The 144179-nt window shown below is 40.2% G+C and overlaps 1 protein-coding gene across 2 annotated transcripts; it reads right to left on the reverse strand.

Annotated features, from left to right (window-relative positions):
* Window positions 1–12156: 12156 nt before the first annotated feature.
* On the reverse strand, window positions 12157–120449 carry HMGA2 (high mobility group AT-hook 2). Of its 2 annotated transcripts, XM_079303952.1 has the most exons (6): window positions 120435–120449; window positions 119537–119770; window positions 116765–116851; window positions 109232–109282; window positions 32146–32178; window positions 12157–14054 (listed from the first exon to the last, which is right to left on the reverse strand). In XM_079303952.1, the coding sequence occupies exons 2-6, from the start codon at window positions 119645–119647 to the stop codon at window positions 14007–14009; spliced, it is 330 nt and encodes a 109-aa protein (XP_079160078.1). In that variant the 5' UTR covers window positions 119648–119770; window positions 120435–120449; the 3' UTR covers window positions 12157–14006. The 2 variants fall into 2 exon arrangements, with proteins under 2 accessions (XP_079160078.1, XP_079160077.1); XM_079303951.1 differs by lacking the exon at window positions 120435–120449 and having other exon boundaries at window positions 119537–120350.
* Window positions 120450–144179: the final 23730 nt, after the last annotated feature.

Genomic DNA, 144179 nt, shown 5'->3' on the forward strand with positions numbered 1-144179 from the left:
TGCTGGTGTTCGCTGCTTAGATCAAACTGACAAAGTCAGCCATCAGGTTATCTGTTAACTTCTTCTAGGATTAAGACATTCTTCTCAAATTATGTTTATAGGCTGCTCCCCTCCCTTTCTGCTCAAATCCAGACCTCTGGTGTTTAAATTACATAGTGTGCTAAGCATCTTATCCCATCAATACATGAGATCTCCTCTCTGCCCTCCTGGTTTCCTTTTATTCTAAAATAGATGGGTGCCATATGAGTGAGTAATCTCTAAATGCAATTGATCTCTTGCAAAACTGTATCATTTTAGTGGGGTCTCTAATGCACCTTTCTAATCTTAGCAATACCAAAACCTTACAGTTGGCCTCTTCAGCTCTGGAGAAGGGCTCCCATCAGTGTGCTTGACTGCTGGAGCAGCTTCAGTGGATTTAAACATCAGGCCTATATACCCAAAGAGATTGCTTGGCTTTCTGACAGCTGCCTAGCAGGGTGCAGATGGTTTTAGTTTATTCCCCATTTACCACCAAATGATTTTACCCTTAAAATTAATAGAAGAAAAATATTTGGAAAGTGATAGCTGGTTGTTAGATATTAGTTTTAGTGTTCCTGTTCATATTTTTCTTTTCTTTCCTGGATGTGCTGTTTCTTGTGATCTTGCAGGATTATAAAGTTATGATTCAGCAAAGTGGTGAAAGTAAGAGCATGGCTCTGCTGATTCTGTGGCTGCCATGAGAGCCAAGACCACGTCCCAGGTGTGCCTTGTGTGGGGTACATAGGTTGGTCAGCCCCATGTCAGCAGCCCAGCTCTGGGGTCACCATCATCTTCAGGATGGGAAGCAAGAGGTGGTATGCACGTTTTGGGAGCAACAGAGGGATGGACTCTAGCTGGGGGACTCAGTGCCATCCCTGTGTTTGCCCCAGATGTGGTTTTGGGGTACTGTGCATGGATGAGGAGACTTTTCAAATGGAGGGGGTACCCTGTGTCTGTGATTTATTACCTTTGTGGACACCCAGCCTCGCCTAGACCATCCCAAGGCTGGAGAGAAGATGAAGCTTTTGATTCTTACAGAATTGATAGCATCCATTGAAATTAATTCCATGTGGGAAAGTAAGCACTGTATCCACATAGTAACGCCCAGTCTGGAGCACACTGCTGAGTTTGAGCTCTGACTCCAAACAATGCTGGAAGGCAGAACAAATGTTTCATGGGGTTTTGAAGATACCACAACCCATGAGATAGCTAAGGTGGCATGAATGTGTTTTGTATAATCCATGAATGACAAAAAACCTCAGAAGACATGAAACTTTTCACATTTATTTCACTCTCAAATGAGTGTGTGACTTTTGCAGTCATTCCTCCTTTATCCATGTTTAATGAGAATATACCTTTGCCTTCTAGCTAGATGTCATTGAAGTCCAACCTCTGTGTTCAGATAACCAATCTGAAGTGCTGTCAGACATTACCCCTGCAACTCCAGTGCATTTTCCTTCTCCTCCTTTCAGACAAGGAGGTTCTGAAAGTGTTTCGGCCAGAGTTTGATTGGCTGAATTCTTCAGTGGCATCAGGCAGAGTGATTTCACTGCTTTCCCCTGAGCTAAACAGAGTCACACCATCTGGGAAGGTGACACAAAGGATTTACAGAGAAAAAGATACATCATATTTTTGCTATTTTCTGATGCTGTTTTATTCTTACGATATCAAGTTCTGGACGACAATAATTTAAAAATCTTCCTTTATAGTCTTTTTTACAGGGCTGTATAGATGGAGGTTTAGACTTCATCCAAAGGTTCAGTTGTGTAATTTTTCCTCAAAGTCAACCCAGCATGAGCAGCCAGTGCAGCAGGACCAAGCCTGATGGTACTGTAGGTTGAAATTGAACATTGGCTTTAATGGATTCCTCAGTTTCAGGAAGTGGCTTGTTTTGATAAGTTTAATTGTAATATAATCTACAGGTGAGAGAATCTGATCAGGTTTGGGCCACAGTTTCTCATGCCCAGATACTGACATCTGCCCCAAATCAAAAAGAGCAGCACTGATGAACTTTCCAAGAAGTTGCTGACTTATTTCAAATATGTGTCCTTGCTGTCTGTGACATAAGTGCACTCACTAAGCAGCAAGTCTCAGCTGAGATGGTTGTTTTCCACAAGGAATTTAAAACACCCTGCACAGGTCCTTCAATCATTTTACCCCAGAATTTACTGCAGTCATGCTGCTGTCACTGAGGATGCTGCTGGCTCTGCCCACTGAGTGCTCAGCTGGTGCTGCTCACCTGGCTCAGCCATCCTTTGGCTGAGGCTGCAAACTTTGCATCTCCTCCAGTATCTGTTGTGACCATTGATGCTGTTCCCCCCACATTTAAAGTGCTATACCACAGGCTGCACAAACCATAAGCAAATACAAAATGATAAGAAAGCGTAGTGACAACATGACTCTGCACTTTTGCCTTTCATTTCCATGCTTTAGATGTGTACTTACAGTTGTTTGAGGTTTGAACTGACCATGTAACATCTCCTTGCAGGTATGTGATGACTTTGTGTAGAAGGACTTCAAGCATAGGATCATAGAATGGTTTGGGTTGGAAGGATCTTTAAAGGTAATTTCATCCAACCCCAAACACACGTGACCTTAGTGCTCCTAATGTACCAGGGACAACAAAGAAATGACTGACTGGTGGATGGGAATGACTACCTCTAAGATCTTAGCTTGAAATTACCTGTGCTGGTTTTGATGTGTGGAAATAATTTTCTACATAGCAGCTGTATGGGAGTAAGTTTTGGATTTGTGCTGAAAACTGGATAATACAAATCTGTTATTGCTGAGCAGGGCTTTCCCAGCATCAGTGCCTCTTCTGCTTCTTGTACTGGTGCACCAGAACATGGGCTGGGGATGTACAAGAAGATGGGAGGTGACACAGCTGGGACAGCTGACCACAGCTGACCAAAGGGATGCCCCATACCATATGACATTATGTTCAGTTTCCTGGAGGTGGCTGAACACCTGCCTGCCTACAGGAAGTGGGACATGAATTCCTTGTTTTGCTTTGCTTGCATAGGCAGCTTTTGCTTTACCCATTAAACTGTATATTCAATCCATGAATTTACCACTTTTACTTTTCTGATTGTCTCCCTCATTTCACTGGGGAAGAGTGAGTTGCTTGAGGCTTAGTTGCCATCTGGGGTTAAACTACAACCTTATCCTAGTCTTTGATGATGGTCACATTCAAGGGACAGGTGTAGGAATGCCTGTCTGCTCCAGGCAATGGGTTGTGCTGGCTCAGAGGGGACATGACTGTCTATACTGACCCTGTCCCTCTCCCAATCTGCACTTAATTGTTTCTGTGAAACTGGGACACAAAGCCTGAATCTGATTCTGGATTTTATGCACCTACATTGTACATATGATGAAGACAAGGGACTTACCTGCCTTTGGAGATACATCTGGAAGAGGAGTGCAGGGGTTAGAGCAATTGCTCATGAGTAGGAGTGCTCAGCTAAGAAATGTAATTGGAAACGACCCATATGCACTTCTTTTGAGCTAAGTTAACATCACTGTCTCAGCTTCCTGAACAGTCAGTAGGGAGGGATGAGTGATTCATCCCACCCAGCTTGGACTCATATTTTAGGAAGGAAGGGATTGCCCTCTGGCTGATGAAAAACTTAGATGAGACATCTAAGTTTTAAATGACTAAAGCTTGGTGACACAGATCTCTGACTAAATGCAGAAAACCTGTTAATTTGGCTACTCTTTTGACCTTTAGCTGAAGAAAAACATGCTAACTTTTCATCAACACCAAACACTTTACTTTTTTATTTACTACTATCCCACGGCTTCCTGGGGTCAGCCCTCCTTAGCTTGTGGGAGTTTGTCTCAATTGAAAACATGGTGTGGCCATTCTAGTTCAGTCCTTTTCAACTCCATAGTTTATGAGTAAACCCACTCATCTTACTGATGCTCTCAAAATGTCTTGAACTGCCCTTGTGCATATAGTAGAGAAGAACAGTCTATCCTGAAGCTTTGCACTGTTGACATTATTGCAGGGTCCTGTTGCTGAGGGATTCTGTCCCTTTGGAGCAGGGAAGCCTTTGGATTTTTGTCAGTAGGAAACAGAGAGAGACACTCACCTAAAGTGGCTGTAGCCATACCTCCCTGGGAGTATGCATCATACTCCCAGCAGTGTAAAACCACGTCTGTACATCTCAAACACCCATTGCAAAACAGAGGGTCTGGTGCAGGTGCTTTGAATTATAAAAATGAGAAGTTCTCAGATGAAGGTTGTCTTTTCTCTGCTTAATTTCTACTAGATTGTTTTACCGAAACCTGCAACAATGGGTGAAAGGGAAACCTCATGTAAACCAATTTAACACTCCATGTACAGCACAGTAGCCTTATGGAGGGAACTAAAGTGAGGCCAAATTCAAGACCAGACCCTGCTGAGTCCCTCAGGTCCTTGGAACAGGATGATCAGCATCATCTGAAGTGAGGCTCTTACACTGTACTATGCCTGTGAGCTTCCAAAGGCACTTCAGAAAAAGACCTGATCTTAGCAGTAGGGGTATTTCAAAGAAACTCTTGTAGAGTGTAACAAAGGTGCTGTGCCACCTCTGATAGTGTGGAGCAGACAGGCAGTGGTTACTTCTGAACAGCTTATTGATCTGTTACCTAATTTTTAATTTTCTGAAGTTGCTCACAGCAATACTTAAGCAAACAACAGAATCTTCACTAAGAGCTGTGTGTTAGGCTCTGAATTTCCATAAAGAAAGCAAGCAGGTGAGGTAAATAGCACAATATCAGCAGCTTTCCATCTCAAACAGCTGATGTGAGCAGGGGCAGTGGTTCCAACCTGCTGATACTCTTTGGGATGCCCTCTGGTCTGCTCTGCATATGTGCATGGGACTGTTTTTGAACACTTTTCATATCAAGCAATTAACCAAACATCAGAGTCCTGCATGCAGTTCCTATTTAGAAAGACAAACTGAGTTGGAGTTTCTTGTCCTAAACCTTCATGAAGAGCACCCTGAGTTTGTCTCCTGAGGAGAGCAGGAGCAGAGCCATACACACCTTCTTTGCTCATAGGTTTAGTCTTTGCAGTCAGCACTTTGGCCAAAAGGATTCTCCCCAAGCTTTCTTCTGGCCATGCTCACTGTGCTATTTGCCCCACTCTGTCTCTCTTTTCTCCACCTCTGTTTTTTTTCTTATTGTGCTTTTTTTGACATATAATTTACTAAATACATTTTAAAATAAATAAATAAAATGTCTTTCACTAGGTTTTGTGTATGGAGCAGAGGTCACAACTTTAGCTGGTCTCCACTTCCATGAAATACATCAATTATCCCTAAAACTCATTGCCATAAGCAACTCCAATAAGATTTCACCCACCTCCCCATTGCTGTTTTCTTCCTTGCATCTGTAATTTGTATGCACCCTGGACTGTGTCTATTATGTGCTATTATATTCATGATTTGCAGGTTTTTGTGTTACCAGAAAAGCCATTGCTTATCCACAACCAATTACTTTCAGGGCTGCATGTCCTAAGAATTTAAGGCCTTCAGATTCCCCATAATGTAGAGGTCAGAGAAGTGCAAAGGTAAATCTGTGCATTACAAGCTGATTTTAGTCAAGCCTTCAGGAGGAAAAGGCAATAATAGAAGTCATCCTTTACAGGTCAAGGCTAATTTCTAAAAAGAATTGAAATAGCCTTGAAGTTGTTAAGGAAAAGGGGATAGACAGAAGATTATAAATGCTTCCTGTGTTCCACAGGAAATGAAATCTTCCTATCTTTCTTTCTTAAGCCTATTTCCTATTGAAATCAAGTGCTATACTATTTAATTGAGTGTATTGGTTAAGAAAGCTTAGGATTCTTTTAATGTAAAATACACTCATACATAACCAAACCAAAGTGTTTTGTGTCAAATTCTGATAGAAGGAAGACAGCTTTCATTCCCAGCACAGACAATTAAGTACTGATGAAACAATTTAGTTCTAAAGATTTTAGTTGAAAACAGGTCTTCCCCCTAACCTCTGAATAATGATGCATTGGACCTAATTTATGAAAAAAATGTCTTTATTGGTCTGGAAAACACAAGGTGTCTGACATTCATTCTATGCTGTGAAATTGTTGTATTGCTGTTGTAAATACAATATAACACTTTGTTGGGTGTGTTGGGGACATAAGTGATGGAGGATCATCAGTAGCCTTTGAAAAATGTCTTTTTATTTTATTTTTTTTATTGTTGAAAAGATGTAAGTGCAGTTATGGTCCTATAGTTCCACATACCAAAACCCAAACAGAGATGCATCTTGTGATTGTAAACTGCTTGCAAGAGTGAGAGTGGGATTTGTGTAATGGCCATCTCCAACACAAGTTCTTTATCATTAGTTTTTCCCACACAGAGCTTTGTTTAGGGCAAGTTCCCTTTCTCTCTGCAGAGATGTAGGGTAATTTATTGACCAGTCAGTGGCTCCTCTAGGAGCTGTGGGGACCATAACTGGGCAGTGAGGTGGATCTCAAGAGCACTGCTGATAACACAACAGCCACATGTGGGGTGACCAAAGGCCTGGATCACACAGGGAACCCCAGTGGATGATATTCCCCAGGGTTTGAATATCATTGACTTTACCATCTCTTGGGATAAAAATACCAAACCTAAACCATCCCAGACTGTACATATTACGAACCTTTTGCAAAAATCATCTTATTAACTGCCCTCTTGATTGATATTAGTTTGTTTTGGACCCAAGTGCAGCTGCAGTCTAGGAGCAGCAATTTCTTTGTGAACACCTTCTGAGCATATCAGGCCTTAGACCATAATGTAGCTTCAAAAACAATACTCTGCTGCTATGCAGGTCCAAAGCAACTCCTTCAGTGCATCTGCTGAGCTGATTTGTTTTCAAATGTTGATTTAAATTTTACTTTTTATTATGTTATATTGCTCAAACTATGTTTTTTATGGCAAATGTGTTCCACTGTAATAAAAATGTGCTTATTTTTCTTCCTCCTCCCTGAACTAAGAACAAAATGCCTTGAGGGACTATATATGTTTAATAGATTTTCTGAATTAAAACCCCTTTCAATTAAAATCATAATCTTTGGTGGTCCCACAGAATATTTTGTAGCTGACATTCATGTATAATGTAATGCAATCTCTTTTTTTGATGGGACTTCTGTCTTTGCTAAATTTCCTCTCTGGGTAATTAATGTTCCTGCCTGCTATTGGTTTTTCAGATCCACCCAATTTTATTTGTTATTTTCTTTCACTGATTATTTTAATAGCATGCCTTAATGTAGCATATATTTGGATTCCAGCTCCAATTTTACCCTAGCCATTATTAACAATGTAAAGCTCCTCCTTTATGTGACAATGCTAATGTTTTAGCTGTGGTTAATTGGCCCCATCTCAGTAGGGAAGCACTGTTAAGGCTTGTATCTTATCTGCTAATATTTCAATTTCCCCTTTTTCTAGCTGATAAAAGCTGATTGTAATCCCGTGTGGCAGGTTTGGGGCACAACCATCTGCAGTCTCATTTTAGAGTGTAAACAGGCAGATTGCTTTCCACTTAAACTGCTACTACAGTAGACTGTTAACTTCTGGGTAATCATAATTACATTCATGTATCTTCAGAGGATTTTAATTACAGGAGGATGATTTCTTTCTCTTGAATACAGGAACAAGTGCACTGCAAGTTTAGAGCGATAAAGGAGGGGAAAAGCCTTAAATCACACATGGGAAGGAAAGAGGTGAGAAACATATCAAATAGGATGAAAGGTTGTTTGAATGGCAAAAGGAAGTAAAAGATGTGAAGAAAAAAAAAGGCATGTTAACCCTTATTGTCACATGGAGGTGAATCAGTCCAGAGCAACAGAACTCATCATTCTAACTGAAGGACAGGAGGATGGCTGGAACAGCAACTCAGCTAGAGCAGGACCTGCATGCCAGGGACATCTGGAAGCAAGGTGGAGTGCATGCTCCCTCCTTTTGCACTTGAGTGAGGTGGGGTGGCAGGAGGATTGAGATTCCCCCGTCACTAGCATGTCCTAGCATGGCACAAAGCCCATGGATCTTGGAGCCAGGCAGGAAGAGCATTAGCCTAAATTGACTCTGCTTGTTGTAAAAAGTCCAGGCAGCAAGATCATAGAATCATATGGGTTGGAAGGTACCTTTAGAAGTCCACAAAGAGCAGGGATATCTTCACTTAGATCCGGTTGTTCAGAGCTTTGTCCAATCTGACTTCCAGTGTTTCCATGTCTATATTGTTCAGACAAGGTATTCAACACACAATGACACACACTCATTCCACAGAGCAAGTAGATATAATAAACCACAGAATCACAGGATGGTTTGGGTTGAAAAAAACCTGAAAGATTCTAAGCCCCATGCCATGGGCAGGCACACTTTCCACTACACCAAGTTGCTCAAAGCTCCATCCAACCTGGCCTTGAACACTTCCAGTGACCAGGTATCCACAGCTTCTGGGGACAAACCGTTAAAGTTTCAACTGGTAGTATTTCTGAAAAGAGAAGGCATAAAGCAATCAGACCTTTATTTGTTTGTGTAAAGACTACATGCTTGTCCTGGTTTAGTCCAAGGACAGGGTTAATTTTTCTCAGTAGCTGTGAGGGTGCAGAGCCTGGAGCTATGTGGGATGTCTATGTTGTTTTATACCACACACATCATCACTGGTGGGTGAAAGCAAGAGATTCACACTTCAGAGAAGGAAGGGATTGTAGTCAGAGTAAAAGCAGGTGCCAGAGGGTCCAGCTGCCATTTTTAGCGATTGTAGGGTCATGCTGCATCAGGTCAGTGGGTGAACAATTTGCAAGCAAAAAACAGCCTCTCTCGTACAATGTTGTTATTAATATTGTTGCTATTACTGCTTATTTTATCTCATTGCTGTTTCCAGTAAATTGTTCTTAGCTCATAATCTCTGCCTTTTGTCTCTCTCACTGGAGGGAGGGAGCAGGACTGCCATTCCTAAACCATGACAATGCTTAAGCACTTCTGCATATTTAAAACTTAATGTAATCATAAAGATGGTGGCACATTAAAAAATGAAAAATTGAGAGGCAAAATTTGACATCCCTGTATGCAGAGATGCTGGGGTGAAAGCATCATTCAAGCTTCAGGTGAAGTGTGAGGCAGGACAAATCTGACTTCTCTTGTGTGATCAAGAGAACATGTTGTTGCCATTGCTCTGGGTCCTGTTTCTAATGATGACCAGACCAGATGGTTTGGTTTTGAAAAGAGCTATGGACAATTAAACAGCTGTGCAAGGCACTGGCAGCACCAGATTTCAATAATTCCTCCTCATAATTGTGTGGATGAGATGTGATGGCAGAGGAAAGCAAAAACAGAAACCTAATATGACTCCTGCCACAGGCATCTTGGATAAAGCACTCTTGGCTGCTAGACAAATTCAGGCCTTGATCCTGCAGAAGCCAATTAGTTTTATACACACAAATAGTCTCACTGTGGAATGAAGCATGCAGAACTTTATTGGGAGATGACCTGACAAGGGAAGTGGGAGTGAAGCAAGCTGGATGAATGACTAAGAAGTAGAGGGGAGTTAAGCACAGAGTAGCAGCTCAGCCACTTGGCTGACCCATCAGGTGGGTGGGTTACAGCTGGAGCATCCCATCAGATAAAATAACAGGAAGAGACAAGTGATGGCAACCACAGGGAAGACGACCACCAGGAAGACTGAACACTAAAATGATCTTTTAATACCACTAAGCAGGGTGACAAAGCAGAAGAGGACATATAATGTGATGAATGCAATTGCTCACACCTGACACAGGAGTGAATGGGTGTTGTTACTTAGTGGGGTTTTTTTTGTGATCTTATTTTGTAGTAACTGAGACCAAAGGGAACATGTCATGAAGCCCTTGGGAAGACAGACATTGAGAGTGGAGAGTCTGCAAATGAATGAACAAAAAGAATGTGCAAACCCACAATCTCAGGAAATAATAACTGCACAAACCCTTAGGTGAGAGAGGAATGGTTGCCAACATGAATCAGTGGACATGTGCCACAGACTTAATCAGGGGTGTTTGTCCCACTCTGCTCTGCACTTGCAAGGCTTCATGCATGCAGTTTTGGGCACAACAATATGAAAAGATATAAATCTATTAGAGAGTGTCCAAAGGAGGGCTGTGAGGATGGTGGAGGGCCTTGAGGGGAAGCTGTGTGAGGAGAGGCTGAGATCACTTGGCTTCTTTGGCCTGGAAAGAGAAGATTGAGGGCACAGACATGTCCTAGTGGTCTTCAACTTCCTCATGAGGTGAAGCAGAGAGGCAGGTACCAATCTCTTCACTCTCATGACCAGGGACAGTACTCCAGGAAACATCATGAAGCTGAGTCAGGGGAGGTTTAGGTTAGATATCAGAAAAAGGTTCTTCACCCAGAGAGTGGTCAGGCCCAGGAACAGACTTCCCAGGGAAGTGGCCACGGCACCACCCTGGCAGAGTTTAAGAAACATTTGGACAATGCTCTCAGGGACATGCAGCGATTCTTGTGGCTGTTCTGTGCAGTGCCAGGAGTTGGACTTTGATGGTTCTCATGGGTCCCTTCCAACTCAGGATATTGTATGATTCTATGACTTTAAATCTCACCATAATAGGCCAAGAGGCCATGTAAGAGGAAATGAAGAGAAGAGAGAAGAGTCCTGCCACCTTACCTGTGACAATCTTGGGGGTAGCTGAGATTTTAATAGTTTCCTGAGCTCTTCAATTTGTGCCCCAGACAGTACCCAGTTTAGCCCTTAGATCAGCACAGCAACTGCTGACAAGGAATGTGTGTGTCACATGCACATGCCTATGGTCCTGGGACCAAAAAAAAAGACTACTTGCATGCAAAGATTTTACAAATTTGGTCATTGTGACCAAACTTTATTACCCATTTTATGGAACTGTGACAAAAGTCTAGGAATCAAGCAACATGGGGATCACAGAGGCTATTATGTTTATTGTGCTGAACAGACTGTGATAAACCATTAAAAGAACATTTTCAACAAGCAAGCGATTTGAAGTACAATCATAGACAGCAACTCTACATGAGGAACAAAGCAAAGTTAGAAGACACTCAAAAGGAAAAGTAAACTGTAGTTCAACATCTTGAAGCATTTTCCTGCAAAACACACCTCTCTTGCAGAAATGGTAGAAGAGTTAAATGTCCAGTCATAGTTAGCAGTGACCAATGACAGCAAAGAACAGTCGTATAAAATTTATCTCCCACAAAAATAAACTATATATATAAAAAAATTTTATGATGTTCTCACTGACTCAATGGCCACATGCAATTTTTTCCGTCTGAAAAAATGAGGTATAGTAGGCCCTAAGAGGTAGTAATGTGTTTTGATTGTACTACAATATATAGAAAATGTAAGATTCAGTTCATCAGAGTGGTAAGTCTCTCAGAGGTTGAAGAGTGACACACACAGAGCAATTATATCTCTGTCATCCACTGAATACCATGGTTTTAAAAAATGCAAAAAAAAACCCCTCAGACCCCGAAAGGGACTTGCTAAGGCTTGATTTGATGCCCTTTGAAGTCTGCAAAATTCGTATTACTGCCTTAAAGTGACACTGGATTTGGCCTGTTAGTACTAGGATTATTTCTCTTTCACTTGATATTATCATGTCTAGTTGTAATATTCCAATCAGCTCTTTCCCAGCAATTTCCATCACTGAACCCTGCACAATCTTTCGTGGAGGTCCATTTTTCTTGACAGTGCCCCTTGGAAGAAGCCAGTAAGTTGTTATCTCTAACTGTATTTGGCTCCATATTAAAGCCATACCAACAGATGCCTTCCTGAGAAACTACCCCTGGCCCAGTTATTAATACAATGGTACAAAGTACTGACTAGGAAAGAGAGGAAGAAGAGAAATAAAACAGAAATAGAGAAAATGAAATTGGGGCGGAGGGGAGACAGAGAGAAAGAACAACAAAATTGAGAGAGGGGAGAATAAAAAACCTCTACATAAGAAGCATTTAAAATAAATCTGGCTGAAACATATTAAAAAATCACATTTGTGTAAAATACACGAAAATACTTGTCAAGTATTTTCTTACAATCTACTAATTTTTTTTTAAAAACACATATTTGTGATTGCATTATGCAAAAGCTGAGCTTGTTGCTTCTCACCTACAAAGCTTCAAGTTTCTTTGAAGGTTTTTTTTGTTCATTTTTTTTTTATTTTTAATATGAAAGTAATTTAAAATGTGTTCATTTTCCACAAGTTATTTTACAAAAATAATTTTGAATTAGGGATTAGTTGCAGTCCTAACTGTTTCAAACGTCTCAAAACTAATGCTGAAAGTAACAAGTTCATTCCATTTAAAGTCTGGAGGTAGGTCTTTGTCAATCAATTAGTCCATTTCTTTAAACAATTCATTTGAGGTACAAACTTGGACAGTAATATTTAAACTTTACAGCTAAATTTTTTCTGTAATGTAGTGTCCTTGAAGAAAATTATCCTCACAAACCTATCAGCAATTCAATACAAAAATATATTCAAGTTAACAGTACATTACACAGAAGTCTAGCAGAGAATAGAGTAAGTACATAAAATAAAACAAAACAAAACCAAAACCAAAAACCCACACACAAAAAAAAAGGAAAAAATCAAACAAACCAAGTGAAAGAAAAACACATAATCATGCTGAAACACAAAAAAGACATTGCTTCCTTAACTGCAAAAAGGTTGAAATAGAAATAAGGGGGAAATGCAGATACTCATGATTATCTACCCAGTAAAAACTTCCTGCATTGAATGTGTTTAGCAGCATGTATTTATCAGTCTGTTGAGTTATTTGTAAAAATCAGAGGTAGTATTGAATAGTGGGGTAATATTGCATTTGGTGCTAAAAGTGCTGCTTTGAATGAAAAGATGGAGCAATGCCACTGGCACAGATGTGCTCAGTGAACCATCCTATGTCAAAATATGTTGCTTAAAGTAATGCACGAGCTTAGCTGAGGTACACGATGTTCATTCTTATATTGTGGCTGATGAGTAATGAGGAAAGATTCAATTCTTTCAAAATACTGGTATGGGGCAAGTGGAATTAGTATAAACTAAGCAAAAATCTGGATTATTTGTGTTCTGATACATTTATGATTAATTTCTAGGTACCTTTCTGTATGTTTTAAAACAATTTTATCAATGAAGACTTTTTCATTAATGGCTGAAGAGTGGTGTCAGTCATTTTTGTTTCCACAGAAAACTCTAAGAAAGCCAACTCCCCAGCTTCCTATTATCCAGATGATAAGGACTGTTCATTTTGTTTACTCCTGCTTGTGCTGATATGTTTGTATCTGTAACTATACAACGTATCTTTGTCTTTCTTCCCTTTTGCAAAATGAAAGTACCTTTTTCATGTTGATTTCTTTCTTCTGATTACCAGCTGAATGAAATAAAAGATCAGCTTTCATTTTTTTCCCGAAATAATAGTAAGTCTTACAAAAAAAAAAAAAAATCAAGTACAAGTCTACAAGAAGATTACAAAAGAAAAAGAATAGTATCTATCCCCTATCTTTGGTGTTCTAAAACAGGGATTTCACTAAGTAGGGAGTGGGTTGCTGGAAGTGTTGTAAGGCCTAAGTGTTACACACCCAGCCTTTCCTATTTCAATGCCCATTATAATGACTATGTTACAGGTTTCTTGTTTATACGCAGTGCAGTGAATGACATAAACCTGATTTGGAGCTCTTCTTGACCCATTCACCCTTACTTAGCAGCTCAAACAAACTATTAGTAGGTTAGGAAAAAAGAAAACAGTAATTAAAAGTTGCATCATTAATCTGTGTCCCCTTTGTGTTACAGCAGTTTTTCACTAGACCTGGGACTGTGAAGGGATTACAAAGAAGATGATTAGTCAAATCCTTTTTAAGGTTATGTGATTTTTTTTCCCCCCCCAGGCAAAAGTGGAAAGACCATGGCAATAGAAAGTAAGTGGTCAAGGCAGTGTCTTCTCCCTTCAAAAGACCCAACTGCTGATGAGGTAGAAATTGCATGGTGTGATCTCCTAGTCTTCTTCTGCAGACTCTTGTGAGGATGTTTCTTCAGTCTCTTCCTAGAACACACAAATAGGAATAATAAATACCGTGGTGACCATGCATCTTCAGCTGCCAGTTCAGTTGTCCCTCATGCAGCTGACAATTACCTCTTGAACTAATAAAATGCCCTTTACAGCTCCTATGACATCTCGAGAAGCCACCTTGAGGAAGAAGGGAAGGTACCCTGCTCCCTGATCCCCCCACCTTGCCTTGTAAGGCTTTTCTTCTACTCCACGAGATGTCAAGATAAAGCACTCCGTGCCATGCTTTGTCATGAGCCTTTTATGGCCAGCAGACATGGGCAGCTAGAAAATGGAAAGCATTTTAAGCACAGGTGCAATCCTAAGCAGTTGCTCTGGGAAGCCTTCTCCTCCTCATTGGCCATAGTGCTGCTTCATATTTGCCTTCAGCAAGCCCGACCAAATGTGATGTTCTAATTCTGCTTTTTAAACAAATGTTCAATACCTTTCAGGACATGGGTGGTGAACTCAGGGCAACTAATATTTCTCATAAAAGGGGCTGTCAATGAAAAGCTGTTTTTTATCAAACACTGAACATCATCGCCTAAGACAGCACGTGAAAAAGATCTAGGAAGAAGAGGAATTCATCCCCTCAGCCAACTGAGACCTTTGAAGAATGACCAGCTTAAAACAGCTTATAACAGTCTTCATACTTTAATAGATTTGATTTTCCACATGGCTTCATTTTGTCTGGGTGGCTAACTGACACAATTTATAACTCTCTTCCTTTCCCAGGCCACTACAGTACACCATTCAGCAAAGCTTGCCTTAAAGCTTGCCTGCCTTATACGACCAAACTTCCATTCATTAGTGTTTGAAACACCTCAGCTGTGAAGGGCTCCTAAATGCTACCATGTGTGACACTGCTGCGGAGAGCGGCATCAAGGAAAAACACAGTGCTTTAATCATAGGCCACTGCTTACTGCCATCCCCTTTCAAAAGGTTTCGACCTCCCCTTGCACCTCCCTGCAAGAAAAGACTGAAAAAAAGCTGTAAATCCAGGGAATAAACATAACTATAAATGAACGGATGACAGCTTAAAAAATATAACCATAGCAGCATCAAGCCATGAGATTTCACACTGGTTTTGTTTAGTCTGCTTTGGGTTATGTGGGAAAAGTGAAAAGCATGAAGGAAATGCTCTCCCCCTCTTCCTTCATGCCCCCACCCCTGCTAAAGCTTGGGCCTCAGCTATTTAGGCCAGCAGGTTTATACCTCTTGACAAGGAAAACAGGCCATGACCCTGGGGTACTCTCTTGAGCACCAGGCACAAAGAAAGATGTAGCATGATCAAAGCCATGGATAGAAGAGAGAGAGCAAAATCAAGTGTCAGCTGCCCTCTGACCTTGAATTTTCAATTCTTAAATTCCAGATGACACTGATCTATCATACAGATGAACAATTTTTTCCTCACAAGAATTACCGTCCACTTGTAGCTGGGTTACATTCACAGTGCTGCAACAAAAATGATTCTCAACTCATGAAATGATCAAGCAAATTTTACTCTGGTGGCACTGGGGAAACTGAGCTCACACTCCATCGAATCCCATTAATGCATAATGCATTTTTCCTGCTTATCTTCTGTGCAGAACAGGACAGCTGCAACATTTCAGTCAAGAAGAAAAATGGTATTTTCAGGCACCTACTGGAGGGCTAATTTGGGCTGCATGTGGAGAGACACAGCAAAATATGTTGATTTGAGCCTTGGTAATTCAGAACTCAGAATGATTGCGGCAAACCCCAGATTTGCTTCCAAGCCAAGTATTTTGGTTAAAAAATTACAACTGTGGGTTCTGTGCTCTTAACATAATACAGGTAGACATGTTTTGGTATTTGATGATGATCACATGCTTAATTTCTTACAGCACTGTGGTCAGCCCTGAGCCTCTGATTATCATTTCCTGGAAGACGGCAGCACACGTGTGGGTGCGAGCAGCAGCTCTCTTTGTTTTATGCTTGGCTTGTCAGGAGACTACTGAAACCTGATGAACTCATTTTCCATGAAGGTAGACTTCCGATCACAGAGTAAGAAGGATGGGGGAGAGGCAAAGTATGTGAAAGGACATACTTCAAAGCTCAGTCAGGGTGGCCACAAGAGAACTCCTTTTAGTTAAAAAGTTGTCCACTCTAGTGATTTTTACTGTGAATCTCACAGTATTTTTTTTCCCTTGTAATCCTGGCTGTAGTGACCAAGAAAATTAATGACAAGCTCTTCCTTCATACATTTATATGTTTCTGTAATGAAGGAAGGTTCTCTCAACTGCACATGTACGTGCAAATATGTGTACTAAAAATCAAGCTAATCCCCCCAAATATGTAAATACAAAACTAATTAATAAAAAATATTTGAGACTGACAGGCTTCAAATTCACATCAGTGTTGGGAAATATTTTTTTTTCATGAAGAGAAGCTTTTCAAAGGACTCAGATTGCTCATTCCTTGCAAAAGCCTAAGACAGCTCAGTTGCAGATGAGCCAATCTATCATGTAAGTTTCTTGTCAAGACACTGATGTTGACATGATTGGTGCTCTGAAGCACTTACCAATTCAAACAACTCAACTCAACCTCTGCCTCTACGGCACCTCCCACCTCCACTCTTTTCAGTGGTGCCCAGCAACAGGATGAAGAGCAATGGCCATAAACTAAATCACAAGTTTCACCTCAACCTGAGGAAGAACTTTGTTACACTGAGGGTGGTGGAGCACTGGAACAGGCTGCCCAGTTGATCTCCCTCTCTGGAGACTTTAAAACTCCACCTGGACACATTCCTGTGTCACCTACTCTAAGTGACCCTACCTTGGCAGGGGCGTTGGACTGGATGATCCCCAGAGCTCCTTTCCAAAACAAATGATCCATGATTCTGTGATTCATTGCTAAACCTCAAAGATGGTACCATCCAGAATGAAGCTGTGCCACAAACAACTATATTTAAATATCAGCATCTTTTCCAAGTCAGCCCCGACCCCAAGAGACTTCTTTCCCATGACATCCTGTGCAGGTGAAATTTAACTCTACCAGCTATCCAAGACCTCCATTTGGTGATCCACATTTTGTTGGTGCAGGCTATTTTTTCTGGAATTACTACCAGCCAGTAGCATCCTAGTGACCTGAAGAACAGACATCCTTAGTTTGGTCTTTGTATATCCTCTGCATTCTTTTTTTGGTTCACCCCCACAAACTGATAACAACAAAATCTGTTGATGAAACAATTATTGGTGTTTGTTGCCACCTGCAGAAAGGCAACTGTGGCATTTTTTGTAAAAATGCTAGTTCTGTTTTAATACCCTGGGCAAAACTTCAAGGTTAAATGTCATGGCCCCATGAAACTCACTGGCAATTCCATTTTTCCACTCTCTGCCTATGAATTTCTGACCTGCAGATTAAAAAAACTAAAATCTATTTTATGAAATGAACTGCAGGATCACAGCATATGCATATGGAGCCTCTGAATTTGCTAGAGTTAATATTTTATAATGAAGTATTAGCTATTGGCACAGATTTTGCTGGCTGCTTTCTAAGCCCAAGAGGGTATGCTTGAATAGATATGTCAAAAAGAACTGTTGACAAGAGCAGCTTGCAAACTGTGGACCATTGTCTGTTGTTAAAATGTCTGAAATTCCCTGGCATGCAAGCTAATATTTTCAGAGGAGTCCCTGAAGTACAGGGATAGGAATACATGGCTTCTAGAGCAGATTCCAGGGCCCAGACTGGATAGTGCCATCCCAACTGCTCCACAGTCAAAGCACCAAACTGCTTTAGAAATTCTTACAGCACTAACAGACACTCAGAGTGGGTTTGCTCTGCATGAAGCTTACAGTAGGATCTGCTGCTTTGAGCTCTGCACTCTCTGCAAGGCACACTAGTGAGCTCAGTGATGGGTGTCACTCAGCAATAAGGCAAAGTTTAACTCCAGAAGCTGGATTCAGAACTCAAATTCTTGCAGGTATACTTCACATGTCACAATGAAAGGATTTATTAGGGCAGAAGAGAAAACCATGACCATGTACAGAAAAGGCCATGCAACCCTTTTTACTGCTGGATGAAAAATTATTTTAAGGAATGATTTCAGTACAGAAACTCTGTATCTAAACACATTAGTCAATCAGATCATAATCAAGCAACTGCTGTGCACTGCAACTGCTAGCATGCTAGAAAAAGCACAAATCCTTTAGTTTGGTGCCTAAAAGGACACTTAAAAACACTGTCTACAGAACATTTCTGAGATCCACTGCCTTCTCCTGCCACTGTTTCTACAATCATAGACTAAGTGATGGGACAGCCCTGGGAGCAATGAGCAGACAGGTTCCCCCCCCCAAGGAAAAAAACTTTCAGTACTTAAATGACATTAAATATAAACAAAGACACAGAGAGTGGCAGCGGATGGGGTAGTTTGGGATTGAGTTGTAGGGACTGGAAACCACCATTCTTGCTTTAAATGTTTAAGTTCCTATTGACCTAGCCAGTAATAGCCCACTTTGTTATGTAAAGATGTTGGCCTTCAAAAGACCACAGATTTTCCCATAACATGATGGCATAGCAATATTTAGATTCCAGCAGCAGCCTTGCTGAGCTGCTGCCTAAGTTCCTCAATGCCCAAGTGCTTGGTAGTGGGCAAGTGCAGAGCTGCCTAATGCTCTGGGGAAGAGTGCAAGGGCCATAAAGTATCCTAAAGCTCAGTTTAACTTAGTGATGTCCTCAAAATTTTCACACTCAGGAAGGCAATGTATAACAGACAGCAAAAATAGGACTTTTTAATTTTAATAAAATTTCTCACATGTATACAATAGCACTGGATTGGAAATTTACGCATAGACTTGTTTTGAAATCCCCATGCTCTCTGATTTGAAGAAGATATTTCAAGATGGTTTTTCTACCTTCAAGGAAGAAGGTTCCTCCCTAAACTTTTGTGTATAAAAGAAGTATCTATTTTCTGTTAAAAACACTCTGCTTTTATATAAATAATATATTATTCTATGAAAGACAGAAAGGGAATAGAAGAAACAAAGCCAAAAACTGATGCACTCCTGCAGGTCACCAGCCTGTGGTTTTTTAGCTGCATAGTGAGTAAGCAAATTAAGTGTGTCCTCTCCTTTTACTGCTGGAATAGCACTGCTTGACTAGCAGAAGGGCTGCTCATGGGGATTACTGGATAATACATCCCCAGCTGTTGGAGGAAGTGAACTAGCTGAGGCAGCCAGAGTGAAGTTGCTGGGGCTGTGCTGGGACTCAGCTGGTGGAGGTCAGAGAGAATTAACCATCCTTACACACACAGAACCCACTTCTACAGACCCTCTTCCTCTGCTGGAGGAAGTGTCTTGCCAGGCTTGGCCAAGTTTTGGCCATAAGCAGCAAGTTCAGATAATTGGAGAGGACCAAGACATTACCTAGGGGGATTCCCACAGGACAGCACAGGACAGGACAGGACAGGACGTTCCTCTTTAAGTTAGAACAGCTTACTTAAAATATAGATTCAAGTCTATTCTTCCTGTTAGATTAAGGGGGAATCAAAAACATTTCTCTATCTCCTAGCTTATCTCCTGCTAGGAGAACTGTTTGATATAATGGAGTGATAATGAGTCTCTCTGGTTACTTTGAGAGAAAGGTCTTATCTGACACAGCAGTTTTAAATCAGGAGGGCTCACACTGAGAATTTCCAGAAAGAGGAATTAGGCTGACTGACATTTAGTTAACCTAAATGTACCTGCCTGAGGTTCTGCCTCTCAATTTCTCTTACAGATGATTTTGAATGAACCTCATCTTTAGGTGCCCGAGTTTGCCATGGATTCTAAAGCATCCTTGAAATTAACTCAGCAATGAGGTTTCTGCAAGGCAGCAAGTTGCTCAGTGCCAAAGCCTGTGTGGCTGAAACCTTTTGAAATTGAGACTCAGCTGTCTAAGTTACGTCAGGCCAGATTTCTTAAACGCGTTTTGGCATCTGAGTACAGCAAGTGCCTTTTTGACCTAAGCAGGTCAAAACACTTTGAAAAAATCTGTTCCCCATGTGATTAAAAGGAGACTGAAAATCTTCAGCAAAATCTCAGTACCAGTCAGAAGAATTTTGCAGGAAACACCATTTAAAGTCTGCAAAGCGCAGACCTAAAAGTGAAAATGGTGCTTGAAGCAATTGCAGGTGCTATGCAACACTGACAGAGATGTATTTTGTCTTGGAGAGCTTCAACCCTACAATGTGTAAACATTTCTGGTGGGAAGGGAATAAAATATCAAGAAAAAGAAGACAGCAGTGCTGTTAGAAACATATACAACTGAGCTGGACTGACCCCAACTTTGAGAAGCTGCTCTTACAAACCTCTTGTGGATTCTGTAAACTGGAGGAGTGGTAAACTACTCTGCATTCACAGCCAAAATCCAGACTGGAGCATAAGGCAAGCAGAGGCTCTAATAATAGTCTTTAATCACTAATATTTGTGTCCATAATTAGATGAAAGAGCAAAAGAAGGCAGATGACAACCTTAAAAATCTTTAGACTTGCCTAGTTCACTGAAATGCTGTGGGTGACTGTGTTAGGTCTGCTTTCTTGTGGCACTGGAGATGGAAAAGCCCAAAAAGCATAGCAGAGCCCACACAGGTAAACCTGAGTGAATCTGCCTTCCCCTTGAACCCTTGAGGCACTTGAAACAGCACCAGTTTCTCCGCATATTTTATACTGAGTGACAGAGGAAGGACTACAGCAGTGGTCTCCCAGATTGGGGTAGGGAAACATTACAGAGGCTTTGAAATGCAGGTCGAACCCACATCATTTACCTTTTGTTCTTCCCTCCCCCCTCTCCCCACCAATTTAAAACATGAAAAGGAAAATAAAGTAAGGCCTGTTATATTTCTAGTCTCTTTTTTTTCTCTCCTAAAAACGGCCACTTGTTACAGACAGGAAGCAACTGCCAAAAGTTGTTCACCTTCAATCCTTTATCACTTAAAAAAGCATTGCGGCTCTGACCACGAAGCCACTGGCAAGAGTAATTTGGGAAGAGCTATCTATCGACAACGATAAATAATAAAATAAAGCATCTTCCCTTTTGAATCCCAGCTGAGAGATTTTGCCAAGTGATCAAACTTGTCTGAACCTCAGAGCAGCAGCTTTGAAGTAATAAGAAAGAGATTGAAAGCTTGCAGCCAAGAGCCGCACACACCTCATTAGGGTCCAGCCATGCGGGGAGGCCGAGCAGCAGCCGCCGGGCCCAGCCCCACGTCCCCGCTGGAAAGGGGCTGTGGGGAGGGGAGATAAAAGCGCCTTTCACAGTGCAAGGGCACTGGTGACGTTTTTACGAGCGCCAGCCCCGGGCTGAGCGGCCCTGGCCACGCTGCCAGGGCAGGGCAGGGCAGGGCAGGGCGCGCAGGCCCTGCCGCCGCCATCCGTGCCCTGCCCTGGCTTTTCTCATCCTCCTGCTTTTGTTTCTGAAGGAGAGAGTTTAACACACAGGGCTCTACCTTGCCCTGGCCATTCTCACAAAAGCCCTCCAAAATGAGAAACATGTTTCTTAAAGATAGTGAGCCAGGCTCACTGGTTCAGCACAGCTCACATAAGACTTTCTAGTATAATTCAGAAAATTATTTTTAACAAAGAAAGAAGAAAAAAAAACCCAGCCAAATCAAAACAAAAACATTAAAGCTTAACAGACTTGTAAAATGCTTTTTAAAATGTCTAAAGATTTTGATCATGGATTTTGCCACACAGACACTGGCAAGGCTGCGTGCTTCCAGCAATGCAGAGTATTTAACTTAGAGAGCTGAAGTTCTGGGTTTAATTTTCAGTTTCAGACTAAACAGCAGGTCTGCAGTGAAAGGCAGGCGACAGCTCCTGAGCACAATGGGGCAATGGAAATGCTCTCACAAACTTTACTGATTGTGTAACCATGGAGCACCTCTTTGTGCAGACGAAAAAGCAAAATCAGAGGGGTTCATGTTGGTTTTAATAAACTACCCCCATTCCTTCCTTTTTTTACTGCAAGAATTCAGCTGCTATTTTATTATCTAATGCTGCAGGCTAAAAATATATCCCTAATTTAAGCCACCTTGCCAATAAATCTACAAATACCAGGTAATCCAAAAAGGGTAGTTATGGTTTAATGACATAGTCTTCTTGTCATCTTAATATGTTCAACTCCTAAAGGATTTAGAGTGATGCATTTAAAGGTTTTTTTCAACTTCTTGAATATCTCACACAATCTTGTGGAAAGTGTGAGAAAGTTTGGTCCTGCTCAGCATACAGCAACGACCTAACTTTTCAGGATGCATCTATGCAGAGATCCACAGGACAAAGCTCTTTATTTCTCAAAGCAAGATAACATGATTCAGAGTGAGTAAGGTCTCCAATTAAATAGATAATCATGATTTCCTTTTGATGATAGAATCTTTTATGGGAATTTATTTTCCAATTGAACACATACACATTCTATAATCAAATCAGAGAAGGTATCCTGGTGGAAACGTGGGTTAAAAGCATGTTTATTTTACAACTAAGACAGATTTACTGCAATTTATAGCTCAATGTTAATCTATTCTCATCTTTCTAAACATAAAAAAACACCAATATAAATTACAGTTAATGCCTCGCTATATAACACAGTTGTCAGGAGGAAGCAATGTGTGAGCTCCCTAACATACTGTAACTGTGCCTTTGCTGTTCTGATCTCAGTTTCCAGAATTTGCTTCAAAATAAGCCTGAGAATCAGGGAAGGGGAGGGGGTGGAAGCCATTCACTACCCTGAATTTGATATCTCCGGGGTCCTAGAGCTCACATATTCCTTCCTTCCAGACTCAAGTCTGGTTTCAATGGAGCTCTCATTTTTCTTCCCACTAATCCTGCCGTGAGATCAACCATTGGTAACTCTGTGAGAAATTAAATACCAGGATGTGGGAAATCTGAGATCTGAATTCAAGCAGAATGTGGGTGATTCATTTTTTTATTTCTCTCCTTCTCTTTTCCCATGGTTGTTGTGTGGCAAATAACTCTTCAAACCTGAGATCAGAGATTGGCCCTGAATAATGTGACTACATTGACAGAGCAGAGGCAAAGCAAGAACTACACTGGCAATATTATATCCCACTCTAATACAAGCATTAGTAATTTCCAAAGAGCGATTTCAGTCAATGTTTTCTGAAAACATTCTGAAATTTCAAGAAATGCTTTACAGTGGGATCAGCAGCAGAACATTATAGTGATGCTCACCATCTGCTGGAGCAGACTTCATAAAACATTTAACATTTCTTGCATTGGGATCCCAATGAAAAAGGATGCATGAGACAGTTTGCAATGATAATGTGAGTGCTACAATGGCCAACAGTCAGGCAGTGGTTTTTAAGGGCTTTTTCGTTCCTCAGTGTGAGAAAAGCACATTTCTTTATTTAAGTCCTAAAAGGATGAACTCAAGATGATTACAAACACTAGGCTGTGCAAACATTTAGATTCTTCATGCACCGTTTGCTAAACCATTGATGTCTGAAAACCACCTATATACTTTGGTAGCCTTCAATATGAAGTGTCTAGGACCATAACTCTCACTGCATGGTCTACCATGAGGTTGTGATACTCCTATACTTCTTATTTTCTACTCTCACAGCAGACCCATGCCTACGATATCCAATGAGCAATCAGTCAATGACCATGAGCTCTGAATGGGCCCCCAAATTGCACCCTGTCTGTCACAGACTGTGTTTGTTGTCTGGGCTGCTTCACTCCATCTCAGCACTAAGGAACAGTCTAGTGAGAGCATCAGTGGAAGTGACATAGAATAGAAGTTCCACCAGGAAAGATGGTTTTAAAGTGTCTATCACAATTGTTGCACACTGATTACGAACTCTTCACCTAAGTGGTCCTCTCTGAACTGCAAAGGAGGAGGCAAGCTCTTAGGCTCAGCCTGTCCATCCTACCTTTAATACTTGCCACAGGTGTCACTGGCTGAGAGACTGCCCAGAGAGGCCAGATGTCACCCTGGGGTAGCATGACAGCACTGACTTCAAGGAATTAAATTCACAAAATACCAGAAGTGGCTCACAGCGTACAGTCAGAGTAGCTGAAAAATTCTCATTATTCTTCTACTCTAAGACTGTTATTTTGGATGACAAGTGGACCTCATAAAATTTCCCAGATAACAGGGGAACCCCAGGAAAAAATAATATATTGTCTTCTTATTGCTTCCTTCCATAACATGTTTAAATATGTTAATAAGGGCTGCGTATACTGTTCTTTTTCCTAAGCCAAACTTTATTAGTGCTAGTATGTGAAGGCTGTAACTATCTATCTGAGCAAATGATTCAACAGACAAAACTGTGTTTTCATTGACCTTCACTTTGATTTTATTTATGCTTACCTTATTACACACCCATGACAGCAAATTTAATCTTTAAAATAAAATTTGCAACAGAATTTATATTGTCCTGAATTGGAACAGCAAAGATAGAACAATTTCCAAGAATGGTTACATAGATTTGTTTACCATGGTTCTCAGTGCACAAAATGAGCCAGGATATAACCCTGGAGTACCTGTTATTAATATTTAATTCAGGGAAAAGGGCATCTTTCAGTGGCTTCAGCTGCATGTGGAGGAGCAACAACAATGCTGATCATTGAAAATGTAGAGCCCTTTATGAGAAGCTCAGGAACCTCCTCACCCTCCTCCTTCAGCCTTCTGCACCTCATCTTTGCTAATCAGCATTTTGATTATTTTTATTAGTATAAATCCACAGAGTGATCATGCTGGTAGTTTCAGCTTTCTGTGTATCACTCAGGAAATATCTTAAAATAATCCTTATTTTCAGGGAGTAGTCGTGCTGCTGAGAATCTTGAATGTCTTGCCTGACTTGTGTTAAGTAAGATACCCAAGTGTTGGCAGCACTGACTCTTGCTACTCTTGAAAATCTCAGCCAAAATATGCAGCATGTGTATGCAAAAGTAGCACTGTTTAATTTACTCTTGACTGGCACTTTTTAAAACACTGTCCAGCTATGTTCCTCAATGGTGTTTCCCAAGTACACACCACAACCCCTTCTCTTCTGGATATTATTAGTGAGATTTCAGACCATGCCAAATCAGAGCCAAGTTCTGAACTGGTTGGAGTACCTCCCTGAACCCTTTGTGGCCACAGCCATGGGTCAAACACAAAACCACCCTGCCCACAGATGTTGCCTGCCCACTCACCTCGGGCTTCTTACACAAGCAAGGAGTGGGGAAGGAAGAGCTAGGGAGAGGTTGAAGAGGAGCCCTGCTGGCTTAGGGAAATATTTTAGCTCACCCCTTCATCCTCTAGTCTTCTAGACTGCAACACCTACTCCCTGTGCTATGCAAGGAGTGGCTTAACAGCTGTAGTCCCTGAAGTTTTACATCCCTACTTTTAGGGTCAGGTCTTGCCCAGCACACTGGAAAAGAGCAGGGACCTGAAAGCATGTCTGTGTTGAATGGGCAAATGTGTGACCAGTGCTGCATTCAGAAAGCTGCCTCCTGCCCTAGAGTTTGCACCAGGGAAATAAATGTGCGTTTGAGCTGTCAAGAATCCACTACTGCTCTTGTTCACAGGTGAAGGCTCTTTCTACAATACACAAAGTCACAGCACTCCTGCTCTTTGATTGACTCATAAAGTGGCTGACAAGGACATGACATCTTCAAGTGGCACATTGCAACAGGCAAGATTGAATTCCCTAGATACTCCTTCACAAGCCATGAAGAAAAAAATCTGATTCCTTTTTTGCCACATCAGATTAAAAGTGTGTGCACTTTGATAACTTCCTTATGCAAGAAGGGAGCATTGGCACCTTAGATTTAGTGCAAGGGTAATCAAGACACTGTGAGACTTGCCCAAAATGGAACTTACACAGCACAGTGCTGAGAAATAATGGTTTCAAAGGAAGCTGTGCTGTCCTGGCAGAGTGCTGACTGGGGCATCTCTGCTCCTTAGGCAGTCCATGGAGCACAGTGACAGGCATCCCAACCTGCCTGGTAGACCACTGGTGCATTAAGAAAGGGGATGTATAACTCTGTGATAGAATTACACATCTGAATTTAACAGATCTGTGGAACACAATCACATCAAATCATGTTTCTCCTGCTTGATCACTCAGGCTCTTTGACCTTCACATCCTGATCTGTACTGTGTCTCAGGTTTAGGGAGCAGCACTAGGAACACTTCTCTCCTGGAGAGCTTGCTAGGATAGGAAATGGGACTGCTGCTGAGGTATTTCCTATTTCTGACACTTTAAAAGTGACTGAATACCTGAATATAATCCTGTCTTGAAGGGTTTTTTAAATCCCTTTTCTTCCCTTCTTTCTGGCCATATAATATCTCAATTTATGTAATTTATTTACAGCCAAATTTCTGGAAGCAGCCATCTCAAAAATGTTCCTCTATCATAGCTATACAGTAAATGACAATCATAAGTATTTAAAACCTTGGGTACCTCAGTCTTACCCTGATATATTCAGGCATAGCATTACTGAATTACATTATTCAGAGTGTATTCAGAAGTTTCTCAAGTAAGAAAATATTTTCTGACAGAAATACCTCACCTCCCCTTCTAGCCATCATTCTTTAGCCCAGATTAGTGCTTCATCTGTTCATTGAAGTGGTAATTGCAACTTCTATATTTTCTCCCAGATTATTCTTCTTATTTTATTTCAAAAAACAGCTCTTTTTTCTTTTTTTTTTTTAAGTCATCAGAAAAATTATTCAGCATCTCCCCTTCACAAAAAACCCATTATAAAAGAAAAAAGAAGAGTGAATATGTCTTCCTTTGGAAACCACACCAGTTGCTACCATTTTGCCTTGAAAAGAGAAAGAAGGTAAGGAAGTAAAGCCCAGTACCCTCCATGAAATTCCATCTACTGCATCTGTGAAGAAAGGTGGAGACTTTCCTTGTTTCTCATGAGCCACAATATATTCTTGCTCAGCATGTGTTCACATGGTACCAAGAGCCCACAGTACATTAGAGGATGTTCTGGACTGGCCTCTGTAACACACACACACATTTATTTTGTGCTAAAGTACAAAGTTCCATGTGTTATTGGACCAGAAAGTTTTACCTCTCCAGGATCTGACTTTTCAGGAGTTCCCCTGGGAACTTTTTGGCTCTCCATAACAATAAGCACAAAAAAAGTCCATGAGACACAACAAAGCTTGCTGAATGCAGTGGAAAGAGCAATGAAATCCCAGGGCACTAGGTTTACTTCCAGGACAGAGATTCTGCACTATTTCTACAGCCAAGGCTCAGTTGAACAAGACTGCAGCATTCCTGGGTTTGCAGGACACAGGGTGGCCTTGGCCAACAGCACTCACTCTCTTGGATGTGTATGTGCACCTGCTTGGATTTGCCATTTGTCTGTGATGTTGGAAGCTTCTTTTCAATCCATGAAAGTGGATTTCAGAAGTATTCCCACCACACTTTTGTCTGCAGTTTCCCAGAAGGGAAAACGATGAATTCATGTGTGCTGGCTGGCACATACACAGAATGCCTGAAGCTTGTGGAAGTGCAGATTTGGTTGTGTGGCACAGAGAGGTGATGAAGTGTGTGCACCTGGACCTGCTGGCCAGGGTGTGCCAGCATGTCAGCCCTGCCACACAACTCCCATGGGGCCAGGCTCAGCTCTGCTCACAGTCTGCAGCTTTGTGCCTGCACAGGAATGTGAAAACCACAGGTGTAGCTCCTGGGTTGCAGAGCCTCTGTGATGCTTTGTAGGCTTTTAACATTACTGTGTCCTACACTGAGTAGACATATGTAATAGATGCAACTTCAAGTGTGTACATGTATTTTATGACTAATTTACATGTGTACTCTATTGGTGCCAACACTGAGAAATGAGTAGCAGGAAAAGATATAGGAAATCCAGGTCTTCTTTCCTATATAGAGTAACACTTTTCTTTTTACTGTTTATTCTTGTTGGATTTGATTTTTGGTACATTGTTTTAAAAACATCTACTACATTCAGCATTAGGTAGAGAAGTATTCTTTGCTTGTTCTTTTGGTATAAGTTTTCTCTACAATTTCTTGTGTACACTGTTCTATATATACCTCACTTGCACTCTTCTGACTGGTACACTTTTATTCTGATCTATACACTGTCTTTCTGACTGGTATGCTGTCTTTCAGATACAAAGGAGAGATAATTTTTAAGAGAGATAATACGATTTTTATGTTTTCTGTGTTCACTATATGTCTTCTCTGCAGAAATGATAAAAATAAAACCTGTCCTGTTTCCAGAAAATTTTGATCACTTTCACTGTGGTTTCCTGAAAACATCTATTTCCTTCATATTACTTAAGAGTGTAACTCCCTTACATGGCTGAATCAACAGCTGCTACAGATTGCTAAAAATGAGGAAATGAAGAAATTTCTGTTTGGACTGTATATTTGCACAACTCAGTAAAAATATTACCATGTCATGACTGTAAGATCTGGCTATACATTGTTTAGAGACAGAGCAGATTTCAACTAGTCTTGTTTTGAAGTTTAGGCAAATATCTATGTGAAAGTGCTAAACTTACTGATGTCATGGAGTTTTGCTGGCTCTTTCCTTCATTTCCCCAAGGAAGTGTGAGAGTATGCATCAGTGATCATCACAAGAATATGAATAGACCACTGTATTCAAAGGTTTGTATTAATGATATGGGTGTGTAGATTTCCAGTGGGTTTTACTGCTGCCATTTACTGTCTGTATGATGGTAAATCCTCAGAACTCTGGCAAAGTACAAAGATATTGCAGAAGTTTACATAAACATCTGTATGGCCCTAAACTTGATAGCTGATATCCATAAAGAGATTTGGAGCATGGCAGAGCCCTGCATGATGCTTAGAATCTGGGAAAAGTTATAGGAACAGAGCTGTTACTTAGAAAATGAGAATTTTATCTGGTCCTACTGCTTCTGTACATTAAGAAGTGACACAAACCCAAGAGACATACTTGCTAGCAGCAGGAACAAGACTAAGAGTGATGTAAACTAACACTCATAGAAATCTTTGAGAATACACATAAGACTCAAAGCACAGGAGACCACTCAGGGACCAAGCCTGAGCAAAAGTTTCTGCCACTTCTACCAAGGCAGGCTCACCATCAACCAGCAGTTCTTGACTGTAACCTCTCACAGTCCTCACCAATGAAGAAAGTATACATTTCTAACTTAATCCAGACTGCCACATGGTAAAGCCATCTGGGAGGATATTTTGAAGGAAACAGATGGAAAAGGAAGAGATTCCTCTGAATGTAGTATAAGATTTACATTATCCTCCATGAACTTCCATGTAGTCCCCATGTTTATATAATTTATCACTATTTCCTTAGACAGCTCAGATTAGAAAGCCTGCATGAGCTCATGTTCTTGTTGTTAATTCTGAGTCTGAACCTCCCTACTTTAAAGGGAAATTAGGTACTATAAAAAGAAATCAGAGAAAGGCAACCAGACCTGAGTGAAACCCAGCAGCATGAAGTTCTTGATCATTGCAGGAATTATACAGTTTTACTTCTCCTTCATTCAGCCTCAGGAAGACACTGTCATGGGCATTAGCTCACAGTGAAAAATTTTTGCTCTTTTCCATGCACCTATAACAGCAAAACTGCAATGGTGTGGTACTGTAACCATGAGAGTGGGGCCTGTTAGAACCAGGAAGGGTTGAAGATAAGTTCAGTGATTTCACTGAACATCCTTTTGTCTAAGGATTAAAACCAGAAATGTTGTTTGTGTAAAGACATGACATATAAATAAGGTGTTCCTTCACTAGTCAGTTGTGGTAACTGGAGAGATCTAAACAGTCTTGTGTCCTTTCATGCATTCTTCTGTGCCTCCTTGCTTTCTGCACAAACACTTTCAATACTAATAGGAATGCCAAAGGGCTTTCTTCTCTCTGTCTCACTCTCTCTGTCTCTGCCTACAGAGATGCTGCTGAGGCATCACTGCAGCAGTGGTGGCATCCAGCTGGTTGACACACACTACAGCATCCCTACCAGAATCACTGCTTCAGCAAATGGTCAGGAAAATGCATATGGGGAATCTAATGCTTCCATTCAAATGCCTACATCACTTTGCCATCGATTAAATCTGTCACTACTTTGTTCTGCTACAAAGCAACAGAGTCCAGGTCCCCTCTTTGTCCTCCTACACCCCAGCCCAGCTTCAGTCCCAGCTATTTCTTCCTCTCTTGCACCCATGGCTGTGCATGGTTATTGTGCAAACAAAACACTTGCAGGAGTCAGTGCCTGGGGAGCTTGGAAGACTTTCAGCACTGCAAGGCCATTGGCAGCAATGGTTTTCTGCTAGGCTAGGCTAGAACCATCAGCTCCAAACCCCTCCTTCCTGCTGACCTCAGTGGAATTGAGCTCTGATGCGTACCAGAGGAAAAGGCAACATTAACAGCCCCCCAGGAATCTCTGCCTCCTGGATTTGGTCTCCTCTCTGCAGCAGGGTTTAGCCTCCCTGTCTCTCAGGTGCCACAGAGGAGATAGTTGGCTTTGTGCCCACTGGCAGATTTACTACCACGTTGTAGTAGGAACAGCCTGATTGTAGCAGTAACATTGGAAGGATATAGGCAAGACACAGAGAGGAAATATCTTCTATTAGAACAGCTTGGTGTGCTCTGAACTGTGGGCTGTAGTCAGATCATACATAGTAAGCCACTGGGGACTTAGGCTGTGTTTTTTGCATAAGCTGGCTTCTTGCAAAACTTAATCTTACTTGAAAGTACTACTACATTCATCCTGTGTGTTACCTCCCTCCACCATTCAGAGACATTAATATTATTAGCTGAGCCATGGATTCATCATTGCTGTAACTGTATTGATTTCTTTTGTAGAAATCTGATTCCTGCACATGCTTTGGAGACTTACATCATTTTACCCCTTCAACTCACGGCCAGGATGTTTTCTGTTTCGTATGCAACAGCTCCTAATTCAGATTGCAGTAGATATTATGACAACATACACTGTATAATAATGTATTAGAACCATAAGGTGGAAAAATGAAAGTATTATTCCTTTCTAAAAGCAGACCTCTTTCCAGAAGAGCAATGGACCCTTTATGCTGTTGACTCAGCAATCATTCATTTACATGGAGACACAGCAGCACAGCCCATGGACTCTGCTGAACAGTGATGGACTTGCTCCCATGCCCAGAGGTTTTCCTCTGTTGGTGCACATATAATAAAGTGTTAGAGTTAGGTTCTTGTAGTTTTTAAAACAGGGCAGGCTGGGAGAAGAAAATGAAGTGGATTGTAACTGCAGTGTTTGAGTGTTTTCATGACACCTTGTGGCTTGCATTTTTTTAAAGTGTTAAAAAAGAACAATGCTACCCAACACAAAACATTCAAATGTATTAGTCTTTATGATGCATTCAGTCTAGTTACCAAGTTCAGCCTATTATATTTTGTGGGTTTAGAGAATTCTTCAGTGTGACAATGCAGAGCAATGCAGAGTCCCCAGGCAGTGCAGAGGAGAGCCCCTTTATTACAAAAACCTGGCCTTTTTAAGCAGTTAGCTGGTTATTAGTTTACATCGTTTTAAGGCACAACAAGCCCAAGCCACCCAACCACCATACACCACAATGTGGACACATGGCAGTCACCTCTCTCATGTCTCTCTACCCCTGGTCCAGCTGAGCCACTCCCACAGTTCCCTTCTACTTAGCCTAAGTAGCAGGTCTGAGCCATGGCTTTACAAGGGTAACAAGGCCCTTATTTTATAAGGCTTTACCTATATGCAGCACTTTAGAAAAGTAGAGAGAAGGGTTTTATGCATGTGCCCCTCCTTGCTGTAATGCAGTGCCCATCTATCCACATTCAGGACACACAGAGATATCTGTTACATGCTGGACTCACACCATGGAAGTGTGCATGTGTGTCTGTATTACCACTGCAGGGTGACCAATACAGAAAGAAGACAATTCTGAGCAGGCACTGTCCACTGCTTCCTCCTCTCTTTCCCAAGGGCCACCACATGAATTGCTCAGCTGGTTGTGCTCAGCAAGACAATAGTGTCCCCTAGTTCATATGATTGAGGCATTTCCCTTCTTTCTTTACAGTAAAAGAAGCCAGCTGAATGAAATACTGAAAAACTATTTCACTTTAAATAGTCAAAGTAATTTAAATTAGGTTTTCTTACCTGAGCAGGCTTCTTTTGAACCACTTGTTGAGGCTGAAAAGTAAAACAAAGGCACAGTGAGAAGCAAAATTAAGTGAGAACACTTAATTATGATTTTATGAATGCTAGGAAAACTATATTCAGCAATAGAAATATAACACAGGAAAATCCCACAGTCAGAAATGGAGAGATGAACATATCCAGCTCTCACACCCAGTCTCTCCTATACCTACAGCTTTGCTCTGAAGTAGTTTGTATTACTGTAGATGAAAAGGTGTATATTAAGTTTGTACAATTAAAACCAAAGTGAAACCTTATTTAGCATGTTACATCTTTCAGCTCCTCTATGGTATTGCTGCTTTAACTTATCAGACCCTGAGAGTGACCTGATTTTATGACTAGATTTTGTTATCTTCACTGCTGCTGCTCTCTCACGACATTCTCATCTGTGAGTGGTGTCCTGCTGTGGGAAGCCCTCCCTATTCATCTCGAGCAGGGTCAGAGCTCCAGCAGAGAGGTGAAGAATACATAACCCCATTCCTGAGCCACAGCTTCCCACTTGACCAAATCCACCCTTGCCAAAATCAAGGAGACTGGGATGGACAGTGGTTCCAGCCCTTGGAAGCTCTGGTTTGAGACCTTCAGCTGCGTGAAGGTGATGCTGTGCTGACCCTTGCAAGCCTGTTGGTGTGATTATGGGGTTGTCCATCACTGGCCAGGTTGGGTGCATCCACCTGCCTATGCAGGACATGGTGGCACCACCATGGATTCTCAGCAAGTCTCTCCTAGCTGAGCCCACCCAGGACTGGGAAACACAGTCCTCACATGAGTCAGGAGACCCACCAAGGTGGTGGTGTGCTTCATCCCAGCCTGTGAGAAGAGGAGTACCAATTAAGGAACAAATACAGACATGCTTAAAATACATCAGCACTGCCCTGATGATGGGATGACCCTTGTGAGTGCTAGGAGCAGCATGGAACAATAAGACCACAGATAAAGGATGAAATCCTGAGCACAGAAAGGACAAAAAGGCTTTTCTTACTTCAGTGGGACAAAGTTGCTGCCTGACCCCCTCCCCCGGACATTCTGTTTTTAAAGTCTATGAATCGCATCCAATGATTTTCTTCCTGCCCTTCCTTCCTGCTTTTTCCTAATCCCAGCCATAATTTTAGTGCCTTGCTTGGCCAGAAGCCAACATGCCATCCCTCTGCACAGCCAAAAACCTAATTTTCATGACAGTGTAGTAGGAAATAACTGGAATATTTCTGAATAAGCAGTTAAGTGTAACTGGCCTTTCAGAGCAGTATTTCAGTGGGAAGGATCAATGAAAATGTAAATTAAATGTAACTGATTAAATTCAGGCTGCCCACTACAAGTGCCCCATTTTAACAAGAGATGCTTTGTTTATTTTCAGTCTTTTTCTAAGTCAGTGGAATGCTACTGCTCTTATATTTTTATATATAACAGGCTCCAAGTTCTGCTCTCAAATAAATATGAGAGGAAAGAAACTATGTGATGACGGGGTCTGTCTTTAAACTTCAGGGTGGACCCTTTCTTTTTCCATTAAATTTTCTTGCAATGGAGAAGCTATTATCAAGGCACACATTTTATTGATGCCTTCTCCAGGTGGACGGCAGGCCCTGAACTCATTAATGGACATTCGCTGCCCTTGGACAAAGGAATGATTTGTTTTAAAGGATTCTCTCATAATTACAGAACTCATTGAGCTCTTCTGTATACTGGCAATAGTGTTTTTTCACTTTATTTTCCTTTTCCTTGCCTGTTGATTACACCTGTACATGTGTCTACTCCCAAACCACATGAAATTCACAGACATTTTTAGAGGCTGACTGTTTTCTCCAGCTCAGAAATCCCCATATATATTTGGCCATGCATTCTATGTTCATGTGACTCTCACTCACTGTAGCTCAATGAAATCTTCTGAAAGAGCTGCCAACTCACCATATTTTCCATGAATTAGGTCCTGACACTTCAATGAGAAGAAAGACAATATCTGAAACAAGGCCAGCTCTGGCTTTCTGCCTAGTATGTGTCACAGTAATTCTACCAGCTGCCCTTCCACATGGCAGTTCATACTTTTCAGACCACCAAAAAAAGCCCCTTGAATACTTTCAGTAATGGCTGGGGCTTGAGCTGCCAGCATGTTTTCCCAGCCTCTGGCACCCAGTGGCTTTGGACTGGACCTTGAAAGTTATTTTGCGTGTGTTTGTTTTGTTTCGTTATTTTTATGAATGGCTTCCACAGGGGACTCTGACTCTAGCACAACCCTATCCAGCCATTCATAAAAAGCAGAAGGAAAATATTGTACTTCGCCCAGTTGGAAGCTGTCTCTGATACTGATCAAGGCTTTCAAGAATTTTAGTCATTCAAGACCTTTGCTAGCGTAGTGCTTCACATCGAGAGCTCCTTGGCAGTGCTTACTGCAGGCTGGGTTTGCACTGGACTTGGGATCTGGAGTGCAGCAGATGTTATACTTGCACCCTTAAATGGAAGAAGCTTAGCTATGCAAGCCCAGAAGCAGGACTCAGTCCCTCAGCCACTACCAGTGGCACACACCACTGACACGCTGGGAGCTGTGCCCACTCATGGCACATTGAGGGCTCCAGCCTTTGGCAGCTGAATCGCTGCAAGTGCCAATCCTCAAAGGCATTGCTTTCCTGCCTCAGCCTGGCTGAGTGGGGAAGGGGCTGGACATATAAATCCACTAAGATCCAGTCCTGTGAGGACTAGTGCCTGCTCACTTAGGTCACCCAGACCAGAGGAACTGAGGTGTTCAGGAATAATAAGAAATTTCCCAATCACCCCTTTAATCTCTTTAACTGTTGTGGATATGATGCCTTTGGAACCACTGTGACATACTGTAGATTCGAATGATTCAATTTGCTAAACTTTGTGTTTACTGAGTTAAAAGATCTTTCCAGGGCTTTGAAAGTGACGTCTCTGATTCACAAGTGTTGCATCTGCGTGTCCAATCAACTGGAAAGACAATCTGCCTCAGTTGTGGAAAAGACTGGAACTATAAGATAGCCACGGACAAGAGACTTTAAATAGGCGCTCTGGAGCAAAATAAATTTGTAAGCAAGAAACGAGAGCTCTGAACTGTTATGTAGCGTCCCCTGCTAGGAGGCTGCAGAGTAAGGTGGTAGAACTAGAACTTCTCTGTCAGAGGCTCTCTCACTTATGTTAGCCATCTCAAGAGGAGGTTTGTGCAATACAGCACTTTCAGGTTTCATTTTTGTCCTAAGTTTGAAAAACAGCTATGGTACACTGCGTGTACATCAGCTGATACATACAGTTCCATACACATGAAAGTAAACTTCAGGGTTTTTTACATCATGTGCAAGTACAAGTCAACACTGGGTATCCTTTTAAAATATGTATGAGACAGAAAGAACAAGTGACAGTGTTGGAAAAATCCTATGATCACATCATTCGAACATCTATCAAACAAGAACAAATCCAAAATCCATTAGTATTTCTTTTGCCATATTTAAAATAATAAGTATGTGATCTAAGGCAAAAGATAATAATTTAAATCTTGAGGACAATATTCCTAACCTTGAACAGGAAAAACTCCACAAAATGCCCGAAAAGGAGAATACACAACATTTTGATGGTTTTATCTTTGTTGTAAGTTTTGAGTGTTAAAAGCCCGACTGTTTATCATCTGCACTTCTTCCACTCCTCCTCTGGCACACATACCTCATTTCGGGTTTTTTTGGGTTTTTTTAATTTTCAAATTCTGTTACTTTATGTCAATATCATACTGGTCAAACAATTTCTTTGCGTTCTATATGAGAGCAAAAGAACAGCTTCACGTGATGAGATCATATTCATCTTGTACCAGCAGTTCAAAGTTGTATCAAATTCAATTTGTCACACTTCTCATTCACAGAAGTCCTTCTTACCCTCTGAGTTTCCCTAGTATTATAAAGCTAGGGGAGGAAAATGGAAGGTTAAGAGTAAATCAATATCAACTAGTATGAGCAGTGTTGGAACACATTTTTAATGATGAGAAATAAAAGCATTGGTTTGAATGAATATCACCCCCTGACTGCTATGCCTGAAGCTCCAAGGGTAAGCTGCACACACATGGTGCTCTTAGATTTTCTGTTCGTGTCTTCTGCTTCAAACTGAGTATAATGAAGATGTCTGATTGATGCTTCTTGGCAAGAGTGACTCTTTGTTTTTTTCCAACAGCTTGACACAGATAAGAGATTTGCATGGAGGTAGCTCTGCTGGGGAGACTAAATGGCCATGATAGAAACTAATACCCAGTTAGGATGACATTTATAGTGCTGACAGCTCAGTGTTGTGCAGAGATCATTAAAATAATTTCATAGGTCATCCAAACACTTGTAGTTCTAAATTAAAAGATGAGTAAAACCATATTTGGTCTTTTTGTCTACATACCCTTGAAAAATCAGGAAGTTCATATTATACCAGTTGAAACCAATATAATCCAAAATAAATCATGTCTTACAAGCCGTTCCATATGACAGCAGAGTAACTACTACTCAGCCCTGCAGCTTTAATTGGTTTGAGTCCAGCCTTTCTCTCTCTTTTCCAACACAGAATGATGCAGTGCTGGGACCAGGGGCCCAGATAGACTGCCAGGAAAACCTCAACTGCCAGCAAAAGCCACTTCCTGATCATCAGCAAAAATCTTCCTGAAATTGCATAGGATGATGTGCCTGCCATTCACTCCTCAGGTCCAGTATGCTTATGGCTTGCTTTAGGAATAATTTCCCTTTTGAGGCAGTAGCAAAACTGCTTTTTTTATCCCATCAGTAGTGAGGGGACTTGTGTTTTGGAAGCACAGGTCATGAATTCTCTTGCCTCCGTCACATGTTTGCAGTCAACTGGCAACCGTAGTGTCTGTGTGTGCACACTGCTGTGGGTCATTAGAATCTAATAGCAAAACCATCTGGCCCTTAGAGTTCAAAGGAGATTTCACAGTTCTCTGTGCAGTCTCATAAATGAGGCTAATAGTAATCTGTGGAGATTTCTGGCAAAATCTGTGAAACTATTCTTTATTTTCTATCCTACTTGGCACTCCTCTGAGTTTTTAATACAAAGTCAAATACTTGCAAAAATATTTATTAGCTTCTAAACTGATCTTCCCTGACTGATGCTGGAAAAGTCTGCAACGTGTCAGAAACTGTACCAGTTCATCGATGACAAAGAGTATTTCTATTCCACTTGTTGGGGAGAGAAGAGAGCATTGGAATTTTAGAAGAGTAACTTTTAATAGCCATTTGACTGGCATAAAAATTTTACATTTAATTTGGCAAATTCAAGGCACACTGCTTCAAATTACTCTTTTGGTAGTCTTAAAATTCAGGCAGTGGTATACATATCCAATTAGATATGTATATATCCAATGGAAGACAAGAAACTGACTCCATTTGGGTTAGTATTTCATATATTTTGTTTACAGAAAGCTACCTTCTCTACAAAATATCGGTAAGCTGCTTAATTTGGAATGGTTTTACATTTTGAGAGCAATTAAAAGAATGAAAGAAATGTATTTAAAAATCCAATTTTGTTTCTTCTATGCTCACATAATCCATTATTTCTCAGTTGTTTGACCCAACCTTACCCCCACCATTACAGATCTTGACAGTTACAAATTCAATGGTTAGAACAGGAAAGGAAAACCCATAATTTTTATTCATCTGCTAGCTGAACTGTTAGTTCAAGCATAACAATATTCCAGTGAGTTTATCAAGGATATAATCAAAATTCAAAGCACAGTAGATGTTAGTTCAGTGTTCTTCATACATGTTATTAATTTTTATTATGTTTCAGCCAGTATTAGTTACATTTCTATAAAATATTTAAGGCAGTGCAGCTTATGAAATACCCATTTAATGAGCCTTGTATCTGTGTTTCAATATAATAAGCAAAGTTTAAAATTAATAGAGCTCATCAGCAGAAGGATCAGCTGTTGCTGACTGCTCCTCTTCAGTCACTGCTGCTCTGTGGGGTTTCCCTGTTACTTCATTATCATCTGTCACACACTTGATAAGCTTTGTTGATGCATTTTGCTTAAGTTTAGTTTGGCACCCTCTGCACTTTGCTGCTAAAATATTAAAAAGCATTTTCTGTCTTTCAGAATAATTCCAGCACACAGTTCAGCATTGAGGTTTCCTTGATACACACCTACGGAAACACGAGCTGGCTCTTTTGTCTGGCAAACTTCATATGTGTCTGTCTATTTATAATTCCCTACACAGACAGACTATTGAGAAAACCAGAGGGGAGGTTTCAGTCATTCTTAGCTACAGTGTAAAGAAGAAACCTTACATTTTAATAGACAGAAATAAATTATAAATTATTTGCAAAGAAACCAAGCCCTCATTATTCAGGGATACACTGATCAGAAAATACTTAGCTTTATACCTTGAAGATCTGTTCAAATAACTATTGTGCAAATGTTAGTCCCAAGACTATCTTGTCTGTTTGGATACAGTAACTCCTGTGTCCACCATGCATTTCTTTTGGCCCATGTGGAAACGATTTTTGGTCACTACTAAACAGACTAGATTTGAATTGATGACCTAGAGGTGGAAAGCACTGTATCACATTACATCTGGTTCTAACTTTGGTTTTAGTCTTCTCTCTCTTCTTACTCAGGCACCTCCTGCCATATGGACCAAAGACCCAGGGCAGTTTCTGCTGCTGAGATCATTCCCACTGGAACCACTGCATGGAGAGCTGATCAGAGCTGCAGGACTGTCAGCAGTGGACTCATCTCTGGACCTGACTGTCAGGAGCTCCTGAATACTCTTGACCTTTGCACTGATCTCCAGTGAAGTTACAGAGTAAATAGCATCGGGAAGTCCCAAACAAGCTGACCTGCTGCAAAATCCGCTGCTGTTTGGAAAGTGAACTCTGAACTTCAGTGTTTTTGCTCAAAAATGTAACTGTTGTCAGGTAACATTTCCCTTTATGGCCTCTGATGTTCACTCTTCTCAATTTTAAGGTCACAAGATATAAACTCATACAGAAAAACAGTGTCCTTGTGTCATTTAGAAACCTGAAATACCTGCAGCCCATTTTCCACAATGTAGCCTTAGACACAAACAATCAAATGAAAGCTTTTGCTAACAGGTCCAAGCATAGAAGTAGGAATGGACAAAGAGCTGAAGTGGCAGTGACTAAAAACAAAGGTAAACTGCTCTGCTGGGCAGACCTGGGACTACAGCAATGCCACAGCAGTATCAGGTGGAGAATCCGTCCCTGGCTATACACCTCCACCATGGTGATGATGCAATGGCCATGCCACAGCCTGGACTTATACTTCTTCTCAGGAAGGAGAATACTGATGAAAATACAGTATGCACTTCCCTTGGCTCTCAGGCACTTTCACAACTGTGGAAAGACAGCCATTCAAGCTACCTGGAAGGTTTGATTTGAGCCAAGCAGTCTGTGACGGCCCTTGGGTATTTCCCAGTGTCAGTCTATGGCATGTCTCTTCAGTTCAGCTGCATACTACAAGAGCTGCTGCCTCCAGAGATTTGCACTTGCTTTAGTGAGACACATCTCAGCCACAGCAGACAGCATCAGAGTGGGCACTGTGGGAAGGAGGTGCAGGAGACTGTGACCAGCCTAGAAAGCCTTCAGACTTCACCAACAGGAGAAAACAATCCAGTCCAGGACCTTTGATGGCTTGTATCTATACCACCTTTCCTCCAGACCGCCTAGAAGGAAGAGTCTTGGGTTTTGCTGCTTCCTTAACCACATCTGTTACATGGCAGAGGACAAGATGGTGAAGGAAAGCAAGCTCCCAGCTGCACAGCACAGACAACTGAAGGGCAGTGCTTGAGGCTGTCTGTGTTCAGGCACTGCTCAGCTCACTGAGACACAGCACTAGGTACTGTTAGAAGAACTGTGTGCCCCCTCATCTGCACAAGCTGGGGTAAGGATACAAGGGGTCTTAGGCAGACATTTTTGCACAGTAATTTTTAGTCCTTCAGGGATATAAAGCATCTTGTACAGAACTTATGTGGTCAGACCCAGGCATAGCCCTCAGCTCCTTCAGGAGCTTCCTCTTCCTATTCAACCCATTGCCTCCCTGACCTCCCATTGCCCTCTGATGGCTGGGCAGGATTTTCCTCCAAAGAAAAAAGCACACAGGGCAAGGAAGGCAAATCGCCTGTGCCTGGCTGATTTTCTGCAGCTGAGGATCTGGCCTGAGGCATTTCTCTTGAACTTCTTTGTCTGAGCAGATCCATTGGTAGCCACATGGTTGGCTGGGGATGTTTTTGTATGTCTGGGATGTACAGATGTCTGATAGCTGTCTGTCTATCGTATAGATTTGATAATTATTACTGCCTCCAGGACACTGATGCTGCTAAGAGTGTCTGTCAGAGTCCAAGCAGAGACAACTGACATTCTGGCATAATTTCATAAAGAAGTCAGAGTCCAAAATAGAAATAAATTTTCCATGTACTTGAAATATACCAGGGGCTTGGTGGCGAGTTGTTGCAATTAATCCACTTCCTGGCCGATATATTTTGGGAACATTCTGGTATATGGTATGTTAAATACTGAACCCAGTTTATATTCTGATTTTTAAATGGAAATTACATTCATTATGTCCAAAGGCATGATATCTACGTCCTTGCAAAGCAGAAAAAACCCCCTCCATTCCACTGCATTTCTGCTGTGATTTTACTCATTAACAACAATTTCATCACATGCATCATTGTAAAATCCATGCAATACAGTAACGTATTTTAAAAGACAGTAGCAGCTTTTTAAAAAATCTAGCTAGAACCCATTTAATAAATTATTGCAAATCCAATATCTATCCTATTTTCAATATCCCACTGTCAGCCTCTCAACAGCAGCAGAAATATGAATAGTGTCTGAGTACACAAGCTTCCCTTGATCTGAAATAGAGTAAAAAAAGGGAAAGAGAGGGAGGAAGAAAGTGATTCCACTCTTTATAATCCTGGTGTAATTTTGGAGTTGTTCTATTTACATCCCTGAACAGACTCTGAATTTAACCCAGTCTAGGAGAGAAGAATTTGACTGTAATTTTACAGGACAATTATCTGACTGTCTAGCAATAGTTGTTTAATAGCCTCTTGGAAGCTACATGTGACCTAAAGATCCTATTTGGTGCTTGGATCTAACAATGTGAACATCAAACGTATGTGTGTAAGGTATGCACACAAATCCCCTGCAGATTTTTTCATAATAGTACTGAAACCCGACACCACATCAAGAATGCAGCGCCTGGAGCACCCTACTACAGCCCCACTCCCTTGTAAAGCTTAACGTGGTTTCCTTGCTCACAGAGCCCCATCCGCCACTTGGAAAGCAGCCTGCTTTTACATGTTAGGATTGCTAGGGAAGGCTTGTGAACATTTTAGGAAATGCAGGTCGTTTCAAGAATAAGATTTTTGGATATTGATTCTCAGTTCCTGAAAACTCTCCTGTAATTTGTTGCTTCTGTGGCTGAAGTGACAAAACCTAATTTTTCATGCTGCAAAAAACTTAGCTAAATTCCCTCCTTGGGTAAATTTTGCCCTTATTTCCAGAGTCTACTGAAAGAGCTAAATGCTTCCATCTTCCAATTAGTTACATTTTATTGTGCTTGGAACCTCTATGGTTTGGGACATGCCAAAAACATACCAGTTGGTATATCTGTGGCTAGGTGGTCCTGGCAGCAGAGGTGAAAGCAGCTTGCTGGATGAAAGAAGAAAGAGAGCTGGCCTCCAAATGCTGCTGTAGTTGGCAGGGAGAAGCATACTCTTTCTGGGAATTAGGTGCACTGGGTAGATAGGAGCTTGTTTTGCAGCTGAGCATAATCCACTTTGGTGAGATCAGGTGTTATATCAGCACCAGATCATTTACCAGCAGCTGCAAGATCATTCTAGCATTGGCAAAGATGTGGCCAAGGATACTCTACTCTAGATATTGACAGATAAGGGTGCTCCTTGTGGAGCAAGGTCCTTCAGCTAGTGGCCAGCAAGCTGCTCCCAGGCATCTAAGGATCCCCACATTCCATGGTTGTGACTACCCAATCACAAGGAAGACTTTCTCTTGAGAAAGGACCCTGGGAACTTGACAGTATGTCTTCAGGCAAGCCCCATGGACTTGCCTTAAGCAGAGGTTGCTGTGAGCCCACTGCTCTCCCAGGCCATCTCCATGACCAGCAAAGACATCAACAGCAAGGGAAGGACAGCAATTGGAGGAGGGGTGAAGAAACAACAGTACTGCTTGTGCTGTCATGTGTACACCTAGGAGCTTCTGGAAATATTTGGCTAGGAAGGAACAGTGCTGGGAAGTTTTGGTTGGGTTGTATAATGGGAAAATGCAAAATGATGTGATGAAGGAATGGAAAGTGACAAGGAGAGATGGCAAGAAAGAGTAGACCAAACATATACTACCTTCTCTGCTTACACACAAGAGGGAACAAGGTCTCTGCACTGCCATTTATGTGCAAGGAACTGAGAGGAAAAACAGAAACACATTGTTCATATTTCTTTTTGTCCCAAGCTCACTAGATGGCTGTATTGTTGTCATACTTTCGGCTTCTTCCATGCTCTGAAAGCGTGTGCATTACTGACATATTTTGAGGGTTTTGTGGTGAGAGCAATTGAGAAATTTGGTTAGAAAGAATCTTCTTAGGTAACAGTGGGTTTTTCAGATTTTAGGATCAGATGCATTTTTGTAGGCTTTATGGTAGTGTTTCATCTTATCAGATCACAAAAAAGGCCAACAGAAAAGAAAGGTCCTGGGATTGTACTGCCCTGGAGAGTGGAGGATTCCACCCCACCTGCAAGGCCAATGACAGAAGGATCTGCAGGAGGATGTGCTCTCCTGAAGAACTCCAGCCATCTCTCAGCACAGCAATCTGTGCAGGAGAGGGTCTGCTTCAGCTTTTTGGCTAAAGGCACTGGCAACAGGATAGCCAGGATATTCACTGTTTATTGTACAAGCTCTTGAAAAGGGTGGGAGACAGTGATGGGATATGGAGTTGCCCATGCCACTTTGTCTTTCATCACCTCTCAGGAATGTCTGTCTTCGGGGCTAATTTAGATGCATTTACATAATAAATGTGTGGCCTTTTCAGCCACATTTTTTCACTTTAATTTCTGCCTGCCATTGCTGACACATGCTCGTGGCAATTTGTGGTTATTTTCCTTATTCTGCACTGTGGAATTGTCCTCTATTACAGCTTTTTCTTTCATAGATTAGCAAATATGTAGCTAATGAAAGTGATATAGTCTAGCTCTATTTTACTTAGCAAATACTGGGGGGGGGGGGTGTGTGTGTATTTTCTTTTATTTTAAAAAATTTATTCCCTATTGAAAAGACAATGCTTTGTTGAACTCTAAACTGGTTTACAAGTCCAAAACAGATGATTTTGTGAGTCTTCCAGATGCATCATCACAGTTTCAGACAGCTTCCTAACTGACAAGAAAGCCAGAATTCTTATGAGATCTCCACAGTGGAATTCTATTAATAAACATCCTGTACCTCACAGGCAACCCACTTAGTTGGAACTTAGAAGCATCAGTGTCCTTCCTCTCCTTAGTCCTAAGTGTGATGGGCCCAACTGTTGGGCTGGGATTGGTTGAATGGTCCCTTACAGATGTATTCAAGGGCTTTATGCTCAACTCTACATATGACTTAATACATGATGACAAACTTTTCACATCCATGCTCATCTCATGACATGATGATGTCTATGCTTGGACCAACTAACAGACATCAGATCAAATGTCTGGTGAAGAGCAGAATCTATATCCTTGAAGGCAAGTGAAAAGGGCCTTCAGAAAAGAGAATGCAGGATAATTTTGCATTGTTGAGAATTTTGGTAGCTAAGATCCAGCCTAGGGAGCTTTAGATTAACCTACCCACCCCTAGAAAATAGTCTGCCCATTTAAAATCTTGCAGCATGACTTGTAGCACTGGCCAGTAATACCTGGGAGTGCCCCTTTTCCTCTGCTTGTCTCAACCCTGATACCCTCTGACTACAAGGCTGCCAAAGTCCTGGGAGTCTTCAGTGTGCACATGCTATGCTCCTTAAAGATGGAATGCCAAGGAATCACAGAGACTTTTTGATCAAAAGATCTAATACATTCCCTGAATAGCATCCTGTAATAAGACAAATACAGAAAGGAGACAGAGACTACAGAAATAATCACAATCTGAACCTGATCTATTAGTGAATAGTAGACAATGGCAAACTTCAAGCAAAAAAGTTTGGGAAGTGCCTGGACACCAATATGATGTTTGTGTATCTCCTCAAGAGGATCACTCAGGTGGATTTCTTTTGGTTTTCTTTTCCTCAAGTATATTTTCCTCAACCCTCAGTGCTCCTTTGGAAATGGAAATTGACTCATTACCAGAGAGTCAATGAGTCCTGTAATGCTGTGGGATGGGTCATACCAATACTACTCAGTTCAACAGATAGGGCTTTCCTATCAAAAGCTTAGGCATAGGTAACTAAAAGCAATCACAATATTTGAAAACATAATTTTATATTGCAATATCCTTTTCATCTGTGCAGATCTTAAAGTGATTTGCACACATGAAGTGTCAAGAATCTTATAAAGGCATCTGTTTCACTCTGTCCTGAAAAGCAGCCATTTCTGGGATAAGGTCTGGCAGCACGTTTAACAGCACAAGACACATCAGTATCACATACAGTTCAGAAATGAGGTGAAGAATAGCATATCCAGTGTACATGGCAGAGAGAGCAGTATGTAATTATACAAACTGGACTTTGGCTAGTACACTGAGTTCAGACCCTCAGTGCCACAGGAACTCTGATGACAAGTGCTCAGGGCCTTGATTTTACATCTCTTCTCAAAAGCAGCACCTCCAAAAGCTGGAGGTGTATCTATAATCTATAATCTATAATCTACAATCTACAATCTATAATCTATAATCTGACAGCCCAGAGGACACACACATCCCCAGTCACATCCCCGGTGTACAGAGAAAACAGCACACTGCATCTGTTCTGCAAGAACATTCACACTGGAGTTCCAGAGAAATTAAACAGTAAGTTACAAGCAAGAAAGTTGACATAAAATCCACCAAGACCAGATGCACAAAACTAGAAATCTCAAATCTGTTTGAACAATCCTATAGAAATGGACTGAGCTGAAATCCATGGGGCTGGTAGCTCCATGCGGGAGAGCATAGGGCTGCGGTAGTAGAAGAAAATAAATCTTGGCAGTTCTACAGTGTGTGCCAATATATATGTTTTTCAGCTATAAAGTTATTTATAATGTAGGAATATGCTGCAATGATTGTTCAGAATCAATTTTAAATCAGTTATCAGTCTTTGCTTTAGGTAGGTGCTGGTTTTGAACACACTTGAGGAAACATTACATACATAAGATAGCTTTAAATGGAGACACAAAATGAGACACAAATGACGCTACATGAAGTGTAGACCAGCAAACCTAATAGATTGTCTCCTTTATATGAAAGCAGAAACCAAATTGTGAGTTTTGACTGACAGTAACAAATTGTCCTTTTTTCAAAGAAAAATCTAGTTAGCAGAAACATAGGCATGTTTGCTTCTGATCTCATGTTAGAAGCTGGAGTAAATGTCTGTCTGGCTTACTGGACATACAGAAGTATTAGTTAATTCAACACTCAGCTATTTTTTGCTTCTTTAGTAATACTAATGTTATGAATGATTATGTATTATTTGCTTATGCCCTTAAAAGCAATTGAATTTAAATATTTTCTTCTATTTCCATTCTGCTGCTGCCTCTTCTGTAAAAAGAGGATTTTTGCATCTTAACCACACTCAGCACCTACAGCATTAGGAAAATATATACATTCACATGCATGAATATACAAAATCCAAGCCTTCTTTTGCTTGTTCCTTTATTTAGTTTAATATATTCTCACTGTTTTACTTTAATGGCTGGAGCTTGATACCATAACCATTTTCCTCAGTCAGTTCATAATATCAATTCCCCTGTAGGTCAGAAACAATACCTCAGGAAATACCACCTGCTCTTCAGGGATGTTGCAGGAAATTTGCATTTCCACTTTGTAAAGTGTTATTATTTTGGACTGACAATCTAACATTTATTTCATTATCCCAAAGTCTTTGGATACCTGAAAGCAAGAGAGAGAATGGGTGTCCTGGCTGGCCTCCCACAAGCTTTTCATGGTCATTAACAATCAAGAGTGAGAAGACAAACAACTCAGTGCTGAAAGATGTGTGCTTCACAGGCAGCCCTCCCTGTCACCTCCTCTGGAGTATGAGAGCAATTCAGCTGTTCCATCAGTCTACCCCTGCTTTGCCAGCCCTCCTTTGCAGTGGGGCTGCTGAGTGCATCTTTCCCTCCTCTACAAACAGTGCTAAAGAATGGGGTGGTAGATGCTGGCAGAGGATTTATTCCTCTGAAGGAATACAGGATGCTTGAGCATGATTTCTGTGGGAAGTTGATGTCTTCCATCTACCCTTTTGTTCACTGGGTATGAGAATGTGGTAATTTTGGGACCATCAGCAGGGCAAGGAAAGGTCCCCAGTTAGATGCTTCCAAGCCTTGTCATGTTTTCAACAGCTGTAGCAAGTATCCCCAAAAAAACTTCAGCTGTTCAGAACTTTTTCTCTCAGAGTAGCACTTTGAGGTGACCATCAATAGAAACCCCAGCAATTTCATTCCCTTAGCCATGAGGTTGGGCATGAAGGAGGAGACTCAGAGGGAAGCTGCAATCCTACACATTTCTACATAATATGGAGTACACTCAGCTTCAGTAGCCTTCTTCCCACCACATCAGTCTTAGGTTTGGCTGGCTTTTTTTCTCCTCCCAAGCTCACACTGGTGTGGAAGAGCCATGCTTGGCAGAGCATAGCAGCATCTGCTTTGAGGAGCCACAGCTGGGGTAGTGAGTGGTGAGGCTGCATGCTGCATCCCCTCACACATGTCAGGGAGCATGTGCTGCTTGAAATGGCAGAGCCTTACTCACAACTGCCCATCACTTCTCCCAAGGGGATTGCCCCACCATGCAGAAACACACCTAACAGTGACCATGAGTCAACTGCAGAAATATCCCTAAAAATGGCTTTATTTGTGGAGGTCTGTCCAAATCCTGCTCCAACGTTCAGGAGGAAGTGTGACTGTGGGAACTTTCTTGCACAGTTTGCTTCTTCTCAGCTGACCAAATATATCCCAGAGAATTCACTTCTAGGAGGACTGCCTTGAAGCAATTTTTTGTATGATGAGTGTTTCATGACATATATCTATTTCAAGCAGTAGCACTGGAGACTGTTGAGGGAGGGCAGCAAGTATTACTAGCTGGTTGAAAGGAGACATTCTTTTTGGCTGGTTGCACAGAAGGACACAGATTAGGCACAGAGCAGGTAGGAGTGCACTCACCACCAGCTTCCCTGCATCAACTGATCAGCCCCACTCATGCAGGGGTGCTGCACTGTCATGGCCAGGCTGCCCTGATGCTGTGGAACTTGGTGTTACACAGTGCCAGGGGTAATGCAGGCTCCTCTTCCATGGTGCAGGGCAGGACTGAAAGCTGCTGCTACACCAGCAGCTCCAAACTGCCAATGTGGCACTGGCACAAGCAGCTCCAAAACTTTCCAAACTTGCATGAGATTGGCTCACTCCTCTTGTCCAAGAAGAGAGAAATATAAAGAGGCATAAAGTTACCATTTCCTTTTCCAGATATGAGGACTGTCACAAACCAGCTGTGAAGTCCCCCCTCCCAGGGAGTCCTGCCCATGTATTTGGATTCAGCAGCAAGTGTCAATGGCGAGCTCTTGCTGGCAGAATGAGCTGTGAGCTGGCACTGCCTCAGAGGCTGTTTGTACAAGGGCTGTCTCTTAAAACTTTGTACTGATAAAACTTATGACTGTGTTGAGAGATGCTCATAAAACACGGAGTCACCTCTTATTCAATTAAGGAAGTTGTCACTGAACTTTCAAGGAGGCCTGAGTGGGTTACTCCCCTCTGTGCTGTGCTGAACTCAGAAATATCCATCTGCATGACACTTTGGATAACCTGGACTGCCAGTCAGAAAGTTCAAAAGGTGAGGAACACCCCTCAATGGGAATAAACAGTGACGCACATTTGAAAATAACCCTCATGAATACAATTAGCTGTTTGGTACCCTCTCTTGCCTGGAAGCTTTTGTGCTACTAAAAAGCTGCCTAGAAGAGATGGCAAGAAATGACTGCAAACTAGCTGACAGTCACCTTTGGGGCTTATTCAAAAATCAGGCAAAGAGAAATCCCTATGTTTAATATTTAAACAGAAAAATGTTTAATTTTAAAACATTTATGTTCCTTTTATGATTGCAAAATCAATATTAATACAGAATGTAAACCATTTTATAGCCTCCACACAGGACTCCACTGTTGCTCCCTTCTGAAGAAGTCTGGTTTTGGGACAGATGAGAACTACCAGTGGGAGGTTCAGAAATGCTGGTCCTAATATATAACACCAGAGCAAGACCTTCTGCCCTTCCTCAGACAAACTGGCTAACGACTTCACTGAGAGTTCTGCCTGAGTAAAAATACCAGGTTTTGGCCCATTACCTTCAAATGGATAGAACAGTTTATTTGTGGTTTAAGGTGTTTCCTCCTGTCTGAACTTTCAGTTTTCCAGACTGAGCCTAAGAGGTACAGATGAAGTTTCCCACGATCCCCCAGGCTGTATGTTGTTGGGGATCCCAAATTATTTCTTGAATTTTGTGACTTAAGTTTATGCTTAAAACCCCTGCATTCACTGAGCAGAAGCAGCAGTTAGGGATGGGATGTCTTGGCAATGAGTTTTAATTGAGTTGGAAAATAATCTTTCTCTAATGCTAGCCTTTGAAAAGAAAAAACTATTTCTCTAACCTTCTTTTGCATTTATTCCTTCTGCAAATTATATACACTAAGACATGCAGTGTTTCTAAAAGGCTCTTACAACCTTTAGATGAAAACCAGGGCAGTACAGAAAAGCAGGAGCAGAAACAATAGCCAATGGCCATGCTTCTGTCATTTATTTCCATGAGTTCACTGCAAAAAGACCCTCCAAAAAACAGACACTAAATATTCATGAGCAAACCACAGAGCAGTCCCACCAGGTCCTGCTAATGTCAAATGGCTGCTGCCCTGTCCATTCACCTCCTCACATGTTTGAATTTCATTCATTCATCCATTTGGAAGAAGGCCCTGCAGTTCCCCTCCACCCTTCTCAAGCCCATTTCCTTTCTAGAGAGCACCCAGTGCTGAGGACTGCAAAGCAGCCCCCAGCTCTATTCCTTAGCGTCTCCCCACTGTGGTCCTGGGGAGGGGAGCATGGAGAGGAAGTGGTTCTGACATCTATTTTGCTGATATTTTAAAGCATATGGTCTGAATGCTCTGAATGCCATGGAAGATTACTGTCACATGTCCTAACCCATTGCCTATCTGTTGACACAGTATCACCTTTCATAAATTGCTGGTACCATTTTCCCACCAGCTCTGCTCCAAACACAGGAATTATAGGCAGAACACAAATCCAAACAACCCTTATGTGCTTAATAAAATAAATAACAATCAGCCCCTGAAACAATTCCCCTTTAAAGGAATTTTCCTTATTTTAGATCAAACACTTCCTTGGGATCCATGCTAATTTGTACTTTCCAGTGTCATAAATAAGTAACACAAAGAAAAAAAAAAAACCAAAAAAAACCCAGCACATATAAATTAAGTCAACTTTATATTTTAAAATTCTAATACATATGCTTATATCATGGTTTGGATAGTGGCACAATTTCTGAATGACTGCAAACAAAGCAAGGCATGCTTGAATGCATCCCACCCCCTAATGCATACTTAGCATAGCTGCAGGTCACTGGAGCCAGACCAATTTACACCAGTCCAACAGTTGGCCTGCAAGGTTCACATGAGTGTGGTGTCTCTGTGAGTACCTCCTTCCTGCCCTCTATCCCAAACTTGTGATTAGGTTAGTACTCTGTATCTCAGTACACCACTGTACAGTTTGGATTTGGTTCAGGTCTTGGGCAGCTCAATCAAGCTGGAAAATGCACATGCACCCTCCCCCTGCTCCACATGTGCTTCCACAGATGCTTCCTCTCACTGAAGGAGAGATAACATCACCTTTTCATAGGAAAACTGATTACTGATATGTTGGCCCAGCATAGACTATAAAGTATTACATTTTGGGTTTTTCCATTAAGAAAATATTTTCTGAAGTGAACAAGTAATTTCAGCTCAAAATTTAATTTTCACCTGAAACCCTGTTTTCTGATGAGAATATTTCAACAGATTCAACAGAAATATTCTTTGTCAGAAGCTAACAAAATTTCACATTGTGCTGTAACAGATCAGCTCTCTGTGCTTCCATTCCTGAAACCTGTATCTTTCAATCATTACACATTTTGGCTTTCAACATGGCCTTCAGGTCCATGGATAGACACTTCAGTGAACACCTGACAGTCCTGCTTTTATCCTCTCATCCTAAGCAAAGAGGAGGTTACATCATATTAAACCATCAGATTTGTTTGCTCACAGATAGTCTGGGCACCAGCATATTGCTGCACTCCAGGGTTTAGACCATGTCACCACTGCAGTCCCCAAATGCCCTACAGCTGGAGCGGTCTGTGGGGGCTGTATGAGGTGTCTGTGGGGGCTTTATCCTACTTGTGGGTCATTTATTTACATCAAATTATCCAAAGCAGCCATGGAAACTAAAGGAGAATGGAGAAAAACAAAAGAGTGGATTAGTGTCATTTGACATCTTCATCCTTGTTTTTCAAAGCATCTGACAAGCATTACAGGCTCATAAACTAGACTGAATCTTTCCTTGCAGACTTCATATGTTAATGACTATCAGGAGAATGTTTGCATCCTTTTCTGATGTTGACTACTATATACAGGGCATTAGATTTGTGAATCCACAATCAAAAATTGTATTGTATATGTTGGTTTTTTTTTTAATAAGGAGATGTCTACATCTTACTTGCAGAGTGTAACTGTTGTGGTTTAACCTGTCAGAAGTTAAGTACCACACAGCCACTCCCTCACACACCCTAATCCCAGTGGAATGGGGAGGAGAATCAAAAAGAAGGTAAACCCCTTGGGTCGAGATAGGAAGAGAATAATAACAATAACAATTACAGTAACAATATTAATATCATCAATAACAATAATTTTATAATAATAATTCCAATGAAAAGGGGGACAACAAAGAGAGAGAAATAAACCTCACCCAAAAGAACAAGTGATGCACAATGCAATTTCTCACCATCCATTGACCAGTGCCCAGCCAGTCCCGCAGCAGTGATCAGCCCTGATTGTCCAATTTCCCCCCAGCTTATATACTGAAAAAGACATTCCATGGTATGGAATATCCCTTTGACCAGTTCAGGTCAGCTGTCCTGGCCATGATCCCTCTGGCTTCTGGTGCATCTCTTCACTGGCAGAGCATGAAAAGCTGAAAAGTCCTTGATTTAAAGTAGGCACTACTCAGAAACAACTAGAACACTAACGTGTTATCAATATTATTCTCATACTAAATTGAAAAAGACAGAACTGTATCAGCTATCAGGAAAAAAATTAACTGCATCCCAGATGAAATCAGGGAAATAACAAGGACAATAACAATCTCTATACTATCATTGCCAACTGTAAAACAGAATCCTTTTTGCTGAGGAGATGGGGAATTGTGCCATATTTTCACACGTGGATAGCTAGTTATATTGTACACAAAATCTTTTTACTGTCTGATTCCTTAATTCTGTTATATATAAAAAAAATAAAGAATATGATTGCCTATAGAATGTGTGCTTCTGTTTTAGTGAAAGAAATGTAAAATATGCCCCAAATCCTTTTATCTTACTCTAACAAAACCATAGCCAAAGCAATTTCCTTCAAAATTTAGGGAAAAGAGTTATGTTCTTGGATCTCAGCTGAGAACTTGCTCACTACATTTCAATCTAGAGAGAATTTTTATGGCTATTACTAATAAGCAAAGTTTATAATAGAAACATTGACAGGATTTCTACCGAAAGGGTACCAGCAGGGGTAATAAATTCAGCTAACATCTAATAGAAACTCTGATCTCATCACATGCCAGCTAATGTTCAGAATAAAATTAAACCACTGTGGAATGTCTGCTGTCAGATCTCAAAGACTGCCATCCTCAGATTCCTTCCAGAGAATGGCAGGATTTATAAACTGATGCATTTTCTTCAAATCAACAGAAACTACCAATGCTAGACAAGACTGCCTCTTCATTTGACCAGATTACACTTCTTTAAACCTAGAATATCCCTGCTGGCTACACAAGACTTCAGCCTCTTTACTGAAGTTATGACTACAGCTGCCTTTGGCTCAGTAGCTGTTGAAAAGATTAAACAAAAATTAGCAGTTCCTGTAAAACAAAATACTTGGATATTAACCAGAGTTAAAAATCAAGCCTTAGTTTGCTTCCTGCCTGTCAGACATGCTACACTGAACATCCTTTTTAAATTCCACAGGTAATAAACTTGCACTAAATGAGGCCAGTCTCAGCACAAGTCTGTACTGATGCCAGCCCCAGCAATCTCTTTCATCTGTGCTGCTTTGCAAACACTGAGGCTGCAAGGCATAGGGGATCATGAAAAGACACTGCTTTATAGGTTCACTGATAACTTGATAGAGCTGATAATGAAATTATTGTTTGCCAGGAGCTTACAAAGTTAAACAGATTTTTGCAGTAGTGGCAGAGTAATACCAGAAATGAGGTGGAAAAACAAGGCTAGCACAACTCACAGGATGTGAACTTCTGTTTTCTAGATGAGTAAATGAAACAAATCTTTCTCAAAAGGATGTGCCTGTAACCTGGGCTTGATATGGTAGTGGTGCACTCAAGATAATTACAGTGGAATTCAGGTAGGGGCTGAATGTGTTCAAATATGGCAACAAAACACCTCATGCTATGGGATAATTAGATATGGAATAAGAGAAGCCTAATCACCTCTTGCTGATGAGACAGTCTCTAAGGCATGAAGTGAGCAGGGAAAGAGAAAGTGAGAGCCAGTTTGAATCTGAGGCCATGCCTGCTTTTCCCGCAGGACGGCACTGCTTCCAGCTGGGAATGTGAGCTGCCACTGTCAGTGCTGTGCCACCAGCATGTGTTATGGCACCTCCTCCCACCACTTCAGACAGCAGCGGCCAGGCTCACTCCAATCAACTGTTTACACTGACTGAACTAATCCGGCTGGTTTTGCTTGGAGCAGATTAGGAAGCGCTCACAGACAGCACCTGGCTGCAGCTGGGCAAGGTCAGTAACCTCTGGCTGGGAGGCTGTGACGAGCAGCCCAGGGCAGTGACCTCTTCACCAGCACAGCTGGAGCTAGTGGGGACATCTCCCCACAGCTGAACTAGGTGGGGTCCTCCCCCAGCAATGCCCAGCTAGGACAACTCAGCCTCTTTCCTCCGCTGACCTCACCACCTCTGTGCCCAGGCAGTCAGTTCTCACCAGCATGCAGCTCTAGAAAGGAAGAAGTTTTGCTCTCAGATTATTTTCACTGCTAACAGACTTGATGGTGCTGCCAGGTACATCTGGCTGAATAAAGAATGCCTGATTCTTAATGCTACATTGGTGTTAGAGAGTTTTTTATTTTTACTGATTTTTGGTAACAATGGTAACACCAAACTGAATAAAACACTGAACTGAAGCAGTGTACATGTTGTAGTGATTAATAAATTCCCAAAAACACCCAATAGACACAGTAAGACCAGAAAGTACCACTGCATTACCTACTCTGACCTTTTCCACAGCTTAAGGCACAGAGCTTTGCCCAGCAATTCTTGCATCAACATCATACATTCAGGTTGAAATATTGCCTATCTTTTAGAGAAACATCCAACTGTGATTTAAAGACTGTGAATCCTGAAGAATTTACCACACCTGCTGCTCCCATGATCAGTTGCCTTCATTCTTTGTATATGTGCACACAGGAACTGAAAACACAAAGGATGAGGAGCCAAATTTTGGTCCTCTGGCAGAAAGAATGAACCTCTTGTCAGTTTTATGAGGTTATTATAACTCTGTACAAGAAGTTATACTATCTTTCTGGAAGAGCTTGTGCAGAATTTAGCACAAGAAGAACATTTTTCCTTGCTTTGTGAGAGCTTTTCAGACTGTGTTTCCTTCTAAACACTGAAATAGACTTGACAAGTTGCATGATTTTTGCAAAAGGTACATCTACAACAGTCATCATGATATTAACATCACCATAGCTCTTTTCTGGCCGCCACACTGGCTTGCCTGCCAAGCAGCTGGGGCTGAAAAGATGGTTCCCAAAGTTAAAAGAGACTACAGTGATATCAAAGAGCTTTCCAGCTACAGCTCTGGTTCCTCCAGAACAACCCAGATAGAGGACATGCAGCTGACATGAAACTGGAGTGAATCTGCCTTGCAATCTGACAATTGTCAGGCTAAGGATCAGAGATGGGGAAGTTGCTTGATGCAGCAACTGCTGTATCAAAAACCGAGGAAGAAAAGTTTAGTAGAAGTCCTTCAAAAGTAAAATATAAAGGGTTCATGAACAAAACCAGCAATTGAATTAATCAATTGGAATTTCTCAGTCCATTGGTTTTAACTTAGATGGGAAATTTCATTAAATGGACCTTTCATCTTAGGTATTTTTGATTCAACAATTTAGTGTTTCTGGAAGAAGAAAAAAACCCAACAAGTCTAGAAATTCCAAATCAGTTCCAATAAACTCTTACCCAAGCTGAAATCCACACCAGTGGATCTCAAATTTTGCTGTAGTTATAATCACAGTCCTGTGTGTAATACAGAGAGAACACCTTCAGGAGAACATCTCCTTACCTTCACTTAGTACTGCTCACAAACTACACCTCTGCAACCAAGAGGAAAAGGAGAGATGGTGCTGTGAACTCACAGCAACGGTGGGACAGGGCTGCTCACAGCCCAGCTGTGCAGCAGCTGTGGGCAGGAAGGAAGAAATGAGCAGTGAGGGACACTTTTTTGGGGGGAAGTAAGTGTTGCATGTCTTTTGTTTTCTTAACTTGGAATGAAGTCCAAAATAAGCACTTGCATATGCTGTCATCTGTTCCTCCCTTCAGGAAGACCTCAACCCTTTAGCATCACTGAGATCTAAGGACACAATTGTCATTGTGCTCTTTCTATAATGCCAGGTTTTCCTCAATGTAAATCTTACTTCACACACAGAGCACATATTCTCCTTCAAGTTTTTTTGCACCTGGAGGAATCAGACCACTCAAGCATTTTTCTATGGAGAAGACTTTCAGCAGACCCTCATCTGCTAGTTCACTCCATCCAGCAGAGACAAAGGTATCCATCACCTTTTTTCAGAGAACTCGAAGAGGCTAACTGGCCCAAAGAGCCTTCCCCCCCCTCGTATCAGTATTTCCTATATTTGATAGGAAAGACAGCATTCTACTTACATCACTACAGTTTTTAAAGACTTATTCTCACCCTTTCTTGGTTAAATTCATAGAAAAGAGATCTGCAGAAAATGTGAGCTTGTTGTTGGAAACTGACCTCTGGAGCGACCCCTTCATGACTCTAGTCTTCAAGTGAGCACTAGAAGGACTTCACCTTCAATCACTGTTAACTGTAACCTCACAACTATATTCTCCCTGTTTAGCTGCAGGCCTGTTTCTTAAAGTTCAACACTATAAAACCCCCAGATTATTAGACACAATCAAGAAGTAGACTTCAAAGACCTTTAGACTGTCACACGGAATTAACATACCGAGTCACAATTAAATCATGATTGGCATTTTATAGCACTAGTTCTTTGAGGATAGAAAAGCTAATTTTTACCAATAGACTTTGAGAAAAAAAGACTCCATTATTTAAAGGTAGCTATAATTTCTGTACCATTTAAGTTATTCTCAGGAGGTATGAAGTATGTAATTTTGAACATAACGTTCCTTTCACATTATTTCATTATCCCTATGGTATTTTTGGCAATGAGTGTTTTGGAAGGTGAATTTAAAAAGAGAAGAAATACAAAATAAAGTTGTCAGTGCACAACTGAAATTATGACTATGCATCCTTTAATCATGTGTCCCACTCAAACCATGCAACTCTGAGTTCCCATGGCCCGCAGCTGAATCTCCCACCGTGGGCATTAAATGCTGTAATATGTTTAATTAATTCATTAAAATGCATGAACGTCCTTGGACACCACAGTGACTGGTGCCAAATAAGTGTTCATAGTTATAGCAACTGTTAATAAAACATTGTGCACTTCAGGTTTGGAAGCTGATATGGAAGAGCTGAGGGACTCTGGGCCTTAAGGTCATTTGTATCCTCTGTCTCCTTACAGCTAAGGAGACTGAATTTTTGTCAAGCCAATGCCTTGAGTCCCCAACTCTCTGTAGCTGACAGATTTCCACAAGCACATACTAACAGGTGTGGTGCCCTTGGAAACACAGCACTTGGAAGACAGTGAAACACACCCAACAGGTCCTGGCTGAGGCATGACCAGGGCAGGTGCCCCACCAGGTGTACAGGCTCCCCAGCCTGGTTAGCTTACAGCACCATAGTCATTGTCAGCCTATTTTTCCCTTAATCTGCCAAAGATGCAACCTTGTACTCTCATTCACCTTCATTCTGCCTTCAGAGCTGTCAGCTGGATCTATGGGGGCTTTCCATTCCAGAGACTGTCAGCTCAGGCAGCTTTCTTGTCTCCCAAGCAGAAAAGCCCTGTCTTCCCTGACAGTTTTGCAAGGAGATGGATAGATGGATAACCAGACAGACTGAGGGAGGAAAAAAGGAAGATTTAGGGAGATTTCCCCAAATGAACCAAATTACAGCAAATATCTGATGCATCCTTCAATCTAAGCAATCCCTTCAGGTTCTTAAGGCTAAGGCTCTTATTTGAAAAACACAGGAGGGTCTCCAGGGTAATAAAAAGAGGCATTACTGATTGCAATGCCTTCACATGTAGCCTGTTGACCTAAGTCTAAGAAGCCATCTCACATACTCACAGTATATCCAACTTTTCCCTGCCAACACTTTGCAAACACAGTGTTATTCCACAGGATATAAGTGTATGAAGTTACGTGCAGCACATGAAACAAAGCGTGGTCATTTCTCTTCTGTCTGATTCCTCCCTCTTTTAGGAAATAAGATTCCACCAAAAAAAAAAAAAAAAATTCTGAAAAAAGATTGGGCAACTTCAGTAAATTCTGAAACAAAACCAGCTGTTTATGTTCACTCAAACAATTCATTATCAGCTTTAAATATAGATGATTTAACAAGTTAAGTGGTGAATGTGAAATTACTTGGTTTAAAACTGACAACTGGAAATGCAGCACTTTTCAAACTCAATAATTTAAAATGAAACGGTTTTTTAAAGAAAACTCTTGCAATTTTTATTTTCTCAAAAGGAGATCACCCAGACCCAAGTGTAATACTTCATCAGAAGGCATGTGAGATATTTCAATGAAAAGAGTGGTGGTAGAAAGAGCAGTGTATTGTTTACATTTTATTGGGTCCCATCACCCCAAGAAGAGTAGAAACAGCTTCAAAACAAAGAGGCAGTTCTGCTTTAGTTTTAGTTGCTGAGCTTATTTTTTATAAACTATTGTATCACCTCCGTGTACGTTGTTTTTTACAACATATCCATTTCTAGGACAGTATAGTACATTTTAAAATCGACAACCTGCATATATGTTGTCTAAAAGACTACAAAATCACCATTACAAATGGACTTGAAAAGCAGAGGCAGCTTTGGCTTTTATTTTGATACTAAAGTGAGTACTTCTACAACTTGTTTTCCCTCCCTTCATTTGAACACCAGTCATTCATTGATGGAAGTGAAACCCAGGAATGGGAATGAAACCCATGGGAATGAAGATGGGATTTAGGATCTATGGATGTCTCTACTCTGATGGTGTATAAGACCCTCGGAGAAAACACCAAGCTGCTAAAGCTGGGCTGTTTGTACGGGTTTATTGTACCTTCTGGGGCCAAGCACAGGCAGTGAGCTAGCCCACTGTCTCCTGAGGTAAAGAGATCTGGGAAGATCTGCCACTGAAAGTGGTGGCAGAGACAAAAAAAGAATGCATGTTCATAAAAGCAAGGAAATGATAAGGAAAAAATGAAAGGAAAATGGAGAACAGAGTGGAACAGAGAGAGAATGAAGGGAGAAAGAACCACATTGCCCTACAAGAGCAGCTTTGTGATTCTTCCAGTAATGTTACTCTGTTTTGTTTATCATGAAAAGATCCCATTAATGCTTCAGCCCCATCAAACAGCAGACCAAGTTCATGAATGGCACCTATCAGAGCCCAGGGTAAATCCAATGATTAGAGGGAATTTGCCAAAGGGCCTTTGTAGCTGAGAAAAATGCCTACTCCAGAGAGGAATGCAGAAAATTCCTGGGAGGACAAGCCCTCCTTTGTTGGCAGTCCAGCGGTATTCTGGAGCAAATAAAGGCACACAAAAAATGAGATCTTAGATGCAATGAACATTTGAAGAAACGTTCAAAGACCTCCTTGAAACATTCACACCTCCCCCCTTTTCCCAACTGTACTAATTCTGTTTAGGATGACCGAATGGGCTATACTCGAAACTCTACTATTTTAGGGTTACATAATAGAAGTCTCTGGACAGCAACAGCTTCACTTAGTTAGCTTTTTCTACTGCTTTTTCCCCAGTTGAAGCTTTTGTTGACACAAGCTTTTAGGGTCCAAATTCCCAGCCAGTGCAAATTGCTACAGATCTACTGCAATAAAAGGATTTCTGCCAGGCTTACAGCAGTACAGAATCTGACCTCAGGTTTAGCCTGTAGAATAGAATAAATGCACCCAAACACCAGAATAGGCCTGCAGTCAGTGGAGAAGGTACATGGATGCCTCCTCTCTGATTCACCTCATCTTGTGGGATGTCCTATGTCTGTGCCAAACAAATATGCATCACCTATAAGCTATGCAGGGGCAGCTACGACTGTGCTGTGGAATGAAAGATTTGCTTGGATAGATTCATTTTAAGAGTATAAACACATCCTGGCAGAAATTAAATCCACAAGATCGGACAAGACAAGCATCCACTTAGCAAATTAAAGGGATGTGACATGTGGGTGTTGATTCATTTCAGACTCACCCAGTGGATGCTTTTTACTTCTCTTAAGTTAATAATTTGTTCATAAGAAACACATTTAAACCAGCAAAATTATACAGTGATCCAAAGAACACTGCCAAATATCAGCAAAATTATATTAAAGCTGCAAATTGTTATATAACATTTGTCTGTATTTGCTCACCATGACCTTTTCAACTACATTACAGCAACACAGTTTTTGTATTAAGATAGCCCCAAACCATACTAGATGTACAGAGACAACATTCTGTCTGCCACAGGCAAGGTTCTAATCTCACTTACATCAGTGTAAATCCAGCACATTTCCAACAATTTTACTGAACACCACTGAAAGTGAGATCAGAATTTGGCCCTATGCCTCCTTCAGTCTGTTTTTCTCCAGAGAAAACAAAACCATTTTTTGTTATTTCTTTGGTGTGAAAAATCAGATACAAATTTTATGGCTGATTTAAAAGACCTTATCTGCTTCTGAAATCTTGAATTGCATAAACTGCATGTAATCCTCACATAAACACATTCAACAAACACAATTTCCTCCCTCCTCACTTCCTATGCTCCGAACAATCTTAATTCCTTCTTTTCTCCACAATGTGCACTTAAACACAATACGCTTGCTCATAAACATTGTTAATTACTTTTATTTTATGTCCTGCACTAAAGAATTTGCAGGGGTGATGGAGGAGTGAAGGAATATTCATGCAGATGGAAGTGGGCATACGTTGCATCTGTTTGTGTGTGCACATCTGAAACCTAACAAAAGTATTATTTGCAACTTTGGAGACTGATATTCTAATGTTTTTCAAAATGGGAGCTGATTGTTTGCAAAGGTGTTTCCTCCATTGCTCTGCAAATGCTGTTCATTTTCCTCTTTGTTTTAAAAGAGCTTTTGCTGGTCCAAGGGGGTTTATATCCATATGGCAGTGCAGTGGCAGTGAAGGGATAAAGATCTGGGTGCACAAATAAAGCCACACTGTGCACAGCACCACCACATTCTGCAGTCATGCGTTAAAAAAAAAAAAAAAAAAATTGCAGCCATGTTAAAAGACCTCTTCTTCTTTTTTAATGAATGACAGCAACCAAAGCTTTTTGCTAACCCTAGATTCTGCTTTCTCCTGAATACCCCTGCAAGGGAGCTGTTTAGTGAGCTCTAGCTCACCTCAGCATCAGTGGGAACGCTGTCTCTGTAACTGACTGCAAACTTGGGACAGTATCTCCTTATCCATAGGAAAGGGAGTGCTGAAGTCCCTTACCCTCATTCATGCTTTTTCTTCAATGGCATTCCTCTGAGACTAGGATACCATACTGCTCTCATGGGTGAACTGCTCTGAGATTGGGGCCTTGAGAACAAAAATGGCTTGAAAGCAGACAGCCTGGAAGGGCTGTTTCACCCATTCCTCTCCAGACCCAGCTTTAATAAAGACACTGAGTGAAACAACAGATCTGAAGATATGCCATTTCTCCAAAAGTATACAACAAAAGTATACAACAACAAAAGTATACAACACCTACAGTGAAAATTAAATGCAATGGGAAGTGCAGCAATTCAGCACCTCCCAAGGTTAGACAGTTGGATATAGTAAAAAAAGAAACAGATTGAGGGACAGTCTCCCCAGCATAGTCCTTTAATTGCCACCAGCTGCGTAAATCCTAGGAGCATCTTCTGCAAAATAAGTATCAACTTAGAAAACTGGTCATTGGAGAAGTATGCAAAGCCTGCAGAACACACGTGTGTGCACTAACCTCCTCCTGCAACCTTGATTTATTGAGCCTCTGCCTAGCAGATGGTTGACATTTTAAAGTAGCCTCCTAAAACTACAGATCTGTTTGTCTGTTTATTTGACTGTTTGTTTTCCACCAAACAGACCATAACAACTTCTGCCATAATCCATTAAAATCCAGGCTAGTAGGGTAAATGACTGTCACTGGAAGCCTGACTTGTCATGCTGCCATGGTGCAGTATGAAGCCCTGGGCTCTTCCTCTGAAGCCAGAGTGACATCATCTCACACATGCTCCTTTTATTAGCTGATGTTTTGAGTTCCTTTCAAGAAATCCCATGAACAAGGACATAGAGATCTGCTCATTGCTCTGCATGGTCAGGGTCTCTCCCCACCCAGTACAAGTCCCTTGTCTACCACAGACTTCCCCTGTGTTTTTGGGAGGACACACACATGGGCATTTAAAGATATGTTATGAACCTGAAGGTGCATACAGATGTTTGCAGCAGTATGTCAACCCAAAAAACACATGTTAAACTTGTGCAGACACTTTGACTACTCAGATGCCCCAGCTCATCCAGAAGCACAACCTCTGGCACAAGAAGTGAAAGAGGCCTGGGCAAGAACAATGTGAAACCACCCTGCATGAGGTGGCTGATGGGTGAATCATGGCAAACACAGACAAAAACATGGCAGTGATTTTTGCCACAGAGTTGGGCTGCTTAAAGAGGGGATTTGGTTCAGAAGATTTTGAATGCTCCTTTCAATCAAAGGTGGAGCAATTTACCACTGCAAACAACTATTAAATCCTAAGCCATTAAATCCTGTAGAGAAAAAAAATGAAGTAAGAAATAACTGACCAGCCTAGATTCAGAAGCTGGTACAGGTGAAAAGAGAAGTGGATATGCATATGGAGGCATTTTTACACCCCATGATTTCTGGGATCAGTTTATTTGGTAGTCTTTTTAAGGAGTAAGAGTCTGCTCATGTCCATGCTTCCTCTCCTGTCTTTTGGCAAAGCAAGCAGAGCCCACAAAAAGTTAAATAGAAAGGATGTTTATCCAACAAACAAGAAGCAAAAACATTTACAGAGGAGAGAGAAATGGGCAAGATGTCACTGCCTCTTTCTGGTTACAACTCAGCATTGCCTCCTGATTCCCAATTTAGACTTAGAATCGAAAAGGAATTATTCCAACTAAAACAGTGGTGTCAAATTGGTATGAGACTGTGGAGAGGACTGTGGTTTATCAGAGCAGCTTCACAGTAGGGTTCTTCAAAGCCCCGAAAACACTGGTACCACTCCTAAAAATCACTGGGAACCTCTGAAGCCCTTACTGTAGACATCAGATTTTTCTTTGTCTTCTGTCAAAGGGAAACAATGAGAGGGCAGAGGGGAAGGAGGATGAGTTGAAGAAGTACCTGGTCCTTTAATACTCTCGCACAGCTGAACTTGACATTGGCTTGGCTTTCATAGCTGTGTCTGGTGTTCACACCCAGACTCTGCTTAGCCCAGTGTGGGAGGCAGGAGGAAGCAGTCACCATCAGGGTCAGACAGAGGATGTGGTGATTGCCCCTCTGAGCTGCCCCGGAGTTCATCAGGATATGAATGTCTGTGCAGGAGTAGGCACTGCTTGCAAAATGAAATCTGGACAGTGTTAATTTATCATGTCTAAGCCTGAGGCCTGAAATAACAGTTACCAGCATTTGTATTTTTGTATACACTTTGAAAGTTCTGGGTAGCTGAAACTGGCTGGCTTTCTTCAAGAATTGAAGCACTTCTGACCTTCCTTTCAAATATCCTTCATAAACATTGGGAGATATATAGGCACACATTTACTGGTTGTATTTTTTTTTTTTTTTTGTGGGGGAAAAAATGTGAACTTAACATAAAGTGAACTGGTAAAGAGAGGGCAGGGGTAGCTCCAAACACAAAAGGTCTTGCTCTATTTCTTAAAGGTTCTCCTGTACTAACACAATTAGAAAGTTCAGCTGTAATTTCACCCCTCATTCATACAGGACCTTGCCTCACCTTCAGCAGGAAACAGGGACTGAGTTAGGAGAGCCTGAATATAATAGACGTTTGTGACTGTGCACACTGCTGCCATCAATATAAATCTGTCATAAACACACTTGGGGAGGAAAAGGAACTTCCATACACTGTGGCCTCTACATTTTTGGATGCAAATGCAGATTTATGGCGCATGGGAAGCAATCAGCCTTTAAGCCAGTGTGTGCCTCGCGAGCGTGTGGGACTGTGCAGCCTGGTGTTCCACAGCTGAACTGCTCTTCCACAGCTGCATTTCTAACCACCTCCTGCTGCAAGGAGGAGCTGGGCCAAAATAGGGCTGAGGAGATAGTCTTGTTAAGCTGGATTTTCACTGTAGGCCTGCTTGGCCTACAAAAGGAAAGCCAGAATTTTTAAGCTGTACTGGAATGGATTTATTACATAGTCTTTAGACCACCACCCTGCACTTCCATGCACATTAAATGACATCATTTATTGTTTTCATTCCTACATGGTATGTGAATGGGATGAGCGTGCAACCCAGGCCTAAGGAAAGGTAGAAAAATCAGGGCCAAAAGTCATCATGATTCCCATACAGCTTTGTTCACCACTCAAAAAAATCTTCTAACTCCTGACAAAAACTAGAGCCTTATCTAGAAGGCAGCTATATCAAGTGACTGGATCAATGTGATTACTATTCTGAACCATGGTATATTAGGAGTGTTTTTGCATAAGGAGGCCTACAAATGAAAGCAGTTTTGAGCAAATTGAAAAACAGCTCAGTGTCAGGATTAATTAATGAAAAACAAATTTTCCAAGTCAGCCTAATAGAAGGCTTCCTACATGCAACCAGTAACTGATTAAGTGAGTGACTCAAGCAGTAAAATCACAGTTTGGCCTATTTTCTTCATCCTGGAAGGCCAAGTTCAATATTTTTCCTATGAGACATGGCTTACTATAAAAAGAACATGATGTTTGAATGTGAATATCTCTGCTCTCAGTGCTGGCACACACAGCCTTTCCTACCCCTCCTGCCACATTTCAAGAGAGCGGGATGAATCACAATCATGTGGTTCACCTTCCTGCCAAATTCTTTTCTTCTGCTACCACTGTGAGTTCCTCCCAGACAGCTGCCAGCAGTGGCTGTCCTCCAGCCAAGACCTTGGAGGAGAGTGTCAGCAGGAGAGATGGGACTCCCTCCATCTCTCCCTCCCTCACTCTCTTCCTCTTTCTCCTGTGAGGACACAAGCAAGAGCAGCTAGAGTTAGAGACCTGTAATCACAGGATTGGCAAACTAAATAGATGGTGGATTAAGTCAAGAAGGAGAAAAGAACAAGAAGGAGGTTGAAACAGAGGAAGGGAAAGGGAAATGTGTGAGGCTGGCTGGACACTGCAACCTGCCCAGCACTGTGAGGTGGCCCAGCACCACATCCTCCTACCCACTCAAAGACACACTCTTCATCTGTCCATCCTGCAGCCATCAGTGCCACACTGCCTCCAACCAGGCAGAGCCATGAGGCTGCCCACCTCTGTTGTGAGCCATTTTTCTGTACCATCAGGATCCAGTCTACAGTGAATGGGAGAGTGGAAAGAAGGGTCTTATCTGAGACAAGTCTGCTGAATATGAGCACATAGGTCATAGCATTTCACTTTGCTATAGGAGAGAAAAGATTATATTGTGTAATGCTATTATGTGTGCCAAGTTCATGCTTACAGCTGAGACAAGAATAAATACACTTCACATGTGAAGGGGGGGGCATGCTGCACGTAAAGCACATGAGCTTCTGAATGTTTCAACAAGCAGCAGACATGTACAGAAACTTGCAGATCCAAAGACAGGAGTTTTTCCTTCATTTCCAAAAGCTGTCAACCCTGTCACTGAGGGCTAAGGGTATCTTGCAAGGACAGCAGGCATCTCCAGCAAAGTGCAAGAGCATCTCTCAGCCTCACCGTAGCTGGCCAGCCACCAGCTCAAACACTTGTGCCTTTAACAAAGGTTTTTACCTCAGCTGCAGAGATGAGAGATTCTGTGCCCTTCTCTAGGGTTCTTGATACTAGCATTGATTCTATGCAGAATGCATCCATCCAGGAATTGCAGTAAGGGTTAAAATAGGGTTTTAAGCAAAGAAAAAAAAGTAGTGCACAGAACTTGCAAGTCATCATCAAATGAATGTACCCACTAGTTACTATTGAGTAACCACAGCAAAAAGAATACAGTGAATACTTCTGGTAAAAAAAAAAAAGAAAAATTCATGTATTCCTTAATGCAGAGCTTTCAGACAAAAGAACCCTGCCTTTCAGTGTGTTTCAAATAACATGCTGGTGTTATCTACCAGTGCAAAAATCAGTGCCCATCTTAGAGAAAATATTTCCTTTTCATATGAAGAATGACAGTGACAGCCCAGAACACTAGGCATATGAGCAAAACAGGAGATTCAGGATCATAGAAGGTTTACAGCACAACTGAAAGCCTTACACCAGGCCTTACAGATCACTAGCTTGCTCCTAAATAATTGGAAAATGGTCAAGATGAATATTCAGCCCCAGGAAAGATTTACTAATCTTGGATGTTTTTACTTGCTTTAGGGTAATGAAAATGTTCTTGCTCAATAACGCTGAATTAGCTTTACTTTTTTTTCCAAACTATTCTGTCCTGATTCTTACATACAAGAACTGTATCAATCTCTTTGATGGCACTACACTGATTTACACAGAGCTGAAATCTTGAACTTTTACAACCTTCCTTGTGCCATAAAGAATATGAGACTTAAAATGTGTACAGTAAATCTAGACTTATATTATTCTCCCAGGTTTGTTCATTGTCTATAAAAGCAAGGAAGGAAAAGCACACCAAAGGATATTAAACTCTGGAATCTCTGAGCTCCACTGTTTTGTTCTGTGTATGCAGCATTCCCACAATCAGATACCCTTGGCTCAGGGACATCCCATAAGTGAATGTCCACCTCCCCCAGGCATTGCAGCTATGCTAACAGTCCCCTTTTTTCCCTAAGCCTGTTCCCACACCATAATATTTTAAAATTAAATTTAATATCTTAAACTTTTCCTGACAAATGTTTCTCAGGTAGGTTTTTACTACAAGCAGCCTGCCTGTGGGTCAGTTCAAAACAGGAACTGCAGGCACACAGTCAAGTTGCTGACCACATGTTGGCTCAGCGATAGCAGATTCAGCGGTGCCGTTTGCCTTCCATCTGCAGCGAGCTAACCGCACACATGTGCTGGCTACCGCAGGTCAGCCAGCAGGCAAAGCCAGCCCCAGCTTCCACTCTCCTCTGGTGAGTTTTCTCTGTGAAATAGCACACAGAAACAACCACAGCTCCAACTGGCTTTGCAGAGAAGAGATACTGAATAAGAACATGTGAAACGCCCGGGGTCGACTCTTGCTCTTTTTCTGTAACATGAGCAGCCCATTGACTAGATTTTCCGTTTTCAAAGTATTCCTTAGTACGGAGCCAGGGCAGAAATCGCTGGCTCAGCACATTAAAAAAGGACAATCTTTGATAAAATGGGCTGCTAGTTTCTGAAACACCTTCACAAAAATCTTTTCTCCCATCTAAAGCATCAAACTTTTCAAAATGCATTTTTTTTCTCTCAAACGATAGAAAAATATAGTATGTGGCTTATAACAAAATATAAATTCCTGAAAAACACTTACAGGTAACAGAAACAGCAAAGTCTATCAGGCAGGGAATGTAGCATTGGAATATGTCAACACTTTCTGCTGCCTAATTTCCTACATGGAACAACAGCATTCTCCTTTATTCAAGGCCCAAAAAATTTACACGTCAGAAATATGGTACATGTAGGAGATACTCCATTTTTCACTCTTGTAAAAAGTACTTCCCCAATGAAAGGTCCAGAGGAACAAGAACAAAAATATCAGTGAATTTAGAAGAAAATGAAATTATCTATAATGTGGGTCAGTTCATTTAAAATAAATTACTATTAACTTTACCTAACAATATTATTTTATCCTATTTTAGAGTTTTCACAAAGCTGAAAAAAAACCAAAACCACTGTTACCTCTGTCTTAATGAGATAAAGCAGTATTTGTAGGTCCCAATAAATTCTGGAAATAAAAGTGTCTAATAACAAGATCATGTTATTCATGTTAGAAATATTCCCTTCTATCATTCTTAACAGCAAGGTGCTTGAAAACCTAATAGACTGGTGTGAGTCTGTGAACTAAGGCTAGTCAGTGGTTCTACAGGGTTAACACGGGACACAGAGCCTTGGGTATACCTTGACTCCCATGGTGATCACATAATTTGGTAGCTCAGAATAAGTGGGTGGAAGAAAAACTGAAAGATTACTTTTCAGTGAGACACACAGAGCATAATTCAGTTCCAGCACCAGTAAATCCTACTATCAATGGGGAAGGCTAGAACGAGCCTGTTTCTATCAGCAAGTGTGCCCTGCCAAATCAACCCATCCCAAAATGATGACTACCTTGACAAAAAGTTTTTGTGGTAGGAATTGCATTCATATTGCCAGCTCACATTCAGCATCCCAAATGTAATTTCTTGGCTATTTCTCTGGAGGATGTTTTCAATTACTTGTCTGTTTTTCTTGCTTCCCTACCCCCTCTATTTCTCCCAACTATTATTCAGTCCCTGTAAAACTATTTCTGTTGAGGCTATAACTTGGGCATGAGACACATAGGTGTGTATGTCATTTACACATTGAAGTTAATGACTCAGATTCTCTCCTTACAGGCTGTTTATAAGATGATTTATCATTTCCTGGTCAGAAGAGATATCTAGTTTTCTGCTGTACCAAAGCTCAATTAAACCATCCCATCAACTTGATCGGTTCAGATTAAGTTCATTCATCTCCATCTATATTTGAGTAGTAAACACCTCAGGGTTTTCCTTCTGGTGTTTTTGTTTGTTTGTTTTGTTGTGTAGGGGTTTTTTTGTCTAACAAAATAGCTATTCAAGTGTAGTGAAACATGCACCACTTTTGCTTTGGCCATTAAACAAATTTAATGCCTTTACTGGAACTGAAGTGGAAGGGAGGGTCTGGGACTCTGCTCCAAAATTATTCAATGAACCTATTCGTTAGCACACACAGCTGATGTGATGGGGTTGCTTTGTGCTTTGTTTTGTTTCTGGATCCACTACAAATACAAGCCATTGGCAGCACAGTCAGCAACATATGAGAAGGGGCTTCCTCTCCTGCTGTAGTGTTCCTGGCTGTTTGAGCATGAATAGAAAAGGTGGATGGATGCCAGTTGGCAAAACAGATAGAAATAGCAGCGCATGATTCTAATATAAGCAGCAAAAAGACCAAGCAGAAACATTTCTCTCTCTCCCATTGACTAAGGCTCCTTTTGGCAAACAGCAGTATGCTTATTTCCCTCTGGTCAGGGAAGATAGCTTTAATTATGTAGCCATGCAAGGTAATGCTGTACAGCCTCTGGCATAGTTGATATACTAGGGTAATAAATAGAGGGCTAAGGGACTGATCAGCTGCTAGTGAGCTCGCAGACACTCCCCACCTCAATTTTCAAATACAATTCCACCTAAGAGGCATGACTGGAGGACTACTTAGACCAACCTACATGCACTGCAGACGTGCATGGGAAGGGTGTGCACCTACAGGGAAAGGAAATGTGTCAATGGTAGTGACACAGTAATCCCTGCACATTTATGAAAGGCAGAGTCACTAGGATTCACATCCTTTCTTCATCACCAGATTTTCATTAGCAATTGCATGGAGCTTGAACAGAGTAGGGCACAGGCTGGATAATATTATTTTAACAACTTTCTTTCTGTTTTTTATTCTCTTTTTTTAATGTCCTGTAGGATATCAGTAGCTAAAAAGTAATGCAGACCAAGACTGAATTTTTAACTACTTTGCAAGAAATACTTGCAGGTTGTTTTTTTTTTATAAACTATTCTTAAGATTATGATTGTTATTATTTCTATGACCATGAGTATCACGATGACTATTACTGTTTGCTTTATAGGATTCATTGCCCACCCCAACATTTACTCTGGGACCAAGCAAAGCAAGATGGCTCATTCAGGGACTCTACCTCTGCTTTTTCTGGAACAAACTGCTGCTGATTTTATTTATTCCACTCACTCCAGTTTTAGAAAAACTTATCAAGAGCCCACCCCTACCACATCTCTCCATGCCTCTCATGACTTTGTAGACTCTTCTAATTCTCTTCCAGGATGAAGAGTCCCAGCTTACCCAGTCATTCCTCAGAGGGCACCCACTCATATTGCAGTCTCCTTGGTCACCCTTCAGGCTGCCTTCTGTTCTACCATTCACTTTCTAGTATGAGCAGACTGGAACCATATGCCTTATTTCTAACAAGAAGCAAAATATCTTACAGACTCCAACTTACCTTCAACTTGCACGCAATGATTTGTGGGGGAGCTCAACATACAGGGAGTCTAATCATAGGAAATGGTACCCTACAGCACAAGAAGTGGTACCACCTTAATGAAAAGGTTTCTCTGAAAGACAAGACAAATTCAAATACACATATCCACTGCTATTTTCTTGTAGTAGAAACCACTCCAAAGAACTAGTTGGTTGAAGAAAAAGACCTCACTACACATAGAGAAACCCCATGCTTTTTGCTTGGGTATGTGGGCAGGTGGGGAAGAACAATCAGGGTGGACTGACAGAAGGGAGAACTGTATGTTTTTTCATAACTTGAATAATTTGGAAGTGTATGCTTTCCTGTGGGAAGTCCCTAGCTCTGTCTTTTGTGATCTAAAATCAATGTCAAAGGTTTGTGAATGGGTTACAGAATCAGCAATGGCACCTCCCATTGTTAGCTGTCTACATTTTTTTATAACCACTTGCATACTTTTGGTCAACCACTGTAAAATAAACAGTCCTTCCCAAATGTTTTTGTTTTCTTTGACAGCACAGCAATAATTCATATGGAATGCTGCAGAATATAAAAGCACTTTAAAGCTGTTGTAAAACTGCGTTTCTATGATTTATGCTTGAGTGGTTTTTGAGCAAAAAAGATGCCAGAGTTACAAAAATACATGAAATTAGAAGATGTATCATGTGTGCATGTACATGATATAGATGTGTACGTGTGTGGGCTCAAATGGGAGATGCTATTTTAAATCATTCTCATTTTCTGGGGAAGATCTGATCATTTTCCTGTATCTTTGAAAAATGACTCAATGCAACAGCCAGAATAACTTCTGTAACTACCAAAATTGGATTAAGATGACCGAAATGAGTCTCTTTCAACATGAACTCTTAGGACCTCACACTTACTGTGTCCCTTGAGTAGAAAAACACTCTCCTAACTGGTCATTCCATCTGACCTGAAGAAACATTTCACAGATGGATCAGTATATTCAAGTACAACTGGGAATTATACTGCGCACTAGAGCAGAAACCTGTGAAAATGACACCAGTGTCTGTTATGGTGCACTACCAAGGAGTCAGCCTGTGTGACCACAGATGTTTCTGTTCACCTAGTATCACCCTATTTATCTCTCTCATCTTTCTGAAAACTCTTGTCTCCAGCCCACACAACAGAGACCCTAAATTGTGCTGTAGGAGGAACAGGAATAAGCTGTGCATTAAGTTTGCTCTTGAAGGCTCAGAGGTTATCAGTTTGGCCATCACACCTGCATTCCTGACAAACAGCTGGAGACCCAGAGAGGCCTGGCTCAGCTGAGTGCTTCTCCAGCAGAGAGCAGTGATAGACTGTCAGTGAGCTCAGTGCTGGAAGGCAGGGCAGCTTCCAAGCTGGGGAAAAGGCAAAGCTCAAAGCTGGCAAGCAAGCTTGCCAATGTGAATGTCAGAGGAGCTGAACTCGGAGAAAAAAACAGCAGTGTGGGGTCATCTGAAGGAAAAATAATTAAGAATACCTGCAAAGGCAGTGCCTGGGCCAGTAGCCCCCACTTCAGGAGAAATACTTGAGGTCAGAGATGCAATCCTTGCAGCATTTTGTGCTGTAAACCCAAAGCAGGGAGCATCTGCACCACAAACTCCATCCATCTTCAAATTAGTGTCAAATACTCTCTGGAAACCATTGTTAAAGTCGCCTATATCTGTTCATAGACATCAAAAAGAAGATGCCAGGCTGCCAAGAGAAGAGCACCTCTTAACAAACTGTGTTTGAAATGCCCTGTAAATGTGACCAGCTCAAATTATGAGCAAGGAAGGATTTGCAGGCAGAAATAGACTTTTTTTATTAGATCTGCCAATACTGAGTTAAAAGACCCTACAAGCTTGTCTCAATCTTTGTCCTGTATAAAGCTGCTTTGTGTATTACAAAGATAGGCTTACATATATACACAGACACATTCACACACACTACCACTTCTCCATTTATACCTTTTGTGTATTTTATCCTTGTGTATATTCTCTCTATAGCCACTACTGAAAATAAAATGGGAACCCCTCTTAGGCAATAAAAAGTACTGGATGTTAAATTACAGATTTCATTGCTGTGGTCTAAGCAAGATGTAGATGAGAGCCTTATGCCAAAGGAACTGATCTGTAGCCCCAGAAGAAGGTTTTCCCATGTAGAAAGGTTTTCCTCTATCCCATGTGCTAATAAAACAAACATTTGGCTTTTCATCTAAAGATGCAAAAATATTTCATGAAGTCAAAGACTGGAGTTACCATTCCCATTTTACACATGATGATAACTAAAGCACACAAAGTACACTGTCTGGACTGAGGATTTGAAGCTGGGCAGGCAGGCTTTGCACAGTACACTGATGCTCCCCAACCTGCTTCTAACCAGGACACCCTGCCACTGCCTTTTTGCCTATCATAGGATCCTAGCTTTCTGCTATTGCCACCTCAACATCCCTCACCGCTTTATCCTTTCCCTTCTGTCTATCAACATCATCCTGCTCTCTTCTCCATCTTTGGTGCCTCATTTCTCCCCCACCCTCCTGTGAGAGCAGCATTGGTGGGGATGTTCACACTCAATGCTCCCCACAGTGCCCTGACTAGTGAGAGCTGCCTCCTTGGGTGACAGAAGCTGATTTAAATCATAACTTATCTCTTCTGACTTGTGTCCACATAAAGATGTGCAGAGACTGCTGAGACACAAGCCTGCTCATAACAGTAAAAAAACCCCACAGAGCATCCAATATAGCACACACATTGTATTCTCTGAAAAGCATTGTTAGCTCAGCCCTAATATTTGAGCTATAACAGACTTTACAGTATGGATGAGGCTGGAAGGGACCACAGTGGATCATCTGATCCAGCCTCCCTGCTCAAGCAGAGCACACTGCACAAGACTGCCTTCAGACAGTTCTTGAATACCTCCAGCAGGAGCAGTCTGTTCCAATGCACAGTCACCTGCACAGTAAAGAAGTTCTTTCTCATTTCAGCTGCAACTTCTGTGCATCAGTTTCTGCCTGTTGTGTCTTGTCCTATTGCTCAGCACCACTGAGAAGAGCCTTGCTCCATTATCTTGGCTCCCTCCCTTCAGATATTTACAGGCAGTGATGAGGTCCCCTCTCAGCTGTCTCTTCTCAAGGCTGAACAGGTCCAGCTCCCTCATCCTACCCTCCCAAGACAGATGCTTCAGTTCCTTAACCATTTCCGTAGCCCTCTGCTGGGACCTGCTCCAGGAGAAGAGCCAGTCCTCCAAAATTCACCTTGCTCTGTGTGTGCCATTTGGGAAATACACACCCTGTTCCTTCTTCCTCCACTTAATCCTTGAATGCTCCACTTTGTAATAATGCTGTCTTTGTAATAATAATAATAACAGTGAGCAGGGAGGTTGGGCCAGATGTCCCACAGTGGTCCAACCTGACCCATTCTATGATTCTGTGATATTAAGCAATAATCTATGCTACACATTCATCCTGGCAATCTGACCTCCTTCTGCTATGAGAGATTCTCTTTGAAGGGTTCCTACCCCAGGGCCACATTTTTGGACAGCAGCAGCTTGGAATCCTACCCCAGGGCTATCCTTTTGGGCAGTAGCAGCAAGGAAATGGTGCTTATCACACCTCCACTCGGGCTCTTCATCCAGGGAAGAATGTAGGCAGCAGGGCCAGCTGAAAGGCTTGGGAAAGTGCAGCCCTGCTGTTTCATGTCAACATTCCTCCCCCTCTGCCTTTCCCAAGGTCTCGGCAGAAAATCCTTTTTTGTTCTTATCAGTTCAAACAAGAACAATGAATTCCTCAAGCCCACAAGAATGTGACAAGGTGCCAACAAAGCCAACCAGGAAGGTGATGTATGGTCTATAGGCTGCAGCTCAAATAAATCACTTCACAAGCCCATGCTGCAAGGAGAGAATTCAAACAGTTTAGAGCCTCTGTTTCTAGTTCTCCCTTTCAGATATTCACCTGCCAAGTATCCTGGATAAAAGCAGTACATGTGATGCTAAAACACCTCGTGCCCTTTGTTTTTATTACCAGGAATAACTGATTGAGCATCTAATCAAATCAAAATTAGAGTGGTGTGTCTACACAGCCTTGCTGAAGGCAGAGTTGCAGCACCCAGTATAAACCCCTATATGCAAGGTTATAATTGTCTCACTGAACTCAACTTGGTGCACACAGCTGTCAGCCAGGGAGCAAATGTTTTTTTAAGCTACATTCAGAAATAATCATTTGGCTCTCTTAAAATCATACTAATGTTGTGTGAAAAAAAAATGAAGTTACCTTATCTGGTTGTTTTTTAGTATATATCTTCCATTCTTACAAAGAAACAGTGATATCCTAGTCAGCTAGTCTAATTGGGAATATTAAAGAGTAGTGACCAACAAATTCAGTCATAAAAAGGCAGTTTAGGAAGCGCATATTCTGGGTGTGCATTCAGATGTCTCACTTCCTGCTTGAACATGCCTTCTCACCAGATTTTTCATGATGCCTGACACTGAATAAATTACAATTGTTTCATACTAATTACACAGATGATGGTGAAAACTCACAGCCCAGACACAATGGCAAATATCTGAGATGCTCAGCCCACACATGGGCTCTTTAAGAGCCAGTGACTGGAACAAAGTGTGCCTAGCCTTGCTGTGAGTTAGGAGCTCCTTAGTTTAGTTCTGCCTGTGCATTCCTACTGCACAGACACAGCTCCCAGCCCCATGCAGGCACACTGCATGTGCAGGAGCTGCTTAGCAGTTCAAGCAGCATGTACTGACTATTTTCTAGAAGAGCTTGGATGCTACTTCTGGTATGTAGAGCACAGGTCTGGTCAGAGGGGGGAAACTTTCTGAACAGCCATCCATGATTCTCCATAAAACTTCCAGATGTATCACTAAGGTTGTCACTTAAAGCTAATCAAATTGATAATTGAAAAACTAATGTGTTTAAAATGGTTCACACTCTGGACCCTTCTCTTGGCCTGAGACTTGCATATTCTTCATGGGGTCAGCTCAGTGTGGAAGGAGCACAGACTGACCACAGAGGGGGAATCCACCTGCCAGAGCCAAGGCTCCCTACGGGCAACAATCCTGCACCACTGTTCTCACCCAAAGCAGAGGGAAATAAAGCCTTACAGCTTGGCAGCATGGAATTGTCCTAGCTCCTCAACCCTGTGTCTTACCTGTCTGCCTCAGGTATAGCACCAATAAAATTTTTCATGTTTCTATAGTTTAGTGCTGTCTGCCTGCAGCTCCCCAACAAGACCATGATGCGGAGTCTCACTGATGCAGACAGCATCTTCATCACAGCTGGATTTTTGCTATTTGACATCACCTCAGCTCAGGAGATGCATTTCTTGGCAAACACTCCAGTACTGTTCCTGCTCCATCACCTACATCATCTACACCCTGCCCCACCAGTACACATAGCATTGGGATGCCAGCTGCAACAGGTGTGCTAAATCTGTGCATCCCTGTCTTGCTTATATATCCTCAGAAAAGAAAGCACCACTGTATCTCCTGCTATTAGCCTATGGCAACCAGACTTTGTTGGATTTGCTAGGTCTCATTTGGCTGTACTTGCCATCTAGTGAATAAGAAACACAGTAAGGATGAATAAATATATCTGTCTGATGGAGCATGACATTTTTTTAGATGAACTTTTACTGCTTGTGCAAACAACTGATAATGCACCATCAGATAGACTGCAGAGTATTGAAAAAATTGTGACATCTCTTTAATGACAAATCTTAGTGCGACTCTGGATTGCTACATTTTTCCTAACAAATGGGGAGAGTGGCATTGTGTGTGGCTCCTGCCTACTGCTCACCTCTTAAAACGGCTTTGGTTGAAGCAGGACTTCCACCTTTGATAGATAGACTTGTACATACCTGAAAAAGCAGTTTTATTTAACTGTGCACACATATATTCTCTCCACCCCCTAAAAAAAGATCCCTGCCCTAAATTTATATTTTGTACAACGTAACAAAGCATTCAAGCAAACAGTTTATATGCTGGGTTGAAATGGCTTATTTGGCTCTATTGCAGTCTGCTGTGAATGCAGTATGAGTCAGGAAAATGTCCTCTGAGAGATTCCTATGTAAAAATTATTCCAGCAGAATGGGAAGTGTTCCCTTCTGATAGTCACCTTGCCACTTGTACTGACTGGAATAGTACTTGCAGGCACAGATCTAAACCTGGAAATACTCACGAATAAGAGTACTGCTGGATGATACCAATCAAAATCATTATTCCAGAAATGCATTTCTGATGGGTGAGGTGTAGCAACAACAGGGTGAGACATGGCACATGGCCCAAGCTCATTTCCTAACACATCATCAGGCTGAGCTCTGTGCTGCCTTGGTGGGACTTGCTAAGAGGCAGAGAATGGAGGAAGAAAGGAAAGGTTGTGATACAGGGGCCAGCAAGGTAGTTCTGGTTGGGAGTGGACAGAGTGCTGAAGAGGAGAGAGGGTGGCCATGAAGGTCCTTTTAGGTCTAATGATTTTCAGCCATTCTCATGCAGACTGATGAATATGTGGATCTATTTGCTCTGCAGTGTGCTGGCCCAGCTAAATGGAAATTACAAAAACATAGAGCCTTTTCAAGTAAAACAAAATATATGCTTTTATTGTACTCAATTCCCTTTTGTCTTTTAGTTGCAATTCAGACCTTAATTAATTGTTAACCTTTACCACATAAAGATAAAAAGAGTCTAAAGTTCCCTGAAGTTAGCTCCAGCTTCTAAATCCCTACTTTTTCTATATCTAGCTTGAAGAACACTGAGGGCATTTGAGCTAACAGACGGTATGTTAATCCATTTCACGTTAACTACACAAGGTCTTAACCCATATTGCAAGCAGAGATGCTCTTTGGCATCCTCTACTCTCAGCTTGGCACAAACCTCCCAGCTCAAGAAAGACTCCAAATGACAGAAAACCAGATGTCATAGGCCGGGGTTGAATTGTAATTGGTAGCCTCCTGTCATGAACATTACCTCCTGCACCTAACATGGGCATATTCTGCTGCAGCATCTTAATTAAATAAATATTTACATAGCAAATGAATGTATATTTTTATTGTAAACAAAAGATGCAGTAGGGGCAATTACCACTTTTCCTTCTGAAACTGTGTAAAAAAATGTTAGCTGACCACACAGCAAAATTACAACTCCAAAGTAACATTTAACAAAATTCGGTATGCAGTTTATCATGTACTAATTCTCTGGCATCTGTTAAGGGAGAAACCAATTTTCCATGTGACCTAAATAAGCATTTTCATCTGAGAGAATGGGAGATGAACAACGGAATCCTGCTTGTTGCCAGTTTGAAATCACAGTGCTCTCAGGTGGACTTACTTCACTGACAACTGACTGTACTAAGCACTTGGAGCTCAAGGACCTCACAGGACTTCCAAACAGTTAGAGCAGGGCTGCAAAGGGCTGCTCAGAATGAAAATGTATGGTTGGTAATATGGTATCCTTGATCCTCTCAGTTAGAGCAATGCCTTGTTTAGTTGGTTACTGGTATCCTGTTGTTAGTAAAATGTCTTCATCATTATTCAGATCTCAAATATTATTTTTTCTCCATTACCTCTTTCCTAAAAAGATGAGAATGGGCATTTCTGTTATACTTTCAAAGCAAATATCCCTTCTGAAATGGGGGCTAGGTAGGGAGGAGCATATGAGTAAGATGAGCACATAGTGCTATTTCCCATAATGGTACCTCAGTTTTCAAATATTTATGGCTCTGGGACTTCCTAAACCTAAGCTGTGGTATTGAACAGCTCAAGACAAAAATCACATTCTTTGAGCCTATCCAACTAACTTTCGAATTTCCATAAAAACTTCCAGTTTCTACAACATGAAGTGTTTCAATATGCCTTACATGCATCTTCTTTTGTTTCTTTCAGTCCTGATTGGTCCTACTTTCATTAAATGACTCACAGTTCTGCTACCAAAAGAATGAATAAATATTTCCCTTTCTCTGTGCTACTACTGATTTGCAAGATTCCCTAAATGCATCCTACCCACAATCATCTTCCTTCCTGGACAAAGAGTTCTGATCTGTTAGATTCATAACCTGAAATTCACTCTACAGCTCCAGCTGTTTGGGTTAGTAATAGTTCCTGTTTGTCTGAGGTCATGCAACACATGCAAAGTCATCCTGGCTTTGCCCTTTCCAACTCAATGGAGCTGTGATGCTTTTCCAATGATAGTGTGAACTTGGGCATCCTAAAAATCCAGTATGCCCTTTCAGCACACTGCTGAAGGAAGGAGCCTGTTGCTGTCTCAACTTCCCTGTGTCAGTCAAACCAAACATGGCAAAACTACATAGCAATGGCTTGAAACTTCTGCCAACTGATTTCTTTTGTCTCCTTTCTCCTCTGGCTGGTTGATCACAACCCTTTCCTGTGACTGTGCAGAGCATAGCACATTTTGGAAACAGCTGCACTGAAATTGTCACACACCAAGTCTCTGTCCATCCCTGTAAAATATCTGCTCAACTGCAACCTTTCCTTGGGACCCCTGGCTCCCCCAAAAGTTCAACCTGCAGAAGGCAGGGCAGATAATGCAAAACTGGGGACAGGTATGCAGGTTTTTTATCTTGGTGTCTTTATAGGTCTACAGAGATTAGCCAGGATAGAAAAATACACCCTATGACTGTTTCACTGAGTTACCAGAGTTTCCAAGATTCCTGTTAAGCATGAAGAGTACATATTCTCACTATTTGGTTTTGTTTATGGTTCCTTTGCTTTTAATACAAAGCTAAATTAATTTTGTAGCAACCCACCTTTGCCCTGAGTTTGTCTATATTGCTCCTCACCACATTCCAGTTGTTTAGGGAAATGCAGGATCTGTCAAATGGTAACACACTCTTCCTGCTATTAAACTGCCCCCTTCAGCCAAAGAGACAGGAGCCTGAAGGGTCTGATTTCTTTTCTGACAGCTGCAGTAACTGAACCTAAATTGGAATTGGAGTAGAATTTTGTGGTGAAAATGGAATCAGTGTAATTACACTTCATATAACTCTGGACAAATTCGGGCATTTGATAGATTTTTACATCCACTCAACAACTGTTATTCTCCAAAGAGGTAAAAAAATGGGGAGGTTAAACCTGACTGAGCTACATGAACATGACAGAGGCAGGCACTGCAGTGTTTGGCAGTGAATTTAAATCTTGAATAAACCCCATTATAAACATATTTTTAAAATGTGCAACTGGTGCTCCAACTTTATCTGGAACCTCTGTAAAGTACTACATGAATCAATCCTTGGCACGTGTTCAGTTTCACAAATCACTGTTCAAAGGTTTCATGATTACCATGCAGAAGTTGCTGCAGGAAGGACCCTGTAGGTTGAAGGAGTGATAGATTTCAATGCTGCTCCACATTGTACTCAAGACTTTCTATACTCTGAGCAAAATGGTGAACATATTTTTTGCTTACTATAGAAAGAGATATTACAGCCTTGTATCTATTCCAGGGTAGGTCACAAACCTTTATAGAAGTGCTCAGACTTTACTGCAAATAGGTAAAGAGTATGTTTTCAAATATTATATGGCTTAAAGGGCCTGGTAGAACATATTAGAAAACATCTCTAATTCATGCAACTTTCCACTGACATAAACCAGAGAAAAACAAAAAATCCCAACCTTCCCATCACAGCTGGGGACAGTAACTGTGCCACACTGCAAAACATGCTCTAACCCAACCCTTTTTGGCCATCCCTGCTGCCAGCAGGAGTTAGCCTCCAAAAGGGAAGTTGCTGCTGCTCTTCCTGTAAGCCCTGGAGGAGAGATATTCCAGAGATACTTCTCCATCCCATCTGCCTGGGCACCTATGAGTTGGTTTTGGGGTGAGTTTTTGGTTTTTTCCTTTTTTTGTTTTGTAAGAGGAACAATAAAGTCATATAGTCATTTAGGTTGGAGAAACCTTTGAGATCATTGAGTCCAACTACAAAAGACAGCAGTGCAGTAAGTATTTTCTTGCTATGCCTGCATTTATTACATCTCACCTCATGCTACTGGGATGAAATTCAGTGAATCCCAGTGTGATTTCTACCAAAATATTACCTGAAATTCAGCATGTCCACTAGTCTTTCTATGTAATAAGTACACTTTATTATTTTTATCTAACACTCAATATTTGGAAATGTTTGAGTATTAATACAAAAAAGCTCTTCACCTACAGAACTTACTTTCAGTGTGCTAAGTAAGGGTTGTTCTCTCACACAGACAAATATATGTGGGTGCATAAATATGTAGGATAATGGCAAAAGAGACACAGACACATTGCTATGGAATTGAAGATGTGCTGTTATAGGATAAATCATGCTATACTCGTGTTCATTAAAAAAACAAATATTTCCATTCAGTGCTCAGCAAATTTCTCCAGCAGCACACTACCATATACTAGCATGCCTAAAGCAGATGAATAACAGACAGAAAACACACAACAACAACTACAGTTTCTCTGCATATAACAGAAATTATAATCTTGAATTTTGTCATGTAAAAAGATAAAAAAGTTGGGAGATACAACTCTAATATAAAGGTCCCAAATACTTTACAGCCATCAAAACACATATTCTTTATTATAGGATACATTAGAATTAGTTTCAGCTGAAATTACTTACTATTTAAATATTAACTGTAATATAGAAACATACTGAACTAAAAATTAAGACCTTAAGAGCAATGAGTCAGAATACAAATCTATTTCTAGAGTGGTGTCAGCTCAGACAGCAGCTAATAATGGATGCTGAGGAAAAAACATGTGGCAAATATGGAATGACATTTCCTGCATTTTTAAAGTGGGAGATGGTATTAAGTCTACTGAGTTTAAAAACACTTTCTGTACAAGGCCTTCTGTACAAAATCTTTTTTCTGTATCTTTTTTCTTTTAATTTGTCCAACAGTTTTGTAAACCAATTTACATATCTGACATGAAGAGCTTCTGTGATAATGAGCTCAACAATTTAACGGTATTGTGTGAAAAAAAAACCAACTTCTTTTTGCTTGTTTTACCTAAATAATTTCTGTTGGTCTTCTAGCTGCTATATTTCAGAAAACAAAACATAATTATCTTCTATTTGTGTTCTTTACAGGATTAATTAGATGTATAGGTCTAAGTCCTATTTCTTCTTAGTTTCTCTCCCATTTTCAGTTGAGAAGAGCTGGTCTGCTTATCTCCCCTTGTGGGGAAGTAATTCTGAACATTCTAACCTTCAGCTGCACTTCCTCAGATTCATTATTATATGGAGTGTTCAAATCCATTAAAAATCTAAGTGGGCCACTGAGCTATCCATGCCAGAAGTATGCATAACATTTTGTCCTCTTTTCCTTTTGTAACAATTTTTAATATTTATTCCTTCTTCTGACCAGTACCATCACAAAACTGACATTTTGCAAGAACTACTCATCATGACTCCAAGTTCTCTTTCCTGTTTGGCAATAGCTGTCTCAGGGCTCCCCTTTGCGAAGCCAGAGCTGCTTCTCATCCCCTTGAACACAACACAAAGCATTGCCTGCCATTCCATTGCCAGGTCTTTCAGTACCAGGAGTTCTTTCTTTATCTGCTCACCACCTACTTTAGTATTAACTAATTTTTTATCATCATTATGCATAACTTCTCATAATCAGTTTCAATATCATTAATTTTGAGCAGCATAGATCCCATCACAAGTCCTGCTGGAAACAGAATGGTATCTACCCTTCACTGTCAAAATGGCCTAGGACAGGACCTTCTCTCTCATTCCCTGACCACTTAATCCCTCTAAGGCCCTCCATGAATAACACTGAAATTAATTACTTTGGAAAACAAGACACAACACATTGACAATCCTGAGCCACATATTTAGTCGTTTTCTTTCAGAGAATTCCAACAGCTATGTGACACACAGTTCCTTTCTAAGGAAAGCTTACTGTTTTTCCTCCTCATTTTTTTTTTCTTTTTAACTTATTTACTTATAAATATTTTACTTATCCAAGTCTCTACAGTTTTTTATCTTCTGTAGCTTACACCTATTTGCCTGGCTTGCAGTTCCAGTGTCCCAGTGGCTGCCACCACCTTCTCTGAGGCAAAGCCCCTGCCTGATGCTCTACAGCTAGGGCTTTACTGTAGGAAGTTCAGAAATTTCATATTGCAGTTCAATCTGGCTTCTTTGGAGAACAGTGTTTGTTCCTGAAAATTTGTCACTACTAATTTATTGATCTGCTTGCAAACTCCTTCACCTGCTTCACTCCTTCCAACACTACACAGCTCCCACAAATCCTTCCCAGCAATGAAAGGTACTGCTATGGAAATCTTTATAATTATGTTAAGATGCCTAGAATTTGTATCTTTCTACTCCTGTGGCCTTGCCTTACCTGAGCTCTTCTTGTTCAAGATTCATTCTCTCTACACACTTTTCAATTACCTCCTTTTTCCAGCATGTATTAAAATGCCTTTCATTAGTAGTTCCAAGTCCTTAACAGGTTATTCCTTAGGATCTTTTTAGTCTTCTTGCACCAATGCTTCCCATTTAACAGTTTCATGTTTAATGTACATTTTATTTTCTCCTTCATTTGGACATGACTTCTACTTTCTGAGAACTCTTTATTTAACATTTTCCTGTCCACTCATCTCCTAATAAAAATGGCAACCTCTTCATAATCCTTCCGAAGTAATTTTGATAGTTGGTGTATATACATACTTGGAACACTTCAGATGTCTGTAAGCAGTCTTCTTGCTGATTGAAAGTCACTTCACCCTATTGACCCTTCCTTTTAACCTCAGTGTTATGTTGTACCTACTTATGAACTCAGATATGACAATGGAGAAATTACAGTCAAGTAGAAGAACAAGGATGATTTGGTAGGACACCTTTACCCAGTAAGACTATGACTGTATGAATTCTATGTATGGTCTTTTTACATAAGAGAATTTGAGGTTGCTTTTCCAAAGGACAAATAAAATGCTCTTTGCTCTGCAATTGTGCATTCACATACAGACTCAATGACAAGTGACTGAGTATTGCTGGGCTTTAAACATTGGTTGACTTCCTTCTATTAAATGAGTCTATGGCATCAAATTCTGCTTCTTGTGGGTACTATTTCTCAGTTCAAGTACACATTTTTGAGGATTACAGAGAGAAGTCTCCAGAGCCTGTATTTAAATCTTCCCTTCAACAAGTGAAGCAGTGTGGGACAACCTGCAATTCTTCTAGCCATGATCAAATTTTTATTTCCCTGCAGAATACTATTTCAGAGGTCATTTATCCATCACCTTTAATTAATACTATTAGTTTCATTAGGATATCTATATTCTAAACAACTGTAGTTTTTCTATATTAGTCAAATATTTGTATCATCATTCACCTAACAAAAACTGTGGCAATATCTGTATTGCAAGAAAATTAATTTAGTGTCTTTGGGCTTTTTGCTGTTACTGAAAGACTACAACCTAATTAATTCTTTGGTTGGAATTCTGCTTCCAGAAATACCTGTGATTATTTCAGGGGTTCATTTTCTAGTTCTTATACGTTTAATTGCCTAATTGATCAGGTAGCACATGTTCTAAGTACCATAAATGGCAAGCACAATTATTCCCTGAAGTGAATTTGCAGGCAAAGAAAAAGAAAGCCATTTTAGAAAATCATACTAGAAATGTGTTTTTAACTGTAGATAAAAGCATCCTCAGCAGTACTAAAATAAAACTAGAGGTATCAAAAGAGGCAAAGGCTAAGTTCATAATTGTTAGATATTGGCTATGTTTAATGAAACTGTAAATGTTATGTGATGACAAATACAACTTTAGGCTTGGCTTTTTCAAAATTAAATTACCATGGACTAAAAAAAGAGCTGGGCAAATTCACCTAAGATCTGTTTGCCTATTTGTTCTTCAAGCACAGTGTATCTTGCATGTAAAACTGTGAATAAACATGCAACCTCCACTTCTAAGTACATGAGTTTGAAAGACAAAAGTCTATGACAAATGTTACTCTGAGTTACTCCCTTTCAACTCCTGGCAATTTCAATAGCATCATAAGCTCTGGCCTATCATCCTCAGGTCTTTATATTCTGTAGATTAAAAGAATAAAAGGCAAAGAGCATGCAAGATAGACAAATAGAGTCATATATGTCAGATATATAGACATATAGAGTCTGTTACAGTCTTCTTTCTACAGGACATTAGGGTTGCACATGAGATAATGCCCTGCACTGTCATCAAAAATCCTAAAATTATAAGGTTTGTTTATGGGGAACTGGCTAATGACCCTGCTACACCTTCTACAATTCTGGTAGACCTCAGCATTGCTGCTCTTCAGTTTTCTGATGATGTATTCCAACTTGTAAAAAAATCCCAAAATATTAAAACCAACACTGTTTTTATATAATGAGTACATCGTTTTTATATAATGAGTACATCATGCTGGAATCCTCAATTAGTTTAAGAATTAATACCTTATCAGAGTTCTTGCAGCTTGCTGCAGTTAAGAAATCTTATTCAAACCCTTCTATACCTCCACTCACTTACAATCCATTTTCTGCTCATGGAATTTATCACCTTTGCCAAAAGAAAGTCATAGACCTCTAGATTATTTTAAAACATTAAACTGTGTCTACAAATCTTTACACGGGAATAAATCCACGAAAGACAAAAGGCATTTTGCGTGGTTTTGCCTTGGATAGTAATGAAAGGAAATTACAGAATCAACACTTGAACACAAAAGCAAAACTTTCTTAATTTTCATTTCTTTAACACAAAGTCTCATCTGTGGAATGCTGGAACTGGAAAACTGAAAGTCTGACTCAATGTAAATCACTTAATTGTAATTAGATGTGAAAGTGAGGGGTATCTCTACTATACTTCCTGTCCTGGAACTTTAAATGGAACATATGGCACAAGTGGGTGGAGAGCCTGTATGTGAAAACACAGATATACTTTTCTTTCAGAAAAGACCATGAAGAGTAACTTACTGATCAAATGATGGTGGAAACTTACAGCATACCAGATATGGTCAAGGAATGTCAGCATTTCAGCAACTGTTGATTAGTTACAGAGACCTAAACTTGCTTACAATTGTTGCTTATCTGGTATCCATTAGGAGTAAACACATTATAAAGAATCAACCCATCCCTATTGAAAGGGAAGGAAACAAATTAAAACTGGAAAATAGTACCTAGACTTAGTCAGCCTTTCTAGCTGATGTTATTAAGGGACAGAAGTATGTTGCCCTGTTGAGTACCTAAGATAGGAATCCCTGAGTGATACTCATGCGTGGTTTGCTGGGTGACGATGCTTGAACAAGTTCTGAGTTATTTCCTTTACCCCTTAACCAGGGACACTAATAGCAGAAATATTCTGTCTCATTGCTCTTATATAGAGTTCTCCTCCTACACCAACAATTTAGTCAGAGGGCAGGTCAGTGGGCAAAACATGCTCATGACTATTTCCTTTGCTTCAGAAACACTTGCCAAATTGTGATGGCAAAAGTTCTGCATTTGGCTTTTGGGCTGAGTGGTCAGAGACTCCAGAAACAAGCCAACATTCAGTTGGACAGTTCTGTTGACCACACTGAGCTCCTGATTAGGCTGTGAGTATTGTCTTCAGGATTGCTCAGTACAGCTTCCCACACAAATAATCTTAAACAGTGGATAGCTTCACTGAATCTCCATTCAAATGCTTGAACTTGTATGAACACTAGAATTATGTCAGTTTTACTCATAAACTATAAGGCTTCTTCTAGAATTTTGCCTTTTTTATGCCTCTCAAACTGTAATTTAATCTATCCCTCCTTTGAGCTTCCCTTCCTCATTCTGCCTCCTTAGTGTCACAAAACAAGTGTTTGCACTGTGGAAGACTCCTCATCTCATCTAGCCTCCTAATAGCAGGAAAGCCCAATGATTTTTCTAATACACTTTTGTATAATGCAATGTAAGCTCTTGCTTTTTCTTATCCCCTCTGGCTTTGCTCCACTTTTCCTTTCTTTTATGTTTTACAGTAGATTACAGTCTATCTTTCTTTCCATTTGTCCTTAGTGTCTGTTTCCTCTTGCCTTTTTGTCCACCTGTTTTTTTCCTCTTGCTTTCTGTGATGCCTTTTCCATGCTACCCCTGCATTTTCTCTTTTCCTCCTTCTCCCACTAAATCTTTCCCACTCAATCCTATTTTATCATCCCATCTTCATACCCAAGGGCTCAGTCTCTGAATCAAAGACACAGAGGGAAAGAGCCTCTGGAACCCCAAGTATTACACTGATTACTTCTACACACTTTCCTCAGGTTTTTAGCTGTCTAAGGAGTACAATTCTTTTTTTGTCTATGCTTTCAGCCTCTCTTTCTCAGGAAGCACATTCCTGTTCACCCCTTTCCTTTTTGTGCCTGCTAAGTTGCACTGTCCACTGACTTTTCAGACCAGTCCAAAATCATTGTCAGGTGCTTTTTCTTATTCTGCTTCCTCTCAATCAGATTTTTTTTTCCCAGGTTCTGAGAAGAAACATAGGTCTGAAGAAGAAACATGACAAAGAAACCAAGTGTTGGGAAAAGTCTTAAAAATAAGGTCAGGGAGACAGGGACAGGTCTCACACAAACAGGAGGTTTTAGCAGGAAAGATAAGCAGCTTTCCTTGGGGGGAAAATGTCTCACTGCTTAACTAGCTAAGGCAGATAGAAATTCACTAAGAAAAAGAGACTCTATGATCAGAAGAGAATAGAAGCTCCAGAAAGGACATCATAGACTTCTCACATTCTCTTTCCCCAGAAATCTAAGCAGAAACTGAAGCAGGGAAATATGGTAGACATTCATTATTTTGCTTAAGTCTCCATAAGCTAAGGAATCTTATGACACTTTATGTTTACAATCTCTTAAATGTCCATTTTCTTTCCTAAAGCATGTGATGAGAATGTCACACTGCCAGCAGGATTGGCCCTCTGCGATATCATGAGAAAGAGTAAGGGGGATTGGTGGTTGCAGGAGCCATCTGGCTTCACATCTGTGAAAAGCCACAGCTGTAACACCAGGAGAGGCTCAGGCAGACCCTGAGACAGTGCTGTAGATGCCTTCCTCCACTGAGAACATGTGGGACTGCACCTGCAGCAGCATCACCACAACATCCCCACACGCTTCTAGGGGAGCAACTGATGGGCAGCAAAAGGCAAAAAAGCATTTCAGATACTGTGCTGCATGGTGACTCTCAAGCCCCTGATGAAAAAAGCCCCCACTTTAATTACAAAAATCTATGCACCATGAATTTCATTGCTGTTAAAAAAATATCAGTATCAGCAAAAGGAAAAACCCTGCAAAAGTAGTGAACCGAGTAAATCATTGTGTCTTTGCCACTGTTCATGCATTACACTTTAAAATAACATATTTTTCTGGTTTTTGTTGTTCTTTTAGAAAAAAAAATACTAAAGAAACAATTGAAATCTATAGTTGGATCAATTTTTATTATAATCCATCACTAATGACTTTCCAATGAAAGTGAATTTTCAGGCCTTCTTATTTATCATATGCAAAAGTCCTCCCTGGGAAAGAAAACTGCAAAAATCACTGAAAAACAAGTACTGAAAAGCAACTACATAACCATTGGTGGGTTTCTGCCTTACTTTTATGAGTCATTATTACTAGTGCATCTATTCCTACTGTTATACTCAATTTTAATACCTAGAAAATATTTTAAAGACATAAAATTCTGTTACTACTGTGTGAAGAAGGTGATTTTAATTGCAACCGGCTAAGATAGCCTGGCAGTACTTCTGCCTGACCTACAAACACCACTTAAAAACAGACAAAAACCACTTGGAAGTCTGCCTGAAGGGAAATGGATTTCTTGGGAAAGACCTTGTCAAACATATTAAAATCAAAGTTTGGGACTTTAGCTGAACAAACAGCTTTTATTGCTTAGCTCTGCTAACTGCATTCTAGTACTAAGGAGACATTCAGTAGCAATAGCTAACTAACAATTTTGCATCAGCACCTCATGACTATTCACAAATCTCCACTGACCACCAGAACATCAGTGTTAATAAAGGTCAAAATTACCATCTATCTACATAATCTCCTGTAAGAAACATGCTGTAAAGGATCAGCCAATCAAATTGCTTAATGTCTTTGCAAAAGTCTGATTAACCCCACTAAAGTCATAGAAAACACATCCACAGATTTTAAATACTTGATTCAAGCCTGAGAGATGAAGGTACAATAGGTTCTTTATCAAATATTTTAGTCTGATATTAAATTATTTCCATTCCTTTCAAGAGTACATTAGCTGACTTATTAAACCAACTAGTTACTCATTTCAAATTACTTCCTCAGTTTGTGGTACTAAGAAATGACTCTTTAACAAGTATTCCTGAAAGTGTATCATTGCTCATTCACTTGGTAAGATAAATTCATGCCTTTTAAAGCAGCATATCAACTTGCAACTTTTAAAATAAAACTGAGGCAGCAATTAGTATTATAAGTATACAAACAAGTGAAAGACAGGATTGTTCAATTGTGATTATCTACCTAACCTTAACTCTTCTCACTAACCCTGCCAAACATTTACTTTCTATATTTGTTTTGTAAAGTGCTACACTATCATTATTTTCCTGAAAGAGATTAGTTGCTGCTAAACTTCCTTTTCCTAAACACTTCAAGAAAACCAGTGCACAAACCAGTGAACTAAAGGGAAAAGTCACAGGGAGCTGAGTGCCTCATGTAGGACATTCCACACTAAATGCAGCCCAAGCTGCATGAAGGGAGAGTGAGATTGCCTGCAAAATCATTAAATATAACTCTTAGGGCATTCAATACATTTAATGCACATTGTACATAACATTCTGTTCTATTTTTTCATAATTGAAGGGTTTGTATCACACCATTTTCTACTCAGAAAGACAACATTTTGGTGACTATGGACCCAGAACTAAACATTGATTGATGCTTTCTGGTTGTGTAAGATTTCAGGAGCAAGATGGACTCCTTTTTGGTACGAAATATGAAATTAAGCATCTTTGCTATCACTAGACACAAAACAGTGATGCCTTTCTCACAACCTGCAGGTTGAACTTAACCCACAGAAAGCTCAGTCTCCAGACCAGAGCACATGCCCCACACAGCTGGGCATCCACAGACAAAACATAATCATCAGATGAAACAGAGCCAAAAGGTTGGCCAGCTCTCTTTAAATTATATCCCTGGATGCATTTCAGATTCAAAGATAAGCTATTTGAGGATAAAGTAAAAATCACAATTAAAAAGAGAGAAAGAACCAAGTGATTTCATTGAGGTGGTTAACATTTTGTCACTACTGATGTCTGTCAGAGCTGTAATGAAAAGTAGATTATTGAAAAAAATGTTTTATTATTAGGAGTCACTACTCCATAGTCTCTACAAGAAAGGTCACAAAAGTTCTGGTTGTGAGGAAAGGGACATTGGGAGGAGACAAAGCCAACTGACCTTTACTGTTGTAAATGTTCACACAGTTTTCCAACTTTGGCAAATAGTATATGGTCGCATTTTAAGATTTTTAGCTGAAACATTTTTCCAAATATAACCTGAATTTTCAGGTTTTTTTGCTAAAAGATGTTAGATTGGAAAGTTTTACCTGCAATATTATTTTTTATATTATTTAGCATTTTCTCTTTGTATACAATTAAATAAATTTAATTTCATGTACAATCTAGTATTTTCTATTCTTGTTATATTATTATTTTCTATTATCAATATTAACAGGTGTTTGCCTTGGAACTTCTTTGGTTTGAATGTCTGAGTGCATCTGCATGTAGAAAAGCTGCTCAAATACAGGCACTATAAAGGACCCCACAAGCTACATACTGGTCAATCTGTTCTTTCTCAGATGGCATCCAACTCACACAAAGGGTATCTCTTTCTGACTTCTCATTCACCATTTCATTCTGACCAAATCAGATCTGACTAATCCTTACACAACTCCTCACCACCGCCACTCACATCCCCCTGACTTCTTCAAACAAAGGCATTATTCAGGTGTTACAAAAAGACTGAGGGCCCTTAAGTATTTTTACAAGATTCATAAATTTACTATAGTGCACTCTTAGCCATGGCTGTTTTACACATGTAACATTTGAAGAATACTTAACTGAATGAAAACTAAAGCACATTCCCATCAGTCTCTGGACATCTTCCTCCCCACAGCTAATGAAATAAAATACTCATTGAAGAAAGAAAATCAGATAAGGAGAGACTAAAAAAATAAAGTCAAACCCAGAACATGAGATTCATCTCAATTTTTTTTAACACTTAGACCTCCTAGTGAATGTGTTTGTCTCCAATCCTAGCACCACAAGCTTCAGGAAATCAGTTTCTATTTTAGCAGAGATATTCTGGTGCTCAAAGTAAAATAGAAGCTACTTACTTGGAGGTTGTGAGTTAAGTACTCCCAGCTGTGGGAAGCCCTGATGTGCAGCAGGGCTGCAGCAAAAGTGGGGGTATGGAAGATTCCAGCCTACTGCCCCCCACTGCTGTCATTTGCATTAAGAAGTTTCACATTGTTGCTGGTGTAATCATTCCAGTTACTGTGAAACAGACTAAAACAACCACCCACAGCATGACTGAAATAGGGCTCAGTGTGTATAAAGGTGAGCAACTTCACAAGAATTACAGCAGGATTTCAGAGCACTTCTGGAGAAGAGTGTGTGTTTGCATTTATCCACTGACAACCATAGGTTTTCTACACTTTTTTTTTTTTTTAAATCCATTTTGTTCTTTCTGGCATACAAAAATTTTTACAGACACCAACCTTAATGTTTGTACATTTCCTCCCAAAGCTGAAGGATTTGATCCTCTGTCTACAAGGCTCAGGGAAAGCAGGGTATTTACTAGGGTAAATATTTCGAGGAACACCATTTCCCTACATCAGATTTACTTAACTGAAAGAAAACTGCAAAGAGAGGCCTACAGCAACCTGCAGCAGGCTGGAAGATCTGGACCAGAGGACAAAAGGTAGAACATGATAGACAAGAGGGGGAAGAAGAATAAAACAAGAACCTTGCAACTAATCTTCTAATTTCTTCATGGTATGGCTTTACATTCAGACCACAGAGACAGTTCAATGGATGGCAGACCACCTCTCATCTTGACTCATTACTCATTGAGGAAAATAAATGAATCACCTCAAATCTATCCTACTTAGCTGAATTTCACCCACACAAACTGAAAATACTCCATGTCCCTGAAAAGCTGTCAGTATCTCTGCAACAATCTAGTACATTCACCTTTACACAAACTTAATTTTTAGGCACCTGAAGAAACTGTACTGGGGACAAAGTTACCAAAATGCAAAAACTGTTCCAAATGCCTTACTGTTCAAAAGGGAAAAGGTATCATCTTGACAAAAAACTGTAAGGTTTACACAAGAAAAATTATTTAAATGTTATGCACAATACATCCCACTCCCCAGAATGACGGTTTTCATCTTGTCTCATCAAAATTAAGAGCAAACCTACACTGGTTGTTTCCTCAGGATGGAGAAATCAATATTTAATAGCCCCTCCCAGCCACTTCTGCTGCTCAGGAAAAGCCCAAAGCATTTCTTGTTCTTACTTCAATACCAATTGTGAGAAGACTTTCTGCACTCTTGGGAGCAGCAAACAGAAAATTCCTATAAGAAACCCAGTGCACATGACTCCATTAACAGGCTGTGGCTGGGCACAGAGGATATACTTATTAAAATCCCAGGAAGCAGAGAATCCCTGTTCAAATTTTGAAATGTTAGGGGGGAAAGAAATGACAAATCCTAGGGGAAGTATTTCAGAGAAACTAAGAAATACTGCCTGTGGGAAACTATAAGTGAAAGGAAACTTGCAAAGTATTTGGAGTTAGAACAAGTGGCCCACACAGAAATCCCTCCTGTTGTTACCAGAAGAGGGAAACAAGGGTCAGACAACAATCCCTGAAGTGCATAAACACAATTAAATAAAGTAAGACTTACTGTAACTTTATTAATTGACACACCAATAAATATGAATCCTGTCTTGAGGTCTGATATGTGAAGAAGCTGAAGAAAAAGCATGGAGAGTGGAAAGCTCCTCATAGGATATACTGCCATTTTAATGCAATCTCCACAAACTTGATAAAAATGCCCAGAGACAGGGTAGGAGGAGAAGCTACCACAGGGAGATGAAGTGGTTGAAGGCTGACAGGGACCCATCTGAAGCAGGCTGAGGCCATGAACTCTGTAGACAGTCTTGAACCAAGGCTAAAGCATGGACATGGACAGGTTTCCATCTCTGTCAGAAGTCAGGAAGAAGCATAAGGAACAAGCTCACAAAGCTGCCATGATTTGTAAGCTTTCCCAACACACTGCCCAAAGAAGGAGAGCAAGGACTACAGGGATACAAACATAAAAGCATAGCTCCAGAAACTGTTTGGTTGTTATGGTCTCACCCCTGCACCTCCTGTCTTGTTTAAACTAACAGCTCCAGTGTCTCAGGGAGGAATTAAAAATCTGTCTGTCTGGTGAGAACATAAAAGGGACAGTCCTCAACATGGAGAAGGACTGATTGCTGTTTCAAGCAGGGCTTATGAGTCCCACTAAGCAGCAGAAGTGGAAGAAAAGCTATAAATCCAAAAGTGAAGTTGGATGTAGGAAGCATCATCAAGCATAAAATTGCTGCTAGTAGAGTTCCTTCACCATGTCCCTTCATTCCAACTGTGAATGCAACGAAGTTCATCAGAAATGTTCACTGCTGATAATCTGAGGAAGCTTTTGCAAGAAACTCGTCATGGATCTCACCTACACATGGATCACACTCACAACAAAGTCCTTGAGGAATCAATAGTGTACTTTTCAATAATAGTTACACCTTGCACACTTGTATATTGTTTCAAAAAAACACAAGTCAAGAGGTAACTTTGCTCTGACAAACACAGCAGTTTTAAATAGCAACTTGACCATTTCTAAAGAGATGAAAAAATAATTTCTTGCAGATTCATGTATTTTTATGGCCTATTTTTATAGCCTCACAGGAAATCCTAACAAAGGTCAGCTTGAGTCACCTCTGTTGGTACTACACATCATCTGTTTGGGGATTTTTACCCGACCCTCTTATTCTTTAGTAATAGGGTCATTTGTCTGAAAACCTGTTTCTTAAGAGTTTGTCTGTTCATTCTGCACCTGAAGTCATAACGCTTTGTTTGCAATCTCACAATAGGTTGCTGTGGAAATCATTATGATGTCACAAAAAATAAGGATTACTAAAACTGCAAGCAGGGAATAAACAAGTTAAACAGATGAACTGTTAAAAAAGTTTTACTGCAAGTATTCAAAGAAATAAAAAAAAAGGAAAACAAAAACTTTCCTCCAGACCTGATCTATGACATATGTTCACACACTGCTGACACAGACCAGGGACAGAAGAATTTTCCTTCATGACTTTTGGTCCATGGGCAACATTCAAAAAATCTACTGGCTAGGAATATATTTGCTACGTTTTGATAAGATACAGAACACAGGACCTTACTTTCAAACTACTCTGAACCTTATGCTTCTCTCTCTTCCTAAAAAGAGAACTAATGTGGCTAATCTATGGATGGATAATGTTTTCCCCTGGAAAACAATGCATTTGGCCAAATGGTAAAAATAAGCTACTTGATGGACTTCAGAACAAATTAAAACTGACTCCTCGTGGTGCTTACCTGCTGCAGCATCCATCAGAGCAACTGGTGCCCACACATCTTTGCCATGAAACCTCTAATGCTCAGACTGGTGAGCTGTCTCTGGCAAGTCAGATGGTGCAGTAAGTGACAGGAGATGGTCAAGCTGGCCAGCTGCAGGGTCAACATGGCAGTACAGGCATAAGCTTTCAGCTGAAACTTTTGCCTGATAGGGCTGAGCAAGGACCTTTCCCATCAGATCAGTGTCCACTGCAACCTCCCTGTCTCAGTCTGGCAGAGTGGCAGATCTGTGGGTCAGCTATAGCAGGTGAGGTCAGAGCAGAGGAGGGAGGTTGCGGCTATATGCATGATCCTAAAGTGCTGTGGGCAGCAGAGATCCCAGAGCTAACAGTGCTTTGATTGCTGCCCAGACAGCTCCTGGATCACTGCAGCTTGGTGTGCACCCATGCCAGTTCACACCCCCTGATGCAATGACAAGCTGCCCCTCTCTTGCACAACACAGAAGCATAGTCTGTCACTGCACATGCATGAGACAACTCAACAAGTGCAGGAGAGGAACAGGAACAGTGTAAGGTGTCTACTACCTTTATAGCTGATCCTGTTACAGGCACACATCAGTGCTGTTTTCCCATTTTCATAGTCCATCCATGTGCTGCCCCCAGCTTCTTCCCCTCACAGCCCTCCAGTAGGACTGCCAGGAGCACAGCTTTCTGGCATTTGCCCTGCCTCACCACTCACAAAACAAACACAGGTAGATTGGATAGAATTTTATCCCCTGGTTCTTCTTTTACATGACATAGCAGAAACACAGATGAAATTATCTTTCATCTTTCTTTAAAGAACAAAGACAAAGAACAGTGGATTCTCAGCACAAGGGGTAAAAATCCACTTAATAATAAGGAGAACTCTCTTTCTGTCAGAAGCAAAGAGCACACACAGTACTGGGATGCCATCTGGCCCTCACCAGGACCTTCCAGAATTAAGGTTATTAGTCCTTCTCCCTTCATGTAGCACCGGGTGAGACTCTATTCATTCCAGGACTGATCTGGCACAAAAGAAAACCTGTAAGCAGTCAAAGCTTAAATACCTGCTATTTCACTACTGGTGAAGAAGGAAGTACACCTTGGTGACATTTTCAGACATTAAAATATTTGAGATACAACAGACTTAAATACATGGACAGGTATAGCATTAAAGCTATCTAAATTTTGTTTGGAAATGTGTCTGATGCTTATCTCATCCAACCTCCTACTCAAAGGTAGGCTGACTTCTAAATTGGAAGTTAGATTAGGGTGGCTTGAGCTTTCTTCAAGAAGGGAGATTCCTCAGTCTCTCTACAGAGAGGCTGCTTATCCCCTTCTATGGTGGATTTCTTTTCTTGCTACATGGGAATTCTCTTTGCTGAAACTTGTGGCCCTTGCCCTTTGTACTCTCACACCATGACACAACTGTGGAAATGCCATGGACTCAGGAGACCATGCAAGCAAGAGAGAACCAAGTTCTGCTTCTGTTGGGAATCTGGCTTGGGCACAAATAACACCCTTCATTCATCTGCCTCCTCAAAAGCCTCCATTCCCCATGACCTGACTGTGCATTATCCCTGACTCCTACCAGGCTTGGAAAATATCATTCTGATACCTTCTGAATAAGGGTGAGAAACTTGCATATTGGTACAACATGTAGCTTATTCAATTTTTCCACGAGTCTTACAAATAATTATTTGTCAAGGTTTGACAAGTACAATGTATAGATGTTCTATTCATACCACAGATCACTAATTTTAAGACTTTCCATATAGAGCTGCTGAGGCAATTCTTTGCTAAAAAAGTTAAAATTGCAGTAATATTTAGCCTTGGAAAAGAGGTGTTAAAATGCTCTTTAAGAGATACTTGCATCTTCTTATTGAAATAAATGTTTCACAAGTAATAAATATCAATCTGGAAAAAGGGGACACCTTATGTTTGGTAGCTATTCAGTGCTCATGAAAGCTTTGCAACCTCCTTAATGGAAGACAGCTTTTTGTTTCATTAAATACATATCTGTAAAAACAACTCAAAAGACATCAGACACCAGAAAAAAATACATTGAAATAACATTAAAGACCTTATATAAATCCACAAAAGCCAGGAAATTCAGAGATAAAGACAAAGACAGAGTTTCAGACAAGGGAAAACTTTCCAATGTATTAAACTGGAGTGTAAACTCACTTCCTTTCGATGCTTGCCATCAAGTCATTGCAGACACAGGGGGTAAGCTCCTCCCTGGGGTAACTCAAGTGCCTTCAGCAGTACTGCTCCAAAAATCAGTTGGCTCTACAGAACTGTCTTATTACTTTCTCTGTTTCTGATAATTGCCATTGGTTTGAGTTTAAACAGCAACTTCCTGTCTTACAGCTCATTTTCCCATCATTCAGAGACTGTGAGATTGCAATACTTTCCATGATTACAGACTATGATGTCAACTGTGGGATTATGACTTCACTGACAGACTGGCTAGAAGGAGAACCACTGTGCAAAGGAGAAAATCCACACTCAAACACAAATACATCTGAGATTAGCAAAGACAACACTGCACCTCAGTGGGCATGGACGTTTCCATCTGCACAAATAATATTCTCTACTTTTCACTTGAGTCAAGTATGAAAATGTCCCTTAAAATTTCTGTTTTATTCATAAATCATTCATGGTGCTGATGTGTTGCCACCCAAATTCAATCTTGATGTCAGCAGCAGTTTTAATCACAAGCTGTGGGTCCAACTCTTTGCACTCCCTGGAAGTGCAAAATCAGACATAGAGCTTAAGACAGGATATGAAGGGAATGAAGTGATTTTGAACTGCCTTCAAACTTCACATGATTCTGCCCTCCTCCTCAAGCTGACATGACTTTTATCTCTAGGGTCTGCCTATTCTGTATTCAATAAAGCAAGATAACCATAATGAACTAGTTACTAGGAGATCCCCAGGTATCTGGCTGAGCAAGAGAATCCAAAAACAGGAATGTGAACTCCTGAACTCTATCTAACCCAGGTAGTAAGAGAGTTACCCTGAGCCTTGATATACCGAGCATAACTGCTGTAAACAAAAGAGCTTTACCCATCATCTTTGTTTCTGAAAGAAGAAAAATATTTTCCCTTTCAGTTTCCTAGACTGCAAGAGGCAGAGGGTCTATGATAGGCATGCAAAATAAGAAATGGTAACTTAGACACTCACCCTACACTGAAAACTCTGATGGGACACTGAAACTGACAGCTGGTGAGATCAAATTCAGTGTAAGAATCCAAAAGTGACAATTCCCCACCACTCTAGATCTTACAGAGACATGGGCTCTTTGTTCCTTCTTTTTGCCTGTTTTTACTCTTTACTGTTTGATTTTCTCAAAGGTTACCCACAATTTCTCATATTCTCATAGTTAGTCTTGGACTAGACATTTGTTTTATTAGATGTCTTCCAAATAAACTGTCACCCTTCTTTGTTAAATTAAATAAATGCCCTTTTGATTTTTTCAACAGTCTAATCATGTTTTAATTACTGAAAACAAGAACTTTTTTCAAAGTTTTTATCCATGACATTTATGTAGCCCTGAAAGAGGGCAGCAGGCAAGCTATGGATTCAAATGTTGACCCAGAGAAGACAAACAGAATGGATACAGCTATGTTCAGCTGTGCTTCTATACTTGTGCAAAGTGTCTGGAATGCTCATAGAAGTGTGAAGAAAGGATGGAATTTCTCCACTTTTTTTTTTCCTTTTTTCTTTTTTTGTTTTGTTTTCTGGTCACTAAAAGCTTTTCTACAAACTAAGACGTTAAAAAAATGAGAAAGCTAAATAAATCACTAGAGTTCTGCTTCTCATTTATTATACACTCAAGATAAAGGCTTCAGGAATGTGAAGAAAGGTGTACAGAGCTTTGCAATGCACAAAACTTGCTCTGGGACATTACTTAATTACTATTTGAAATTTTAACTATGCAAAGAAAACCACAGTGATTTATAATTATGTAAAAAAATCATGGTGACTAGCTTCTCCTGTAAATAGCCTTTTTTGTGATTTGGCACAATGGAGTTAACAACCTCTTTCTTGGAAAGCAGTTGCATCTGGTTTGCCTGCAAAGGTTGAGATTACTTCCTGAAATGAGCAGTGAAAGAGATAAAATACCTTTCTGCTTGGAGCAAAATCATTATTATTATTATTATTAAGAATATAATTTTGAAACATTTTTGTGCTCATGTATGAGCTTCAGCTATAGCATAATTTCTCATTGTTGCTCTTGCACAATGGATATTGTCTTTACCTAAAGGATTTGTTGTAGTTTAAACAAAAATTATAACGTGCAAAACCTTCTCCCTTAAGGTATACTGTGGATTAAAGGGCAAATTCTTTCCCTTACTCAAAACATAAGTGTTTTTTTGTTAGCATAACTAAGAAAGGGTTTCCAATTCATATATCACCATTTACAAACCTTTAGAGAGAAATCCTGGCTTCAACCAAGTAAGTTGGAATCTTGCTATTGGATTCACTTCAGTGGAGGCACAACTATACAAAGACTCACCTTAAAAGGAATTAGTTTCAGTGACTAATATACCCTCAGTATGTATCTATATATGACCACAGCTCAATTAAAATTATACAAACAGAAAAAGCAAGATAATTCAGGAATTTTCAAAACCACATCTTTACATATCTTTTAAAAAAATTGCTGAAGGTTACAGTACAGAGTTGTCCATATTTCACTTATCAAATAATTCACAGAAATGACTGAAGAAGTTAACCTTTTAAGAAGTATTACTGTTTATGTGGCATACAAGTGCTTGATAATTAAAAAAAGCAAAAAAAATCTTCTCTGCGTATCTCTGTACAATTCCAGTCAACCTGCTATTCATGCAGTGACTCCTCAAAAATTAGCTGACATTCATAATTTATTGTATTCACAAATTTAGTCAAAAAATGTTTCTTGTTATGTAAGAGTCACCATGAAGTTTCTGTTGAACATGTAAAGATAGTATTCCTCAAATTACCTGAGTTTCGTGCAAGCATGGCTACTCACACAATTTACAGAGCTCATAACCATGCAGCAGACACGGTGATGTATCACATTAGTGGCTGAGGGAGAAGTGCTGAAATCCAGGCAGGTGATTTCATCAGGAGTTTGGCCATAGACTTCAACAAACCTAATGTTTTATCACTCATCTCCTGGCTACACATTCAATCTAGTAGACCAGGGGCAGGATGTCTCACTGGCAGACCAGTTGTCAGTCCACCTGTCTTGATGAGACTTATGCATAAATCTTGATGACACAATTGCTTCAATGGTCATTCTTGACTTGAATGGGAAGTTGGGAAGTTTGCAGAAGTACCTTGAAAACTTCATACACCTCAGATACCTCTGAAGAGTTCACAAATGTTAATGAACATTAATGAATGCAACAGTACGTGCCATGTCAGAGAGCACCTTGTCTCCTCTACATATTCAATACTTTGATCCAAGTACTGTATATATTTTGTCACTTGTGTGAGATGTTTTTTCAAAACCCAAATAAACAGCTGAACATGGAAGGAGGGTCTCCAAGCAGATTTCTCAAGACATTTAGCATCATTAACAGGAAACAAAGCAGGAGAAGCAGCCAGAGCCTGAATGGGTTCTCTGTGAATACTAAGGAAGCCCCAAGAATATGTTAACACAATGCAATTTTGATAAAATCGTAACAGTGAAGCTCACATATGTGTTTCTATTACATCTTGTAAAAGGCTCCAATTGCTATAAGGATAATGGGTAACAGTCAGAATGGATTTGGGTAATATATTAGGTAAAGTCATGAGTTCTGTTCCATACAGAAACTACCAATTTGAATGTTTTTAAGCTCTCAGCAGTTACTCAGAACAGACAAGATGAAAAAAACCCTAAATTGTGCCAATTCACTCATTAAGTCTCCAAAATGGAGACTGCCACCACTGGCAAATGACTTTTAATCAAAGCAAAACCTCTGCAGATGAGGGGCCATTCCCATTGACACCAATACAGGCATACAATCAAATTTAATTTATCAGTACTACTATTTAAGTCATCATAAGTAGCACCAAAGTCTGACTCTGCAGATCCACAGTTCAGCAGTTCTCAGGATTGATAGAGTAGAATAAAACAAACTGAAAATAGAGAGTTTATTTTAAAGAAGTGACAAGAAAAAGCAGAATAAAGACATGCATTATTCATTACTAGTCTCCTAAAACTGCTATGGAAATAGTACTCATAAAGATATATAACTGAGCTGCCAAAAACCCCCTGAAACTCTGCAATACCTGCAATGATAACAGGGAATACAATTTAAACTGGCAAGAGAAGGAATTAGAATCACATGTAAATAGACTGCAGCAAGCTGTTGCCAGCAAGATTCTAGCATCCATATTATAAAACACACAAACAAAATCTTATGGATCTTATGCATAAAGTGGGGTTTGATCCATCTATTCTCTGCAGCTATCTCTGGAAGTTTCTCAGTTGCCTGGTATTTTATTACTAACCTTCAAGTCCTCTCAGTTTAATTAGCTGAACATGCTCAAAATTGATAATCTAAGGCAGCTAGCCTTACCTCCCTACTAAAACTCCACTTCATTTCAAGTTTCAGCCAACAGCTATCCAAAATCCAGCTCCATCCCTGGAGAAGCCTTCAGAGGTATGAATTACCTGGACAGAGCATAGCACTGTCCACAGTGCTCAGGTCCAGCCTGGACATCAGCATCTTTGAGCAAGACTGTTCACAGGGAGCCTATCTATTAGCAAATGTGGTGAAGATTTAAATCCACACCTCCTGTGTAAGTGTCAAATCACAGACTCCTGTGTTTCTCTGGATGAAAAGGGTTTTCCAGTCCTTCTCTTGAAGCTGAAATGCCATGCAGAGAAACTACACAATTTTTGAGTACTAATTAAGGCCAGTTTTCAACATTTAGGATGGAAAATACTTCTAAGATCATAAAGTCCAACCATTAATCCTGTACTGCCAAGTCCACCACTAAACCATGTCCCTAATGATCACACCTATATATCTTTTAAATATCTCTGGAGATAATACATAGACTTTTAAATTATTCTAGGAGCCTGTCCTGGAAGGGAACAGATGACAGAATCCAAATCCCTAGTGAGACAGGCTGTAGCTTGGGTGTAATAGATTCCTGCAATATTATGGCATGAAAGAAAAAGGATGAAACCCAGAGATGCCTGCATTTGAGAGATAAATCCACCTTCCCCTCCCATCAGCACAGGGTGGCTGCTAGCTGCCCTTGTGCACAAGTAGGATTTCCTTCCTGAAATGAAATCACTACAACATCAAAACAACCAAGAAGCAACCTCCTTGTCTCACTGTATTGCAAAGGAAATCATATCCCACCAACAGCCTGCAGTAACAGCAAGGCTAATTAGCATCTTTTGTGCAACCAGAACCACTCTGAACAGAGAACAGCACAGGAATGCAAAAGGAACAGTGTTGTCAGCATTATCAGCCTGCTCTCCACAGTTACATGCTTCTCAACATAAGGCTTTTTCATTCAGACTGTCATCTTCCCAGTCATCCATGTTTCCCATTGCAGGGCTCCCCCAAAACTGAAAATATCTGCATTCTCTTGGACCTGAAAAGATTTATTCCTCTTCTAGCAGCACTGTCACTACTGCATCTTTAAATCATTAAACTGTGTATTCCAATCTAACTATTTAAGCAATACAGCTCGTGAAGTCACAATTTTCAAATCTCAGGGTCTTGTCCCTCTACTTTAATTTTGGTTTTCTTTTGCAGTCTCACGAATCTGTCACTTAGGGACTTGTAAATGCTAATGTAAACTATGCTCCATTTATATTTTAAATGGGAACTAGCACAAAAGAAATTCAAAACAGCATAGACAAAAAGAAAGTATTTTTCTCCACTAAATGTTGTGTGATACAGAATTAGAAGACAATTCCTGGTGAGGATATTTTGCAGCTATTTAATGGAGGAAGCCCACTTTCTTGTTGAAAATCTAGCCTCATACCTAAAATGTAACACTGAACTGTAATTTGAAGTGAGGTTTAGGATCAAGGAAGAGGAAACAATGCTTGCACTTAAAGCATATAATGACTTTCATTTAAACACCTGAAACTACTCTCCAAATATTAATTATCACAGTATCAGTCTTCTCCAAACTCTTCCAGGAGAGGATCAACCCTGCATTCCTTTGGCATCCACATTACCTGCTTGGATCTGTACAGAATGCAAGACAAAGCCAAAAGTATTACCTGCCATTAATTATTATGGTAACTCTTAATTGACAGGAGTTAACTTACCCACACAGGGGCTGAATGCTATTTATAAGATGGCCTTTTCTTGTGGAGAAAAACCATGATATCTTCTTGTTGGGCTATTGCACTATGGGGGCTCACAGTATAAAGCAGAATTAAATTAAATTATGTTAAAGGAGTGGCACAATTTGTCAGAAATTTTAAGAAAACCTAGAGTCTTGACTCTGAATCTTCTAGATCACACATTAAAACATAGGTTTTCTTTCCTTCTGCAGCAATATCTTTCAAGAAGATGAGGATGAGGAATGGAAATAGATGAGGTGACTCATCTATTTCTAGATGAGGTGGCTTGGAATGTCCCTGTACCACAGCTATGACTCAGACTGGCTAATGTTCAAAAGGAGAGTAACCATATACCAAATATTCAAGGAACCAGGCACCTTATTTTTGTGATTATGTCTGTCATTTAATCAGTCAGTATTGGAGTTCTGTGTAACCAAGGTACAAAGATGAGAAAATATAATGATTATGCATGAAATATCCTTCAGGCTTGTATGTGGGATTGGTTCAAAACCCTTCTAGTCCTGAATCTCTTCATTCCATCCTGTATATGGAATCATATAATCACAAAATCATTTAACTTGGAAAAGAATTATAAGATCATCAAGTTCAACTATTAACCCACCACTGCCAAGCCTACCATTAGACCATGTCCATAAGGACCACATCTTCATGCCTTTTAAATATCTGTAGGGATGATATATAGACGCTTCAAATATCTTACTCCTACTCCTCACTGCCAGAGATACTGAAACAGGTAAAAACAAATCTACTGATTTAAAATACAGGATTAAAAAGTGTGTTTCCCTCCCTGCCTCATCCAATGTGCTCTCAAGCAAGCTTTACTGGAGGATGGCCTTGAGCTGAAGGCATAGGGCAGGCTGCCAGGAAATCTGAGTTCTATTCCTGGCTCTCCTACAGATTTCCTTGGGCAAGGCAATTAACCTTGTGAAGAACACTTTCAATGGAGGTGAGGCCCAGCTTCTCTTTCTGCATTCATAACAATTTAAATGGTGAAAATGGAAATGTAGGAGCAAGAATGAGTGCCTGTGCTTTTCTTTACCTGATTTTCTCTGTCAGGTATTTGGATGCACAGTTGCTGATAACTGTGCTAGTAAAAAACCCTAAGAAATCAAACATTGCAGGCATAAAAATGCCTCCTGATGTTGCCGCAAACAGCCTCAGTGCCCAGTTTCCTTGTACTTAAAAAGGCAGTGAGGATAATAAAACCAAACAGAAAACTGATTTTTTAAGTTCTTTAATACCTGTTATCTGAGATCATAAAAAAGAGAAATAGCTAAGAATTTCAGTTTGCCTTTCATTGGAGATGTTCTAATTTTACTTGGTTCATATTTTTTTTTCATCTGATAAAATTTCCTCTTTGAATCTCAAACAGAATAAAAGATTTTACTTTAAGGAGTCTGAAATGCCAGATGAAGTAAAAGTGGTTTTTTAGCTAAGATGATACCTTTTAATATACCTTAACAGAAGTGGAAGTGAATTAGAGAATGAGTGAAATATCCTTTTGCTAATATAAATGCATTTAGGAAAACAAGTATCACGGCTAAATTTTCTGTTGTGGTCTCTTTCAAATAAATATTGTTACATCCATTTATACCAACAAAGAACAGGACTCTGATATTTCAAGGAAGGACACTATTTGCTTAGACAAATGTCTAAAGAAATGAAGACACATATATCTCTGAACACTGGGGAGACAACATATTTTTAGTATTTTTTAAAATGCATTTGGTACAAGCAGGTAAGATGAATTTTTCCTTTCCCAGAATGTTGAATTGAAAAGTAAAAAAAAAAACCAAACAACCAAAAATTGGCAAAAGAAAAAAAAAAAATCTGTTAGTCAGAGGAGAGAAGTTCAACAATTCAAGTTTTGTCAAAACTTTCATGTTTTGAGAGATGATTTATTTTACAGGTCATCTATACTGGAAAGTAAGTGTACAGGTAAAAAAAATTTAAGGCTTTTAATTCATGTCCTTCATCCACTTTCTAAGTTTAGGAATTTTAAAGGAGAGGTCAATGGTTCTTTTTTCATAATTAAAAAAGCTCCTTCATGCTCTTTAGACCACTGAAACAATGAGCACTCTTAGGTGATGTTCTTGCCCACACAGCTGGAGAACGTTTTCAAGAAGGAAAGTATTTTATACTACCAAGTCATAAAATAGTAACTGTGACCTCCAGAAGGAAGCTAAGGTAGTTTGGAAGATTAAAGTAAACCGCAGCTTATGTAAATTTTCACAATCCGCTTCCTATGAAGCAGTAACTTTACAGATAGAGCAGTCAAAAGTTGTAAAGACTCAAAATAATGGAAGTTTTGTTATTCTTCCAAGAACAAGAAACTGAAATTTATCTCTGCTATCTTCTGTAATTACATATATAGCAACTTTTTCATTCATCATCCAATATATGTGACTTAAATTTTACCTCAGCCATGGCTTGCTCCAAATGGACCTGCTAGTACTCAATTTAAACAAACACATGTTCTTATAACAGCAGAATCTCTAGCCTAGCTTAGGAATACACTGGTAAGCACCACAGCAAAGGGGGGCAAGTTTCACACTAACCTTTTGCTATCTAGAAGTCAATTATGTGTCTTACTTTATTGTCTAGATTTTCTTCCATAATGCCAAAAGATTAATACTCCAGCTGAGAATTCACCACTGGTATAGCAAAGCCTTCTTTGGAGCAGGTTGGACTATGATCTCAGAACATTCTTCTTTCCCTCTACCACCCAGTGAATAAGACTACATGAATTTAAGCAGCCTTAGACCATGACTTCATATGAGAAAAAAAAGACTGCCTGCATAAGAAGAAAAATTAGTTAAATTACTTTACATCACAGAGTATCTACTATCAGGCAGAAATTTGACTTAGAAACTTGTCTTAGGTGTGGCCAGGCTCAGTGTTCACATATTCACAGGATATTTTGAGTTGGAAGGGACCCATGGGGATCAAGTCCAACTCTAAAGTGCACGTCTGTATGGGCATTGAACCCACAGCCTTGGTCTTACTAAATCATGCTCTGACCAACTGAGCTAATATGGGCAAGAAATAGTCTCAAAACACTGATGAGTCCTTTAAGGAATGGGATTTCCATGATATGTATTTCTTCAAAATTAAGAACCTCATTTTCAAAATCTTAATGAGCACTAGGAGTTCTTGCCCTGACACAGGAACTGCTGGCATAGAAACATTTCATCAATTCCATGTCTAAGGCTTTGTATCTCAGCTATGTCAGAGTTGCATTGAGAAATAATCTGAAGAAAAAGGGTTTTTTTTTATAAAAAAGCATTTTTGTAGTATATTTTTTCAAATGTGGTTTAGCCTTGCTTAAACTGGCATTCTAACAGGCATATAAAGTGAATCTCTGAGTTCATTTAAAAAGTACTATAATCATCAATCATATAACCATCAAATGCTTTGGGTTGCAAGGGACCTGGAAGATCACCTAGCTCCAAAACCCTGCCATGGCCTAAGACTCTGTCCACTAGAAAAGATTGCTCAAAGCCCCATTCACCTCGGCCTTGAGCACTCCCATGAGTGGGATATTCACAATTTCTCTGAACAACTGTTTCAGTGTCTCACCACCCTCACAGTGAGCAATTTCCTCTTAATATCGAACCTAAACCACTCTAATCCAGTTTAAAGCAATTTCCCCTTGTCCTATCACTACAGGTGCTTAAAAAAAGTCCATCTCCATTTTTCTTGTAGCTCTTCGGTTGTTGGGAGGTTGCTCTATGGTTTGTCTGAAGCCTTCTTCAGGCTGAGCAGTCCCTGCCCTCTCAGCTTGTCTAGATGATCATGACAAGATCAGATTAAAAATCTGCTCAAGTAAATTAATTTCTCATTATCTCTTATACTAAACTGAAATGTGCTCTCCATACTGTCTAGCAGAAAACAAAATGGTTGCAAGTTTTCTGAACAAGTTCTTACTTAGACTCCAGTGATGAGATGCGCAGGCAGATGCTTCACATGCATCCTGTATTTTCTACTGTTACAATCGTGTAAATTCTAGAATTGCATCTATCCATTTTTTAAAACAGCTATATGGCATGGAATCAGCCATCTCTTCTCCTCACCAACATCCTGCTCAAGCCTGTAAAAAGCTCTGGACTGTCCCCTGGAACAAATCTGCCATGCCATGCAGAGTCCATGGCTCAAGTCAAACAACTTGGAAATGCAAAAAAGATTCTACCTAAAGACTCAACAAAAGCAATGGAAATAAAAAACAAATACTCTTTGCAGTATCAACTTCAAAACTGGATTTCAGATTCCTCCATTAAACTGATGCCTGAGATCACTAGTTGACTATGACATTTCCAGTGCTTTGCAATGCTGTTCTTTGGGACAGCAAAACAATTGATAACTCGGTTCTCTTCTCTACTCATAAACCTTCAGTCAAATTATAAGGATACACAAATCAAATAAATACAATAAAAAATATTTGATAGCTCTTTAAAAGGGCTATGTGAAGCCATGAGCAAAACAGCCACTGAGTCCATGAGCAGCAGCATCAGGCCTCAATGGCAAACGTGGCCCTGATGAAGTTAATGATAAACCTTTCACTGACTTCTATGAGAATGTGAATTTTGCTTTATGCCTGTGCTACATAAAATAATTCTGCTAATAAAAAACAGGTTGCTTCATAGCCTTTTTTTAAGCATCAAAAGCTATGTCTACAATATGGACCACAAGATGGTGATGAGGACCTAAGGTCCAAATCACACACCTTTTAAGAGGTTTTCATTTCACTCTAGCCTAGTCCTGTAGGTTGAATGTCTACCAGACTGCACTTCTGCAGCACATCTTCCAATGGTTTCATCTGAAAGGAGTCCAGCCAATGAGCTCTGGGACTGCTACACAACACATGCAGCAAATAGGGAAAATCAGGAGATGCATTTCCAAAGCATACTCCTGATTTACTTAACACATTAATGCAGGTGCATCCAAGAGGTGCACCTCTAAAATTAAGGAGTATTGGGGTCCCCATGAAGAGGATTGACAGATAATGGACTCACAGCCTTCAATGTGTTCCACATGCTGTGCAGCAGCCTACAGTGAAGGTGAGTTTTATAGCAGGAAGCACTGTGTTCCTGATTTCAGCTATGTTCATCACCCACCTGCTTGACCTTGTTATCTTCAGGACTTTCATCCAATTAACTCTCCACATTTAGCTGAATATTTTATTTTCAGATTTTGTTTAATCTTTACTGTCTATTCTATTGACAAGGGTCTTTTTCCTTTGACAACTTTGCAAAGTACACATTATTGCATTAAAAATATCATCTAATATCTCATATGCTTGTGATAAACTGGGCTTTTTGCCCTCTTCACTTGGACTCTCCCTCCCCCTCTCAGTTTTATACTAGTCAAAAAAGATTTACTTCTCCTCTAAAAAATAATATATAAATAAATACACTGTGAGTCACAAACATTAAATACTTAATTTGAACCAGCAGAAAGACCAGCTACCGGAATTCTACAGTGGTCTGTTAGCTCGTATGTCTCTGCATGTGCATATTGAAGGAAACAGCAGAAATAATACTTTACAATTTGATGAACAACATATGACACAGAACCTCTAGACTCCCAAAAAAAGGGTTACAAACTTACGAAAATGTAGAATTCTGCCCTCTCCAAAACAAAAACCCTACATGCTCCTTACTTACACAGATATTAAACCATCATCAGTAAGGCTTGACATATAAATAAATTGGATTAAGGACGAATATAATCATTAAGGATTAAACTGTAATATGGGTGGTAAAAAGGTGCATTTTCCAGCTACATGTTGGAGGTCTAAACAGATAGGATGATGCTGTACCATCTGCTTCCAGGCAGACTCCCCTCCTGATTACAACTACAAGTGGGACCCATGAATTTAATTTAAATTGGGAAAAGAGAAAAATGAGAAGAGGGAAAAATGGCATATTTGATTCTCACAGTCTGAAGAATTATCTCAATGCAAGCTGCAAATTGGAGCATTATCTCTGAAAATTACAAGAAGCAAGCACATAATTGGAATAAGAAAATAAAAAGACTATGCTTTCAACAGGCACAACAACAAAATAATACCAAGTTTCAATACATGCATTAATTTTAAAAAATGAGTGGAACTGTTGAAAGTATTGGTCTAATAATAAAATAATGCATACAACCCATTTCAGTAATTCTCATTTCTTCATTGACCTGATAAATAGCAAATTCCATACTGAATACTCCATTTACACTGCTTTTTCTTTCTTCCCCATAAAAATACAGACATAGAAAGAGAACTTTCTAGCCTACAAGATGACAGAAGTGCTATATTAGCCCTTTTCACTGAAAACTCACCTTAGTTTCTGATTATAAGTACTTGGAAGAGAAAACCTTTTTAACATTTCAGGCTGCTGCCTTTTCCCCAAACTCTTCAACCATCCCTGCTCACCTGTCACACATTCCTAACTCAGAGGGGATGGCTTGACTGTTATAAATTAATTACTCTCATAAACCAGGTATTTCTGCTGTTTCCCAGGGATTGCCCCCAAGGTGAGGATCAAGCAAGCAACACTCAGCGTCCAGATATGCAAGGTTCAAGCCAGATGGGAAGAAACAGACAGAAACTGACCCACATTTTACTGCACTTGGCATTTCCCTTCCCCAAGCTGCTTATGAGAAGATCACCAGCATAGACACTTTGCAAAAAGCCACCTTTTTTAATGCCTCATGTACCTGAAAAGTGCCTGACTTAAAAACTATAGGTATAAACCACCCATCTAGTATGCAGTGGTCTGGTTTCCCCCCAAAAATATCCTGTAGTACCTTCACTGGAAAATGAAATAGAGCTAACTCTTAAAGTGACTGCTAAAGGCAGCTTTCCTGTGTTTAGTGGCTGATACTCTGGGGAAACTTAGCTGCAGTTTTCAGTACCTTCTGGTGCTGTTTGAGCTTTCACAAGCATATACTTTTACAACTCTTTTAACAGCTATGCAAAAGAACTGAACAAATTGTAGGAGAAAATGACAAGGCTGACAAGAGGAAAGAGAAGACAGAGTGGAATAAGGGGTTGAAACTGAGGTGGTGGGGGTGGGTTTGAAAAAGACGTTTAAAGTAAAATGTTGAGCAAGAAAAAGGAACTGGAAAAGGGAAATCAGAAATGTTAACTTGTGATGAAGGATAGAGCCACACCTTTATATCTTCTAATTCTCAACCCCATTTTCCTAGTGACATCCTATATGAAAGCCCATGCACAAGTGAAAAACATGCAGAGGAGAAGTGCACCAGGCAGGCCCTCATTAGCTGTAAACATGTTTACAAAACACAAAACTTCAAGTACCTAAAACTGAAATTCTTCCATAGCTGAAGAATAAAAACACACATCTGATAGACACATCTAAAGACTCAATGGGGTCAGGAAAAGCGGAAACTTCTAATGAAATATATTACCAGTCACCACAAATATATGAGGCATGAAAATGACTGTGAATGGAAAAACTAAGTTGTAAGTGCAAGTATCCTGCTGTTCATCTGTGCTGTTTCTCACTGGATTTAAGGAAAATATGCATGTTTCCAGGCAATGTAGAACAAAAGCATTTTGGTTTTTAAACTTTATCTTGTGCACCCTACATCTGAGTCTTATCACCTTCTGATGCCTGAAGCTTTGTTACTCAATTATTGAACAAGTTATCATTGTTACTCTCTTTTGAAGGAAGAGTTGAGCCTCTTTTCATGCTGATAAGATATGCATAAATATTCACTCGAAGCAAACATTCAATTGTAAAGTGTCTTGAGCAAACTACCAGAGTCTAAAGGTAGGAAGCTGTGATCAACCTCTTTGCTCTCTTAACCCCTTAGTCAATCCACCAGAACAAAGAACACACAAGATAGATGCTTTTTTAAACAAATGAAATTACTGTTCTCTAAAGGAATGGACTTTATAACATGCTTTATAACACAGCAAATAAATCTGGAAGTGAAATACCTACCCATTTTCTGGGCCGGCCTCTAGGTCGCTTTTCACCAGTGGCTTCTGCTTTCTGTAAAAGAAACACAACATATTTTATACTTTGGCATTACTTAACAGCCTCAGCAACTAGGAACTCCTTTCCTGTAACATTAGCTGCAATTACACCTCTTGGGTGGCACCAGGCCCCTAGCTAAGCTGTGTGCTTTCTGGTAGGATGAGATTATGCTGCTTTTTCTGAGGTTTCCAGCCAGTGTGGCTAGGCAGTGCCCCAGCCTTGATGCACTCTGTGTCCAGGGGCATGGAGGAGTGTGCCCACACAGCCCCAGCTGCTGAGGACCCTCAGCAGAGCCTGGGGTGCCCTGGCCAACCATCTGACATGCAGGCTGAAGGTGGGGACGTAGGGCAATTGGGAAACCTGAGAACCTCCAATAACATCAAATCTAGTCTTTCACGGGCCATCAAAAAGTATTTGAAGATACTAAATTAAAAATACAGCCTGCTTCAAGTTTGATCAAAGCAGTTTGCAGTGGCTACAATTCCTTTTTAGTCTCACTGTGTTCATGCATGAAATTAATTAAGACAGGCATCACCATGAACATGTCTGTGTTCTTATTGGGAAACAATTTCTCTACTTTTCACATGAAGTTTTCCAGGTAAAAGCACATCCTTAAGCAGTAAGCAAACCTTTTACTGCCAAAAACACACCTTCCCTTTCCAGGTTTAAGGAAATAATGTGGAAGAGGCCCTAAAAGTGACAGCATATATTTATGCAAGCCCAGAAGTTTCTCCTGAAGCTCAGCTTAAAGGAAATATGGCTCTTTTATAGGCTCTTCCACTAATTCCACTGCGTGACATTGTGAATATTATTACTAATAACAGTACTTATGCAGTACACTAAAAAGCTGATAGAGTTTAAAATTTAAAAATAGGCTACTCTTGCTAGCTAGGCTATGGCCATCCATACCAGGTAAATAATCCTGTTCCACTCAGGATTTTGCCACCACCTGTAGCCAGGTGGGGACTTGCCAGATACAAAGTCCCCAAGAATGAAGACTTTTAATACACATGAATTGTGTTGCTTTGGTTTTTTTCCCCCAGTTAACTGCATGTGTATTTGATTTGCCCTTAGAAATCAACTGTGCCATTAAATAAATCACTTGCTGGTCAATCACTGTAACATATACTGAAACCTAATGCTGTGTAAATCGGATCTCTCTAAAAGAGAACTTGAGCTGAGAAACTAGTGAAGGAATCTCTACAAAAAACCCTGCCTTGTGAGTTAAATGCAATTACTTTGAAATAAATACCTCGCAATAAGAAAGCTGTGAAAAATAAAATTCACACTCCTAAAGGGCAAAATTATCACTCAGACTTGTTAAAAGAGTAAACTTGAGCTTTAATCGCTTATACCGGTGTTACATGTAAGGTGAAACCCTCTTAAGAGAATACTTGTTAAAGTGCATTTACTATATCCTGTAGCTGTCTATTTCTGGCTTTTGTTTCCTTTAAGCATTCAATTTCTTTATACCCCATAACCTGAAGGACGCAAAAAAACAAATATTGTTTAGTGTTTGATAAGCTGTGCCCCCTGCTTCTACATTTACTTCATGAAACATTGGGCATAAATTTAAAATTAAAATATCAGTTATAATTGATCTTAACAAATCAACACTTGACATGATATCAGAGCACTAAGGCTATTTGTTTTCTTTTGTGTATTACTACATTGGAAGCAAAGATCCTTTTCCAAAACTCTATTTTTAAAAATTGACTTTTTGAAAACAAAACCTACTTTGGTATAATAACTAAGGTACACAAATTTTAACTATAAATTACAATGAACATGAGAGATTTCTTTGAATAACTAATATATTTTTCTGCCATAAACTGTCACAGAGTGTGGCTGCTTCCCATGAGCAGTGCTGAGCTCCACCACCACCAAAGGTCCATGTCAGAAATGGCTGATGTTCCTGCTGGCTACTTTGGGTAATGGTTTGTCAAGTCCTAGGGGACCTAACAGATTGAAAGGCACTATATTACTGCAGTATATGACTTCCACCTCATGTGAGAAGAAAAACATTTCCATAGTTCTTATCAAAATCAAATCTTTCCCAGAGGTGAGCTGAGCAAACAGCAAGGCATGCCAGAGGTGATGTTTTGGTACAGAGGGATTCTGTAAGTAAATAGCAGGGTTTTCGCAGATTAAACTGCAGAAAATGAATGACAAGAACCTCCAAAGTGGAAGTTTTAATCTCCTTTTCAAGAGAAAAGAAAGACAAAACACTTCTAGAACAAACAAAAGGAGTATACCAGCACATCAGTAATGATAAATACATGAAGTTTAGGAAAATATTCCACCTCCTTCTCTCTTTTTTCAGCCTGCATCTTGCTAAAATACAGCCTGCATTTTCTACAGCAGTGTAAGCCTTTCTCTTAATCGAACCTTGAAGAAATGTTTTACTGTGTATCAGATAACTAATACATTGTTTCTCCATGAAAGTGTTAAAACATTGCCTTTCCTCTGAACAGGTTTTTGAATCACCAAAAGCACTCCAGACTGTTGGCTCTTGACTTTAATTGAAGTGTTGCCTCTGAAGCGAGGGGTAAATCCTGACAGAGCTCCAGGCCACTCAGAGATGGTGTTTGGTCAGGGGGTTTTTAACATTTGGTGCTACTATGCTGTGAGGTGTGACCTCACTTTTTACAGCTAAGACATTAAATCACCAAACTTAAAGAAGGGTCGAGTGTGCTATCAAACATTCATTAAAAACGTGAAATTTCTTATAAACAATAATATGAACACACACACTGTTTTTGCAATGTCACATTTGAGAAACAGAACTAAACTTACATTTAAAAGCACGATCTGTATGGGAAGTGGGTTTAATTTACCACATGTGAGAAAGATCACCATTTCAGTCACTGCTCTCTGGAAGCGAGCTAACACTCCCCAGGAAGATTTGCAATCCATTTAAGCCCTGCACCACAAGGCCATCAAACCCTGCTTCCTAACAGCTTCTCTCAGCAGCTCCAGGATCTGACTGCCCATGATCTCTGCCTCCTTAGTGCAAAGATGTGCTGTACCCAGACAGAAACCAAGGCTGTACTACTGAAAGCAATTAACAAGATGAGACAAATATAAATAATTGAATATCTATAAAGTGCTCTTTGGGCATCTATGTACTGTCAAGGAAGACCTCAAATGCAACAGAATCTAAATTCAAGCAACTCTGTAATTTTTGCAAAATGATGTGCTGGAGATCTCAGATAAAATGTGTCAGAACTGTAAGTCAGGTAAAATAAGTGATAGCTCTCAGAAGGAAGACCACTGTCATCAAACAGAATCAAAAGATCTAGGGCAGGAGTATGTCCCTCTCAAAAACCCACACAGTTATTTAGACAAAAAGCACCCTTCAAAAAAACCTTAGCCACTGACTAAATAAAAAACATTACACTTTCCTAGTCCTGTTTTATCCATTTTAATTCTAAACAAAAGTCAGTCTTCTGTTTTTCCTATCCTGGTCAGAACGTTTCATGTTGAGGTCTCTTATTTTTTCAATGCAATAACCACGCTACAATCACTTGATAAATTTGATCTTGTTTTCCCTTTAAGCTTGTAATGACTGGTATTGGTGAAAATGAATGAAGCATGGAGAAGCCAACTAGATTTTCCTGAACCAATTCAGGGCAGAGTCCTGATCACATGCGCTTTTCTGGTTGGTGGATTTTTTTAGTTGTTGTTTTTTCCTTTCTTTTACCTTTGGACTGCTTAACCCAGCCTTTCTACATACCAAATCTGGCCATGTAACTTAGAAACAATAGCAAGTGTGGTCACACACAGGATCACAAACTCTACATATTCTAGCTGAAGGTAAATTTTATTAAGATAAATATAGTCTCTACTACTCATTTTTATAATGTCACAAATGTGTTTCCTGCTCCCAAACAGGAAAGTATTTATGCCCATACAATACTTTCATCAAGCCAAACTACAGCAGCTAAAGAAACCCCAAAAGTAAAAAAAAAACAAAACAAAAACAAAAAAAAAACTAACAAAAAACAAAAACCAACAAAACCCCAAAACAAATAAACAAATAAAAAAAAAAAAAAAAAACCACCAAAAAAAGTGCCCTAGAAGGGGAAGTATAATGGGCTGGGAACACACTCACCAAACAAATAAAATTCAACCACAGAAGACCCAGGAAACTAAAAAGTAAGATTTCCCACTATGATCTCCCTGAAAAAATAGTTATGCTTTAAGGAGAAAAAAACCTAAAAGCCAATTCACATTTTGTTGTTTTTTCCCAAATATTTTAAATGAATGACAGAATAACTTGTTTAAAGATGCAGACTGCATAATAACAACCTAATTGTGGGGACTCAAGTGCAAGGTAATCAAGGTGCAAGGTAGTTTTTTGTCTCTACCTCTTATCTATCTGGTAACACATTGAGCTCCTCCTGTTTGTGAAAATTAAATAGTTGAGAAATGGTTTGGTCTTCTATAAAACACAGTTCATTTTTTGTATCTAGTTTATAAAAACTTATGCATGCATGATATGCAAGGCTTTAAGAAAAAAATAAAATTACCCAAAATGAGAGTAATTGCCACATTATTAGCTGTTCAGTTAGTTTTGCAACATTCTGTATGCATTGTCAAGTTTCACATTGCTAATTTCCTAACAAGCACAGTTTGCTTTGGGATGCCCCAAGGCCAGTTTACTAAGACCAAACACAAGCTCTTAAAGCTGCAAAAAAAAAAAAAAAAAAAAAAAAAAAAATTAAAAGAATCGTGTGAACCAAGAAATGTTAAATATATAACACAACCACAATTCCAGGGAAAATTGTCCATCAACTGATTTAAGGATATTTCCTTTTTGAAGTACCACAAAACAAAGCCCCAGCTCTGGAGTATTTTTAACTCACTGCCAGTTTGTGCAATACATTTTTAATTGTGATGTGTAATGCTTTGCAAGAGAACACCCAATCAATTAATCATGAGTGCCTTCTCATGGCTGCTCGGTGGGTTCTCCTGGTCGACGTTTATCTAACATGTTGTGAACACTCTAAAGCATTTCAATGAGCTCCCTTTGAAACACACAGGGCACGCACTATTCTTTAGAAATTCCAGCAAATTCCAGCTGGGTGTATAGTACCCAGGTTCACATGTAGAGGGGCTTAAGCTAAGATAGCCAGTTCTCTTTCTGGGACTTGAGGCAGGCTGAAAAAAGTCTTAATAAATGTATGTATGCATATGTATGTGTAAATATGTATACCACAAAATTGAGCATATAGCTCACTCCTTTCATAGGTGATACCCTCACCACCAAATGAAGCTTTCTTACAGTGCCAGAACCTTCCCATCCTTATTACAGTTAGAAAAACTATTTGAAATAATATTACATTAAAAGATACTTTGAGATACCTGATGAGAAGCTTAACCATTTTAGAGAGGGCTAATTATCAATTTGGAAAAAGGACTAAAATATTTATTTGAAATGTGATACCAGTCTCTTTCTTCTAGTAAGGCTTATAAGTGTTTTATGTTTTAGAGGATTTATCAAACATTTATATACTTTATCTATAAACCTAGAAACCAGTAAGACTTGTAATACATACCTCTCAAAGGTTTTTTTTTTTTTATTATAAAAAAAGACATGTGGTCTTTGGTCAATTTTTAGCATTAGCAACACCCAAAAGCTTTAATTAGAGGAGTAACTTGATGCATTCTGAAAATCAAAATGTTACAACAAAATTACTCAGTTTGAAAATTAGATTAAGAGAGCATAACTATGTATGAATCATCTGGAATCATCTGGAAAACTCTTGATTTGATAAACCTACACATATATGAATGTTTTAAAATTATTTTCCATTTATACAGATTTCCAAATCACTTAAGTAAATGAAATAATGTGAATATTTCTTTTAGAAGCATCTTTTAAAAACATTTCTACAAATTACTTAAAATTTAATCTTTCTACAAATGTTTCTCCTAGGAAAGCCAACACTCCTAGGAGTAATATTTAAAATACTAAAGCTCACATTTGGATTTGCTAGACTAATAAAAAACTGCTCTCTCTTTTTTGAAGAGTCACATATAAACTATTTTAACATGAATCTGAGGAATGTTTTTACTGTATAAAGAAAAAAAAAATCAAAATTTAAAGCACATTACCTTGCAGAATATCTTTCAGAGATTTTTAATACTTAACCTGTAAAGCATTTTTTACTAGTTCATGCATTTCTTGACAGAACATGCTGCTTTTTCCAGCTCATAAAGTAAAACAAAAAAAAACCAAAACATAAACAAAAAAACCCACCAAAAAAACCCCAAACACAAAAAAACCCACTCAACCAATTTTGAATTTAAAGACAGTTGGAAATGTACCTCAAAAAAATGTTGAAAACACTTTAAACAAAACAGACATGAAACCATAACCACCTTTTAATAATTTAATATTTATCAGTAGTTGCTATAGTAATTTATACCACTGAAAAATTATCAAACTTAATATGGTCAGTACCATAGGCATACTGAAAAATGAACCACAATTAGATAAGGACCTTCCACACGTTTTGTCACACACCCCCTTAAAAGACACTGATACACTTGAACATTACAATTCACTATCAGATTTTGTAAGTTTTGTTTCTGAATTAATACCAGTAAACTAGTGCTAACTGCTGTGTAACCAACAACATAAACAAGTCTCCCATATTTGTTTTCAAGCCTATATACAACTTTTGTGTTCACTAAAATATTTCCTACAGAAGGGTATGCATGATTTTCCTTGATAACACAGCTTTTAATGCTGTGCTTTCCCCAATTCATATTAAATATCAAACTTTCATGTTGCATTTGTGATGTAAAGTTCATGCACTAAATGCAGTGACTTCATGGAGCTTCTCCTGTAGCTAAAGGCAATCAGAACCATCAGATTAAAAGTTTGGTCCCATCACCAAGCAGAAACAGTGGTTCAGAAGACCAAAAGCACTTCCAGTAAAAGTCTCTCTGAAACTGACTACTAAACAAGATACAATAGGCTTTTACTGTAACTTGAAGTTTACTTTACCATCACACTTTAAAGCTGTAAATTTCAATATATACACTTATTTCCATCAACACATAATTGGATTTACTTCTAATTAGCTTATGTTTGACAAAGCACTTAGCTTTAATATACAGATTTGGTCTGTAGTAGTAACAACTCTAAGTGTGTAAGAAATTAATCTTCCTCTTACAAAAATCTTAATGAGAAAAATAATATCCTTAACATTGACTTCCTTCCTAGATGCAGGACATCTCATGGTTTCTCATGAAATACATTGCTATTTCACTAATCTGTAAACTACTAAAAAAGATGCCCTCATAGGTTCTATACTTAGGCTCTTCATGTTAATTCCAATTTTAAAAATGTGGTATGCATGCTTTATGTAGCTTCCATTATTAAAAGAGTTCCAATCCCACACTTCACAGCCTAAATAATTGGATTTTTTGCTACTAGCTGTTGAAAAAACAGCATAAGTAATTCTTTCTCTTTAACAATCTCACCTTCTGAGCTGCTTTAGAGGGACTCTTGTTTTTGCTTCCTTTGGGTCTTCCTCTTGGTCTTTTAGGAGATGGTTCACCAGTTGGTTCCTAAATACAGGAAAACATTCTATTGTGACAAGAGGCTACAACTAGCCCAGATGATCTAAAGGATAAACTAAACTAAGAAGTTGCTTAAAACATACGAATTAGCAGTGTAATTAAATAACATAATATCAATAATGTAACATGAAAATTTTAGCAACTCCATGTAAAGGAAAAAATATATTTTGCACAATAAAGGACTTAAACTTCTGTTGAAATTGCATATAAAAAACTGGGAAAAGTGTGCATATTCTAACATATAAGTTATAGCAGGAAACACATTTTTTAAAGATAGCTATGATTTGCATCATATAAGTGCAATTATTTTAAAAATAATAGTTACCCATTTAATTTCAATTGCATTCCATTATAGCAAAATACAATTATCACATGCAGTTTCTAGCACAAGCTTTTTTTGGGGAAAAAAGTTAACTACCAAAATATTGCAAAGTAAGATGAGACTACTTCTCTCTCAAGGGGGCAATTTTTTCTCTGTTGTTCTGCATTTGGCATTATATTCACACCTATTCTAAAGAAAATTGATTTGCATTAACATGCAAATGTAAACATTTCTTCAAATACAACACTAGGAAGCCAAAAACACTCGACCAAAGAAAAATCTGAAACAAAACCCCAACTCACAAATGAGTCGACACTGATTATTTTAGCTATTTTCTTAACTAGTTCCTTTGCTTGCCAGTAAATAACCAGTCCTTAAAACTGGGTATGAATTACTAAGAGTTCAGATTCCAAATATTTATTCAGTGAATCATAAACATTATAAAACTCTTCTAGTCTTGAATATTATACATTTCATTCAGATTACAGGATGTGGTAGAACTAATTAAGTGCAGTTTGTTAACTTAAACCAGTTTAAACCCCTTCAGCTTTCATAATTCCCGGGTAGGTTAAGGGGAGGCTGGCGAGGGGACTCCCCAAGCGCTGCAGCTCAGTGGCGAGCCCCGCAGGCACTGCACATCTGGGTTGCGCACGTTGAAGGAGACGCATTTTTCTTTCACTTCCACACAGTAAAATGTGTACAGGAGAAAAAAAAAAAAATAGGGGAAAAAAATAAAAAGGAAAATTTTAAAAAAAGAAAAAAAAGGAAAAAAAAGAAGCCCTGGCACAAGTCGGCAGGGTCGGTGGGTGCCTGCTGCCGGGACTGGTCGAGGGCAATCAGGGGGTGAAGCAGAAGCGGGACAGAGCCCGTAGTCACCGGACCGATGGAGTGAGGGTCACCAAGGGCAGAGCGATATAACGGGGGGCTCTGCTTTTATGGCTTTCCAAAAAGTATTTTCTGTGCAATTTACAGGACCATATCGGGCGGGGGAGGGGAAGGAAGCAAGGCAGACGGGTTTCCCCCGGCTCAGGGCTCTGCTGCTCAGCTCTCTCCATGTTTCGAGCCCCTCGAAGGCTCTCGTATCAGCGGGGCTGATGCCAAATGAATGGGAAGTAAACACGTTTAAAGCCCGCGGAAGCTTCGCTTTAAAACGAGCTCCACGGACAGCCCCGCTTCTCAATCGTGACTTCCGAGGGAGGCAGGGAAAAGGCTGCGGGCGGCTCCGCGCTGCCCCCGCCGAGCTGCGGGATTAATTGGTTGCATCCGCAGGCGAAATCCTCCTTCGGCTGCGCCGGTGGAGGGGCTGCAGAGCGCGGGGGCTCCTCCGAGCCCCTCGCCCAGCGGCAGGGGCCGAGCGCGGCTCGGCAGCTCCGGGCGATGCGACAATGGCACTTCGGGAAAGGAAGGCAAGGGGGGTGGGGGTGGGAATAACACGCGGATCTAGCAGCCCTAGCGCGAATTCAGGTCTTGAAAGCCAAAAAGGGGAACCCAGCGCGTCCCTTTCGGGGCCCAGGTGGAGGCTGTGGGTGGAAAGGAGCACAGGGCTCCGCTTCCCACGTCCAGACACGGCAGCATTACCGTCGCCTCGACCTGCCTGGGAAAGCGCCGGAGCAAAGGCAAAAGGTGTTGCAAATACAGGGCAAGCCCCCTCCGGCTACCTCCCCCACCTCCATTGGCAACGGGGGCACCTCTCTCCAGCCGAAGAGGGGGGCGAAAGGGGGGGTGGGAAAGGGGGAAAGCCGGGGGGGGGGGGGGGGGGGGTAGGGAAGGAAAAAGGCGGAAAAAAAAAAACCCTATGCGACTTTCTAGTCACCCTCCTCTCCCCCAGCCCCAGCATCTAGGGGCAGCTCGGGGGCTGGGCTGGTCAAGATCGGAGGCGGCAGCAGCGCCCGGCGGGACCCGACACACTCACACACACGCGCGCACACTGACTGAGATATTGCGAGGGCTGAGAGGAGTGAGACAGGAGAGCCCCGTTCCCTGCTCCTCGCTTTCGCAATTTCAAAATCAGCTCGAAATGACCCAGCGAGCGCTGGTTGGTCGGAGCCGCGCTGCTCCATGTTCCCCATTTACATTGAAAAGCCCCAGCTCGCTCCCTGCACAATAGTGAAAGTCCCGAGCAGGCTCCGCGGTCAGCCACGGGCAGGCAGCGCCCCGTCGCTCCGGGGTCCCCCCGCCGGGGCGCCCGGTGGAGCCCTCGCTACGCCTCTGCACCACCTCGCCGGGAAGCAGCGCGCAACAAAGCCCCCCCCGCCCCGTCGCCAGGACTCCTTCACTTGCAGCACAATACGTACATGTACATGCCTATAACACTATAGATCTGCGGCTCTACGTATCTATGCGATACTGACTTGTGGTTGTTTCCTGGGTCTGCCTCGTCCTCTCTTCTGAGGCTCTGCGGTTGCAGGTTGCTCCTGGGCAGCAGTGGAAGGCTGACCGGGTCCCTCACCTTGTGCACTCATCGTGACTTCTGCTGCTCAGCCTGAAACCAGTCTCTCCAAAGCACCTTGGAAGGGGGGGGGAATCAAAACGAGCTCTTGCTGCTTTTGCTGCTCGCTGCCACCACCACACCGGACGTCCTGGTGCTGCCAAAAAGGAGAAGAGAAGGGGAGGAGGAGGAGGAGGAGGTGATGGTGGTAGTGGTGTTGGTGGTGGTGGAAGAGGAGGGGGAATGAATCTGTCTTACAATTTAGGAATGGTTAGTAACGTGAAGCAATTCAAAAGAGAAGAGGTTTAAAAAAAAAAAAAAAAAAAAAAAAAAAAAGGAAAGGAAAGGCAGAGTAAATTGCGACCCTGGAAATGCAAGGAAAGAGAGAAACAGTCCGAGGGTAGTCGGGAGCAAACCAAGAAGAGGAAAAAAGTCCTACAAATTGAAAGCGAGTGGTGGCTATCGCGCTTAGATCGAATCAGGACAAATTAAGATAAGACACACTGAAAATGGACTGAGAACACTGCACAATCTTTCCAGAAGCATGCACCCTGGGAAGACCGGGATTTCGGCAGCAGCGGGAGCAGCGCGCAAAAAGAGCGATCATTTAAAAATAATAATAATAAAACGATTTGGGAGATTGGGAGGGAAAAAAAAGGGGGGGCGGTCCTGGGTTCGTGTCTGTGATGTGAGCTCCTGGGACTGGAAATATTATTATGCGAGTCCTGCCCACGGACTAAACTAGGATGAGAGTTAGAGGGGGGGGGGGGGGAAGACACAACAACAAAAACGAAGGAAAAGAAAAGAAAAGCCACCTTTACCCGTGGGTGGAAAAACCAGGAGGGGGATGTAGGGGGAGGAAAAAAAAAAAAAAAAAAAAAAAGGAGGAGGCAGAGCGCAAACCCGGCGATGGGGGGCTGGCGGTCGGCCAGATAAAACACGAGCAGCACGGCAGCCGCCTCACGTGTCCCGCACCGGCCCGGCCGCGCCGCCACCGCGGCTTTAAAGGGCCAGGCCGGGCCCGGCGCTGCCGCCCCGCGCGGGGCTGCGCTCCCGCCGCACGTGCGCGTCCGCCGGACAAAGGCACCGGGCCGGGCCGGGCCGGGACTCGCCCGCCGAACAAAGGCACCGGGCCGGGCCGGGCCGGGACTCGCCCGCCGGCAGCGCGGCTCCCTCGCCGGCGGTGCGGCCGCCGGGCGGGCGCTGCCATCGCGGCGCGGGATGGCCCCGGCGCGGTAAGATGTGGGCGGTGTAAGCCGGCAGCGGGTCGGAGCTGCTCTGCCGGGAGGGTGACGGCACGGGGAATGACCTTGCGGAGAGCCCTGCCCCGACATTGTTCTTGCTATGAGCATGGCGGGGCCGCAGGCAGCATCTCTTCCCAGAGCCCGTGGGCAGGATGTCCAGCACATCCCTCTCCCCCCGCCGGTGTTCCCTCCTCTCCCGTGTAAGCCGTGGCTGGGCGCCCCTCCTCTGCGGCAACGAGGAGATGGCCACAAAGGCCAGGGAGGACCCCCCTGTCTGTGCGTCCCCAAAGAAAACGCTCACACCTGGGTTTCATGTGCAACTGGGCATTTCCTCCAGCCCCACTCCTCCCGCAAGGTCTTGCATTTTGGCTGACAGCCACCCCTGTAGCAACTGGCCGGTGACATCCTTTCTCCCCTACTCGGTGCTGGACAAGCGCAGGACAGTGCTCAGAAGGAAAAGTTGCATTATCGTACATAATACTGAAGAGGGCAGAGATACTGCTACAACACTCCTTGTGCAAGCTATTGAAATACAGCCAGTTTTCTTGACACTTTTAAAATTCTTATGTCTTTTCATAAATAAGGAAACAGGCAGAAAGTTGAAAGTTACTACAATCAAACATAAGCAGTCATTGACCAGCAAGGACCTGTGCTGAGGAGATAGCTGAGTTATTTTCTATGGAATAGCAAAAGTACACTGCAGACAGATGGGCTAAGGAAAGAGTAATCCTAGAATAGTTCTTAAGGCTGAAAATATTGCCAAAGTGTTCTTAATCCAATCACAAGAATCCCAAAGCCTGCTTCACTCCCATCCCCAAAAACAACCAGCTATGGAAGATAGACACAGTCCACCTGTTAAATCTAACAGCTATCATAAAAGCCTTGTAGTCCCACTGCATTTTGCAAAATATTCAGTTGCCATCACACCATGAAGAAGTCCATAGAGCCCTAAATTTATTTTATACATCACAAGAATAAGCTGCTGTATGCGATCAGGATTCCAAGTGGAGGTTGTGAAGTCTTTAGTTAAAAGTGCAGCAGCATATAACTTTTATAACATCCATTAAACTCTTTAAAGCGTATTCATGTGCCCATTTCTCTGGAAGAAAGTGTTACATGCAATTGGTAAAAGCCTGTTGCTCCAAAACATCCTTCTCTACAGAATCATCCTATATGGGCTATTAATTGTTCCACTAGTCTTCCCTTGAGCAGTTATAGTAAAAATACTCTAGTTCAAAGACTTTTTACATACAGCCATAAGCAAATAATTTTCATATGAGATCAGTATTCTTAAATTCACTGTTTGAAAGCTGCTCTGGATAAGCCTTGATGCTTGCACTGTGCCGAGCACAACAGTTTGGGTCTTTCTACAGTCTGACTACAGATTCACCGTCATAGGAATCAATATGCAAGATCTAACAACAATGGATCTTTCATTTATTTGAAACTATCCTAATTCCCTCCTTAACCAAAAGCACTTAGACAATAAATCAATGTGATATTGCTTATGGTAACTCTGTGGATACAAAGCTGTCTAAACTAATAAAAAAACTTTTGTTAAGTAATTCATATACAGAGTACCTTAACCCAGGTAAGCAACATGGCATCCAGAACCCAGAAATCCTGAATTCCTCGAGTGGCTAATGGAAGCCAAGGAGCCAGAAACAGCTCTTCGTTTTTTTCTAGGTTCCTTCCCAAAAGAGATGTGGTAGCTGTTCCTTCCACTGTTCCAGTCCATCCTCTGACTGTATAGCTGTATTTGCACAATATTCAGTGCAAACACCAGTGAATATGAAGTGACTACTGCAAGGTCACTAGACCAGACAACCTATGTTCTACCAGCTTTGGTCTGGGATTTAAGCTTTGGTCTATTAACAGTAGTATTAATTACCTGTGCTTTTGCTTTTTGTTTTCTGAACCATTCATAATAGCAAGGAAATTTACAGACATAAAATCTGGCCTGATTTCCATTCTCCATGAGTCTTAATTCAGGATATTTCTAAAGAAATCAGAGGATCTAGAAGATTAAGAAGAAGACAATGAAAAATAATGTGCAGATTTTGCTACCAAACTCAGAACATATAAAGAGGACATTTATTATTCTGTAATCAGTGTGATGGCTTGTAGAGGGTTAATTGGCCTGTCTTCCCAGAGGAGATTTTTCAAATTGTGCATTCTAATAGCAGCAGTAATATTTTGCATCAGAACAGAGAACCAAGGTTGCAGGAAAGTATCTTTTAGAAAGACAGAAAATTACAGGTTAAATGGGCCTTGGACATTATAAATAGTAGCAATAAGTATCTTCCCTTGGTCACTTCTTCATCAATTTCCTTTCTCAAAAGCCCATGGATGCAGAAGAACCCCTGCTGTAGGGTCCTGAGGAGATGTCACCTATATCAACCCATACATAAGTACAACCAGTGGAAGTCCATGAGCTCAGATGATCTCAGCTGGTAGTGCCTTACAAGTTGCTTTTTACAAGTTGCTACTGAAGATCTGTGATGCCAACCATGTGATAGGAAGTGTGCCACCAACTTTATAATGCCTGCTCACTGTACATAGGAGGGCAGAGTCAGGAAACCCCTCTGTTTTGCTCAAGCAGGTCCTGTTTTCTCCACCCTCATTCTCATGGAGCACAAACTACTCAGAAGGGGCAGTGATAGTGAGTTTAAGGCCTCAGCTCGGAGGAAGCAGCAATTTTTTAACTCTGAAAGAGATCTCTTGCCAGGAATGGGAGAGCAGATGGTAAAATTCAGAACTTTTTTGACTGTTTCCTCCATATTTCAAGAAGCTTACAGCTCTGCACTCCCTGAGAAAACTCCTCAGAGGAACAGCCTTGGCCTACTGGGGCTCGAGGCTGCCATGTGTGAAGCTTTGTATTTTGTGTGGGTATTTCACTTCTGTGGCCAACTAGACAAGGCAAAGATATTTATGTAGTTAAAGGCTACAGTGTGTATTCAGAGACCTGGGAATCCTGATACTCTGCTGCTAGAGAACCAGTAAGTACAGGAGAAGTGCATCTGGATCTTGCAAACACTGCTTATATTTGTGGGAAAAGCTAATTTTTGTTTTCCCTGGTTCTTTTAGAATGTGCTGCCTGTACAGATACAAGAGAGAGAAGAAAAGAAAACACATGGACCTTGAGTGCACCTATGAGATGGGTCAGGGTGTCTCACCATTCTTCCACTCTTTTCATCCAGCTGGTGGGACCAACAGTGGCTGTTGCTTCATAAAGAGCAGCCTGGAGATGGCTCTCAGAATGCTTTAGGGAAGCATGACTGTGACTGACAAAAAAGACCCAGAAAAGAGCATTAAGACTCACTCTCAGGCTTTGTCTGCACTGGGGAATTTCTTCCCTCCTCCAAATTCCCATCATTGCCAATATGAATGCAGCTGCACAATTGTTAGAGATGTTGGGAGGCATAATATATGAGTTTTCATCTAGTCAGCCATTTGCAGCACTGTGTCAATTAACCCTCCTCAGAGTAGGGTTAACTGATACAGTGCTGAAAACGGCTGCTGGAACTGAGAGCTGTCTATACTAAGGTTCCCATTGTTGCTAACTCTGGTGCAGCTGCAGTGGAGTCAGTCCACATGGGATTATTTGGTAACAATTCTCCAACCTAGAAACTGCTTCAAAATGCAACACAGCCACCTTAATGGGCTAAAACTTGCTTCCACTGCACCTCAACAGCTATGCACCCAGGCTGTCACCACTCACAATGGGATTGCTTTCAGTCCAGAAGGTGCTTTTTTGCATTTCTGTATGAAGTACTCAGTATCTCATCTCAGCAAACTGCTGTTCCTGTCACCCCCGTGGAAATGCCTCTGCTCATTAGTTCTTACTAGCTCTGGACTTGAAGATGTGTGTTAGAAGAGACAACTTTCTGTGTCTTTTCATTGATCCATACACTCAATAATTCAAAATCTGTCCTTTCACGGGTGGAAACTTTGTCAATTGTTTTTGGTTTAAATTTCTTTATGCAGATCCAGTCCTTTAATTTATGGCTGTAGTTCTGGTTCACTAGGAATTTTGCTTTTTTTCCCTGTTAACAAGTAAAGCCTTATTTATGCTTTAAAGCATAAATAAGCAGCACCATGAAGACCCAAACTGATTTCTGAGGGACTAAACTTCATTTTGAATGAGCAGAATTGGCAGAATCAGTCCCACTTACTTCCAGATACTTTAGGAAGCAGTCATTAAAAGGGCTGGTGAAATGGGTGTTTCACCCTCTGCTGAGTAACACTAATACTTCTAAAAAGCCCCTCTCTATCCTTCTCCTACATCCATGTCCAACACTAACTAAAACAAGGAAGTGTTGTTTGGCATTTGTTACACTTTTGAATCACTATTTATCAGACAGATGCTGGCAGTCAGGTTTTTTTAAGTGCAGTTTGCAAGTGTGAAAATGTTGAAGCCTAGGCTCAGCAAAAATCTCAGTGAAAAACTCTAGCTCACCCTGATTAATGACAAGCAGGTTTCAATTCATGCATGGCATTTTATGCAAATACAGAACACAGCTATTTGCAGAATTCTGGGCAACTGCATATGCCTAGGAATGTCTGCATATGCCTAGGAATATCTACAGAGGCTAAACATACCCACCCAGGGAAAAGGCAAAGGGGCAGACCCAGAGGAGATGCAATCCACAGCCTCCCAGCTGTAGTGGTGAGCACTAGAGCTTAGCTCAGGGTGTCGGGATGTTGAGCAAAACTGATTTGGCAGAAACTTGGATACAGCTGAGTATTTTGAGAAAGGGGAAAGGAAGTGGTTCACTCTTTCTTCATTCCTGATACTGCTGTGGTGGTTGTTTCTCGCTCCCAGAGATCCCTTTGGACAAAGGGAGTGGGCACAGTATGTGAACTGCCTGCAGAGCAGGTGTGACAGCTGTCTGTGGAAGGAAGGAGCAGCTCCATACTAACTACCCTTTAGCTCAGATTGAGTTGTGGGGATGCATGGTAAGGCTGTCAGATCACAGTTGTCATACAACTTGGTAATAAACATGTTTTTATGTTTGCTTAAATGGTTTTCATTAATCTCCTGAAGGGTTCTTACAAAAATGCTAAACAACTCCCATCCCAAGTCCCAGTGGAACTGGATTTCTCTTCTTCCTTACCCCTATTCCTTTTCTCTTCAATATTAGGCTCAGAATCTTGCATATGGTTTTATATGAAACTCAGTGATTAAAACTACTTAAGACTGGCTCATTTTTCTCTGCAATGAGTTCAGTTATTTCCCTTTTATACCTTCCAGAATTTACTGTACCATATCTAAATATTGGCTGCAGTCCACATGTTTTAGATCATTCTTTATAATGGTCCTGTTGTTATAGAATCCTTTGTGTGTGTGTGTGAGAAAGAGAGAACATGCATATGTGTTGGAAGCAAGACAGAGTGTATAGAATTGTTTGGAAAAAGAAATCAGGGTATACCAATTCCACAAGGGATTTCTGAACTGATAACATAAAAGTGATAAAAATAGTTGAGCACTGAAATTACAGACCTCCGGTTCATTACCTCCTATGTGTGATAAGTAATATTTCTGATCCCAATATGTTATTCTACTATATATATTCTACAAATATATCACTCATTCAACTTTTGTTGCTGTATAATTTTACAGATCAGATTTACTGTTGTCACATTTACTCATTTTTATTTGTATTTTTAGTGTAGATCCTTTGACCTGAGTCATACGTGTCAGTCAAGGCTAAGCTGCATGAAGAGGAAACTAAGTCAGCATCTGAAAGTCCTTACTCATTATACCAAAAGCTCATTGCCTGCTGAAGACCGTACTGAAAATGTGCATATGCAGAATAAATAACTGATCTAAGGAAAAAGCAGGAAAAGCTTTGTTTGACAAACCATAAGCTTTAACCAAAACACACAAAAAATTCACAGTGCCCTAATGTATGGCTAGAACTTATGAGGAGGTAACTGAGAAATGTCTCTCTAATTCCAGGACAAAATGAAATCAGTAACCTTTTAGCAGTGGGTACCTTTGACTCTTGCCTGTTACTCCACAAGTAGAGGATGCATTTAAGGGACAAACAGACAGACATGGACTGATTTCGTGCCCAGCAAGTGTGCCCTACCTCACAGCCCATCAGATAAACCAGTTCATTCTCATAGCTGGCTGGGCATCCTCACAGGCACACGTATGGAGTCACAAGAGTGCGGCAAATGTGCTCTCAAATTTCTTTCAACTTCTCGTTGTGGACTGGTCTCAAGACAACCTGGCAGTGCTGTAAATTCAGACCTCTTTCCCATGTGGAGAAGTTCTCAGCCACCCAGAACAGAATGGAACAGATGCAGAAAACCCTGCACTGGCTACTCCACTCACATCCCACCATTGTAGGGCCCTGGGCTGGAGATTAGGATACAATTTTCTGCTGGAATGAATTTCACCCAAGACAGTATACTTAGTTTCTATTTTTTCTTTTTTTCCCACAAGCTAAGATAAATTTCTGCTTTGGTCCATTAACAATACTTGTATTTTTAATCAGAATTATTTTGTACTATATTTTCTTTGGAAATTACAGTAATACAGTTTATGTGAAATACAAACAAATGAGGGAACCATTTTTACCTAAATGTATGAATAGCATTTTGCAATTTGTCATTGTGATATATTTATCTTTTGAACTTCAAGTGAGCTCAGCTCTAAAAAATGCCTCTCTTCATCACGTGACTGGAAAATATATTACACCAGAGAAGAATATTGCTGTTTTAGTTTAGAAATTAGAGGTTAAATATAATTTTCCACTATACTTACTTTCACAAAGTATGGAGTAAATTATTTACACTACAGTAAATTCTTAGTACATATTCCAAAAGGTGGTAAATTCAGCATTCTTGCTTAAATTAATGGATATTTTGTGAATGTGCATTAAAACTAAGACCCTTAAGATCTTGTGTTGCCCATTGAAGCCTTAAAACCACTTTAATATGTCTAGAACAAAGCACATTTGGAACAGAATAAAGCCTGGAGGAAGGAAACTAGTATGGAACAGAAAGACATAGACTGGCCAGTGCAGTGACAACAGAGAAGCAGCTGAAGATTTGTGTTGCTATCTGTGTGACACCCATCCCAGTCTGGAGGTGCAGTGTATGCTAGTCACTACATGCAGGTTTGGTTTTCCTAAGCAAAACTTGGCACAAGCGCAGAGGTGGCTGCTGCTTCCAGCCAGGCATGCTGCATCAGTGACTGCAGCAGGAGCAGGACAGCTCAGCAGCTCCATGCCCAGGCTCTTGGAGCTCCATTTCCAGGCTCCAGGAGCTCCATGTCCAGGCTCCAGCAGCTCCACACCCAGGCTCCAGCAGCTCCATGCTCAGGCTCTGGGAGCTCCACACCCAGACTCCAGGAGCTCCGTGCCCTCGCCTCGCTGCCCTCGCTGCCCCATGGCTTGGGAACCAGGAGCAGAGCCGGCTGCATCCTGGACAAGCGCTTCCAGCAATGGCAGCTGCTCCCAGCCATCTTGCCCAGGGTCATTTTCCTGTCACATCCCAGATATGTAACCCTCGTGTGATGGGAGAGCAGCCAAGCAGCCATCCGCAAAGGCTGGGCCCGGGTGGGAGCTGTGGCTGCTGCCAGAACAATTCATCTGACACACAGCCCGTTCCTTACAGGCTCCAGAGCTGTACCCAGGGAAGAAGGCTATGGGAACAGGCTGTGGGCCTGATAAATTGTCCCACCTGCCACCAAAGCTGGCACTCCATAGGATGGGAACCTGTTTCCTGCAGTGTAGGGTCATGATGTTTCAAACCTGTTGTGCTTCTTTGATAATTGGGTTGCTTTTTTGTCCATTTTCCCTATGTGTATGTTATGGAGTGCAAAGAAAGGTCCAGGGCTTATAGCATCAGTTGAGAGCTCAGGAAATGGAGACAATTCCTGTTCATTCTTGCCTGACCTAGGGCAAACCAAATACACACAACAACTTGGAAGTGTTTGGATACCTACCTCCCACTTAGCTGAGCAAGAATGGAAATCTGTGCCCTATCAGGAAAACACAGATGTGAGTATTCCCTATCTTCCAGGGCCATTATGCAGATGAAGACATTTCTGGTCTACAGAAACAAGGGTAATGGCAGTCATTCAAAAAACATATATATGAGAAAGGGTAGTGCAAACAATAGAGGAAAAGTTGCATGGTTACCTAAGGCAAAGAAACGTCTTTAGATGTTTTCAGTTGTGGCTCAGATTTGGTAAGAATATGTTTAACAAATCTTTATACTTAGAAGCTCTGTCTGAAAACATTCCTAATCTTTTATTTATTTTTAAAATAATGATATCAGTAAGAGACCATTATATAATCACAAGAAAATTAAAGCTCTCCAGGGCATGATCTTAGCTGTGTAATTAATGAAGGTGGTTAAAAGTACAAAGTGAACCTGAAGCAAAATTTGTACCAGAACCCCACCTCATTATGTTTTGCTGCTTAAGTCTGTCATAAATAGAGATGTTTATTACACATCTGCCATTTAAAGTACTTATTACATGCAGTGTTATATTTTATTTAGATTTAAAAATTTAAAAATACACGATGACAAGCTGTGTTACTATTAACACATGCCTGAGGGGCCAGGCTGCACATGCACATTGTGCCTTAGGTTATATTACAGTTCATTCACTTCAGAGTTACAAATCATTTACAGAAGTATATTGTGTAATTAGTGTGCCTAATTTCAGTCCACGAAGTTTCATTGGTGTGAAAGAACAATCAAGCCCTGTATATCCATTCACATTTATTAGGCCTAACTTTGTAGTCTGTCCTTGGAGCATCATTCCTTCCTCTGCTTTCAACAAAAAATGGCATTAAAATCCCCAGAACTTCCCAAAGCAAAAGCAGTTATTTACTTTTCTTATGAATTTTTTTTCCTTTGATACAGAACTGACTCCACTGTACAGGCAGAAAGGGCAAGAGATGGTGCACAAGTTATATGCTCCATAATTCTCCCTTCTTCAGGTTTGTTTTCCTAAACAGACTGGCCTCCTGGACTAGCTCCAGGGCTGGCTTTGAAGAAATCTTTCACAGAAAATTATCTAACCCGTAATGCAGAAAATTGTGCTGTTTATCCCACTTATGAGACTACTTGGAATTTATTGACAATATTTTTCAAGCACTTATTCTTGCACTTCTGAAGTAGTACTTCATACCATAGCCCTTCTACTGAACTATTTTCCTAACTCATGGAAGGAAAATAAACACATATTAACACAGTATAATCCTCTTAATATTATCCAAAATAGCTTTTCCAAATAGCAGTTTAATACACAGAAGTCCAGTGGTTGTTCCAGGGTGTATTTCTGTGTGACTGAATATGTATAACATGTAACACCTTAGAGATTCTCAGCTCACCTGTAGAATAAAATTCTACATTACCTGATAGGTTAAAATGGATAGCAGAAACTTTATATAGATTGAAGCAGAATATTGTTTATCCTACCTACTGAAAGACAGTATCCCATATTTGTGGAAAAAGATGAATGTTTTAATGTTGGAAGGTGTTTGCAGGGTACATTTACTTGATTTTTGTCCACTTTTTTTGATTTTACAAAATAGCCAAAAGCAAGCCACTCCAAACAAGAGCTGGTAAGATATATGCAACCTACACAGTCTAAATGTACATTCTGTGAAGATAAATATCTCTACAAAAATGTGAACTCTGAGTTTAAAAAACAGAAAGTTACAGTTTTTTTCTTCATTCTCAAAGCTAAATGTTTAAACTCCTGTCAGTCTAGTAACGAATGTTGTAAATAGAAGCATAAAACTCACAATTTCATGTAGAATTATTTTAAAACAGAGTATCTTGTATTTACTAAAGGTTAGAATAGGTGCTACATCCATATTAGAATCGGAGAAGTAGTAACTGTATTTTGATTTCTGACAATGTATAAGGTAATATTTGTGCAGTAACATCAGCACAGATGCTTCCATTGAATTGAGCAGGATTCTTGGAGTGTATATTGTACAGAAATCCTAAAAATCTAGATGCCAGATGTTTGAATATTGGTTTATTGCAAGAGTGTAAGTCCTTTAAAACAGAATATAATTATCTGGCATTATAGTGTTTGACAGATTGAATATTTTCTAAATGCATGGACTTTATGTGAAGTTAAAAAAAATTAAAAATTGATGGAATATTCATGCATTAATTGGCATAACTAAATAATGGAATAACAGAGCTGCATGAAATATAATACTCTCCTATTTCCGAAAGTCTCTCTCACTCCAACCAAGACAGCTTATTTTCACTGAAAATTCAATACTTCATAGGCTCAGTACTTTGGCCAGGACCCAGCTGAGTAGGTAATTCTGTTCTTTTCAGTGGAGTTACTCACATGCCTAAAATTAAGAAGGAGATTATGCACTTTGATGGACAGAATGCAGGATACTCCAGCTCTTTTCAGAGCCTCATCAGCAGGCTGCATATATTGATACTGAATTTTGTTTTGCTGTAAAAGGCTGTTTAGATTTGAAAACAAATATCAAGAGGGAAACTAATGAAACAAGGAATAAGGAGTTGGAATTTATCTGAGTTTTGATCCAAAGGTGACCCCAGACTGTTTTTTTTCAAGATTCTGCCACTGCTGCAGCCATCAGGGAAATCAACTGAAATAATCTTAGGTTTGAAGGTAAGTGCTATTTGTATTGCATTACATTAACATTTTGGGCAAGCTGCTTGGCTCTACTGATTTTGCAGGGATTCTGTAATCTCAATACAGAGATAGTATGGGGAAGACAGCAGAGGACAGGAATATTTGTGCAAGACAATTTGATTCTGATGTCATGATTTGATAATTGATTTTGTTCTGTCAGAAGAACAACCTTAGCAGAATTGTATGCTTTTAAAAGAATCCTCTAGTACACCCTGCAAAATGGATGACACTCCACCAGCAATCATGTTAAGCTGTCCTAAGGAAACAATCCACTAATTTCAACCATACTTGAAAGAACAAAATCTAAAAAAAAATTAGGCTCTTACAAGTAGCTAAGGGAGATCCACATGAATACTTTGAGAAAAGGAAAGCTGGGCAGAATTCAGGTGTAATAGGCTAAATTTGAGACTTGCCCTTTATGTAAGCAGTACAGGTGATTGACTGGTCATTCAGAACACCTTCCAAACTTCATGCAAAACTCCTCTTTTTGTCTGGTAGAGAAAGTCAAATGTGGGACTGTTCCCAGCAAAAAGGAGGAGGCAGATCAGAGAATAACCAACACCCACAAGGAGTGTGTTCAGGCTTCATTAGATACTCATAGAACAGTGTGTATGGTTGCTCCTAATTTAGCTGTCATTTAAGACTTTAGAGGGCAGGTGGATAGATATAGAACTCAGCAGTAAACAGAGGAGAGTCTGGGAAACAGTATGAAAGAAACAAAATTAGTTTCAAGTGATCAATGTTCATGGGTAGGAACTCCAGTTATAAAAAGTACTTTTTTTTTTTTTTTTTACATTGAAAAAATAGAACAAGACACTGAAAAAACACTTACTAGATACAAGAAATATGATATTGTAAAAAGTAATAAAAAGGAGATAAAGGGAATTGCTAAAATCGAATATGAAGAGAGGACAAATGACTACGTGTTAATTTCCTCTAAGAAATTTTACAGTGTTTGAAAGTTAAAATTGCCTTTTGGAAATGACAATCAAGTGTTCTCATGGATTTCCACAGAACAATACTCTGAGACATGATGGACAAGTACAACATAGTAAAGGTAGACAGACACAGGTGCAGAATTACTGGCAGCTCTTCTCTTAAAGCAGATCCTTCATTGCAGGTCTCATTGTGGGTTTGTTATTAACACGCGTTTCCCCATTCCAACAAGTTTCACATTTTTATTCATTTCTGGAACACTCATGTTCCTGAGATATTCTTTTGAAAGAAGATGCCTCAAATTCAAGCAGAGGAATAGTAATCCAAAGACTGTCTTCTCTCTTTTGCAGAGAGAGGCATCTGCAAGAACTGAGTCTCCTTCCTTCGCTTATATTGCCACGGGTTTTAGCAAAACAGTGGAATAAATTCCTTAGATAAAAAATTACTGGCTCTCCTGACAGTTTAGAAGATGTTAATATCTTGGGGCCAAAATTTAGAGTTTTAACTTGATTCTTATTCTTCCCTTCCTTAGGTAGAACTCCATTTATTTTAACAGTTTTGCCTGAGGCAAAAACCTCAGGATTCAACTCTTAGAGAATACTAAGTATCTTAAAAATAATCCTAAATGTGACTAAGATCCTTCAGGCCCAAACCATTCCAGGGTCTACAGGAGAGATCATCGTAAGTCTTTAAGCAAAAAACTGAAACATCATTATTTAAGCCTGGGAACACTGTTTTAAATCAACACTCTTTGATGTTCTAGGAAAATGTAAACAAAAGATGTAATTTGTGAGGTTGATAATTGATCAAGTTTTCAGAGTGCAAAATAGCCCTACAGGAATCTGGTAGAAGTATCTGAAATTACTGTAGGGAAGAAATTTGATCTTATTTTAAACATAATTAAAGCCTTCTGCATCTCCACAAAACCTCCAAAACCCTGGAGATCTCTGATGGTTTACCCTCTGGGGAGAACACACAGATATGAATTTTAATAGTGTCTTTTGGTAATATGGTGGATAAAGACAAATTGATTACAGCAGTCTGGAGAAAAGCAGGTGATGCGTTACCAGGGCCACTGGGTTCACGTTTTCCCAGACATGGTGAGGCCCACCCAGACTGTAAAAGAAAGCTGATATCTTTAAAAACTTGATTTGGGACTTGATATGGCTTTCTTATTTCCGGATACACTGGATTATATCAAAAGAAAAATAAGATGTACGGTACAGACTCTGTTCTCATGTACTCTAAAACAAAACCAGGCTAAAACTTCTGACACCAATGGATTTGCCTCAGATTTATGCCCAATGGAAGAGCAGTGCTGTCCTTTTGATTATAATGTCTATTATTATTATCTGATAAGCACCATGAAACCAAAGGAGAATAAAAGTCTGAGAAATCTCAACTGTGAGATAAGTGTTTCTACATACTTGCATGAAATACCAAATAGAACATTCTTGTAGGAGATCCTTATGAAGATATTTGTACCAGGTCTCAGAGGACATGGTTTAAACTTTGTTTCCAAGAGAAACTAAATGAGCATTCTGGTAGGACATGAAGTGAGTTGTGTGGTGGTAACTGTGGGCTCCTTGCACTCTTTCTTTCTGGACCATTTGGAATCATACAAATACAAATAGAGACAGATGTATGAACTGAAAAGACAATTCTCTGACACACATGAATATCACAGCAGAGGGAAAGATGGATGACAATCCTATTGTTCAATTATCTATCCTTGAACTTTGTCTAATTTTGCTGATTAATAATTTGTACATGTGGATATAAACACACCAAGTTTGCACACATGGACCAGGTTGGCATTTGGTCTGCTTTCAGATCTAGCTACTTTTCAGTACCATAGGTATGCTGCAGCCTGCCACAGAGCCATGAATTTGATGTGCTGAGGAGCCTCACTCATTCCAGTATTCCATATTAGCTTAGCTTTGAAAAGGACATGGACCCAATCCAAATAAAAGCTAATTGTCCATACAGATGTGTGGCCCTGGAAAGTTCTGCTCAGCTGCATTGAACTAAAAAAAATTACACCTCTTCCTGTTCCATGGGAAAGCTGGAAACTTCTGGTTTTTCAGATGCACAGAGTTGTCCTTTAACAGGGCCAGAAATAAAGTAAATATTTTACAACAAGTACAAAGAGATCCTCAGTTGTCATCCTGTCTGTCAAGATCATTAATATTTCTAAGTTAACATTAAGTAGATCACCTAGATCATAGTACCTATACTGAAAACAGCAAGTGGAACTTCCTTAACCACTAGAATGAAGTCATGCTTAGCCTTAGATTCTTATTTACATTTTGCAATGGCACAGCCCTTACAGAAAGAATAGAGAAATTTCAACTTCTCCCTCATTCCAGTAGTCTTTAATCTGGCAGTTGGAATGCCCTGCTGGGAGGCAATTCTCTTGGGTGTGAAATCCCACCAGCAGAGCTGGGGATTGATCCAGGTCTTGTGTGTTGAAGGTGTGTGCTCAAACTGTTACATCAGAGGCAAGATGGCAAGGCTACCAGAGCTGGAGCCTTGTTTCAGGAGATAAATGAGCTGTGCTGGGTCCTGAAGAAAGGACGCTGATAACCTCCTTCAAGAAGTGCCAGGCTGCAGACACAGAGTGAATGGAAACAGTTCCTACAGCCTTTATGAGATCCACTGGGGAGTAAGTGCACAGTATTACCTATGTCCTCAAAATTTCTCAACTGGCCAATTCCCAGTTTCTAGAGCAGCTTAACTTGTCAGCTGTTTTGAAAGCCAGCTCTTCCCCTACTGCAGAGAGAGTCTATGCATCCAGCACAGAGCGAGCACCGAGGAGCAGATGTCAGAAGGCTAGTGCAGCAAGAATTAACTTTTAGGCACCTAAATCCTCACTGGATCTGACCTTCTGCATCTGCAAACCATTTTGAACACCAAACCACTAGCCTAAATTCTTCAGGTTTTGCAGAATGGTGACTGCATACCTGAAATTATCTAGGTCATTCAGCTTGCATTTACAAAGGTGTGCTGCTCATGTTGACAAGTTGTAGGTATCCCAGGAGTCTGGTTGCATTCCTTTGTCTACTCATGGAACCTGAGACACATATTTACAACCTGAAGTACATATTTAATTCTATTTGGTTTGGGGCTTTCCATGCAAGGTCTAAAATCATACAGGCCTGTGATGGGGACTTTTCTTCCAAGTTACAAGCAGTGACATACCTTTATATAAAACCTATTTTTTTATTCAACTAGGAGCTAAAAAGACTTAGCAAGTTAGTATCAATCATTTGATCCAAATATTGTTTTATTGTATATTTAAAAAGAATATTCTATTATGCAACACTCAACCTGCATCAACCTTTCTTCTCAATAAAATACACTATAGTAACCCACCTCTAGAACAGCAGAATGTTTTCATCTTGTAACAAGCATAAGTGCATGGTAAAAAATGAGATGATGGTGTTTTCCTACACAACAGAGTGAGTCTTCTACATGAGAAAACAAATTGGGAGAGGACACTGCTAGACACACAGAAATTATGTAAGAACATATGTTGATGTCTTTTCTGATAGATTTAAAAGACTGGAACTTACTGGCTTCAGAGAGTGACTCAAAAAACAATCAAGACTAATTGAAGCAATACTATATAATATCTGGTTTTCATATACTTATATATCATGGTATGATTTTACAGCTTATTTGCAATCTAGAAGAGTTTAAACAATTAAAACAATGATCATACTATAGTATAGATCACAATATAGTATGACGACAAAAAACAACACAATGGAAGTGTCTCCATGACTTGAAAATGTAAGGATATGGATTTCCCACAGAGTTGTAACAAAGAGCCTGTGGATTACAGTGTTTTTTTCCTTCTTTCTTATTTTGCTGTTGAGATGAAACATTGACTAGTTTCTCCTATCCCATTCCAGCTATGGATAGCTGTAGTCATTACAGAGCTAACCATAATATGCTGGCATCTAGGCTTACATTTTTCAGTGTTGTCAGTGATGTTGCTGGAAACGCTGACAAGAGCTGCCATACCATGGCTTTAAAATTGTCAGAAACTAAGGAGCATGTATATCGATGTGGAGTACAATCCCACCTCCCAGAAGGTCATTGACTGATGAAGGATCGCAAACCCAAACAGAAGAAAGCTTGATGTCAATTTACTGGCATATAATGTTCCCTGTGCTTAATTGTTTAGATCAACCACTGTTAACTTCCAATAGAGTAAGTTCAGATTCACAAGTTGAGGGTTTGTATTTCTACAGGTCTCATTCTTTGTTCAGTGTTTTAAACTGAATATATATGGTTGTAACCACCTAGTTGCTTTCTTTGTGCATGCATGTTAAGTCATATTGCAAAATCCATTCACATTTGAATGACTTTCAGTTACGCTGGGAGAGCAAGCATAATATTTTTCTTCCCAGCAATGTTCAGTACTGCATATAGCTGTAAAAAGGCACACAATAAACAGTTGCTGTCTTGCCATTTACCTTAGCTGGATCTCCCATCTCACAGACATTCCAATGAATTATCCATCTATGCTCTGCTTTCTGCCTTTATAGCTCAGAGTTCAGATTTGATCAACCTATCAGATGCTTTAACAAGCTACAATAAACAGGGGGAAAAAAGCCACACAGCTATAATTACACATTGCTCTTTAAAAAAATGTGAGCAGCTTTCAAAAGTTATCTAATGTTGTGAGAAACTCACTGATGTAACCGCACTGCTGCCAGAAAACTAGCAGGAGCAAAATTAGCCAACTGAGAATACTCATGAATTTCAAGAGAGAGAACTGGAGACCTGTCTTTGAAGAGAGCAGCAGAAATAATACAATTCTGTAATATGGTTTTCCTGTGATGTACTAGCTGTTCCAAAAGCCAGTAACCTTCATAGTCTGCCAAAACTGACTGAAGGAAACATCCAGTCAAAACCTATAACTTAGGACCAAGTCTTCCAATTGCTTGGGCAGTTTCTGACTTGTACAGGTAGCAGTAAAGAGCAGTGGGTTCATATTTCACAGAGCTCAGGTAAAATACAAACATTGATGAGGGTCTCCTGAGAACACTTTATGGGGTTTGCATGTACTTTTTTGCTCTTTGACAATACTGGCAGTAATCTGCAAGGAATTCTTCCTTTGCTCCTTGTGGAACTTTTTGACTGGTCTATGTTTACAGGATCAAAATCCGAATTGGTGAGGAGAGATAGGGAGAGCATGAAAACTGAGGTAGAGCAAACAGCAAACAGGTAATTACCAACCTTTGTTAGTAGCAAACAAAACCTTACCCATAAGTTTTGTTTACTCCCCCCCATGTGGTATGTGCTCTGTCTCTCATTTTTTACAATCCTACAGATGAGTTAACTGAGAGGATCTATCTCTGTAGAACAGGGAATCCATTTTAGTAGGTTGACTGAGTTAGTTGGCTAGTCCTCCCATTGGAGCAATTTGCAAACAGCAGGAGTGTATCCAGCAAAATGTAGCTCTTCACACAGACCTCCCAAGTTGTCCCATCTCTCCATCAGAGAAACTTCTGTGAGGCCTGGGGAAGAAGTAGTTCTTCTGTAAAAATATAAATAAAAATGCCATGTCTAGGTGGAACCCTGGAAAAATTCCATGGAAGAGTATCTCATTATGAACTCTTTCTCTGTACACTGTAAACTAATCTGAAATATTAAAGAACAAGACAGAATATTAGCAGGGAAAGCAGAGACTCTTCAAGTAAGTGGGATCTGGACTCATTTGCTTTTGCTTTTTCAGATTATCTAGGAGATCTTGGATGAGAGACACAGCTGCCTCATTTTCTCCTCAGAAAATAAAAATTAATTAATGCTAGTGATGTGCCTCCCAGAACCATCCAGAGAGATAATTTACTAGGATTTATAAAAATCTTGTACTGAGGAGCAATGTATTTTTAAAATAAATAAATAAAGTGTGGCCCACACTCCAAATGGCTAGTGCAATACACAGAACAAGGATTAGTCTGTAAGCATAATCTTTATTCTGTATTATGAGCAGTGATCTGCTTAGAGATGCTAACTTGTTGCCAGCACTTTTCTTCAAAATAGCTACACTATAAAAATCTATCTCAAATTAGCTGACTGAGCAGGAATTGCATGTGTTTGGTTGGCAATTGTTTTGAAGATTTCTAAACCTTTATAGTTCCCCCAGAGAATTGCTTTAGGCAAGACTTAAAACTAGCAAGAGGAGAGCTACACAAAGGCAGATTTGATGCTGTTAAAATGGTTATATAGGGTTATGCATTGGACTTGGCTTTCAGGAGAATAAAATAGGTTATATGGGAGTGGGTGAGAGAATCCTAAAAGTGCAAGTTATGCACCTGGACTATTAAGCTATTTGTCTCTGTGTTCCTTAATACCTGGTTTCTGTCTCCAAAAATGCATACAGGAGTATTTTCAGGCTAAGGATATATTATAGTCTCTCATCAGTTAAACAAGTGGGACTGAAAAATACCAGGTTCTCACTATTTTTTTTTTCTCTAATGCCTGTTTCAATAGAGATATGAGTTCTAGGAGCACTGTATGACTTCATGCTCTTTTTTTTTTTTTTTTTTTTTTCCCAAGAAGTAATGATAAAGAAGTAACATGAAAGACTAGCCCAAACAAAATCTTTGAACTAGAAGATGAACCAGATAAAAGATATGCATTTCCCAATTCATTGCTATTTGTGCTTGTGAATTTTTGGCAAAGCCAGTGCTCCCTTGAGTTCCCTGATGCCCTATTCAATTGGAAATCTTAAAGGCACAACCCAAAGTGCAGGCAATGTTTCATGGACAAAGGAAATAGGAAAACAGCATCTATGAACCACCATTCCTGAGTGCAAGAACACTTTAAATTAACTTAGGTTTATATTTAGGAAAAAAAATTTGCATACAAACTTGCCAGGATGTATGTTAGTCAAAATGTATTGTGCTCCCCTAGAAGGAGTCAGGGAGGGACAATATGAAATGCTGCATTCTCTGGACTTCTGCAATATTGCATCTGCTCTCAATTAAAGTGAGATGTGGTTTCTAGGGACCGTATCTATGGTATTTATCTTACAACCATTTTTTTTTATTATTTTGCAGTGATTTTATGAATTGCAATTGCAGCTTAAATAAAAAAGATGTTATAGGGGTGTGACCATATTATTTGCATATTCCTTCTGTTGAGAATCCCAATGCATATCATCTTACTGTTAGAGATTTGCAGAACAACTGTCTATGAAATACCAGGACATGAGCAAGACTTAAGTAATTAAATCTACTACATACACAGAAGACACTCTACTGAGAAACAAAAGGAGAGAAAATGTAAGTGCTTTTAAAAGCCTAGAGAAAGACACCTGGCAAACCACTGTCACTAGGTTCTGCATAGTGAAAAACAAACACAGACAAGCCTTGAACTTTAAACTCTAAGTTTTAAGTGCATAAAATGGGGTTTCATCCTGCTGCATAATTTTTTCCATCCCCCTTCCTCTGAAGCTGATGGGGAACGTCCATCTCAGTTAGTGACCAGCTCAAGCATTAGCATGCAAGGGCTAAGAAAGGACATTCTGTTTAAGAAGGATAAAATTTACTAATCAATTCTAATTCAATCTCAAATAGTTCCCAGAAACAGGTCTATTCATACTTGCCACATGAAATCCCTGCTCGCAGCACATGGCCAGCTGTCAGATGACCTATGTTATAGGTTTGTTTCTGCTTTGCCCTGACTCTGAATGGTTTGTTAACATTTACCAGCTTTGTGTGAAAGGGATGGTCACAGCCCAAATATGCTCCCTCTGCCCTTTTTCTTGTCAGCACTGCCAAATTGTTACCCATTCTGTCTGGTGTATGGTACAACCAGACAGCTCTGCTAGCTGCTGAGCAATGTGAAAATACCCACCTTATGCTTATGATGTAGGGCAAAAAGGAGGCCCCAAACCAATTACCAAGAATTCCATTATCCACCCACAGCATCATCCCACAATGTCAGATGTTGATCTCTCAGGTATTAGCCTGCAGTTCGAAACATTCATAGTCTATCCAGACTATAGCATGCTCAGCCTCACACACAGAAACTGTACTATAAGAACAGAAAAATCAGACAATATGAGTGCTTGAAGACTCCAAAAGTGCATAGGTACTTCTCATGAAGTGACCTTTACAGGCAGACATGGGGGTCCAGAATGAGTATGGCTGGTGAGTCAGTTTGACAGCCAGCTCATCTTGTTCTTTGGACAGATCACAGGTGTGTCCCAAGAATCTAATCAGGATAATCTCCTGCCAGGAATATGTTGATTACAGAGTATAAAACATAAAAATTAAGTCTCCAAAGCTCTAGGTGCAGTAACAGAGGAAAAAATGCTTTGTGTTCTGATCTGCTTTTAAGGAATAACCCTGCCAGCAAAACTGCAGAAATGTCAACAAGCCCATCACTTAACCAATATGAGCTTTGCAAAACTGCATAGTTTAATTCACATAGTTAGAAAGAAAAGGATTAGTCCAGAAATCTTTCCCCAACAGAAGCATAAATTACCCAGAACATTCAGGCAGACAATCATACAGTAGTCATGTCCCTATAATCTGTCATTCCCATTTTTTAATGGATGAAAACACTCTTTTCACATAGCAGCCACTACAGAGAAAAAGGTAGTGACAACTTATTACCAGTCAGTGCAAAAGTGAGTACTCTTTCCAAACCCAGCAGTCCAAGGTGACTATTGCTAGCCAGTTTAATATGACAAAGATCACTTTTCTAAGCTGTGTGCTGCATTAATATCTAAATAATAACTTCTACTTACAGCACAGCATGTTGAAGTTGTTACTGTGTTGTAACTAAAATATTTTGGAAGATGAAATAGTTGAGAATTTCTACATTTCAGAGAAAGAGCCAAGCAGAAAAAACAGGCAGCAGTTTGTGGTTTCAGATGGCTCTGCCCACTTTAATTATTAGTACCTGATACTTTTTCAACCAGCCCTTATTAACATTAACAGACTACAGCTGTAGACTACTACACTGATGTCACAGAACAAAAGCATCAGCATTTCTGAAGCAGCTGAAGTAGTGAAAAAAAGAGACAAATTTGCGTCAACAGATGTGTTTTACAACTAAAGATCATGAAGCTATGATAGTTTTAATTACCCAAACTTCCCCTTACAATAATGGCCCTGTAAAATGTTGATTAAATAAAAAATAACATCAAAATACATAAAACTGAAAGACTGAGACTTTTGAACCAGAAGCCATTGCTGAAAAAGGACAAATGCTTTTGAGAGTCTGTCATCTATTTAACCAGATATATTGTTTTATAATTAAATCTACAGTTCATGGCAACCAGATATTTCTTTCAAAGCACTACCAATTTGTAAAGAGTAGTCTTATACTGAAATTAGCTATTGACAGAAAGAAAATGGGATACAATTCAGCACCTTCTAGAGCACCAGTTTAACGAATCAAATAAGTTTGCTTATAGGGCCCAGTCTTGCAAGAACCTAGGAGTAATCAGTCCCTAGTCTCAACAGAATTTGAGGAGGATAAGCACCTTGTAGGTTCAGTTCCTAGGAAAAAAATAAGCCAGAAGCAGTTCCTAAAAACTTTCTTGAGGACATAAGATCTTAAAAAAATTAAGCAAAATGTGAAGCAATTGGGAAGATTTAGAGAAGCACTGCAAATATTTCTTGTCAAGCTAAAGAAGCCACTCATTCACATTAAAACTACTCACTGATTTAGGTGCTTCTTTTTCTCAATGGCAGTTTTAGCTGTCTCAAGTGGATGCCACAACTAGCAGACTTCTAAAACTAGTGGATTTATCAAAATTACAGCCCCAGAATCCTTCCCCTTTCTCCCTATTTTGTGAAAATTACAGCAGGCATACAGCAACATATTTCTATGTGTGTTAGATTTATTGAATCTTAAGCTCTGTTTATATTCTCTTCATACTCTGGTAATTGACATGCCTGCAATGTGTTCTACTTTGCCACTGTGACAACAGACTGACTGGACCAGACACAATTTTTACAGGCAGTAAGTGAGATCATATTAATTTAAGAAGCACTCTTCCACTTGAGACCTTCATACAAATAAAGAAAAAAAAAAAAAAAACCCAAAACATGCTATGAAATCTATATACTTAATGTGTTCCACAAAAGCCACCAACAATAAACGTATCTATAAACAATCTAAATTAGTGGTTTCACTTTAACTAGTTAACATATCTAAGTGGTAGGGTAAAACCTTAAATAACAAGTACATTTGCAAGATTTTTGTCACAGATTGTACCAAAGTGTCTACATAAGTATAAATGTGCTGTGGCACTGAAGAGCCTGCAGTTCACAGCTAAGGATTACAAAGAAAAAAATTACTTTGTATAGTCATTTCTTCTTACAGAATATATTATGTTAATGTTCTCTTTTCAGATTTCTTTATGTTTACTTGAAAATTGCTAAGCTATATTTACATGGATAATGAGTTATTGTCATTACAAATGCACTTTATTATTGGACTAGTAGCTGCTAACTACCATCTGTATTTCTCTATGCTTTCAAAACCCACTCTAATGGAGAACCCTAACCACCTTTACAACCCAGGGGAGAGAAAAATCATGAGCTGGTAAAGCCTTAATCTATTAATCTGTTTAGTATTCTATCTCACTTTTTGGGGTCTCAGAAGTAGAGTAACAATCCCACTAAGTGTACTCAGGTTCTGAGATTCCAGGTTATTCAGTGCTCATCAATAGCTCTTTCAGTTGTTTACTATAGGAAAAACTGACATTGATCAGTTGGTGAATTTTTTTGAAAATAACCATATTGCAGGAATTACACTCCTTTCAGTGCCTACACATGTAATCATGAAAAAAGTCACAATCAACAGTTTTTCCCAATAGCATTTCTTTACCCTTTCTGCATCTTCCACCTTCCAACTCTGGTCTTCCAGTTTCTCATGGACATTCCCTCAAAGCTACCAGAAAACTGGGAGACACCTGAGTATGGTGAATCTTATATTCTGCTCATTTCTTTTGAAAGCACGCTCTTCATTTGATTAGCAGTGAGCAAGAACAAGCAACCCTCTAAAGTTGCTAAAATGAGAAGAGAAAATAAACCTTCATGAGCATTCAGCTGTACACAGCCTGTGGAGCAATGTTAAGCTGCATCACTTGTGGCTTTGTTTGAGGATCATTACACAAGGGCCTGAGAAGGGAACTGGAATTACGAGTGAAAAGGCATAGCATGAAAAATGGGAATAACAGGTGCATGTTTTAATAGCATTAGCCAGCAACACCTGTAACTGATAGACCAGATTATGGGACTTCTAATAAATGGACACTGTCCATCTCTATAATTATATGCTGGAAAATTTAATTTCTAAAATCTGTGATAAATTACTACAGAATGGAAGGCATGCTGGCACCTTTCCAGCCACTGAGTTCTTAGCCTCATTTCAGAGTTTGCCCAAAGGACCTGCATTAGATAAGCAAAAGATTAGGGTGGATGCATCTGGACAGAATCTGAAAGAGGGTGGAATACAGACTGCTTGTATATCTGAAGCAACATCACTATGGGAGGAACTGTGGTTCCCACAGACTAGCAAAGAATATCAAGGCTGATAAATGCATTGAGAAAATGAGGGACAGTAATTTTCTGAGGATGATGCAATGAAGACAAAGATAGTGCAGGGTTAGAAAATTGGTATTAAATGAGAAATATATGTGAACCAATCATAAGCATAATTTCCCTTGAGACTAAGTGAATGTGAGG

This window comes from Erithacus rubecula, assembly GCF_903797595.1.
Source record: "Erithacus rubecula genome assembly, chromosome: 4".
In the NCBI taxonomy this organism is placed as follows: domain Eukaryota; kingdom Metazoa; phylum Chordata; class Aves; order Passeriformes; family Muscicapidae; genus Erithacus; species Erithacus rubecula.

Excerpts from the sequence above, each read along its gene's own strand:
- HMGA2 (XM_079303952.1), bottom strand. The coding sequence starts at position 119,647 with ATGAGTGCACAAGGTGAGGGACCCGGTCAGCCTTCCACTGCTGCCCAG. Across the intron at positions 116,852-119,536 it reads GACCCAGGAAACAACCACAA|GAACCAACTGGTGAACCATC; the intron begins GTCAGTATCGCA and ends TCCTGTATTTAG. Across the intron at positions 32,179-109,231 it reads GAGGCCGGCCCAGAAAATGG|CCTCAACAAGTGGTTCAAAA; the intron begins GTAGGTATTTCA and ends TTTACTTTTCAG.